Source organism: Mucor velutinosus (genome assembly GCF_035048745.1).
Source record: "Mucor velutinosus strain NIH1002 chromosome Unknown tig00001564, whole genome shotgun sequence".
Taxonomy (NCBI): Eukaryota; Fungi; Mucoromycota; class Mucoromycetes; order Mucorales; family Mucoraceae; genus Mucor; species Mucor velutinosus.
The window spans coordinates 835,299-961,952 of NW_027041906.1; the positions used below are offsets into that span (position 1 = coordinate 835,299).

The 126,654-nt window shown below is 40.2% G+C and overlaps 43 protein-coding genes across 43 annotated transcripts; 19 read left to right on the top strand and 24 right to left on the bottom strand.

The window, feature by feature from the left end:
* Positions 1–4,078: 4,078 nt before the first annotated feature.
* Positions 4,079–6,035, bottom strand: ATC70_010546 (uncharacterized protein; the record flags this gene model as incomplete). The annotated part of the gene is made up of 5 exons (XM_064829759.1): positions 4,079–4,178; positions 4,238–4,840; positions 4,899–5,160; positions 5,222–5,707; positions 5,765–6,035. The coding sequence occupies 5 exons, from the start codon at positions 6,033–6,035 to the stop codon at positions 4,079–4,081; spliced, it is 1,722 nt and encodes a 573-aa protein (XP_064682261.1).
* A 177-nt stretch (positions 6,036–6,212) lies between these two features.
* Positions 6,213–10,516, bottom strand: ISA1_1 (Iron-sulfur assembly protein 1; the record flags this gene model as incomplete). Its single annotated transcript, XM_064829760.1, has 2 exons — positions 6,213–10,081; positions 10,135–10,516. 2 exons carry the CDS (start codon positions 10,514–10,516, stop codon positions 6,213–6,215), a joined length of 4,251 nt encoding a protein of 1,416 aa, XP_064682262.1.
* Positions 10,517–12,771: 2,255 nt separating this feature from the next.
* ATC70_010548 (uncharacterized protein) lies at positions 12,772–13,966 on the bottom strand (the record flags this gene model as incomplete). Its single annotated transcript, XM_064829761.1, has 2 exons — positions 12,772–13,628; positions 13,687–13,966. The coding sequence occupies 2 exons, from the start codon at positions 13,964–13,966 to the stop codon at positions 12,772–12,774; spliced, it is 1,137 nt and encodes a 378-aa protein (XP_064682263.1).
* Positions 13,967–14,937: 971 nt separating this feature from the next.
* Positions 14,938–16,320, bottom strand: ATC70_010549 (uncharacterized protein; the record flags this gene model as incomplete). The annotated part of the gene is made up of 8 exons (XM_064829762.1): positions 14,938–15,249; positions 15,306–15,428; positions 15,484–15,522; positions 15,585–15,758; positions 15,814–15,989; positions 16,053–16,119; positions 16,184–16,260; positions 16,317–16,320. The coding sequence occupies 8 exons, from the start codon at positions 16,318–16,320 to the stop codon at positions 14,938–14,940; spliced, it is 972 nt and encodes a 323-aa protein (XP_064682264.1).
* Positions 16,321–19,641: 3,321 nt separating this feature from the next.
* Positions 19,642–21,126, top strand: ATC70_010550 (uncharacterized protein; the record flags this gene model as incomplete). The annotated part of the gene is made up of 3 exons (XM_064829763.1): positions 19,642–20,822; positions 20,878–20,995; positions 21,058–21,126. 3 exons carry the CDS (start codon positions 19,642–19,644, stop codon positions 21,124–21,126), a joined length of 1,368 nt encoding a protein of 455 aa, XP_064682265.1.
* A 622-nt stretch (positions 21,127–21,748) lies between these two features.
* On the bottom strand, positions 21,749–22,621 carry ATC70_010551 (Cleavage and polyadenylation specificity factor subunit 2; the record flags this gene model as incomplete). Its single annotated transcript, XM_064829764.1, has 1 exon — positions 21,749–22,621. The coding sequence occupies one exon, from the start codon at positions 22,619–22,621 to the stop codon at positions 21,749–21,751; it is 873 nt and encodes a 290-aa protein (XP_064682266.1).
* Positions 22,622–23,542: 921 nt separating this feature from the next.
* Positions 23,543–24,781, bottom strand: ATC70_010552 (uncharacterized protein; the record flags this gene model as incomplete). The annotated part of the gene is made up of 1 exon (XM_064829765.1): positions 23,543–24,781. One exon carries the CDS (start codon positions 24,779–24,781, stop codon positions 23,543–23,545), a length of 1,239 nt encoding a protein of 412 aa, XP_064682267.1.
* Positions 24,782–25,786: 1,005 nt separating this feature from the next.
* On the bottom strand, positions 25,787–28,326 carry ATC70_010553 (KOW domain-containing protein; the record flags this gene model as incomplete). Its single annotated transcript, XM_064829766.1, has 3 exons — positions 25,787–25,815; positions 25,877–28,185; positions 28,247–28,326. 3 exons carry the CDS (start codon positions 28,324–28,326, stop codon positions 25,787–25,789), a joined length of 2,418 nt encoding a protein of 805 aa, XP_064682268.1.
* Positions 28,327–31,381: 3,055 nt separating this feature from the next.
* Positions 31,382–32,920, bottom strand: ATC70_010554 (uncharacterized protein; the record flags this gene model as incomplete). The annotated part of the gene is made up of 1 exon (XM_064829767.1): positions 31,382–32,920. One exon carries the CDS (start codon positions 32,918–32,920, stop codon positions 31,382–31,384), a length of 1,539 nt encoding a protein of 512 aa, XP_064682269.1.
* Positions 32,921–33,769: 849 nt separating this feature from the next.
* RPL7_1 (60S ribosomal protein L7) lies at positions 33,770–34,000 on the top strand (the record flags this gene model as incomplete). Its single annotated transcript, XM_064829768.1, has 1 exon — positions 33,770–34,000. The coding sequence occupies one exon, from the start codon at positions 33,770–33,772 to the stop codon at positions 33,998–34,000; it is 231 nt and encodes a 76-aa protein (XP_064682270.1).
* A 2,931-nt stretch (positions 34,001–36,931) lies between these two features.
* On the top strand, positions 36,932–38,428 carry ATC70_010556 (uncharacterized protein; the record flags this gene model as incomplete). Its single annotated transcript, XM_064829769.1, has 1 exon — positions 36,932–38,428. One exon carries the CDS (start codon positions 36,932–36,934, stop codon positions 38,426–38,428), a length of 1,497 nt encoding a protein of 498 aa, XP_064682271.1.
* A 200-nt stretch (positions 38,429–38,628) lies between these two features.
* Positions 38,629–39,213, top strand: ATC70_010557 (uncharacterized protein; the record flags this gene model as incomplete). Its single annotated transcript, XM_064829770.1, has 1 exon — positions 38,629–39,213. The coding sequence occupies one exon, from the start codon at positions 38,629–38,631 to the stop codon at positions 39,211–39,213; it is 585 nt and encodes a 194-aa protein (XP_064682272.1).
* Positions 39,214–39,756: 543 nt separating this feature from the next.
* Positions 39,757–39,990, top strand: PEX19 (Peroxisome chaperone and import receptor; the record flags this gene model as incomplete). The annotated part of the gene is made up of 1 exon (XM_064829771.1): positions 39,757–39,990. One exon carries the CDS (start codon positions 39,757–39,759, stop codon positions 39,988–39,990), a length of 234 nt encoding a protein of 77 aa, XP_064682273.1.
* A 354-nt stretch (positions 39,991–40,344) lies between these two features.
* NDE1_3 (NADH:ubiquinone oxidoreductase) lies at positions 40,345–40,788 on the top strand (the record flags this gene model as incomplete). Its single annotated transcript, XM_064829772.1, has 1 exon — positions 40,345–40,788. One exon carries the CDS (start codon positions 40,345–40,347, stop codon positions 40,786–40,788), a length of 444 nt encoding a protein of 147 aa, XP_064682274.1.
* Positions 40,789–42,257: 1,469 nt separating this feature from the next.
* Positions 42,258–43,653, bottom strand: ATC70_010560 (uncharacterized protein; the record flags this gene model as incomplete). The annotated part of the gene is made up of 3 exons (XM_064829773.1): positions 42,258–42,852; positions 42,922–43,194; positions 43,376–43,653. 3 exons carry the CDS (start codon positions 43,651–43,653, stop codon positions 42,258–42,260), a joined length of 1,146 nt encoding a protein of 381 aa, XP_064682275.1.
* Positions 43,654–50,193: 6,540 nt separating this feature from the next.
* On the top strand, positions 50,194–51,164 carry ATC70_010561 (uncharacterized protein; the record flags this gene model as incomplete). Its single annotated transcript, XM_064829774.1, has 5 exons — positions 50,194–50,253; positions 50,329–50,399; positions 50,472–50,540; positions 50,610–51,100; positions 51,154–51,164. 5 exons carry the CDS (start codon positions 50,194–50,196, stop codon positions 51,162–51,164), a joined length of 702 nt encoding a protein of 233 aa, XP_064682276.1.
* Positions 51,165–51,371: 207 nt separating this feature from the next.
* Positions 51,372–52,205, bottom strand: ATC70_010562 (uncharacterized protein; the record flags this gene model as incomplete). Its single annotated transcript, XM_064829775.1, has 3 exons — positions 51,372–51,734; positions 51,790–51,875; positions 51,941–52,205. 3 exons carry the CDS (start codon positions 52,203–52,205, stop codon positions 51,372–51,374), a joined length of 714 nt encoding a protein of 237 aa, XP_064682277.1.
* Positions 52,206–53,309: 1,104 nt separating this feature from the next.
* ATC70_010563 (uncharacterized protein) lies at positions 53,310–55,364 on the bottom strand (the record flags this gene model as incomplete). The annotated part of the gene is made up of 5 exons (XM_064829776.1): positions 53,310–53,833; positions 53,899–54,640; positions 54,717–54,785; positions 54,882–55,127; positions 55,182–55,364. The coding sequence occupies 5 exons, from the start codon at positions 55,362–55,364 to the stop codon at positions 53,310–53,312; spliced, it is 1,764 nt and encodes a 587-aa protein (XP_064682278.1).
* A 740-nt stretch (positions 55,365–56,104) lies between these two features.
* Positions 56,105–56,449, bottom strand: ATC70_010564 (uncharacterized protein; the record flags this gene model as incomplete). The annotated part of the gene is made up of 1 exon (XM_064829777.1): positions 56,105–56,449. One exon carries the CDS (start codon positions 56,447–56,449, stop codon positions 56,105–56,107), a length of 345 nt encoding a protein of 114 aa, XP_064682279.1.
* A 261-nt stretch (positions 56,450–56,710) lies between these two features.
* Positions 56,711–57,752, top strand: ATC70_010565 (uncharacterized protein; the record flags this gene model as incomplete). The annotated part of the gene is made up of 4 exons (XM_064829778.1): positions 56,711–56,815; positions 56,877–57,348; positions 57,426–57,529; positions 57,591–57,752. 4 exons carry the CDS (start codon positions 56,711–56,713, stop codon positions 57,750–57,752), a joined length of 843 nt encoding a protein of 280 aa, XP_064682280.1.
* Positions 57,753–57,863: 111 nt separating this feature from the next.
* On the bottom strand, positions 57,864–58,905 carry ATC70_010566 (uncharacterized protein; the record flags this gene model as incomplete). The annotated part of the gene is made up of 4 exons (XM_064829779.1): positions 57,864–58,435; positions 58,491–58,574; positions 58,639–58,789; positions 58,843–58,905. The coding sequence occupies 4 exons, from the start codon at positions 58,903–58,905 to the stop codon at positions 57,864–57,866; spliced, it is 870 nt and encodes a 289-aa protein (XP_064682281.1).
* Positions 58,906–60,250: 1,345 nt separating this feature from the next.
* On the top strand, positions 60,251–61,278 carry ATC70_010567 (uncharacterized protein; the record flags this gene model as incomplete). Its single annotated transcript, XM_064829780.1, has 6 exons — positions 60,251–60,313; positions 60,392–60,535; positions 60,595–60,720; positions 60,794–61,028; positions 61,085–61,218; positions 61,273–61,278. 6 exons carry the CDS (start codon positions 60,251–60,253, stop codon positions 61,276–61,278), a joined length of 708 nt encoding a protein of 235 aa, XP_064682282.1.
* A 201-nt stretch (positions 61,279–61,479) lies between these two features.
* Positions 61,480–63,138, bottom strand: ATC70_010568 (uncharacterized protein; the record flags this gene model as incomplete). The annotated part of the gene is made up of 4 exons (XM_064829781.1): positions 61,480–62,433; positions 62,487–62,645; positions 62,701–62,925; positions 62,992–63,138. 4 exons carry the CDS (start codon positions 63,136–63,138, stop codon positions 61,480–61,482), a joined length of 1,485 nt encoding a protein of 494 aa, XP_064682283.1.
* Positions 63,139–66,508: 3,370 nt separating this feature from the next.
* Positions 66,509–67,933, top strand: ATC70_010569 (uncharacterized protein; the record flags this gene model as incomplete). Its single annotated transcript, XM_064829782.1, has 3 exons — positions 66,509–66,952; positions 67,027–67,531; positions 67,605–67,933. The coding sequence occupies 3 exons, from the start codon at positions 66,509–66,511 to the stop codon at positions 67,931–67,933; spliced, it is 1,278 nt and encodes a 425-aa protein (XP_064682284.1).
* Positions 67,934–68,089: 156 nt separating this feature from the next.
* ATC70_010570 (uncharacterized protein) lies at positions 68,090–68,629 on the bottom strand (the record flags this gene model as incomplete). Its single annotated transcript, XM_064829783.1, has 3 exons — positions 68,090–68,321; positions 68,381–68,457; positions 68,516–68,629. 3 exons carry the CDS (start codon positions 68,627–68,629, stop codon positions 68,090–68,092), a joined length of 423 nt encoding a protein of 140 aa, XP_064682285.1.
* Positions 68,630–70,397: 1,768 nt separating this feature from the next.
* On the bottom strand, positions 70,398–71,502 carry ATC70_010571 (uncharacterized protein; the record flags this gene model as incomplete). Its single annotated transcript, XM_064829784.1, has 5 exons — positions 70,398–70,678; positions 70,735–70,882; positions 70,942–71,323; positions 71,399–71,412; positions 71,470–71,502. 5 exons carry the CDS (start codon positions 71,500–71,502, stop codon positions 70,398–70,400), a joined length of 858 nt encoding a protein of 285 aa, XP_064682286.1.
* A 1,812-nt stretch (positions 71,503–73,314) lies between these two features.
* On the top strand, positions 73,315–75,251 carry SNQ2_7 (ATP-binding cassette transporter snq2; the record flags this gene model as incomplete). The annotated part of the gene is made up of 2 exons (XM_064829785.1): positions 73,315–73,941; positions 74,010–75,251. The coding sequence occupies 2 exons, from the start codon at positions 73,315–73,317 to the stop codon at positions 75,249–75,251; spliced, it is 1,869 nt and encodes a 622-aa protein (XP_064682287.1).
* Positions 75,252–79,034: 3,783 nt separating this feature from the next.
* Positions 79,035–80,949, top strand: rga8_2 (Rho-GTPase-activating protein 8; the record flags this gene model as incomplete). The annotated part of the gene is made up of 4 exons (XM_064829786.1): positions 79,035–79,114; positions 79,168–79,502; positions 79,707–80,459; positions 80,519–80,949. The coding sequence occupies 4 exons, from the start codon at positions 79,035–79,037 to the stop codon at positions 80,947–80,949; spliced, it is 1,599 nt and encodes a 532-aa protein (XP_064682288.1).
* Positions 80,950–82,450: 1,501 nt separating this feature from the next.
* AOS1 (E1 ubiquitin-activating protein aos1) lies at positions 82,451–82,932 on the top strand (the record flags this gene model as incomplete). Its single annotated transcript, XM_064829787.1, has 2 exons — positions 82,451–82,510; positions 82,570–82,932. The coding sequence occupies 2 exons, from the start codon at positions 82,451–82,453 to the stop codon at positions 82,930–82,932; spliced, it is 423 nt and encodes a 140-aa protein (XP_064682289.1).
* A 913-nt stretch (positions 82,933–83,845) lies between these two features.
* On the bottom strand, positions 83,846–84,865 carry ATC70_010575 (uncharacterized protein; the record flags this gene model as incomplete). Its single annotated transcript, XM_064829788.1, has 2 exons — positions 83,846–84,098; positions 84,162–84,865. The coding sequence occupies 2 exons, from the start codon at positions 84,863–84,865 to the stop codon at positions 83,846–83,848; spliced, it is 957 nt and encodes a 318-aa protein (XP_064682290.1).
* A 315-nt stretch (positions 84,866–85,180) lies between these two features.
* HRT1 (RING-box protein hrt1) lies at positions 85,181–86,859 on the top strand (the record flags this gene model as incomplete). The annotated part of the gene is made up of 6 exons (XM_064829789.1): positions 85,181–85,343; positions 85,400–85,729; positions 85,791–86,187; positions 86,246–86,410; positions 86,469–86,564; positions 86,622–86,859. 6 exons carry the CDS (start codon positions 85,181–85,183, stop codon positions 86,857–86,859), a joined length of 1,389 nt encoding a protein of 462 aa, XP_064682291.1.
* Positions 86,860–88,902: 2,043 nt separating this feature from the next.
* On the top strand, positions 88,903–90,378 carry FMP32_3 (Protein fmp32, mitochondrial; the record flags this gene model as incomplete). Its single annotated transcript, XM_064829790.1, has 7 exons — positions 88,903–89,131; positions 89,206–89,301; positions 89,368–89,504; positions 89,563–89,603; positions 89,661–89,757; positions 89,813–89,876; positions 89,948–90,378. The coding sequence occupies 7 exons, from the start codon at positions 88,903–88,905 to the stop codon at positions 90,376–90,378; spliced, it is 1,095 nt and encodes a 364-aa protein (XP_064682292.1).
* A 350-nt stretch (positions 90,379–90,728) lies between these two features.
* On the top strand, positions 90,729–92,483 carry ATC70_010578 (uncharacterized protein; the record flags this gene model as incomplete). Its single annotated transcript, XM_064829791.1, has 4 exons — positions 90,729–90,859; positions 90,919–91,333; positions 91,394–91,506; positions 91,559–92,483. 4 exons carry the CDS (start codon positions 90,729–90,731, stop codon positions 92,481–92,483), a joined length of 1,584 nt encoding a protein of 527 aa, XP_064682293.1.
* Positions 92,484–92,911: 428 nt separating this feature from the next.
* OPI1_3 (transcriptional regulator opi1) lies at positions 92,912–94,203 on the top strand (the record flags this gene model as incomplete). Its single annotated transcript, XM_064829792.1, has 4 exons — positions 92,912–93,194; positions 93,259–93,406; positions 93,465–94,023; positions 94,087–94,203. 4 exons carry the CDS (start codon positions 92,912–92,914, stop codon positions 94,201–94,203), a joined length of 1,107 nt encoding a protein of 368 aa, XP_064682294.1.
* A 488-nt stretch (positions 94,204–94,691) lies between these two features.
* Positions 94,692–96,052, bottom strand: RPL7_2 (60S ribosomal protein L7; the record flags this gene model as incomplete). Its single annotated transcript, XM_064829793.1, has 6 exons — positions 94,692–95,190; positions 95,270–95,365; positions 95,431–95,579; positions 95,644–95,749; positions 95,810–95,955; positions 96,026–96,052. The coding sequence occupies 6 exons, from the start codon at positions 96,050–96,052 to the stop codon at positions 94,692–94,694; spliced, it is 1,023 nt and encodes a 340-aa protein (XP_064682295.1).
* A 269-nt stretch (positions 96,053–96,321) lies between these two features.
* ATC70_010581 (uncharacterized protein) lies at positions 96,322–99,451 on the top strand (the record flags this gene model as incomplete). Its single annotated transcript, XM_064829794.1, has 6 exons — positions 96,322–96,530; positions 96,586–97,457; positions 97,514–97,743; positions 97,812–98,104; positions 98,160–98,782; positions 98,838–99,451. The coding sequence occupies 6 exons, from the start codon at positions 96,322–96,324 to the stop codon at positions 99,449–99,451; spliced, it is 2,841 nt and encodes a 946-aa protein (XP_064682296.1).
* An 886-nt stretch (positions 99,452–100,337) lies between these two features.
* On the bottom strand, positions 100,338–101,255 carry SYG1_2 (Xenotropic and polytropic retrovirus receptor 1; the record flags this gene model as incomplete). The annotated part of the gene is made up of 1 exon (XM_064829795.1): positions 100,338–101,255. The coding sequence occupies one exon, from the start codon at positions 101,253–101,255 to the stop codon at positions 100,338–100,340; it is 918 nt and encodes a 305-aa protein (XP_064682297.1).
* A 2,399-nt stretch (positions 101,256–103,654) lies between these two features.
* On the bottom strand, positions 103,655–104,032 carry ATC70_010583 (uncharacterized protein; the record flags this gene model as incomplete). Its single annotated transcript, XM_064829796.1, has 1 exon — positions 103,655–104,032. One exon carries the CDS (start codon positions 104,030–104,032, stop codon positions 103,655–103,657), a length of 378 nt encoding a protein of 125 aa, XP_064682298.1.
* A 91-nt stretch (positions 104,033–104,123) lies between these two features.
* ATC70_010584 (uncharacterized protein) lies at positions 104,124–105,200 on the bottom strand (the record flags this gene model as incomplete). The annotated part of the gene is made up of 6 exons (XM_064829797.1): positions 104,124–104,257; positions 104,315–104,686; positions 104,745–104,810; positions 104,864–104,889; positions 104,946–104,992; positions 105,057–105,200. 6 exons carry the CDS (start codon positions 105,198–105,200, stop codon positions 104,124–104,126), a joined length of 789 nt encoding a protein of 262 aa, XP_064682299.1.
* Positions 105,201–105,307: 107 nt separating this feature from the next.
* ATC70_010585 (uncharacterized protein) lies at positions 105,308–105,979 on the bottom strand (the record flags this gene model as incomplete). The annotated part of the gene is made up of 3 exons (XM_064829798.1): positions 105,308–105,600; positions 105,653–105,726; positions 105,780–105,979. 3 exons carry the CDS (start codon positions 105,977–105,979, stop codon positions 105,308–105,310), a joined length of 567 nt encoding a protein of 188 aa, XP_064682300.1.
* Positions 105,980–106,595: 616 nt separating this feature from the next.
* Positions 106,596–109,624, top strand: ATC70_010586 (uncharacterized protein; the record flags this gene model as incomplete). Its single annotated transcript, XM_064829799.1, has 7 exons — positions 106,596–106,712; positions 106,776–106,811; positions 106,874–107,234; positions 107,291–108,081; positions 108,162–108,252; positions 108,305–108,468; positions 108,533–109,624. The coding sequence occupies 7 exons, from the start codon at positions 106,596–106,598 to the stop codon at positions 109,622–109,624; spliced, it is 2,652 nt and encodes an 883-aa protein (XP_064682301.1).
* Positions 109,625–120,502: 10,878 nt separating this feature from the next.
* ATC70_010587 (uncharacterized protein) lies at positions 120,503–123,952 on the bottom strand (the record flags this gene model as incomplete). Its single annotated transcript, XM_064829800.1, has 1 exon — positions 120,503–123,952. One exon carries the CDS (start codon positions 123,950–123,952, stop codon positions 120,503–120,505), a length of 3,450 nt encoding a protein of 1,149 aa, XP_064682302.1.
* Positions 123,953–124,391: 439 nt separating this feature from the next.
* On the bottom strand, positions 124,392–125,954 carry ATC70_010588 (Elongation of fatty acids protein (Very-long-chain 3-oxoacyl-CoA synthase); the record flags this gene model as incomplete). Its single annotated transcript, XM_064829801.1, has 1 exon — positions 124,392–125,954. The coding sequence occupies one exon, from the start codon at positions 125,952–125,954 to the stop codon at positions 124,392–124,394; it is 1,563 nt and encodes a 520-aa protein (XP_064682303.1).
* Between the last annotated feature and the right edge of the window lie 700 nt (positions 125,955–126,654).

Below are 126,654 nucleotides of genomic sequence, written 5' to 3' on the forward strand. Positions count from 1 at the left end.
AATATGAATTTGTGCAGTGGGTATTTTCGTGTTCAAACTTGTCTTGATCTAACATCTTTTAAACGTTTTTGCCAAATTTAACTATAAAAACTGTCGCTATCATACACAGATTCCTAATATATCTGTGGAATTTGAGGCTTTAAAGACTAAAATTCACAGAAAAAAAGAATAAAAAAACAGTAATGTCAACTTGATAAAGGTATATTTTATTATCAAACTGACAGGCGTAAAGTAAACTGAAGTCTCTCTACTGGCCAGGAAGATGATCCTTCTTATATACTATAACAATGGATAAAAGTTCTATTAATTAGATTGACAAATAAGTCAACTCAGATCAACTAATGTCTAATCATGCTAAAAGACAACTCCAGCAAGCTAATCATGATTTAGCGTTTGCCTGGATGAATAATTAGACTCTCATCCAAAGTACCCTGATCTATCCTTTCTATAAGGATAATTAATATCGATCTAGTAGCATGTATACGATAGGTACAGTCTACTTAGTTTATATCAATGGTCCATATCTGAGTGTATATCGCTAAGCATATATCTTTAGCATGTATCTGGAGATATGGCATGTCTATAGCATACTGTATGCATGTCTGTAGCATGTCCCACATATAGTACAAGTCTGTAGTACATAAAGTATCTGTAGCTAGTATCACGGATATAAGCATGTGTCTTACAGCGTGGATCATAAAGTGCATATCTGAAGCAAAAAGCTGACATTGCATTAATCTTGGTGCTTATCCAGATATGGTAAACATCCGTAGTCTATGTCGGAATACAAGTATAAGTCTGTAGCGCCATCCATGTCCGTGGTGCCATCTATAGCCTATATCCTATATAGTATGAATCTTATAGTACTAGCGTATCTGAAGTCCATATCTTCTTATAGTAAAAATCGGTATCGTACATCTAATCCAGTGTACATACAGTTTATATCTAAATCTGGTAACTGGATGAACTGTCGGAATGTAGATCATAGTGGATGTATTCCACACTTTGTGCTTAACAGTATATTTGGATCATCAAGTAGAGGTGTGATTTATTTACCTCCAGGGCAACACAGCCAACTAGGCCTTTTATTTAAGCCAAATTATGTCTAAATTTAGCCATTTTGAAGCACGAATAACTCATGCTACAAAGCGTTGTGAACGCTTGGAATAGGGCCAAACGTCTCCCCTTGGTTGCGTTTTACTTACTGATACTTTATCTCAAATTTTTTTTGGGTCATTGCAAATCCCTGAAAATTCTCATTTTTTTCATGAGTATTAGCAAGGGAAAATTCTTGAAAATCAAACGATCGCATTTTTCACCCCAAAAACGAAGACTTTTCCTATGGTACATATAAAATCAAATTGATCGTAAAGACGGGGTGCAGCACTGGAAACTCTTTCTATGTGGTTTTTCTATGTGAAATTTCAACATTTTGGCAAAAAACATGTTTTCATATTTTTGCAAATTGCTCATTATTTTCGGTCTGAAAGCTAAATGTAATCAACGCCGTTCGATGCGGCTTCTTTAGTTCTTTAAAGGTATATTAGAAAGTTGGGTATGATAACGACAGTTTTCATAGTCGGATTTGGCAAAAACGTTTAAAAGATGTGAGATTGTTAAGCACAAAGAATAAAAGGATTATTATTTGTAGCTTATAAAAAATGTTCGATATTATAAAAACAAGAAAAGACTTATTTGAATAAGATCAGACACAAAAACTAAAGATTTATTGATGGAGACAAGAGTTATTCTATTTATACTAAGTTCTGAATGCCAAAGTAGCAATTTATCTTGTACAACGCTTATCACATCTGGTGAACCTCAGTATTTAGATAGCTGAGACGCACTTCACTTATCATAGCTTGTCCATGTTGTTGCACAACACAGACATATCTACCCATCAAGAATACCTTAATCTTTATAGACAGTTGTAGCCCTTCTGGCACAACAGAGATCAAATCAAGTTTGAACACGAAAATACCCACTACACAAATTCATATTAAATTGCCGCAATTACAGCTGCCGCGGGAAAAGACTGAGACCAGATCTACTGGCCGTGACGTCGGATAGAGCGGCCTCTCATTCTTCCATACCACCTTTTTTTTCCCTTTTTTTGCAAAACGCGTTTAGTACCAAACCATGGCTGTTTTGGAAACCGTTTGATTGATAATAACACTCTATCTTCTGATAACACTGTCATGCACTGTTAGAAGTATTTCATACTGCTTCTTTAAAGTGGAATATGTTAGGTACCATTCGATAACAAGCACGGAAAGGCGTAGAATTAACATTAATTGAATTTGTTTATTAGGTTTTGATGATTCTTTTTGTCTGTTTGACGTGGGTGGTGCTGCTGCCATTACTTGTCTGCTACCTCTGCTGTCTGCTTCTTTGGTTTATCATGTCTGGTGATTGATTCTTTGGTCTTTGTCTGGTCTCTGGTGTCGTTCATTCTTTGGTTTTTCTATGGTGCTGGTGTTGCTGCCGCTAATCTGGTCTTTCCTGGTCTGCTGCCTTTGGTGCATGCTCGCTCTGTAGTCTGTCTCTGGTGATTACCTATATCCTTATGGTATATCTGTGGTGGTGACAAGTGATAAGTAACTTCTTTGGTCTTTGTCTGCTCTCTTCTGATGATGTTCGTTCTTTAGTTTTTCTATGGTACTGGTGTTGCTGCTGCTACTGCTGCTAATATGGTCTTTTCTGGTCTACTATATTTGGTGCATGCTTGTTCTCTGGTCTATCTCTGGTGGTTGCCTATGTTCTTATGGTCTATCTGTGGCTGTGGTAAGTGGTAAGTGTCTTCTTTCTTCTGGTTGCAATGATATAAAACTTCTTTGAACGCTTATAACATTACTTCCTTTCTCGTGATAATGCATTCATGATGTTTGCCTTGTTGCGCTTTTTTCTTCTTTTTTTTTTTTGTTGGTAGTGTTTCCTCTGTAGCTTTACATGACATAATACTAGTCATTATGTTGTGTTTGTTATACTTTTCTTTTGAGTACTCACTTTGTGTTAGTGTCTCTTTTTTGCCTACATACTACTATACTCGTATAGTATTATATTCTTTTCTTTTTTCTTTTATTATTATTATGTTTCTTTGAAGCATACCTTTTTTTTTACGTTGTGTGGATGTGCCTATCCCTGAAGCTCAACAAGACTCTATCCGAGGCTAGGAGGTAGATAGGCTGCCTCCACTTGGTTGTCACTACTTACTTTAGTGATGATTGAGAGTCTCAACGCCTGAATTTAAAGCTAGGTGGTGTAAGTAAGGCATGCTCTAGCACCTGGGGGAAATTTGATGATAGCAGCGGCGCTTAAAATTTTGCCTCACATCAAAACAGGGGGAAACCCTCGCAAATTTTTTTTAGGTCAGCGGAGTTTTCAAGCAATCTGATTGGCTAAGAGGTTGAAGCAACGAAGGTCTACAACTAGTTGATTTCCTATTGATCTGTCATGTATTATAATTTTATGTTTGTAATAAAAATGTATTCAAATATTGATACAATTTAAATCCTTCCTTGATATTTATATTGTTGCAACAAGTTAATCTCTTTTTTTTTTGTTGCTGATGTTTGGCTCAACAAAACGATACCATTAAAATCAATGTTGTCAGCAGATTTATTCAACGAACTTGATAGCAATTGCAGATAAATTAAGTTTCAAATTGCAGAGCATTAGTGAAGATGTAGTAGATTTTATACGAGATCATTAGGGTAAACTTCGCTGTAGACTTATACTTGAATTTATACATAAAAATGCGAACATCTGTTTTATGCGGCACATGCTGTGGATCAATGTCATTTAAGTCATATGCTGTAAATGTGTACATAGAAATCCACATTAGTACAAAACACATGCTTACTAGCTGCAAACACATTATATAGTATCACAGACTGTTGTACCTTATAATATATGACACTGTAATTTAAACTCGTAGTGCTCTCCATGTTTTTGTTCCTGAACTTGTCAAATGCTTCTTATTTTTTCATGCCAAGTCTAAGATTTATTGAGTATGAGGATCATACAGGTGATATTGCTATATATATATACAAGAGAGAAATATGAGCCTTTAAACGCTTCAATTGCCTTCCTTTTGTTTCGCCTTCTTTTCTTTTTTAGCCAACTTTTCCTTTTGAGATGCCACTCGTTTACGCTTCTTGGAAGCCTCAATCATCTCTCTACAAAGCAATACCCGTTGAGTCATGTGCACTGTCACCCTCCTACTAGAAGCACTTACTTTTTCTTGTTTTGATTATACTTGTCATATTTAGATGTACTGTCGATATGATCACGATTCAAGCCCTTGCGCATCTTCTGCTTTTGGTTGCTGGTCATGTTCTTGATATTCAGCATCCAGTCAGGCACATCGCAGCCTGACTCCTTCATCACATTCACCACACCCTTCATGTACTGCAAATCATCTTGTGTGTAGTATGTCACAGCTTCACCTTGACGTCCAGCACGACCTGTACGACCAATACGATGGATATAGCTGGCTACACTTTGAGGGAAATCATAATTGATGACTAAATTGACGCCTTTGAAATCCAAACCACGCGCCATGAGTTCAGTAGCAATCAGCACCCAAATTTTACCCACACGGAACTGATCAATAATGTTGTCACGCTGTGCCTTTGTTCTATCAGAGTGAATGACTTCGACATTGATGCCATCAAAGATCAGTTCGTGGAAAAGTTCCTTGGCACGTTCAATGGATTGGACAAAGATCAAGACGGGTGGCTTGATGCCCTTTTGAACCAATTGACGCAATGCAATCATCTTTCCTGCCTCTGTGCCAGTAAACAGCAATTCTTGCTTAATTGTCTCTGTAGCCGCATTCCTAACATGACATGACATTAGCTTGTGTTCACCCATATAACTTCTCTGTAAGTACTTACTTTGCACCAATAACGATACGGATAGGATCTTTCATAACGGTATTAGCCAGTTCTTCGACGTGAGAAGAAAAGGTAGCACTGAATAAAGACTTTTGGATGGTGGTGGAGGAACAAGCGGCAAAAATCTCGTCAGTTTGATCCAAGAAACCTTGATCCAACAGCTTATCTGCTTCGTCAAGAACAAGGTGCTTGACTGCAGTCAAATCCACTTCCTTTTCCTTGATGGCATACACTAATCGTAAGGGTGTTGTAATCAAAATATCTGTGTAAAGGTAAATGCTCAGTATGGTCGCTTGGTAACATGGATCACAAAAGAGACTTACCAAACTTTTGTCTTGACTCTGGTGTCTGTGATTTATCAGCAGCCGTTGCCTTTGTCAGAACATTGATACGCAACTTGGTTCCCTGACTGAGGTGATTTGCTTCACGAGCAATTTGTTGGACTAATTCACGAGTGGGTGCAATGATCAAGGCACGGTAGCTGGTCTTCTTCTCGGGTTTCTTCAAATCCTGCAAGATGGGCAAAAGGAATGCCATTGTCTTACCAGAACCTGTTGGTGCGCAAGACATGAGATCGCGGCCATGCAACATGATGGGAATGGACTGCATTTGCACCGGTGTGGGTGTGGTGTACTTTGCTGTCATCAAGTTGTTGTAGAGGATGGGATCAAGGCTGTAAGCTGGTGAGGCAAGATCTTCAAAAGTTCGGAAAGGATTGGGCACATCTGTACCATAGATCTTGATTTTGTGCTGCTTTCTAAACTCCTTAGCCTCTTCTACAGTGTCAAAAACGGTGCACAGTTGCGTAGCTACCAACACAAGAAGTTAGCATAAAAGCCATTGCCATGTCTCGTCTTAGCCTTTACCTTTCTTTGAAGCTTTGCTGGCTTTCTCGTCTTCCTTTGCTGCCTTTTTATCATCTTTGCTCTTATTGCTATCGACAATGGTGTGCGTTGTTTTGAAGAAATCAATTTCATCCAGCAATTGAGAGCGAACAGTGGAATCTACGACAGCTGCGTTCTTCTTTTTGGATTGTGTCTGATTTGCCTCTTTTTCGCCTTCAAACAAGTGAACGTCGTTTTTGAAGCGATTCTTATCAAAGCGAGCACCACCACCTAGTAAATGAAAAAGATCCATGTTGTCTGCTGTGTCAAAGAGAAAGAAAGAAAGTAATAGAGCTGAAATTTCGAGAAAAAGCTTCTTTTTCATCCACTATCATTTGACAAGCCACCTTTTTGAATTCCACAAACTAGGAAAGACAAGTCATGAACTTACAGTGCAACTGGGAAATCATGCAAAATTCAGGGGTTTACTTTATTTTGAACTATCAGAACTTAGAAGATCGCTAGTAACATTGCCTATGCATTGGTTAATGAAACTCATCAATTGTTCATCTGATTCATCAAGAAGATGAGCGCCAAAATGCTGAGTGAGATGTGATTTGACTTGCACTCGTGTCGTGGATTCCAGATCCATTCGTTGCAGGTAGTGCTTGATTTCTGCTTGAATAGCTGCTGGTAGATCAGCCTCAGTTGTATTCAGTGTTGATTTGGAAGGTTGGTTTCTGAGGAAGGATGGATTGGAAGAGTCACTCACATTTCTGAAATGGCGTGATAAGGAGCTGGATGAAGGGACATGTAAGATGGTACTACCACTGGCAGCAGCAGCAGCAGCAGCAGCAACTTTCTTGAGTCGTCTTGTTTTAAAAAGTACAGGAGTGATATTAGTTGTATTTCGTAAGGTGGCATGGTTGTCGTATTGTTGGCGAAGATTTACATGGGATGCATTTTGTGGTTGGGATTGTTGCAATGTGAAATTATGTACAGCTCGACTTCTTCCTTCTTCTAGTCCTTTATGCAATGTGGGTGTGGGTTGATCGTCCTCTGAGCTCTGACTGTCGCTGTTGTATAGCGCTATGCGGTGACGAGGCAGACTGGCAGGTGCGCCATGTGGATCTTGCGAAGATATCTCCGGAGCGTATATAGAGAATGTGTTGGATGAGATGGACAGTGTGGACGCACGGTCTTGTTGTTCATCATTGTCATCGTTCAGATAGTCTTTGGCAGGCATAACATGATCATCGTCAATCAGTATAGGCACAGTGTTCATCAAAATGTCATCCGAGTGATGTGGGTGGTCTGGATAGGCAGGTATCTTTGCAAATCCACTGCTGTTGAGGCTGCTAGGCAAAGTAGATCCATCTGCCATATCATACTGCACGCCCAGCTTTGTGGAATAACTCATGTTGCCTTGGCTTGTATCATTGGACTGACTGGCATACGTGAAATAGGACGACTGAGAATGGCTTGGGCGATGCTGATGGTGCCTTGTCGTGGATCCCTCATCAGAGTGTCCTTTATGGGTATTTGGATACACTGCGTGATCATCATCGAATGGGTTGTTTGTGTCTGCAAATGGATTCTGAATAGGCGACTCTGGATTATCGCCATACTTGCTGTTGGGGTACCTGTGTCTCCAAGTCGACGTATACATCTTTGGGCCATGCTGATGCGTGATACGAGTGGAATGTACGCCTTCTCTCAGTTGTGCCATGGGAGGAGCTGATATATCTGCAGTCTTTGTATCCATATCAGATGAATCGCCTCTCTCTGGATTGTCATTATTGAATCCCGTGAAGCCAATGAAATTCGAATCCAATGCTGCCTCTGCAGCTTGGTGCAGTCTTGTTGCTTCAGTCACTTCGTGTTCTGCCAACCTCAACCTGGGAACAGAGAAGCCCTCATCCTCGTAGTCCTGCTGGATGCTTTTTTCAGAGTGTCCACTTTGGCGGTTGCGACTGTACAGGAATTTTGTTTGCTTTTGGTGGTCAATGATGCCGTGCAAACGAGCACCGCGATGTGCTGTTGTGGGCCACACATCGTACCAGTAAGTTGCGTAATTGCTCTGCCAGATAGCCATTACAGGGAACCAGATAGCAAACAAGGGCAGCGACAGCAAACAGTACAACACAAACCATAGAATGTACCTGAACTGACGTCGCAGAAGAAAGAACAGGATATGGAGTGCAACTAACCCTGTAAACGAGCAGGCAATGATCACATATGCCATACCCGACTGACGCACGGAGCGGATAAAGATGCCGTACAGGTAGACAATGATGGGCATGGAAAAGATCATATCCAGTAACTCTGTAGTAGATAGAATCCAGTAGGTGATGCCCAGCTGCCACGATACACGCTGCATCTCGAGTTGCGTATGAAAAGTAGCGCGAATGTTGCGAATCTGGAGACCTTGCAGCGAGAAAAAGTTGGTTGGTAAAGTAGCATAGCCCACAGCTTCTGGTTCAAAGCCTAAACGATGGTTTGGATGCGATTTTAGCAGCACAATGGGCATGATCTTCTCCTCTCCTAACAGCAGGACATTTTGCATATGCATTGTATCTGCGCAAGGCGTTGAAATGCCTCGAAGCACAGTAGGATGGACACAGCAGGGTCGAATATCCACTCTTGCCGACAAGGACAGCCGAGATTCAGGCCTGAATGCTGTGGGGATTCTGTTGGGACGACTGTCAGAGATGGACCGTGTGTGGTGGGTTCCCTCTCGATGGCTTGCTGTGGCAGTGGTGGTGGCAGTCGTGATGGTAGTGACACTGTCGTTGGTAGCAATAGAGCTACGACGAGAAGGTGGGTCTTGGAACGGGTTTGTAACGATAATTTCGTCGCTTAGCTTTGGCCATTTGTTGTATAGTTGCTGTTGGCGATGATGGTTACCAAGCGACTGCTGCGAGGAGTTGTTGCTTTGGTGCTGCTGTTGGTGCTTTTGTAGCAGTTTCCATTTTTTGATGAAATTTTGGTTCTGCTGCTCATGCTGTTGCTGCAAAATAGGCACGTTTTCTGTCCAAATCTTGTACATGACGAGACCGCCATTGATAGTCATGACACTGCGAAGACACGCCTCGTAAGCCAAGCCTGAGAAAAAGGTCATGTAGACGGGAAAGATCTGGAGCATGGTTGTCAGGTTGTCTTCCGGATTCGCTGGTCGCACATGGCCACTGACTGCCAGCATATTGCGATCTTGCTCTAGACGAGAGACCAGCTTCTGTACAACATCACTCTGCACCTGGATATCGGCATCTGTCACCATCAAATACTTGAAACATCTTGGATCAATGCCCAGCACACTATAGCATTGATTGAAGATTTCAAAGTCGAGTGGTGTAATTCGGTTGTTGGCTAGATTCATGCATCGCTCCAGAAAGCCAAAGACCAGCACTAGCGAGTCTCTTTTGCCACGATTCCCAGGAGGGGCGATCAGCATATGATGTTGATAATAGTCCGTCTCTTCTTGAGGCTGGCCAATCTTAACAATGACTACGTAGGGTACTCGGTTACGGCCTGTTTCATAGTAACCAGAATAGACACGAGCATAGTTGATGCGCTTCCCATGCTGGCCCAGCGAGTTGTAGGCTTGAGGTAAGGGTTCTTCTGTGCAGCTGTAACCAAGATGTTCGAGCAACAGAGCATGCGTCTCTTTTTGCTCTTTCGCGCTTGTGATCACACCATCACAGACAAATAGCAACAGCTTTTTAGTGTCATCATACGAAGACCGAGATAGTGTATCTAATGTTTGCTTGAGTGTTTCAGATGATTCCGAGAAGCATGGCACCATGAGGATCGTGTGAGGCCATTGCACCTGCTGCGAGGAAGAGCGATGCTGGTAAAAGAAGGATGCAGACGAGAATTCAGGTGCTGAATAGAACAAAAATTTGTGTATAAACGAAACTCTTGACAGATACGCTAGATTCATTTTTACAAGAAAGTAGAGCAGCCCCACGCCCATGGTCGCCCACAGTGCAGGATTGATGCGACTACAGTCAGATGATATGTAAGAGGGTACCACTCCCTTCTGAAATAGGTGAATCAAGCAGGTACGATACAAGGCCGGGTTCTCTGTGACATTGCCATTAAAGTAGTCTGTAATATCTTTTCCAAGGTTGATGTACAGGAACAGAGTCAGATCCAATGGTAGAAACATGCGATCAAGGGCAAATGAGCGAGAACTCAGTGTGGAGGAGAGTGGGATGATGTTGGTAGCTCCCGTCAGGTAGGTAGTGACATCAAGGACATAGCCATCCAAGATGACATAGGCCTGTTTTGTAGAATTGTCTGGTGATGGCAATGCGTTGTATGATCTCTTTATCATGTCAGGTTCGTATTCAATGTCTATAACCGTACGTCAATATGTGTGCAGAGAGTTATCATTTTAGATATCTTACCTCCCTTAATGGGTAAAGCTTGTATTTGAGCTTGGTAGTCTGCTCCGTAGAAACAAGGTCCACCAGTAACATTGAGATGATCTGGTGTTGGGCATTGAATCAAGCCGTTTGGTGTTCTGGTCTTGTCATAGTTGTAGCCGGGATCATGCTCCAGTACGAATTCTAGCCAGGCATCTGCTTTGTCGGCATTGTCCTGATAGTAGACGCAATCATTCACAATACTGTCTCGGTACTGATCCTGATCCGATGAACGACTGAGCATCATGAATTTTGGGAAGTTTGCAGATAAATCATGGTGAGGATACTCGTTGACCCAGTTGACCATTGGACTGTCAATGCCAGTGTGTTTCCAATCGACTGCTTTGCCGTTGATGGCAGCCATCTTTGAGTCATTAGAGAATACTTCGTGGTATTCATAGGGTTTTTCAGGGTCGCAAAAATAGCTAGAGATGAATTCTAGCCAAAAACAAAAAAATGCTGCTGCAAATAGGAAGAGGAAAAAGAGAGCTATCTTTTCACGCCAAGCCTGGCGAGATGCTACATGAACATAAATATTAGGACGTTTAAAAGAGCACATGGCAGTTTGTTCACAAACCAGAACTAGGCAATCCCCCTACATAGTAGAGTAGAAAATCGGGTATGAAAAATGTTAAAAATCGAGAAAATGATATCCAAACAAGTCGCCTGCAAGTAGGACGACGCAAATATGAGTATTTCTTCACACTCATGTACTAAATGAAGCCTGCTCCACCATAGAATATTGAAAATGGGAAGTTTTTACAAGAGAAAAAAGAGAGAGAAAAGAAAAAGCAAAAAGAGCAAGGGAAAAAGAAGGTCAACTAAACTACTAATTATAAGTGTATCCAAACGGAAAGGGGGGAATAAGGGGGGTTTACTAGAGGCCTATATTGATTCGAAATGTCAAGGTATTACAAGCGCATATGCTATGATTGGTTGTATTGGGACTCCATTCAACATCATGGATTGATCAAATCACTCTAGAATCACTGTGTAGCGTACAACAAGCTATAGCGTACAGTCAAAGCGAGGGAAGGGGAGAGAGAGAGTCTAAAGGTTTTAATTGAAAAACTTGCTCCTCAGGAGTGAGATTGTATTGAGGTTCCATATTGAAAACATGTAGAGCAACCTTCTGATATTCTTTCTGCTACAAACAATCAATATAAACCACCATTGGATGCAGTAAATTATATCCGTCTAGCTGCAATGGTAGTAATTCATCACACTCCACAGCACTGTGTGGGCCACATGTTAAGTTTCGCATACCTCCAACACAAAATAGGCTTGACAATTCGTTGCATTTCAGAAGGTTACACTTCATCATTGAATTTGTGTAAATTAATACAGACTTGTAAACACACACACATATATATATACCTTCATCTTCTTTTGTATTTATCCATCAGCGCAGGCGGTTACATGCATGACGTTTTCATCATACATGAATGGAGAATGTGGATGCCGAAGCAGACGAGATGAGCATGGTGCAGTCTGTCAATTACATTATTACGTAAATCATTACTATTTCAACTCAATCATTTGGTAGCCAGCATTCTGGATGAATTCAATTGATCGATTTCCTGGGCACTAGCCTTACTATTATCTGAACTACCAATATCAACAGAAGCCTCCTTCTTGACACGGTTGACATGCTTTAGACGCATTTTCCTGACTCCAAACCTAATGTACTTGATGTAATCATGCGTGCTTTAAGATCGAAGAAAAATATCAGCTACAGTCATCATCAATGCAATATCAGAGGCGTACAAATGCCCATCACATCTGGTTTTATGTTTTCGTCAGCCATTTCTAATTTCTACTGAAAAAAAAAAAACACAAGAAAGGGCTGTGTCGATTCTAAAAAAGAACATTTGCCACTCATTTTGGTAATGTAGAATGACCAACAGTGGGAACCATCTTTTCTTTCAACCTTGGAGTATATCAAGTTATGTACACTAATCATTGGTGCTACATGTTTCAATGATCATTCAACAAAGTTTGTTGGGTTGCTCTATATATATTTTCGTTTGCCTCATAGCACGTCTTTTTATAATTTCAACATGCGATGAAACCGTCGATGGACACGGCATGTGAGTCGATTACTAGTGATGAAGAGCAAGAAACCGTGAATGGAGATGGCTGCACACATTACAGTGAAACAAATGCATATGACATGTAGTCATTTGTACTAGTTTCTAGTCCTATTTGGTGATATTCGAGAATGTTTAATCCAGCATTCCAAAAATCTTTGTCGACTGTATCAAAGACATGTCTAAAACTCATATTTGATCGCTTGATAATATGTACAAATCTAGTAGTTTGGCAGTAACAGAGCAGCTTTATTCCGTAATGTTTTTTTTTTTGAGAGATGTTGGTTTTTTTTTTCTTTGCATTTTTTTTGTTGCAATCTATAATTCATAAAGTAGTACTGATTTATAATGTAAAATCATATATATATAGAGCGTCTATGTATATGAGAATAGAGTGGAAGGGAGTAGAGTAAGAGATGGCTAGAGGGTAAAAGAAAAAAAAAAAAAAAAAAAAAAAAAAAGAGGAGAAATGTATATAATATATTGCATAAAAAAAAAAGGGATCTTGAAAGGTGTTTGCTGATACAGATTATTGCCAGAATCTACAGTGTTTTTTGTCCAGTAGAGCAATGTGTTCTCTGCTATCATGTTTTCGCTTTTGAGATGAATTCATACGAACAGGTGATACCTGAGTAGGAGTCTGAGCTGGTGAAGAAGAGATTGAACTTGGAAGAGATAAAGACAACGCAGGGGGTACAGATCTAGGTGAGCATTGGGAACATCCGCAGGCAGTGGATGAGCAGGTAGAGACAGTGGGTGATGTTAAAGGAGGTGTTGAAATATATGATGATAGTAGGTCGTTGTTATTATTGTTGAATGCGTTATTGATGTTGGGAGATGGGTATGAATTTGTTGGTGAGAATGATAAGCAAGAAGATAGATCACGCAGGGATGTTGGTATATTATGCATCCTAGCTTGTGTGCGGGTATGTAAAAGACGATGCCAGCGATCAAATGTGCTCTGATCAATGTATAGTCGATAATCCATAATGCTCAGAAAGTATCGCTCTGCAGTATTGATCTCTGTAACAGGCAATCCTGCTATTTTTGCCCATGCTGAATTACGATATGTTTTGTCTTGCACAAATTTAGATGCCACAACCAGACTAGCTAAAAACATGCGTCTTCCACAGCTGATGTATGCGTTATGCTGCCAGCTACTCTTCTTATCACATGATCTTTGTTGTTGTTGGTGTTGCAAATGTTGAATAATGGCTGGTCGAGCACGAAACAAATAAAATAATGCTGTTTGTAACGTAGAGTAGGTTGTTCGAGATCTCTTGAGTACTTCTTGGATAAAAGTCCGCAATGGTACGACCGGCGATACTCGGGACTCTTTAGGGATCGTAGGATACCAAATGGACTCAATGACAACTGCGTTGATATCTGGAGATGGCTCAATTAGCTTCAGGAAAGAGTGGAGTGATGAGAAATAAGGGCTTACCAACTAGGGCTTCGACATACGCCAATCTATTGGTGGATACAAGCTGGCTAGATTGAGTTGATTGGATTGGTTGTGGTGGTAATGGTGGTTGCACTGTAGTAGTCGTAGTAGGAAGAGGGGCAGTTACAATGGGGGCAACATGATGTTTCTTGTATTTTTTGTTTCGTAAGGCATAAAGATCAGGATCAGTTTGGAGAGAATGAGCCGAAAAAACGTTTGATGTTGTCATGTTGATGAATTTGGTATCCAATGTAGGGTGATCAGCAAATTGAGAGTTCATTATCCTTGGCTTTTTTCTTTCCTTTACGTTGCCTTTTTTTTGGGTATTTCTGATGAGAAGAAGATATAAGTGAATATATTTAATTCAAAGCAAAAAGAAATAGGAAAAAAAAAATGAAAAAGAAATAGAAAAAGTGAAAAGGAATTAGAGGCAAAAATAGAAAATTGGAAAGAAGGGAGGGGGGTACGAGTGAAATAAGAGGAGGGCGGGGGTTCTAATGAGGGGCTACTAAATTAAGAAGGGGAATGAGGCAAGACGTATGTTATGTCTTGTGTGATACTGTGTAGAAAAAAGCGTGTGTCATGAACAATTCCACGCTTTCATCATCTAGTCAGGCAGTCAGGCAGTGTGTTTGATTTGGGTAAGTATCTGAGTCTACTTGACTGTATACACATCTAAGCCCAAGCATGTATATAGCCTGATGATACTCCTAAGTATTTGGCAACGACATCTACAGATAATGCAACACTTCTCTCCCTTCTTGTCTCTGTATTTTTCCACCTTTCTTTTCCTTTGAATACATACAAATCGAGCTAATAAAGCACATGTCTTGATGACTCTTTGTATGCGTGTAAATTTCTTTATTGTACATATATAATGTGTGGCAATATTTACAGACTCAAGTTACACCTGATAGAATACCAAACTCAACTCATACAAAATTCATTCACTTCACGTGTGAGCAATATAATATTGGTATTGTATTATCACTCTTTTTTTATAAATTGACATGAGGGTTAAGGAGCTAAAATACTACTTTATGGCTTATCATACACGTTGAGTAAACAAACAAACAAATCAAGACATCTGTTGTTGTTGTTGATGTTGTTGTCAGATTCTCCTTATTAAACCTGTTCCATGTAGACAGACTTCTCCTTGGACTTTTTGGTGCTAATAGGAAAAAAAAAAATTGTCATGCCATATATATATACATTGCATTCAAAGCTTTATTGTTTCAAAAGTGTGTTTATTTAATCATAACGAGACCTTCTGGCGGGCGAACGAGAACGAGATCGACGAGGTGGAGCATCATCATAATCACGACGAGATCTTCTACTGTAACGGTCAATTTCACCAGCGAAATCATCATCATTGTCGCGTCTATCACGGCTGCCACGTCGACGTTGATCGTTTCTGTCCCTGTTATATCCACGGTCAGAATAACGTCGATAATCTCTTTGCCTACCTCCATCACGGCGTTCATGATAATCATAGCGCTGGCGAGAGTAGTTGTTGTTTTGTTGGTAGTTGCCGTGTGGTTGATGGTGTTGTTGGCGGTTTTGCTATCATCATGTCATTAGTAAATGCTCAACATCCGCTTGCGTGTACATGTACTTACTCGCATTTGCTCAATTGTGTCGCGAATTTTCAAGTAACCTTGATGTTGTTTTCCTTGATAATGAGCTTCCAATCTATCTGAAGAATCATTTGTTACCAAAAAAGCGCCACAAACATCGCATACCTTGGAGAGAATGTTAACCTGATGAGACCTCTTACACTACCTATATGTTCCTTACCTCCATACGCTTTTCGGCTTTGCTAAGACCGTCAGCGTTCTATGGATAAGCGTGTCATGTTAGTAAGATGTCTATTACAGCAAGCCATTGTCAATCCTTACTTCTTTGAACTGAGTTAGTTCTTCTTGCAGCTTGTCAACCTCTGCCTGCAGATCAGTTGCTTCTTGTACACGACCTTCTTCGCCTGCCTCTTCGACTTTTTGTAACAACTCTTTAATCTTGACGTCTAGTAATACCATCTTCTCCTCTCTTTCTTCTTTACGCACCTCTGCAGCCTAGCACAGCAGAGTTAGCACCTTATTATTTATAGTACAGAGCACTTATGTGTACCTTGTCATCAAGTTGGATGTTGAGTCTGCCATTGCCTTGTCTGATTTTTCGGGATAAATCAGAAATGAGCTTGTTGAGATAATCGTAGAATTCAGCTTCGTAAGGATACTTGTTTTTATCTTGCACCTTTTGGTAACGTTCCTTCAATCGATCGTTGTGGATCTTATCACAAGCACCTAAAAAGTGTACAACAGGTTAAATTCAGGCTCATTATCAACATTACTCAGGTTCAATCTTACCAAGGTCAGACTTTGTGTTGGTAAAGAGTTGAGAAGGACAGAAAGCAACAATGTAATGTTTGCAAACCTATGTATGTAGTAATGTTCATAAGAACAAGTTTCTCTATGGAAATCAAGGCCTTATCACTTACACTATCATCCCAGAAATCCTTATTATCAACGTCTACATATTGAGACATGAGCTCTTCTAGCATAGCTTTTTGATAATCTATAAGAAGCATCAAGTCAGTTGCATGCCGCTAATAAATGTCTATTTTCTCTTACCCATAATGCTTATTCTTGAATAATTTGGTTGTGGTAAAAGAGGAATGAAAATGGGAATGAAAATTTGCTGTGCCATGTTTAGGATGGCTTTGGGTGACGCGTTAACCCATCTGCCAAGAAACCAATCAAAGTGTGTATGGAGAGCTACGTATAGTAAGATGAAATTGAATCGCAAGCGACTCTATATGAAAAGACAGCATATACCTATAGAGTCCCAAAGGCCAATTTGTGAAGAAGTCTATTCAAGATATTAGCCTTCCAATTGCTCAACATTTGAGATGGTGATTTCATCCATGATTTCGATCTTGTAGATGATCGCTTATCAAATAAAAGTATTTCATCACATCCGTTACTCAATATGAAATCAGGGCTGTATTCAAATAAGAAAGCATTAAACTTAAGATACATATCTGAAGTAAGCTATTTTTTTTTGGGACGATGGTCTAGGATTCATGATTGAAAATTGGAGTATCTTCTTTATACACAATGTATATCACTGAATTGGTTGAATAGACAACTACCTGTCCAAGGAGTATGGCCCAGAACAAAAATACCATGAGCTGGTCCATGAATCGTCCAAGCGCAACAGCTGCTTTCTTGGTTACGGCAGTAAGACAATTCTGGATGCTTTTAAATGTTTCTCTGTCAAATAATTCATTGTTGAGGTAGCGTAGTCTGTCTACAAGAGCTTTGAGAACCTGAACATGCACTACATTGATTCAATTTTATGCCAGCTGCGAGAATTTTCAAATAAAATCACTAATGAAAGCCACAAGCTCATGGTTAGACGCATTGCTTTGAGTTCCGTATTTATTCTGATTGTGTAAATATTGATTTAAACCATGTTGAAGATGGGTTTTGACTATTCATGGCATGAAAAGAGCTTGAAAGAGCTCATGACAATGTTTCTGCCGTCCTTCATATACAAAGTTTTGACCACAAAACCAGCCCCTTGCTTATATTCATATCTGCTTCAACCACTCTTTCATAGGTAAACTATTCGTCACTTGAGCACAGAGACCTTACCACAAGCAAAGGGCTTCTATAGGTTCAAGTATCTAACAAGAAAGTACATGATGGAGTTGACAGCTATAACAATTAAAATGCCACTTTTTCATCTGCTCAAGATTGGCCAGTTTTTGATCAGAATCGACTTCTTTGATCTATTTTGTGGAATTTGACTATATGAAATGCGTTGATCCTTTCATACTTCCTTAAGCTTTCCTGGAGTGCTTTCCAAGGCGCATCTACTGGTGTTAATTGAAATAAGAGTTTTGACTAAAGTTATTGAGCAATTAATGAAAACATAAAATGGGGTTTTTGGCGAAAATGTTGAGATTTTCCATATAAAGGCTACACAAACAAAGGTTTAAAGGTTGTATTGGATCGAGAGAAACATTTTGATTCAATATATACCATAGTAAAAATCTTCATTTTCAAGGTGAAAACTGCGATCGTTTGATTTTCGATGAAAACCATAAGGTACCCCTCATGGTTTTTGGTCGATTTTTGGCCATGTTTTTTAGGTCCTCAAAAAGTTGAGCAAAGGTGTCAGGAAGTTATTACTACTCAAGTACAATTGTTTGGTGTCATCCTGGTGGCTCAGAAAGGCGTACATGTCAAGATATGAAGGCTTGAAATCTGTCCAGTTTGGTTGTATTTTTGCTGTATAGCTTTTATTTACCTTGCATGAATCACATCTTTGGTAGTTAAAGTCTTTTGGAAAGGCAGTTCTGCAGCCTGTGCAACTTCTAATTCGAATAGGAGGCCTATTGATTTTGGTAGAGCTAATTCAAGCAAATTTTGATGCGTTATGTTGTTGGTAAGCTTATTAACAATGAAAATAATAAGCCAAATTTACTGCTTGATTACTATGGTTTTGCACGTTTGCTTCGCTACGGTAAACCCCTCTTAAGGTCAATGTTACCAAGTGTTGCCTTGAAACCACAAATCACTCAACCCACAGCTAAATAGCAGGCAAGAAATCGCTTGAACTAGACGCGTTATGCTCTTGGGAGAGGAGCTTTTAATCGCTGACTGGCTACGATGACGCTTTTGTGTTCATGTTTTCTAGCATATATAATGATTTTAGTATATATAATGATGTATTAAAAGTGTGTGCGGCTGTATTCGTGTAAAAAACACCTAATGCTAAAGAAGCGGTTATGGTACGATTTAGGCTTTGTGAGTTTGACATGGCAAGATGGTAAAATCAGTCCGGAAACGCGTAAACTGTTGCTAATCTAATGCTTGTTCCAAGCTTCTTTCTCTATATATATGTCCATTGTCTTGTATGTATTTGTCGCTTTGTGCATATCTCCATAGCGACCAGCTTTTTAGGTAAATTCGCACAAGCATGGCGTTAGCCTAGGAGTTGAGATATACAATCATTCCTATCTAATTATCCTTTGCAGATACAGATTTTCTATTGATTTTCAAGAATGATTCTTTAGTCAAAGGTGCTGGCGTGTCTACAATGTTCAACTATGTTATCTGGACAGAGTTGATGCAGCCGGGATGATAGCTCTTTGTTTATAAAAGGTCATCAGACTGTATGTCACAGCTATATAAGCAGAGTATGTCCTTGGCAAGAGATATTCAGCCAGGTACACTCTTTTCTTTCCAGATATGGCCATTATTGAGCAGCATCAGGTAAGAGAATCGATCAAGCAACTTTGTAATTGGATTGCTGTGGGCATATGTCGAGTGAACCAAGGCATTATACACAAAGAGCGTCATCAGCAGTTATATTTACGCATGTCCATAAGAATAAAAGTAGCTCGTAACGTTTATTGTTTGATTCGTATGGATACTTAGTTATGCGGTATCACAATGACATCAAGCTAAACAATGAGCATTGCGTTCAAGCAGTTCACTAATTGCATTCGAATATGATCTCTATTTGTTGATTCATTTCAACTTTTCACAGCATAGGAAGCACTGTACCTCTATACTATGGCAAAAGAAAAGGCACCCAATACATGAAATACTTGGATTTGCTTGAGGCACGGCAATATGCTTATGGTGTGTGTATGCTTAAGGCTGGTCTGTCATCTCAGTCAAACGCTGCTATATCTAGCTTCACCACCAGATGGATCGAGATTTCCAGACACTGAAGGACTTGAATATAAATGCTTGTGTCACAGATATTGATTTGAGTATAAATATAGAACCAAATCCAGCAAGCTTTCCTACTCGATTCTGTCTATTGTTGTTTATCAACTAAAACTCAAATGTAAATCCTGGCTTTGAATCTCTCTCTCTCTCTCTCTCTCTTTTTTCCGTGTTCATCTTTTCCTCGTTTCTTTACAAACTACATAACATCATGTCTGAAAGACTTTGGACAGGCAGTGATGGAAAGTACCAAGTATTGGCAACGTTTGTATGTCTCTTTCAAGATAAGAAAGTCAAACTCAAAAAGCCCAATGGATCCATGGTAGCTGTGCCTTTGACTTTTCTTTGTGAACAAGACATTGCCTTTATTGCAACACAAGCCAAACCTTTAGCTCAGGGTCCAGCCAACATCACAAACAAGCCTGCACTTTCCAGCCAGGATTCCTCATACACTTCGTCATCGAAAACAGAGACGACAGATGATACAAAACTGAGCGATGAGCCAGACGAGATGAAAGAGACAACAGCGGCAGTAGCAGCTCTACAAGTATCCCCTGCTGCCAATCACCAAAATGTGCGTCAAATAAGCCAGGACGAATCGATACAAATGACGCCCAAACGATCCCTCTCTTCCATCACAGACCAATTCAAACGGCAAACATACTATCAGTCTGATCGAGATGTTCCGCTTGACATCAAACATTTGGCTCATCTTCCTAGCAAAACCATCATTCGTATGGCCTCGTTCCTGGATGTGCGATCTCGGCTTCAAATGTCCCTTGTCAGCAAGCGATTCCACCAGTTGATTTATAAACCAGATGTCTGGAACTGCATCAAATTTCGTCCGTCCGATCAATGGATGGTCAATGATCAGTTTGTGTACCAATTGATTGTATTTCTGCAACTGAGAGGCAGTCTGCACACATTCATACACCACGTGGATCTCGATGGCACTGTCATTACAGCTTCTTCTGTGCTGCTTCTGATAAAGTACCTTGAAAATATCCAAACCTTGTCCGTACAGACATGCTGGCAACTTTACACCTATCCATTAGCAACACAACTGACGCATCTGGCGAAATCAGCTCCCGGACAGTATCCGTCCAAAATAGCCAGGGTTACACTGGGCAATGTGCTCCATCGAGGCCCTGTGCCGCCTCATACGAATCAAGACAAGGGCCAACCTGGATTGCTGCTAGAAAGTAAATCATTCGGACAAGATGCTTGGTTTATGAATGCTGCTCTGAACAAGTTGGCAAAGCAGAATGTTGAATTTGATGTGGTGCTGTGCGGCACATGTCATTTGGGCGCTTCTTCGCAGGTGTTGCATTGTGCTTCGTGTGGTATTCTGCCTCTTAAGAAGTGTATGGGATGTGCACCGCGCTGTGATAGGTATGCTGTTGGTCTCAAAAGTACCCTTTTCTATTTTACTAACACAGTATTAAAGATGTGGCAGCAGGTCTTGTGGGTTACCTACTTGTAGTGATCCCAAGCTGAAAATTCAAATGGCTCGCTGTGGTCGATGTGAACTCACGCTCGCTCTTTGCAACGATGAAAAGAGCCCAGTATGTCAGACAGCACGAAAACCATGCACAAGCTGTCATCGATTGTATCATACTCGTTGTAGAACACCAGATGGCACTTATTTGTCAAATCAATGCAGCACTTGTGGCGATGTTGCTTGTCCGCATTGTGAATTGAGTGTCTGTTCAAGTGGCTGCCATGGTCAATGGTGCAAGCGATGTCTACCCAAAGTGCATTTTGGTCATTGCCGATGCATCATAATTCAAGGAAAGGCTGAAACGTCGAGTAAGAGCATGTCGAAACGAAGTGTGTGCGGCAAGTGCCAGAAATCGTGTAAACGATGTGGTATGGATCATTTCTGTCATCGCTGCCTCAAGGTACACGCTGCTAAATGTTAGACGCTCGACACCAATTCCACATTGCATCGTTATAACTACTGTAAATAAACCTAATAGCAATTGTATCATAAATCCCTGCTTTTGTAAAGAAACGCGCTTGCACCTAGTCAGACATGCCAACGAGATGATCCTCAGTAAATTATAACCCAGAATTAAGGCACCAACATGAACGGGATGGACACTTTATTGCATTGATTTCAAGGGGTATATAGGAAACGCAATCAGCACACTAACTAAGCGCTATTGCTACTACTTGTTATTGCAGTGTTCATCTTTTCAGCTGGCTCGTAAGCAGGCAGTGGAGGCAACAATGTCATGACTGCATGCGCATGATCGTTAAGATTTCTTATTACGAGAAAGTGATCGTTCAGCCTGTTTCTCCTCTGCGCAATCTCCTCAATTCTCCTTTCTCGTGCCTTCCTCCACATACACTTCCAGCTCCTCCAAATCTTGCAACTGCTTTCTATATCTCTTGCGAGCCATGTAGACACCCGCTAGAAACAACAAGATGGGTAGCCACAGCAGCAATATAGGACCAGGTAATTTCTCCACAAACAACGACAAGCATCCAGCAATTCCCAACAAGAGTATCCAAAAGATCATGTAAAAGCCTGTAAATTGTAGTAGGAAGCATGTGTTGCACATGTCTTTCCATGCAATCCCTTTTGTCCCATCCACTGGATCTCCCCACATAAACTCGTAAATGACTGCACCTGGATTGGATCGATAGCATGCTTCTAATCTTGTGAGCTCTGCTATCTTTTGGCGTAACTGCTGATCACTCGTGTTTTTTTCGCTGTACAGTTTGTAAGTAGGCGGTAAGGATATGGCGGTGGATGGCATCCTTAATATAGATAGTGAGGCTGCATTGGCTGTTGGCGTTGCTGTTGGACGAGTCACCATGCGTTGCATCGATGTTGAGATGCCAGCCATTCTATTGGACATGTTCGTGGAAAACTGTCTTGCGAGAGAAAGATCCAAGGTTCTAGTGGGTGTTGTCTCGCTCCATCCGGAAATCGGTTCGACATGGACATGCACTGATGAGTTTTGCCAAGCAATGGTATGCGAGTGATGGCTATCTAATGCTGCAATATCCACCATCTGATCACTTCTGTGCTGTTCATTACTGCTGCTTCTTGAATTTGGGTGTATGCAACCAGATTCTAGAACTATGCATTGACCATTGGAAGGCGGTGCGATAGCATCACTGTGTGTCGAAACGGTTTCTCCTTGATTCATACAAGAAGATGCCACAGAGTTTGTTTCCATATCTGAATTCGAGATAAATGTGAAAAGGGCTGGCATCTATAAGCAATTATCTCAAGCCGTGCTTTCTAGCTTGGGCAATATGAAACAGGCAAAAGCGCCATGATTCGTTCTGGAGACGGATACATCGGGTGCGAGATGGTTGATACCAAAAGCTCAAAGTTATGCGAGTACTCCTTAAATCCTTGTTGATGTGTGTTATACAAACAAATAGGATGACTTTAGCTTGACAAACAAAGGTCCATACATTGCACACTGGCAAAGCCTACTGAGCATGTTATGAGAAAGAGCGTAGAGGCACGGAAAATCAATCATCCAGCAATCCATGGACGTGCAATGAATAGGTGAAAAAGATCAAGAGAGAAGGTCTCAGACAATGTACACATCACATCACATCACTCAAACATATCCAACATTCCATTCACAGAAGCAGGGTAGGACCAAGACTAGGATAAAACTGGGAAATCTTGTACACCCAAGTTTTGAGCACTTACAATCCAAGAACAGAGAGGGATCTACAAGGAAAACATTTTCTTTTTCTGATCTTGAACTCTGTATCAATGTTGTGCTAAAAAGAAGGGTACTATCATGATTAAAACCTTCATAATTTGATAATTTAAATGAAATGGTAATTGGTGATCTTTCCCTTATTTGATGGTATCTGACATTTCGGCGTTCAAATGCAAGTGCTATCTGTCATGGTGACCCACGTCGAACTTCAACAAGAAATGTAGATGGAGAAACTGGTTTTTCATTTTATTAAAAAAAAAAAAGGACTAATAGGTTGGTATACTATATTTACATGGTGGAATAAATGTACAGAAAGATAGATAGGGAAAAGAGATATATATATAAAAAAAAAAATAGAAAGTTGTATGAGATATGTACTAGTTAAAAAAAGGGGGGAGGGATGAAAGAAGATACTTAGACCGTGCTTGGAGCTGCTGTTGTGCTTGTTGGTTCTAATGTGATGGAGCTCTCACTTGTTCTTTTTGAAATCAAAGCCGAGACAGTGTCATCCAACATGGAGGAAACAACGTTGAGGTCAGTTCTAGAATGGGATGATTGCTCCAACAAGAGAACTGCTCTAGTAAGATCTAGAAATATTTCCATCTGAAATTCGATTTCTTCCAACCACATTTGCCAGCAATAATTAGTTGTGTGTTTCTTGAGTGATTCGTAAAAGGTAATTTTGTGCTTGTTGTTGTTGTTGTTGTTGTTGCTGTTGCTGTTGTTTGCAGTGTATCGTACTCGCTTCTTGAGAGGCTCTTCATGGATAGCATCGTCAGCCGTGTTGTTGGAGGTAGTGAGGAAAAAGAACTGGATGCGTTGACGAGTGATAATGTCCAAATCATTGGCTGAAAGCAGATCAGTCTGGACTAATGTTCCAATAAACCGAATAAGTATACGAAAGTTTAAACGTAAAAGCTGATTATGCTGTTGAACGGCTGCCAAAGCCGTGGCTCGGGCGGATCTCGGGGATGCAATGAGCAAGAGTCGACGCTTATGGTGATTATGGTAGCGATTTGACATGCTGTCCAGATGACGATTAATGTGATTGAGTAGGAGTCGATGGTGAATTTCAGCGGTAGGATCTGCTTCAAACAATGCCATCATGGTAGGATACAGTGTCGTTAAGAAGGTGGTCATCAGTCTGCCCATTCGTGTAGGATAGAATTCAGTCATCAGCAAATGTCTATGGTACTCTGTCTTGTAGCTGAGGTCGGCAAACGATGTGTGCTTTGGCACAATGTCGAGCAATGGATCGAGAAACACATGATCCAGTATGATGCCAAGGGTTTTGTCCAGAAAAAAGTCTAGACATGGCTCCCAATTTTTGAGGGGCGACCTATCGTAAATTTCTACAGCAAGTCTATTTGATACGCTTTGGATGATGGTCTGATCGATGGCGTTTGTATTTTGAGTGTATCCATGTCGACTTATGTAAGCCAAGCCAGCATGAACAATGTGGTTGAACTGGTTGAGCTGTGGTCTGGATAAATCAATGTGATATCTATGCCAAATAATTTGATGTGCGAGTGCTCTGCAATGTTTGGAGCTGGTGGCCAAATACCAGAGATCAGCAAAGCTGAGGTATTCAGCTATCTTCAATAGCAATTCGAGAGGTAGATGCAGTAAATTCGATGGTCTGCGATTTGCCATAGTTAGGAAAGAAAAATAAAGAAAGAAGAAAGAGATGTATGAAATGATGGAATCGTCAAGAGGAGTAGAATATATATATATGGAAATGGAGATTTGTGTCGATCGCATTCGAGACCATCCATTGATTGTTCTGGGTCTTGATTCCTTTTTTTTTTTTTGGGTTCTCATTTTTTTTTCCGTTTTTTTTTTCATGCTCATCCACAGACAGGAGAACCAGCAGCGGCGGCAGCAGCAGCAGCAGCAGTAGGAGAGGCAGCGCCCAACAGTAGGCGCAAGACAATCTGCTGGCCCAGGTAAAACTTGACATCCCAACATGGGAGGACATGACCAGAATAAGAAACCGTAATTGGGCAAAGTAAGAGTCCAGAACACGAACAAAATTATTGTTGTCAGGTCGCACAAATTATTGTGTGCTAATCAATGGTATCTGATATTTCAAAAGGGCTAAAGGGTAACAGACATTAGAGACTAATTAGCTGGCTGCTGCTACTAGTTGACATGAAACAAAAGACGATGAAATCAACAAAGAGAGATGAGAGGTACTAGCATCTGGGGACACATGTCTCTATGGCAAGGTTGTTTGTGCGTCATTTCACTGATGTGGACAGGACACAAATAGAACTGCACTATAGTAATTTTATTTTGGGTGCCTTTACACACATCAATTTACCTGTGCTTATTACAGATCAAGACAAGGCAAATCACACATCTTGCTCACTGTGTGTAACTTTTTAGGCTGTAAGGGAAAAAAAAAAAACATGTGCATTTATTTAGAAAGTCAAAGCAAATGTGTGTGTGTGTGTGTGTGTGTGTGTGTGTGTGTGTGTGTGCGCGAATTAGTTGGGGATGTGTTATTAATGGGCGATGAATAATGCTATTAGCAGTGATAATGACAATTGGGGATTAGATTACAGTAATTAGGTAAGTAGTAGTAAACAGTAAAAAAGAAAAACATTAGAAAAGTAGCAAGTAATAAGGTAAAAATATTGACAAATAGGCTTTCGTCTACTTTATCAATTCGGGTTGATAACCACCTAATCAACTGCGCATCAGTATTGCGTCTAGTCTTCCATTCAGTGTGAATCATTCACTTACCATAAAATCCTTCATTCATGTACTGTTGAGCAGCGGGCGTCGGTGGAGACTGGGTGCTGACAGCAGACGAGGACGAGTCCATGGACATGTAATTGTTTGCTCCTTGACAGATGATATGTTGAATGTCTTGCTCCATCAGATTGACCAGAGTGCGAGCCAGTTCAAAATCATACGTGTAATTGATGGAAGATTTCGAGATGTCGAGTGAGTTCAGCAAGCCAATTCTGCCCGTCTCATAGTAGTGATCATCGGTTGTATAGCTCAACAGTTTTCTATACACGATATTAGCAAACAAGAAGCCCACCAGTGGTACATGGCATTCCTCCTTTTGTTGGACCATAATCTCGAATATCAATGTAATGTTGTTTGCCGCTTTAAGACTAGTTTCTAAGCTTTGGATTGACATGAGTGTACAGGGGACACGATACATTGGCACAAAGGGTTGGTGCAAGATAATCTGATTCATGCTGTAATGGAGACTAACCAAATTCACACAGTAGCGAGCAAAAGACTTGGTGTCGACGCTGTAATGGGCATCACCATCACCAGAAGGAGGTGAGCAGCAGCTGTCAGCAGGCGAGTTGATATGACTAAACATGTCAATGGCATCGACACTGGCCATGCTCTGCCATTCCAAGGGTAGGCTCGCGTGAAACTGCTCCAGGGTGGATTGCATAGACAGCAGCTCTTGAGGCAAATCGGGATGGCCTTGCTGAGACACCAGTATAGCCATAGATTGTTCGCGCATAACTTGCAGGTTGATCAGATATACCCAGGAGTTCCATACGTAATAGTCAATCACTGCGGATTCATCATTCCCTGTGTTTACTTGCACAGGTGGCAATGTAGGGGGAATGGTAGATAAAGATGGCCTGCACTGGCTGAGGCTGGACGATGCCGATCCATCGCTTCCTTGAAGCACCTTGTACCAAGCATTGCAGTAGTAAATAGACCAGACAAGCATCGATTCATAACGCGTGAGTTCACGACGAGGATCATAGAGACCGAGTTCTTGTGCCATTGTATAAGCAATCCACTCATAAAAATAAATGACGCCAGGATATCCGTTTTGATAGTTGCAGTACGATAACAAAAATGCAGCTTGACAGTTATCGAATGTGGGCTCATCAAAGCACTCTGCCAAAATTTCGCGGCCGCGGAGGCAGTAGGCTACAGACAGCGCCTTGCCCATATTGTACTGAGGGGCGTCGCAGGAAGGCCTCTTGCTCCAAACGTGTAATTGGAAAGCATTCCTAGCTGCCATGGCGCAAACCGCATAAATTAAAACCGTTGACGGACGTTTGGCTTGATCTGGATCGTGATAACGGAGCAAAAACTCTTTTGTGTCTATAATTGGTAAGCGAATCGAGGAGCAGCAAGGAGTACGGCAATACAAATCCACCAAGTTATCTGTCAATTCTTGAGATATGTCAATCGGGTAATCCTGCGGCATGGCATGTGTCGGATGAGCCCATGAGTTCCACACAGCAAAGCCAGAGTTGGTGTGGATGGATCGTGTGTCGTCGAATTCGAGTGTAGGCTCTACACTGCTCACGTTTGTTTGTGGCGTACTAGGCTTCTTTGAGATCGTCATAGAGCGTTTGAATTGATCAACAAGTGTTGATAGGTCGTTGTAAGAATTGACATTGCTCTCTACCGATAGTCCCTTTTTCGTGGTTGTGATTTTCCATGCGGTTTGTGGCATGGGCTTTATCTTTAGTGAATGGTTCGCTCTGGCTGATAAGTCTCTCGTCTTTTGTGCAAAATCTTTGGCCATGCGATCAATGGAGTCCTGCCACTGATCCATGACTTTGTTCATCGTATTCAATACTTGAGACACATGATTTGCCTTGGGCTCTGTCTTTTTGAATCCGCATTCGAAATTGTTGGCCACACATCGACTGCATCTGGGAAGCGCTAAATCACATTGCTGTAGATCCTTGAAGCATTTGGTGCATGGATACACTGAAAAGCTCTTGGTAGATGCCACTTTGCCGTTGCGTCGTGCTTTTCTCTTGGGTCTGGGCTCCTCTGACAGTTCATCATCTGAATATGTGGAGATGATGCTTTCGGTGTATGGTGAACTGACAACACTGTGATTTGGCGTGGACTGATTACTGCTATCAAACATTGGTGCAGGTGCGACATCAGTTGATTTGAGTCGATCATTGAACTTTTTGATTCTGTCTCCCAATGTCTCTGTAGCTTTTTGCAGTTTCTTTAGGGTGGGTGCAGCTTCAGGATACACACAAGTGATTCCTCTTCTATGACAACGAGAGCAGGAAGGCTTTCTTCTGTCGCAGGCATGTCTATTGTTGAAAATTTATGTTGTTAGATTTGTCATCTTTATCTTTTGAGTGTTGCTATTACCTAAACCCTCTGCAACGAAAGCAAGCAGCGCCCAGATTGGCTTGCTTTTCTTTCTCATCAGGTGTCTTTATTTCAGACATGCTATTGTAGGATTCAAATGTTGAGAAGGGAGAGAGAGAGAGAGAGAGAGAGAGAGAGAGAGAGAGAGAGAGAGAGAGCAAAAGAAGGAAATAAAAGAGTGGAAAAGAAAAGAGAGAAAACAAAAGAGATAACAACACTGGTATAATAATATGTTTAAAAGGGGATACAGCTCTCGCGCAAAACCATACTATTGAAATGCCTTTTTGAACCCAGGTTCTATATAAATCTTCCTCCCCCCCCCTTCTTCCCTGCCAATTACTTGTGGAATCCTATATTGGCACCACTTTTTATTGTGCTATTTTATGATAATATTCGCTGTATTACACAAAACCCAAAAAGAAGTACACCACTTGGGTATGTGTGTTCAATTAAAATAACATTTATGAACGTGCCAGTATTTGGTGTTCATCAAAATCTCACATTAAAAGGAGCCCAGATTAAGCTTTTTTTTTTGATAGAATGCTCTGATGAAACATTATCTCAATTGCTCTGCAGCGGATGCAAACGGCCAACTCATAGACCAAACAAACAAATAAGCGCTTTGCTTGATGAGAGATGCTAATGATTCTGACAGCCGTACGGGATCAATTTACTCGAGCCATCTCTACGATACACCAGCCTGATTCTTCATCCAAGCCATTTGAAACTTTTTCCCGTAATTGCCATCATTATAATACCATTCTTTCGCGGCCATTTTAATGTCAAAAAAATTGCATCCGAGTCAGTGACGAGAGGGTACGCCAAGCTCATTCTCTTGCAGAACTCTCATAAAACGAGCTAGTTCTCGACAGAAATCTAGGTACGAACGGAAAATGGGCCTTGACTCATTGGGCGGTGGAACTATTAGCCATATTATCCTAGTGTTACTTGAATATATGTTGTATGTTGCTTTCAACGGATGCAAAAGGTATCAAAGCTTGCATCTCGAAAGTATTAGCTCCAAGTTTCATATTCGTTTTTGGTATTTGATTTTCATTTTATCACAGCAATCATATGAAAATCGTCGCATTCCATCGTAGAATCCAGAATTCTATAAAAGTGTTGGAGGAGGTAATACTTTTGTGTACCTAACTAACAGCGTACAAGCGCAATTGATGTTTGCTTTCGAGATTCACAATTTACTCCTGCATCTTGAGCCAATATCGAACGATTTATTCTGCTATCCTTGTCAATTACTTATTTCAAGAACCAAATGTCTTAAATTATTTGACAGCTGCTGTCTTTCATCATCAGCAAAATCATCCCCTTCGTTCCCCCCCCCCAAAAAAATAATACCGCTTTGCAAACAGGAGATTGTTTTAAACGCTTATTGTCATTTAGAAATGAGACGAGTTTCTGATTCATTTGGCAATTTATAAATCCGGCAAGTCGGGCTGCAGTGTACGTTCCCATCTTGATAGACATCCCTGTGCATTTTGCAACCCAATGCAAAATTCGGTTACTGCAGCAATTGTATGGCTGGATACAAATGTTTCAGGTGTCCATCTATCAAAGATAAAAGTCAGTCGTCATACAATCCATAAGCAATACTAGCGATTATCTCCCTGTAATATCAAGAGTTACTCATCTTTAGGTAATATACGGCATGTCTCGAGCATATTATACCATAATATAATATATTGATGGTCCCTAGACACTTTCAAAGCCTCAAAAAGGAAAGAAGTTAATCTGACAAGTATTTTGGTTGGCTGGCGTTATTAAATATAGAATGCAAGGAGAATATCATGACTAACAATAGTGCTATGTAGTTTGCCTCCTACTTTCCATACGCTTCAAAAGCATCTATTACTGTATTGCCTTCGTGATGAAAAGGGCATCGAGTTTACCAGCCAGCCCCACCGCCGCCAAAATTAATTTCAGCCTAGGCTCATAGTTCGTTCCAGATTGGCCAAATCTTGATGATTTTGGACTCGGTTGAACTATTTTAGCAGATCCGACTAAGTAAAATATGAACCATCCTATACTTCTTTAAGCTTTTTTGGAGTGCTTTTCAAGGCGCATCCAATGGTACCAAGTAAGATAGATGTTTTGAATAAACTTATTGAGTAGTATACGAAAATATGAAAAGAGGTTTCTGGCCAAAAAGTCGAGATTATGCATATTAATGTCCCTCAAAGATGATTTTAGAGGTTACGTTAGATCGATAGAAACATTTTGATTTAATATGTACCATAGTAAAAGTCTTTGTTATCAAGGTGAAAGATGCAATCGATTGATTTTCAATGAAAACCATGAGGGGGGTACCTCATGCTTTTTGGTCGAATTTCATCCATTTTTTTTGGATCCCCAAAAAGTTGAGCAAAGGTGTCAGAAAGTAACTGCCAGATGAGAGCAATTGTTTGATGCTATTCTGACAATCTAAAACGGGCTTTAACGCGAGAAAACTCGGCTTAAATGTAGTCAGATTTTGCTGTATCAGGGACACTAAGGACTAAAAAGAGGAAATGCCAGTATGCTGCTTGCCCGTATATGAAGTAGCTACATGTATATGGATGTAGAACATCACATAAGAATCAGGTCCACAGATAATATGAATGGTTTTCATGTGCAAATGGAAGGTCGAAATGAAAGTAGCGGTATAAGGTACTCAAGAGCAATCGTTAGCACGAGCTGCCGCAGCGTAGACTGGTTCTCATCGAAGCATAAACGCTCGTATTCATAGAGAAATTTGTACTATACAATGTATCTGTAGCTAGTATTAAGAATAAAAGTATATGCTTTAGAGTAGGAACAAGTTTCAAGTATTCAGTTAAAACATAAAGCTTATTATACCATTACACAAACTCGTTGTGGTGACATATGCCGTAGTACATGTAAAAGACGTTCGCAACTCTTCTATATTTGAATCAAGCAAAAGGCCTATAACGCCAAGCATCTGAATGGTACTATCCATAGTCAACAATTGGTTTTATTGCAATAATTCACCGACTAAGCGGGTGTCCTCACATTGTCAGTCTGGCGTGCAAAGACATGTGAATAGGTGGGGGATAAGACGTACCTATAAAAAGTAAGAGGTCAAAAAATCTGCTGATAGATCCCAGCGAAAAGGCTAACTTACTTATCAGGATTTTGAACTCGACTGAAAGGAGGCAACACCTTGTTGACAAACGAGACCAGTGCCGAAAAACCAATGAGGGCAATGTTACTCGCTCCTTGCTCATCACGATTCATATTAGTTTGTTTAGCCAGTCTTTTTGGACACGCAGGGTTAAAGCATATGATGGCACCGATGTTTTTCTTCATTCTATTATCCTCATCACGCACCAGCTGTTTCTGTGTCTCCTTGAAACAGGGGCAGCAAATTTTTGTAGAATTGTATTCGTCCACCAATCTGACTGTGCTTCTTGTGGACAGCGTTGACATGTACGGCTTCATACTTCGAGTGCTGTGGCCACGGAGGTACTGAGTATTGCGATGCCAGTTTCCTATGAAGGAAACCATCTTTGGCTTGTTGAAGGTGGACATGGTTGCAGAAGATCTGACTTCACTGGCTACCAAATGTTGGTGAAGTTTCTTCAAGCGGATTCGTCCAGTTGCCCTTCCTTTCTGTAGCTTCTTGACTGATGACTTCTTCCTCTTCTTTCGCCTATTGGAGAGGACAGCATTATCGACTATGTTGGCTGTCATTTCATACTTGACAAATGTTTCTCCGTTTCCAAGAGAGGCCGCAGTGTCAGAATAATCTTGCAGCATTTGAAACCGATCGGTCGACTCAAAAAGAGTGAGAGAAGAGCACCATACACTACTGGCGGTAGTCACCACACCAGGGTCAGTGCCTTGAACGATAGTATTACTGTCAACAGCCAATGGCTTTGGCATGGCATCAGCAGCAGCTTGATGTACTTGTTGACCGTGGATCCTTTTGTTCAAAATGTACATCTCACTGGACATTTGCTTTATCGATGATTTCAAGCTTAACACTTTCATGTACAATTTATCGTAATCACTTCTAGCATCCTTCAACTTTTTATATAACTCGAAGTTCATGCTGTTGTGCTTCTTCTCCCAGGAGCGCAATTCATTGCCACAGTCCATGCGATGCCGTTGCAGTTTTGAAAGCTGCCTTGACAGTGATGACAACTGCTTCTTTGTTTCTTTGATATCACTGGAGAGTTTTTTCACCTTGTCCACATCAGACTTGGAGGCACTTGACCTGTTTACACTAGACTTCTCGCGTTCTTCCTTGTAAGGCCAGGGTGGAAAGTAACAAGAATATTGCGCAACTGAAACAAACCAAACCACTTGTATGGAGGGGGGGAAATCTTCCTTAGGAACAAGAGATTTGATGGCATTGATGATCTTGCAGCAGCAATCAAGGGCACTAGCTGGAATAGAGTCTCTCTTATTGGGGTACAACTGCTTCTTGATGTATTTAGAGGAAATATCACATTTGATGGAGGGGGATTGGCAAAGCATCACGGATACAGACGTCAAAGCATTGATCTCCTTGGCTGTCAAATCACGATTTTCCTCTTCCTCTTGTAGTTCATCATCCATGACACTTTCCAAATCACTGTCGTCACTATCAAGCAACTCAATATCTTGCTCAGCATCCGTAGTAGACAATGGTTGCGATGAAGATGTTGCGGACATGCGCAATTTGCCTTTACAGGAAACTGGAGATGGTGCACCAGTAGTTGTGGCAGCAGCAGGTTCCTTTGATTCTGGCTTCTTCTTTTTGTTTGAAAAGATGATGCTTAATTGCTCTTGTCAATGCATTGATCCACCCGATGACCACAGTCCAAAAGCCAAAAAAGCTTTTCCATTGCTTGCTTCTTCTTTGCTTGTTCTGACTGCGGCTTTGGTCTTTTTCTCTGCTTGCGTTTATATGTTTTTTTTCTTCTTCTTCTCTCCAAAAATGCGCTGTCGACACAGGTTGGCCTTGAGCACCAAGTTGATCACTGTCTTCAGCACCGCTTGGCAGTTCCTTTTGCAGTAAATGTTTGAGAAGTTTGTGTGATATATTCTACATGCCTCTTGCAGGGCAGGTCGTGTTGTAAAGTCGACGTAGTCAGTGCGTTCCAAGTATTCTTGATTTCTTGTGAGAAGGCTACATGGATTGAAGAGTTAGAGCCTAATGCATTACCGTCAAATGTCCTTGTATATACATACGGGATTTTTGTTTTGTCCTCGTTTTTTGGTCCAATACAAAATGACAAGATTTTCCAGAAGCCACTATAAACGAATAATTCCTGAACACTAGCACTGATGTCGTCAATAATTGCAATGGGCTTGACACTCTTGCTCAAACCATAATCAAATAAATCAACAGCTTTGATGTCAAAGAAAGACATCTTTTTCTGTGTCGCATGTTGACCAGCCAAGACCAAATCGACCAGCATGCCAACAGCCTTCGACAAGCCGCGAACGCATGAGTGGCAATTAGCTTGGAAATCCGTAATCACTCCAAGAAAGACTCCTTAATCAAAACGAGGATAAATTATGGCTTCCAGAGAACGAGGTACACTTCGAAGCTCTATGGTTGGATCAACCATCGCTCCACCAGTTGTCTCACCGGCTCCAGCACCATCAGCTCCAGCACCACCTGCTTCTGACCCAGTGGGTTTATCATCATCAACTTCAGGTTCATCGTTCTTAGATTCACCACCACTTGATTCACCAGTACTTGATCCACCAGTACTTGATCTACCACCTTGTTGGGTAATAACTTAGTGGAAAGAGACTTCTTAAGGTCTTCAACGGTATTGGACGACCCTGGCTTTTTCAGGAACTCTTCTCATTTGCGCTGGTATGCTTGATAAACTTGAATCTTGAGCAGCACCATGACTTTCTTGTCTAGCTCGTCATCTGAAAAGGTTCTCTTGTGTATTGTTTTCTTGGAGCCTTCTATGAACTTTGTCGCTACAATGTCATTACTGACGTTTGCATGAGAGGAAGGAGCTTTGAAGGCAGAAGGATTAGGAGTGAACCCATCTTTGCGTGTCAGGGAGAATCAGATTGTTTTTTGCATGTAAGAATCTTGATGAGATAACAGTGCTGCGAATTTTCTAGTGGCACCGTCCCTTTCCACAGGCTTGATGATTGTTGGTTTCTTTCTTGCCGAGAACGGAAACACAGTACAATTGAAGTACTCGGCAAAGCAATACAGCAGCAATAATCCTTTTGGAGATACCTGGTGCGAGTGTTGTTTGGTTCCAATGCGCCCATCATGTTCAAGGACACCGTCCATGATGCTACACAAGTCTGAGCCGTTCTCATTTACGCAAATACCACTTTTCCATAAAAACTTGATGGTATATTGCAGACTTTCTTTGAATCCACAAACACTCTAGTTGGTAATAGTCGATATCATAGTATCATAGAAGGCTAGATCGGTGTTTGCTTCCAACTTAGCAGGTGATGTGCATGCAATGTCAAATATTGCCTTTGTATCTTTCAATTGACATGTGAGTTATCCATAGTTTTGCATTTCACACGATTCAAACTTATTACGGACTGTTTGAGAGTTTCTTTGTCTTTAACTCTGTGTCTGATGTGTTATGAAAGAGGTGCATGTTAGTTTCTTTGATATTGTTCAAGCACTATTCAAGAGATTACCATCAGAATGCACTCTCTTTGCCATATTGACAAAGACAATGTTTGGTGTAAAAGAAAAAGAAAAATGAATTGGCAACATGCAATGTTATATTTAGAGCTGATGTATTGTTGATTTGATCAGGACATCTATGCTGTCATTCAAAAAGTTCTTGTATCTGCGTATACTGGTACTAGCCGATCTATCTCGCTACGCTCGATGACGGCGTCGCCCTGCGGGCTCTCACCGAAGACATTTCAAATCAGAAGAGATAGTAAAACTCTGCTATAAAAGTACATTTTAAACAATGACTATATTAGGCATGAAGCCTGATTTAAACGTCAGAAATTTGGAGGTACAAATCAATATTTTTTATGAAGCATTTACGTTATATTATGATAAGACTTCTGGTTTACTACATCCTCCATCCGAGTTGCATTTTCTGGCGGCAGAACTGTGATACCATTCGCGGATGCTGCTCTTGAGATGGCGACACAGAGCTGGCCATGCGTAAACACAGGACTTTTATGAGATCTACAGCGATTTTTTTGAGAGGTTATCATTGCAAAAGACACCTATATAGGGAAAAACTCGCAAAACAACCAAATAAAAAAGGATTCAAGCTAATCGATTGTTCTTTCAAATTCATGATCCCCAATTAATCAGCATCGCAATCATCATTGTCATCAACAGAAAGGCATTTTGGTCAGCCAGCAGCAATGCCGCCGCCAAAATTGATTCACACTCAGATTATTTTTTTTCTGTTCAAGATTGGACAGATTTTGGCGTTTTTCGACTTCTTTCATCTATTTTATGAAATTCGACTATATAATCTGTAATGATCATCCTACGCTTCCTAATACACTCTTGGAGTACTTTTCAAGGCGCTTCCAACGATGCCAAGTAAAATAGATGTTTTGAATGAATTTAATGAGCAATTCCAAAAAATCTGAAATAAGGTTTTTGGCCAAAATGTCGAAATTTTGCATATAAAGACCTCATAAAAATGGTTTCAAAAGTTGCTTTGGGTTGAGAGAAACATTTTGATTTATTATGTACCATAGTAAAAGTCTTCATTTTCAAGGTGAAAGATGTGATCGTTTGATTTTCGATGAAAACCATGAGGGGTACCTCATGCTTTTTGATCGATTTTTGACCATGTTTTTTGGGTCTTTAAAAAATTGAGCAAAGGTGCCAGGAAATTACTACTACTCAAGCACAATTGTTTGGCATTATTCCGATGGCTCAAAAAAGTCTACATGTCGAGATACGAAGGCTAGAAAGTTGTCAAATTTGGCTGTATTTTTGCTTTATGGCTTTTATTTACACTTCATGAATCACATTTCTGGTAGCTGAAGTCTTCTGGAAGGGCAATTCTGCAGCTGGTACAACTTCTAATTTGAACAGGAGGCATATTGATTTTGGTAAGACTAATTCATGCAAATTTTGATACATTATGTTGCTGGTAAGCTTATTAACAATGGAAATGAGTAACCAAATTTACTGCTTAAACACTATTGTTTTGCACCTTTGTTTGGCTAAGGTAAAACCCTTTAATACTAATGCTACCAAATGCTGAGTTAGTTGCAATTTCGCTACGCTCGGCGATGGTGTCGCCCTGCGGGCTGTAGCCGTAGACATCTCAAATTAAAGATAAAAAAAAATCTGGCATATCAAGCAGATTTTAAACAACCAATAGACAGTAAAAAAAAATGGTTATATCAGAGTCAGGAGAGCGAGTTATTCATTCGCTGATGTTGCTCTTCAGATGGCAGCATAAAGTTGGTCAAAAGCAAATACAGGCCTTATGTAAGATATACAGGAACTTTTTTGAGATATAGCCATTGCAAAAGACATCTTTATGTGGTAAAACTTCCAAAAAAAAAGGATTTGTGCTAATCAATTGTCCTTTCAATTACATGATCTCCATTTAAACAGCATCGCAGCCATCACTGACATCATCAGAAAGGCATTTGGTGGGTCAGCCAACAGCAGAGCCAAAATTGATTCAAACCCAGATTGCTTTTTCTGTTCTAATATTGGACAAACCTTGTCTTTTTCAACTTGACATGGCTCTTCCCGATAAACAAACATTGCCTAAAGGACGAGATCCTAAAGGAGGAAAAGTCACGGATTCTCACCACAACGCCACCAAACAAAAGGATCCTATGCGGTCATATGCACAAATCCTGAAGTCGGATCAAACCAGGGACACATTTGATCTGACATCTCGCAACTCTGACGAGCTGGGCCAGCTCACCGAGGGGGGACAACTATTCCTTCACGCCAGGGACAAGAACTCTGTGATCATCTCGACCGAGCAATTCCTTGCATTGCAGGTTTATTTCAAGGATCTTGCCATAGTACTTCGTAGTCAGTTCACGGATGCCTTGGGTCTTTGCATCCGTAACGTCAGTCAAACCACCAAGTACTTTGAAATCAATTTTCGCACTGCTGAAGCCAGGGAGGCCGCCCTGAAGAAAGAGTTTACCTATGAAGGAAAGCAAGTCATTGTCAGCCGTACCTATTCTAAGGACGCTACCATTGTTCGGGTTAGTGTAAGCAATCTACCTTATGAAGACGAGGAGACGCTGAAGGATGCAATGTCAACAATTTTTGGTAAATATGGAGAAATCTTGGAGATGGGTCTGCTCCATACTGTGCATGGGCACTTCTTTACTGGTAGAGGTTTCGTCACTTTGAATCTCATTCCTGGTAAAGAGTATGCACCTCTGGTACCTCAAATTAACTCTTGGGAATCTGGTGAAACTCTCAAGATTACCTACACTGGTATGAAGCCTACCTGTAGTCGTTGTCATGTCACTGATCATGTCTTTGGCAACTGTCCTGTCATGAGTCAACGAGTGAAGCACTGTCATATCTGCAGTAGTCCTAATCACTTACAAGCCACATGTCCGGGCGCATGGTGGAATCAACGCAAGAAGGCTGCCAAGTTGAACACAACACACACATCACCACATCAGTCGAAGGCTACTGACAAGGAGGCAGCGCCTGCAGTACTTACACCTGCTAAGGCAGATGTGAGTACTTCTGACAAGTCGAAGGTTACTAAACTCTTCATTACAGATATCATCCCAACATCTTCTCAAGAATCAACCATCATCACCAATTCCAATACCACGGAATCCTCTTCTACTGTTGAAGAGACAGCACCCATTCCATCTAGTGATGAGGATGGAAAGGACGTCGCTGACACTGGGGAGGAGCTCACCAAGGCGGTTGAAGCGGGTGATTCTGAACAAGAGAGTTCAACGGTTATTCAGGAGCAACAGGGCGACGCTCCGGAAGATGATCTTAATGATGAGATGGATGGTGACGACGACGTCGATGATAGCGATATCAACATGGAGGAAGCGGCCAAGGAGGCGGCAAGCAGCTCTATACCTCTGGATGAGGTTCTCCAGAAGATGAGGCGCCAGCTCAGGCTTCAACGTCGCAAGGCCAAGCAATTGCACAAGGACAACAAGGACAAAGCATCGCGCCCTCGTCACGGTGGAATGGCTTCGAAGAAGAAGGCTTCTACCAACCCCTCATCACGTCAATAATTATTATGAGTAATCATAATAATTATAATAGGAAATCCTTAAATATCAAATTTGGATCTCTGAATTGTCGATATCTACTCAAAGTCAACAATCCTCAATCCTAAGATTCCTTCATTCGATACTTAAGGGGGCAAGATTTAGATGTTTTTGCTTGCCAGGAAACCAACATACCCTCTCTCAACTTTGACGACAGGATTGCAATGCTCGACCTGAAATTTCAATCCGTTCAAAGTATTTGGACATCGAAATGCGGCATCTTCAACTTCAATAGAAATATTCACATGGAGAAGATACACATTTCTGATGATGATAGAATTATATTTGCAAAATTGACGATACCCGCGGAACCAGACCTGTTGCCCATCTATGTGCTCAACATCTATGCGACTGCGGATTCATCTCAGAACAGAGCCATTTTCTACAACAGCCTTATGAACTACATCAAGTCTCTTGATTCATACGGTGACATATTGGAGCGTTTGATTTTGGCGGGCGATTTCAACTTTCAATACGACCTTCGTTTGCCCAACAATGCACCCACCAAACGACCAGCAGCATTTGTCTTGTTTACGGATACCTTCCTTCATGATTGTAACAACAACTACAGTGACTCCCTCTTTGAAACTCTTCCAACCTTTCGACGGGGCAAGGTCATTAAAACGCTTGACTACATCATGGTGGGCCGCCAGCTGAAGGAACTCTACTTTGACAATAACGTTGAGCACGTCTCTTCGGTGTGGACTGACCATGCTTTATACACTACGGCCCAACTGATGTTCTCATGAGAACATCGATGTGCTCATATGAGAATCTATTTGGTGTTCCCGAAAGGTGAAAAATGCTCTCATATGGGAACATCGGCGTTCCTAAAGATCTATTATAAGTCCGCCGATGTTCTTATGAGAACATCCGAAATGTTCTCATGTTAGCACATTCATATTCTTATATGAGCACATTCATATTCTTATATGAGCACATCGATTTTCAGAAATTTGAAAAAAAAGAATGCTCCTATCGGGGTCGAACCCACAACCGACAGGTTGTGGGTCTGACGTTCTTCCCACTAAACTACCCGAATATCTTATTGAAATATATTCTTTTACTTTAATAAGTAGTTATTAGGTAATTTTAAATTGCCATTTTCTCGTGCAATTTATAATACGTTTAGTAATTTTATGAATCTTACAGATAATAAAAGTCTCTCTGTTGCCTACAGTATTATAGTTTAGCTATTCAAACCATTTTATTCATGTGGAAAACTACACCTTCTCAAATGAGAACATCAGTTGGGCCGTAGTGCCTGCTCCAGCCCCGGCCTTCTCTCTAGAATGGTCGCGGCCGTACGCTCCAACACCATCCACTTTGTGTCTTCCCTTTGCCCCATTCTTCTTGCCAATCCTGCTGGTCCTGAGCCATTACTTGTCACCGGTGGAGGTGTTGATCTGTCGCCCTACTATTGTCACAAGCTCTCCTACCAAGGTATTACGATTCTGTCCATGTCTAATACCGAGCTTCGTGCAATGTACATGCGCAATCACCCTCCAATAGCCAACCCTCGGTGATTTATCAGAAATAAATTATTTATAAAAAGAGTATGAAATTAATCAGGTAAAGAATGTCGTTTATTACATTGGAAATAAGAGGGTTTATATACTATTCGAATTGAGGGATTTGATGTGAGGATAAGGTATTAGATGGGTTGATTTGGGTGATAGGATAATAGATCCAATCTATTATCCTGAACATGCCATTATTCGGATCGTAACTGAATCCTGTTTCATGTCAAAGTTTATGATCTGATGTGACCGGTGCTTGAACTGCTTGTTTCTACGCATTTGGAGATCCGGTTTAGAAAATGATACATCACTCGGGTAGATGCAAACCGACTCACCGTGGCCTCTTTTCTTCAAACGAAAATGCCCAGTGCAGCTCGAAATCTTTGGTTCCGGTTGATTCATAATAAGGTCTCTTCCAAAGTCAATGTGTACAAGATCTTCAAGCTACCAGATGATCTTTGCGTGTATTGTGGCTACCGTGAGACTACCATTCACATGCTCTTTACTTGCCCTGCCAATTGGGACATTTGGACAAATTACTTTGCCCTGCTTTTTGTGCCTCTTGGGCCACTTGATATGAGCCAAGTTGCTACGGATGTCCTCTCCCTGGACCTCTCCTCGTACTGCCTCTTGGATTCATCCTTCAAGGTATCCACGTTTGAAGCCGTAACCTGTGTTATCACAGCTATTTGGCGCGCCAAATGGTGTGATCATTATGATAGCGTTGGTTTTGACAATCAGTTCGTAATGGACCGTGCCATGGCCAACTTGCGTCGAATATCCTCTCTTAACTTGTTAAGCTAATTTTGTTTTCTTTGCCTTTCAGGACAGGCCACTTTACATTACACCTGCTCCTCTTTTATATTTTATCCAAATATCTTTTATGAGTTTATCTTAACCAATAAATCTTCATACAAATAAAAAAAATTCAACTTGATTGATCTATTTTGTAAGATTCGACTATATAAACTGTGATGATACCCCTATGCTTCCTAATGCATTCTTGAATTACTTTTTAAGGCGCTTCCAATGGTACTAATTGTAATAGGTGTTTTGAATGAAATTGTTGAGAGATTTGGTAAAATATGAAATAAGGTGTTTAGCGAAAATAACCATATTTTGCATATGAAAACCTCGTAAAAGCGGTTTCAGAGGTTGCTTTAGATCGAGAGAAACATTCTGATTCAATACATACCATAGTAGAAGTCTTCATTTTCAAGGTGAAAAATGCGATTGTTTGATTTTCAAAGAAAATCATGAGGTACCCCTCATGCTTTTTGGTCAATTTTTGACCATGTTTTTTTGGTCCCCAAAAAGTCGAGCAAAGGTGTCAGAAAGTTACTACTACTCAAGTGCAATTGTTTGGCGTTATTCCAGTGGCTCGAAAAGGTCTACATGTCAAGATATAAAGGCATGAAAGTTGTTAAATTTAGCTGTATTTTTGCTTTATAGCTTTTATTTACACTTCATGAATTACACCTTGGGTTGCTGAAATTTTCTGGAAGGGTAGTTGCGCAGCCTGTTCAATTTTTAATTCGAATAGGAGTCATATTGATTTTGTCAAAGCTAATTCATGCAAATTTTGATGTGTTATGTTGCTGGTAATAAGCTTATCAACAATTGAAATAAAAACTTGAAATTGCTGCTTACTATATACTATGGTTTTGCATATTCTCTTCGCTATAATCAAGCCCTCATATAGATCAATGTTTACCAAGTGTTGGATTAGACGCCTGACTACCATGGCCTTACATTTTTGATTTACTACGGTAAACCCCCCCCCCTATATTTCAATGCTACTTAATATTGGGTTAGATTCTTTACACCTTTGCTTCGCTAAGGTAAACCTCCCCTATAAATCAATGTCATCAAGTGTTGAATTAGATGCATTGTTATGTTCTTGGTGGAGGGGCTAAGCCCCCTCCCCCAAACCCCCTCCCCATTGCCGGCTTCGCCGGTTGTTATGCCCACGTTTGTTCTGGCTTTCAATACTATTAAATTTTAAAAGGATATGATTGGCTTGTCTATTTTTTTTCATAGTTTTCCAGTATATATATTTTAGACAAGCTTATCATTAGAAGCAAGTGCAGTGAAATCAGCGAAAGCTGATACTTCTCACTCAAAAATAATTGCGTATAAACTATACACTGTTCTTAATTTTTATTGATATTTGCTACATTTATCAAATTTACTGTATTTACATATTATTCACAAATTATACAGGGAAGTGGGATCATGATATTTAAGGATATAGCGGCATACAACAGTGGTATTTATGGGGAAGTTTTTCTCTTCTTTCGTCTGGATGGTGATGAGCTTTCTGGTACTGACATGTAAAAGCATGGAGGGATGGGGGCTCGTTCTCCAACATCAAACCCTTCAATCTGGTTTCGAGACATCAATCTGGCGTTCTCCATGAGTAGACGAGACTGATATACAACTTTGAGGATCTGGGGAAATTCTTTAGCAATAGAATCTTCATCGTCAGGATACTTCAAAGGGTGTCGATGACTAATGCGGCATACATAGCCATCAGGGATATCCAGTAGGAGCAGGGACAAATTCAGTTCTGAGGGAAGAAACCCAATGACCGAGACATCTCTGAATGATTGTGGAGAACGTTTTTTTACCAGCTGGTATATCATCTCCTTCATGATCTTTGGCATCTTGAATCCGCCATCCATCAGCTGTTTTGTGTCATTCAAAGAGTGGTAGCGACTACACTCAGCAAGGCCATACTCAGTGTCAGCACTTTTAAATTCCAAGTCTACTTTCCGTCCACAAAGCTTTTTTGAGATGGGCTGTCTTGAGCCTATGTTACGACCAATATTCCTTCCAGCAGACGAAGACAAGCTGCTCTTTTCGCCTCTACATAGAGACAGTACATTAGATAGATAGACTTCTCCAATTTGCGTCACGTTATCGCCATTTACTTACCCTTTGCAATGTATTTTTGAAGTGTCAAAGCAGGTATCTATGAACATCCAAACTCGTCGCAGTAGATCGGCTTCGCTATGGTCTGCTAATGGCAGATAGCGATGTTTGAAAAGCTTTATGCAACTTTCCATGGACGAACGCACCCATTCCAAGTCAGGGTTTGTCTGTGGATGATTTGAGATAGTATCCTTGAGAGCGTTTAAATTATCAATATCCTTGATTGTGTTCATGAAGTTTTCGATATCAGTGGGCAGTGATGGCAAAGAGTCGAGTCTATATGTCTTAATCTCTGCAAGATCATAATCCCTAAACACTTTCTCCCAACATTTGTCCTTTGTGTCTATTATTAAAGAATGAGAGGGACTTCATGACCAACAAGTATAAAAGTAAATTGAATTAGTATATAATGCTCATTCGATACTCTTTGTATATAAAGTTCAATACGAATGCTTACTGCTCCACAGAACAACTGATAGCAAACTGCTTCATTTCGTCCTCCACTATAATGCCAGATGATAACACCCATTTCTTCTCGTCTTGAAGGTTGTTATACATGGACTCAATTTTCTCGTAATCCGCTGTTGTCAATGGCTGTTGTTTGATACTTGTCGAAGAGCTGGGAGAGGAACTGGAAGTGTATGTGGAGGCTTCTTCGCTTGCTTCTTCATTAGAGGAATGATGCTCAATGCTCTCATTTGTTGTCTTTTGTTCAACAGAGTTGTCGATTATCATTGTCAAGATAGATTTCCAGTCCTGTTTTTTCTTATTGTCGTAAGGCAGATGTAACATTCGTAGAACGCCTATAATTCTGCGGTTCCAAATGCTCTTGTATTTCGATACTTTGGAGCCATCATATGCATTGGCAATGAATGTTTGGAGATGTTTAATGATATCCCTAATTGCAATTGGCTTGTTTGAGTCGCTGACATGCTCGATAGTGTGGAATTTGAGGCTTGATAGACTAAAATTCACGAAAACAAAGAATAGAAAAAAAAACAGTGAAGTCAAGTTGATAAAGGTATGTTTTATTATCAAACTGACAGGTGTAAAGTAAACTGAAGTCTCTCTACTGGCCAGGTAGATGATCCTTCTTATATACTATAACAATGGATAAAAGTTCTATTAATTAGATTGACAAATAAGTCAGCTTTGATCAACTAATATCTAATCATGCTAAAAGACAACTCCAGCAAGCTAATCATGATTTAGCTTTTGCCTGGATGAATAATTAGACTCTCATCCAAAGTGCCCTGATCTATCCTTTCCATAAGGATAATTAATATCGATCTAGTAGTTGCATTATCCGATAGGTACAGTCTTCTTAGTCTATATTAATAGTACATATCTGAGTGTATATCGCTAAGCATACATCTTTAGCATGTATCTGGAGATATGGCATGTCTATAGCATATCGTATGCATGTCTATAGCATGTCTCATATATAGTACAAGTCTGTAGTACATAAAGTATCTGTAGCTAGTATCACGGATATAAGCATGTGTCTTATAGCGTGGATCATGAAGTGCACATCTGAAGCAACAAGCTCATATTGCATTAATCTTGGTGCCTATCCAGATATGGTAAACATCCGTAGTCAATGTCGAAATACAAGTATAAGTCTATAGCGCCATCTATGTCCGTGGTGCCATCTATAGCCTATATCTTATATAGTATAAATCTTATAGTACTAGCGTATCTGAAGTCCATATCTTCTTGTAGTATAAATCGATATCGTACATCTAATCCAGTGTACATACAGTTTATATCTAAATCTGGTAACTGGATGAACTGTCGGAATGCAGATCATAGTGGATGTATTCCACACTTTGTGCTTAACAGTATATTTGGATCATCAAGTACAGGTGTGATTTATTTACCTCCAAGGCAACACAGCCAACTAGGCCTTTTATTTAAGCCAAATTATGTCTAAATTTAGCCATTTTGAAGCACGAATAACTCATGCTACAAAGCGTTGTGGACGCTTGGAATAGGGCCAAACGTCTCCCCTTGGTTGCGTTTTACTTACTGATACTTTATCTCAAATTTTTTTGGGTCATTGCAAATCCCTGAAAATTCTCATTTTTTTTCATGAGTATTAGCAAGGGAAAATTCTTGAAAATCAAACGATCGCATTTTTCACCCCAAAAATGAAGACTTTTCCTATGGTACATATAAGATCAAATTGATCGTAAAGACGGGATGCAGCACTGGAAACTCTTTCTATGTGGTTTTTCTTTGTGAAATCTCAACATTTTGGCAAAAAACATGTTTTCATATTTTTGCAAATTGCTCATTATTTTCGGTCTGAAAGCTAAATGTAATCAACGCCGTTCGATGCGGCTTCTTTAGTTCTTTAAAGGTATATTAGAAAGTTGGGTATGATAACGACAGTTTTCATAGTCGGATATGGCAAAAACGTTTAAAAGATGTGAGATCAAGTCAAGTTTGAACACGAAAATATCCACTACATAAATTCATATTAAATTGCCGCAATTAGGGCTACCGCGACAGAAGACTGAGACCAAATCTACTGGCCGTGACGTCGGATGGGGCGTCCTCTCATTCTTCCATACCCTCGTTTTTTTTCCCTTTTTTGCCAAACGCGTTTAGTACCAAACCATGGCTGTTTTGAAAACCGTTTGATTGATAATAACACTCTATCTTCTGATAACACTGTCATGCACTGTTAGAAGTATTTTATACTGCTTCTTTAAAGTGAAATATATTAGATACCATTCGATAACGAGCACTGGAAGGCGTAGAATTAACACTAATTGAATTTGTTTGTTAGGTTTTGATGATTCTTTTTGTCTGTTTGACGTGGGTGGTGCTGCTGCCATTACTTGTCTGCTATCTCTGCTGTCTGCTTCTTTGGTTTATCATGTCTGGTGATTGATTCTTTGGTCTTTGTCTGGTCTCTGGTGTCGTTCATTCTTTGGTTTTTCTATGGTGCTGGTGTTGCTGCCGCTAATCTGGTCTTTCCTAGTCTGCTGTATTTGGTGCATGCTTGTTCTCTAGTCTATCTCTGGTGATTGCCTATACTCTTATGGCCTATCTTTGGTGGAAATAAGTGGTAAGCAACTTCTTTGGTCTTTGTCTGCTCTCTGCTGATGGCGTTCGTTCTTTACTTTTTCTATAGTGCTGGTATTACTGCTGCTGCTGCTACTAATATGGTTTATCCTGGTGTACTGTAATTGTTGTATGCTTGTTCTCTGGTCTATCTCTGGTGATTGCCTCTACTCTTATGGTCTATTTGTGGTGGTGACAAGTGATAAGTAACTTCTTTGGTCTTTGTTTAGTCTTTGCTGATGGTGCTCGTTTTTTAGTTTTTCTATGGTGCTGGTGTTGCTGCTGCTGCTGCTGCTACTGCTAATTTGATCTTTCCTGTTCTACTGTATTTGCTGCATGCTCGTTCTCTGGTCTGTCTCCGGTAATTGCCTATACTCTTCTGGTCTATCTGTGGCTGTGGTAAGTGGTAAGTATCTTCTTTCTTCTGGTCGCAATAATATAAAACTTCTTTGAACGCTTATATTTTTGCTTCCTTTCTCGTGATAATGCATTCATGATGTTTGTCTTGTCGCGCTTTTTTCTTCTTCTTTTTCTTTTGTTGGTAGTGTTTCCTCTGTAGCTTTACATGAAACAATATTAGTCATTATGTTGTATCGCAAACTTATAATGCCACTGTTGCTTTTGCAGTTGTGCGTATTTGTGTTATCATGTTGCTTTACATCCGGCTATTACTACCATGCGCGTTGCTCATGTATGCATTTTTCTTGCAACAGCAACGAGCTTTTTTGAACATCTTTGATGTTGTGTTTGTTATGCTTTTCTTTGACCCACTTTGTGTGAGTGTCTCTTTTTTGCCTACATACTACTATACTCTTATAGTATTATGTTCTTTTTTTTTATTATTATTATGTTTCTTTGAAGCATACCTTTTTTTACGTTGTGTGAATGTGCCTATCCCTGAAGCTCAACAAGACTTTATCCGAGGCTAGGAGGTAGATAGGCCGCCTCCACTTGGTTATCGCTACTTACTTTAGTGATGATTGGGGGTCTCAATGCCTGAATTTAAAGCTAGGTGGTGTAAGTAAGGCATGCTCTAGCACCTGAGGGAAGTTTGATGATAGCAACGGCTATATTGCTATTATAGCGGCGCTTAAAATTTTGCCTCACATCAAAACAGGGGGAAACCCTCGCAAATTTTTTTTTAGATCAGCGGAGTTTTCAAGCAATCTGATTGGCTAAGAGGTTGGAACAACGAAGGGTTACAACTAGTTGATTTCCTATTGATCTGTCATGTATAATACTTTTGTGTTCGTGATAAAAATGTATTCAAATATTGATACAATTTAAATCCTTCATTATTCAAGAGTAAGATAAGGTACAATGATTGAATTCATCATCCATTAAACAGTTTTATGAGAGGAATGCTTTCTTTAAGCATATTATATATGGAAGATATTAAGCACAAAGAATAAAAGGATTATTAAAGTAGGGGGAAAAACTGTCCCGTTCGTTTAAAAAATTGTCTTTTCGCATTAGTTTTTAGTCATTTCTTTGTATACAAAGTCGAGATATATATCGTTTGAATGAGAGAAAGTAGTGGTATCTATACATAATTATAACTTTATCAAAAACTAAAATCGAATGATTTTATTATTTAAAAAATAAATATAAAAAAATGTTCATTATTGTAATGAGATAGCCACCCAAACGCAACTTAATTGAAAACCAAAGTTCATCAAATAGCACTCATTCAAATTCATGCTATTTGGATCTATTAATGAAAGCGCTCAAATGTACATCAAAAACCCATTTAAAAATACTAAAGTAAAGATACACGCTTATATCGCACATCGTGTGAATGAATCACTCCTGATCACAGTGTATTCAATCACACCCATGATGGTCGTAATAAGTGATGGTATCTTTATCCAAATAAAATCAAATCAATAACAAGCATATTCAAATATGACAACTATTATATGCCCTGCTGCCATAGTTGCACAATATCCCAGATAAAGGGTTCCATACTTCAATAACAAACATCACACTTTAAACCATCAAGGTTACATTAAATCATGCTATGACGATAGCTCACCCAAGCCCATCAAGGTTACTCAAATCGACCCTTATGGCCAGTGCTCCTGCATTGATTACCACTTTAAATCAAACATCAACAACATTTGCCAGATATCGCAGTAGCAGCACCTATTGCTCTCTATCATCACTAATCCTACAAGCCAGATGCAAATGTGTAAATACTCTTCTTTTTTTACTCAATTCCAGGATCTTCAGTTCATTTTATACACAAATAAAATACAGTTGATTTCTATTGTATTTTACTATTGCTTTATTTTTTTTGTGAAATCTATTTAAACCTGATTTCACTGCAGAGGGGAGAGCAAACAGCGATATTTTGTATCAAAGTCGAGCGACAGGGATCAATGACACCTACAAATTCTATAATACAAGATTCAACACCAATTGATTGTAGTGAGATCGGGTTTAAATGGTTTCAGGGGCCTACGCTGCCGAAAAGGTCATCCCCAGCCCAATTGTCGAAAAACGCTCGCTCAAGGCTAATTTGTGCTGTAATGGCGCATATAAAATTCTTTTAGCACATTGCTATTAGCCATACCACGCCCTAAATTTATTTTATAGACTTTAGCACCACATAGATGTTTTTGTGGTGTTATTAAAAAAAAACATGTTTTTGTCACTGTAAACTCCAACTTGAGGATTGAAAAAATGATTTTTACAAAGAAGCATCGTAGGTGCCAAAGCGAGGTCTCATTTTGTAGAGCAAATAAAGGAGAACAATATTCAATTAATATAGAAGCCAAGCTGGGTTGACAGTTGAATAGAAAATAGCATCCAAACATTCTTCTTTTATATAATACTGGTTACTTTGCACTTTCCTCGCTTAATTATTTGACAACCAATGTAGCGACTGAAAATCCGTTCATTGTTTAGCAAGTGCTCAACCTGGGTATATGCTGGCCCTGATATAAAGGCTCTACCATCAACATAAAGCTTAGAATAGCTGTTGCCCCTTTTTCGTAAAATGCGCAGCAAAACTATAAACTTCTGCTACACCATAACAAAGCAAGTTATCATCAAGTGGTTCTGAATACAACACTTTCCAACATCTGGTTCATCAATCTATTACGTGTGCTTACTCGTAATGAACAGTTCATGTTAGGAACGAATGTAGGTTTCATGTGTAAAATAGTCTGTTTTAATTAAGGGTTGACAATCAGGGCATACCCATTTGGTTTAATTCTCTAATGTAATGCATGTAAAAGATCAATTATGCTATGAAATGTAATTGTAAAAGCAGCTTCATTGATGGAAGAGGGCGTTGCTATACCAAGTCCACTCATTTATGCTTTGAGGCGACAAGCAGCAGTTGCAAATAGAACACAAATTGCATCAGGTTATATCTACCAGGAGTGTTTTCTACATAATTATTCTTGTGCTGAATGTAATGATTTGCATTACGTATGTTTGAATCCGCATGATTGAAACATTAGTGTCATGTACGAGTGTTTATGCTTTGGATGGCTCAAGGTTAATGACTTACAATTAGTAATACAAACCTACACATTCCTAGTACATCTGTCTTCCATTTACAAGACCATTGTACTCTTATTACATTGAAGGCACAAAAGGTAGAAAACACTAAATGAGGGAAGATTATTCACAGTAAAAAGCGCTATGCAGCATTTAGGACTACTCAGTGAATTTGCCTTACTCAGACTACAGAAGATCATTCAAGATGACTATAAAGGTATATGATTGTCTCAAGGTTATGTAACAATACCAAGAGATGCTTTGTCAATTCTAAGTGTGGAGGATACAGAATCACGTAATTTGCGATGACTTGACATAAATGCTCATTGCGAAATTAATCTCGACGCCAAATTGGGCTGGAACCAAATACCTACAAAGTGCACAGCTACCACGTGGAGTGGGGTAAAAATAGTAGAGAAAAAATATACAATTAATATATCGGTTACAGCGATTCACATGCAAAATGCTTGAACGACGCAAAGCCCTTAAAGTGGAGTAGATCAATGTCACACACCCTGTTTTTTTTGCCATGATAATAACCCTTTTACTTTGTATGCAATGCACGATATTTCTTTTATTTCTGTTCTCTCCAAAACAAAAAAAAAAACCTCAATTGTTTGAGAAATTATGGATATCTTCATCCCGCATGAGAATATAACAAATGACGAGAACACGATTTACGATTATATATCTATGCCGCCACCGCCATACTCTAAATCAACATCTAGCAATGATGATGCTATGCTTATCAAGGTACGGATGCAGTCAGGTACACATAACAAAAAGTGAAAATACTTATTTCTTGCCACTGTGTCTGCATGCACGCAGCCAAAACAAGCAATTGAAACTACTAATGCAACATCACTGAATGTTTCAAACGTCAAGGACTATCTTGTTAGGTACGTACAATGGCTAGACATGTTTATCAAGAAAAGCCAAACAGCACAAATACTGACCATGACACTTTTTAGGCTGAAAAGCATCTCCCCTATATACACTTTCAAGAAGAGATCAAGAATCTCAGCAGCAATGCGTGAAAGGTAGTAATATCCATCAAACGTTTATTTATGCCATTGGATTCGGGACTAACTCGAATGTAAAAATTATAGAAATATCGCAACCACTACCGACAGTTATACCGAGAATACAAAACCAAGCTTCCATGAGCCCAATGCACCATCTTCTTCTCCTTTTATAGAACAAAATAAAAGTACAAGTGAGAGCAGTACAATGAACGATAGCTTAGAGAGAATAGGCACATCACTCCAGCTATTGATTGAAGAGGCTCAAGCAAGCCTTTTGACTACTAGCACACAGCAAGTACAGCAACAAGAAACAGACACCGCTATAGTGGACTACTCATACCGCTATGTTCAACACGGATATCTTCAAAGCCAAGAGAAACTAGCACTTGCTATAGAGAAATTAGAGCAAAGTATCCACAGCATTGTTTATACAGCATCTATGCAACAACAATCCATAAAAAACTATTATACCACAACTCATCATCATCATCACTATTATGCAGCAACAACACATCCCTCGTCATTAGCATCAGCACCATCCTCATCACAGCCGCTCGCACCCTCGCTTGATCGCAGTAGGTTATGGATCATGGGCATGCTGCTCATAGTCATTAGTTATTCCATACAGCCCTACTATAAAGGCCAACATGTCAAATCCAGCATCTTCTTATTGCTACTAGCGAGCAAATCGCAAACAACCAAGAGAGTCATTTCATGGATGGACCGACTTGTCATTCATCTCACGCAATCTCGCCATGTACCATTGATCAAGCTTACTCATAGCTTCAATATAGTAATATGTGTCGCCAAGCTGTTATTCTTGTCCTCAATAAAAAAATGTTTGATTTAAAGCTTCTGTTTATTCTGCTTTAGTGCTGCTCTTGCTTGATCCACACGATCCATCAATTCCTGGCATTGCTTAACGCCTTGTCTTCTATTGGCTCTAGCAGTAACAAATTCAGATGGGCAATCCACACCATCCAATGCAATCAGGGACTGCATCAGTAATTCAGACAAGTAGATCCCCAGATCCTCTGTTTCCTTCCTCATCGTATCAGTCTGGTCGCTATCCAACAGAGACACTACTCTGATATCAAGCTCTTCTATTTTGTCCTTGGATCCTTCTATCTTGTCCATCACTTTGGAAATACGTATCATGTAGCCTACTTCCTCTGGGTTGCCTGATGCGGTTTGACTTAGTTGCTCACTCTATATATAAGGGTGAGTAAAACACAGCTTAGTCATCGAGTACAGATAACCTTACATTTGCTCTATCTCCCATTACGTACACAATGCACCCATCATGAATGCCGCTGCTCGTCAAGGTTGCCGTATCATCTTTAATGAATGCTGGGTAGTAGGACACAATAGGTCAGCACATCCATTATGCTGTTATTTTCGTCCATACAACAAACCTCCCGACACTTTCAACTTCATAGTGGCTATAGTGACACCTGTCATTGTTTTACATCGTTCCTTTAGCTCGGCAACTGTTGCTTGTCGCATACCGCCCCGCACATCTCGAAAGTGGATATCATAGTATCTGTTGTCGTACGCAAGAACAAAGCTATCGCGCATCTGTCTATGATGTGATCTACTGCTGCTGTTTGTTTTGGTGGAAGAGGACGACGACGATGTAGGCTTCTTGTTCAAACCGAAAAAATTGGCTATCGAGTCCATGGTTTTTGTGTTGTTCAAGGTGGAAAAAAAAAAAGGAACAAGTCTAAAGGAGTTGTGTTGTCTAGTCCATTATATATTGCGGTTTATTAAAACTCAAATTAAGCTTTGCAATGTAGTCTTTCTCAGTTGTAGTTTGTTTGGTTGAATCAATTGAAATATACCAAAGGCTATACTTGCAATTGAGAACCAGTTCAGGACGGGTTGAACAGTAGATGGAATAAGAAATGGAGTCATTGATCCACAAAGAGCAGCAATCCACACTAAAACAAGCAGCATGTAGCCCAAGATGCGATGCTATTTGTACATGATTTTAGCGCGTGCTACTCCACCAAATAGCTTAGGGACATACACCATCAAACATCCTATCAACAACTGAAGGCTCATAAAGATACCGATGATTGCTCCTAGTTGTGCATGTATCCTGGCCTAATCAAGCCAGCATCCGTGGTTTCGTTGTTTGGGAAGCCACGCACGCTGTGAAATGTGGCTTGTTGTTCCTGATTTTGTTCTCGTAAATGACGGAAAATCCAAATACCATTGCTGTAAATGCAATACTTTGAAGTACCATGTGGAGCGTGCGTTTCTCGCTCGAAACAGCAGATGCCGTCTGAATCAACGCTGTGCCCTCGGTACAGGCAATCAATGCTATTAGGGTGAGCAATGGATGGTACGTAAACAAGGAAAACGGGACACGATACAATATAACATTTAGTACAGATACGCTAAAAGTCAATAGTCCGAGATGGATATAAATCTTGGGATTCATTATAGCGAGAAAGAGGGGAATAAGACTGAAGATGCGCTCTTTCAACTAGAGTAATGCAACATAAAATGTGGTACAAGCAACCAACTTTCTACAATGCTTGCATGTATTGCAACAAGTGCACACATCAAAAACGTCATAAACAAGTGCTCATGCTTGCTTATACACACGTGCTTCAGATCCGATGCCAGGGGGACTTTTTTTCCATAGATAACAAACAAATTTAATGATAAAAAAGAAACGCTATACAATAAAATAAGACTAAAATGAGGGGGGGTTTACGTGTGCGTGTGTTTTGAGCCATACGTGATATGTACAATAAATATAAAAGAATCAGATGTCTACCACTTGTGAAAGGGCTCTTCTGGAGACCTTCTTTTACCATTTTTGGGGGTTGCCATGGGAGAGGGAGGCCGATACACGGGATGAAGGTGATAGTTGGACGAAGATGTTGAGGTGGAGGCTCTTGGTGAGTAATGGTAGCCGCCATCTTCATTGTCATTGTTCAGCAACGCAGCAATGGAGGGTGACTGACGAGCATTCTTTGGTGGCGTGCTCGTACTGACATGCTGTTCCTCCTTTACTTCCTCTATGGGCACAGGCTTATGTTCCAAATGACGTATCCATCGATTACGACACTGAATGTTGCTTCTGCCTAGTACGTCTTTTGAACATGCCTCCCAATTACTATGTCCGTACTTTTTGACCGCTGCTCGCAGTAATCTGTCTTCTGCCTCTGTCCATCGCGTGTATGTCGATCGAGGCTTCTTGGGAATATGATCGTAGTTTGGCTTTTGTGGTGGTTGTGGGTGCAATGGTCTCTCTGGAGATAAAGGAGGAGAGGAGGAAATAGAGTTTGAATCATCTAATCAAGCGACAATAGGGCACAATTTAATATACACATGAACGACACCGCATAGTAATAGTTACCTCTTGTCATACGATGCTGTGGCACCATCAGCTGTGGCATGGCTAATAGTGTCGCTGCTGAATCAATGGACCGTTGTGATCTGCGATCATCCAATCTTGATCTCAATCGCTTTTCGTTGGTGTAGTGTGACGAATGGGTAGAGCCTTCAAATTCAGGATCACTCAGCATTTGATCAGCAACAATGCCTAAACTGTCCAAGCCGCTCAGAGGATGTGGCTCGTTGGAACGTATATCGCTGCGAGGAGAGTACTGCTGTTGGAACAGGTAAGGTGGCCCTTTGCGTAGCTTCTTGTGTGTATGGTGGCTGTGATGTTGCTCGCGCTGTTGCTGTTGATTCGACTTTATTGTCTCGATGAGTTCATGTAAATAGTCAATCTCTGCATCTCGCGCTGATAGCCTCAAATCGGATAGATACAGCTTTCGCTTCAGCAGCGCACGGTCTTGCAGCAATTCTTCCTTGCTTAGTGCTTGCTCCTCTGCAGCGGGCTCCATCTGTTCAATCTTCTCCAGAATATGAGTGATTTTCTTTAGCTTTTTGGACAGTGTTTCAATGTCTTTGTGTAGCATGTTGGCTTCCATCATGTGATGCACTTTTTGTTCATTTTGAGACATCAAGAATATGTTTTTCATCGTGTTGATTGCATTGTCCTTGTCTGGTATCCTAGAGCTGTGCTTGATCTGCTCTGATTGCGACCAAATGATGCTCTCAAGATAGTGTTGACGTTCAATCAATTCACGAAGCTGTGGTCCAAAATTGCACATTAATTCCGGTTTTTTTTTTTTTAAGGGGATAGCTCTGTTATTTTTATATATATACCTTGAGTTCTAGATTGTCGACATCTTGTTTCCACTCATCTTTGCCTGCATTTGGAGCAACAAAATCCCACTGCAAATGGCCCAGTGTTTAGAAAAAAAAAAAGTTTCTGTCAAACTTGAAATCAAAAAAAAAAAAAAAAAAAAAAAAAAAAAAAAAAAAACTTACAGGATACTGAATGGTAGATGTCACAGGCAATGCATAAGATGTCGATTCATTATCCAACGGAGTTGTGATCGCATTAGGATGCAGATGCTGCGGAGACAACAAAGGATGTAGGCTCGATGATGATGGTTGTTGCTGTGCTGGCTGCTGTGCTGCTGGTGCTGCTGGTGCTGCTTGTGATTGTGATTGCGGGCTATCCAATAAGACCAAATCAATTTTCCACTTGGCATTTTCGCCCCATTGATCAATCTACAACATGTACATGCTCAGGATTTGGTTTGCCACTGCTATTTTCATAATTACCTGCTTCCTAACAGACTGGAAAATGTTATCTAGCTGTCCCAAATTGTTTGTTGTACTCTGCTTTTGAGGTTGCGTGGTGCCAGATGTCGGTAATTGCACACCCTTCAATGGGGAAGGAGTTTTAACAGACGATGATGATGAGGCAGACGTGTGTTGTAACCTAGATATTGTATCTGCTTGCATGTTTTCTTTGCTATACGAGAAATAAGAGAGAAATAACTTGAACTAGAAGAAGAAAAGAGAGAAAAAAAAAAAAGAAAAGAGGCAAGAATGAAAAAAACGAGGGAAATAATATACTATTTTCATTTAGTTTTGTCCCCGCCCCGTTGTTCAAAGGAAAGTTTTTTGAATTACTTTGACCCAATCAACATTACACTTTTTCGTCACATTTTACCATAAACTGAAACCCCCTTTCAGTTTATCACGAAAAAAAAAAGGATGCTATTTCTTTGTAACGCGTTCATCAGACGCATGTCTGCTTCAAATGAATGTGGTGCAACCGAAAAGCCGCATGTAAAGTCTGGATCTTGTTTATATCACTTCTCAGAACACAATGCTTAATGCAAATGGCATCCCTGACGTCATGTCTCATATTAGATGTATACCCTCCATGGAGAAAAAGCTAAAATAGGCTTTTTTTAATAGCAAATGTTGATAGAGAGACGAGCATTGCTCTGACATTCATGCTACAACTGGCTTTATTCATGATAACTCCGAACATCTGATGGCATGAACAGATCAGATCCTATGTAATTCGTCAGCAAATGCAGATCAAGTAACTCCAGCATCACCTTTGGCTTTCATGATTGCAGGGCACTCTTCGACTCTCGCTCGGCCCTGGATCTCTGATGCTCCAATGTTGAATTGACGTTGGGGTAAGGCACATTGGGGACAGCCTTGCCGAGAAAAGCACATAATCTATCCTAGCCTTCACCTAGTTCCATCACGAACAACTGATCTGCAGGAACTACACGCTTGACTTGTTCGTTGTAATTCAAGAAAACCTGCTTCATCTCTTGCTGTCTTGAAAACACTTCTGCATCCTTTAGACGGCCATCCAGACATGTTACCTGAGCCATAGGAGCCATTTTAAAACAAGGATGATTTGGATCCGCCTGGTTGTCGCTATGCTGTTGGTAGGAAGCAATGGTGTTCTTGGCCAATATGTACCAACTATCGGCATCTCGCACAGTCAAGATAATCTTGGCCCTGGGATACTTAACATGCAAATCAAGCCAGAATGGGGCCGTTGGATCAACGGGATCCATTCATACGGGTTACGCTTCTCGGCTCTCGAGCGTGCCTGGCTAAAGAGTGGTTAATAGCCAATTCAATGCTCAATGAATCTCTAAGGATTGCATTATGGCTTTCCAAGCAACGCGATCATTGAAGACTTGATTGCTGCAATAACCCAGGCTAGAGATATCCTACTTGTAGCACACACACACAAACATGTCGCCATCTGAAAGCCGCTTCAAAACATCCCTCTATGCATTTAATTGAGTTTTCATCTCGCTTTCACAGTTAATATGCCTCTTGCAGCAGTAGGGCAATTTTGCGCCACAGCGTCCATTGTAGCCAATAAGTCCATATGCGTTGATCTCATCAAGAAAGCAGCTCGACAAGGTGCATCTGTAAGTGGCAAGGCACGCAGTAAGGATGGCCCAACTCTCAACAAATGCATTTAAATTGTAGATGATATTCCTTCCTGAGGCTTCCGACTTTATCTCTAGAAATGCACAGGAAGCAAAAGAGCTTACTACAGCACTAGACACATCTGAATTCATCCAAGGCGTGCAGAGCGAAGCAGCCGCATCAGGTATCTGGGTGTCTGTTGGTGTCCATGAAACAACCACAGCTGCCGAGAGTGACAAGATCTACAATACGCATGTGTTGATTGATAGTTCAGGCATCATCAAAAGTGCTTATCGCAAGATACATTTATTTGATGTCGATATAGCGGGTGGACCAAGACTGATGGAAAGCGACACGACAGAAAAGGGAGACACTGTGGGTTGTCCTGAAGCGACACCATTAGGGAAACTAGGCTTGCAAACGTGCTATGATATGCGCTTTGCAGAAGCCTCCATTGCTTTAAGAGCGAGGGGAGCAGAGCTGCTGGCTTATCCCAGTGCGTTCACTATCAAGACAGGCATGGCACATTGGGGTATGTATTGTGTGTGTGTGTGTGAATAAGAGGCCCTGTTACGGTAAAACTTACTTTGAATTGTTGCTATGATGTAGAGGTTTTGCTAAGATCCAGAGCAATTGAAACGCAAACCTATGTTGTTGCCGCTGCTCAAATTGGCCAGCATAATGAAAAGAGGGCTAGTTATGGCAATGCTATGGTAATTGGTTCTAAGTATTGATCTATCATCTGCCCACTGATTTTGACTCAATGCCATGTAGATTGTCGATCCATGGGGAACAGTGCTTGCTCGCTGTCCTGATACTGCAAACAAACCATCCATCGCGATTGCAGATATTGATCTGGATTATCTCACACGAATCAGAGCTGAAATGCCTGTGATGAACCATCGCAGAACGGATCTGTACCCCAAAATCGAATAAACGGACATTTGTTTAGTTGGTCAAACGATAGGCAGCGCTCTACAAGCCCTTCACAACGGGATGTTCTTTTAAACAGATGATTCCGATAAAGTGCTTTATTGAAATGGCATTCTAGGGCTCCCTTGATAATTCCACTAATTCATCATCAACGCCTTCTCTCATCAGCGAAGAAGAAGCAGAGGGTATTGAAGAGTTGGACGACGGAAATCCACTGTAGATTTGGCTCATGAGTTCGTCTGAGCTCTTGTTGGCGAATTCACCCAGATGAGGCGTCTCTTCCACTGATTTGTATATGGGAGTATCGCTGTCAATGTCATCAGATGGATCGTGGATAGGTATTGTCAGATGGCGCATGGGCGAAGAAGGTAGAGAGTTGTTATTACTATTAGGCGTACTTGCATTGTTGTTCGTCAGTCCTGCTGACATGGTGGGAGATGTTGTAGAGAATATGTCTGCTGCTGAATAAGGCAGTGATATATGAGATACTGATCCAGGCATGTAGGGCGAGGATGCACTGGGTGGTGTCACTGAGCCTTCTAAACTGTTGGTTGAGGAGGTGGTGATGGACGATGGAGCCTTTGGTTTTCTACAGTTGCAATACAATTTTGGCCGATTGCACTCGAGGCAAGATGTAGAAGCCAGCATACTGTCGAAATTACTAAAGTTTGTGTTGATGTTATTTACTGTAATCATGTTTAGTTGGCATTGTTACATGAGACAGGATCGGTATGTATTTACCATTTGCAGGTGACGAATCAGTGCTTTTGCTAATCTGCTCTTGATCTAAAACGGCATTATCCTTGGATGCATTATTCACCGTTCCTAACACCTGTATGAGCCAACTAAACTATGCAGCTTTTTTTTTTTTTTATATTGTAAACTGTACCTTTGCTCTTGGGTTCGCAAACACATTTCACATGCACTTGCTTTGTCTTTCGAAGTAAACGGCAAGTTTCGCACTGTGATACTGGCCGTCCTTTTCTCTTAATCTCAATCAGTTCTCTTTTATCATGCGTACATTTGGAGGATCGATGACCCTGCAACACTAGTTAGCCTTTGCTCTTGATATGATCCATACTAAAAGCTGTACCTTGATACATTTGATACAAGCAAATTTCTTTTCAGTACCGTCAGCTGATTTTATATAGACCATTACAATAACAAAGAGTTCAAGAGATAGAGGCAATAATGCTAAAAATGGCCAAGAAATACCACGTTGGTTCGAATATTTCCAATTGCAAAGCACAACAAGTATTACCTGTTTACAAAGGGAATCGACATGAATTTTATTTATGAGTGATTTAATAAAATATGAGAGCAGAAAAGACGCTTCCTTATCGACTTTTCTGTCTTGCTCTTTAGCCAAAAACAATTCGCTAATACCCCCACTCACACATATCAACTCGGGAAATCGAGAATTTCTTTCAAATCACATGAGGGGTTGGTTTCTTGTGTTGCAAATCATTTGAACGCATTGCCGTGGCTTAGCGACATGAAATGATAGAATGTAAGTGACCACTGTAACGAAAAAATTTTTGTCCTGTGATTGTTATTGTATAGTGGTGCCTTCCCTCTTCCAATCTCTTCTTTTTTTCTCTCTCTTTCTTTTTTAATTATACAATATGGCTCACGCTAACGTTTGGAACTCCCACCCCAAGAGCTTCGGTAAGGGCTCTCGTCAATGGTATGTAACAACATTGGATCTGTTTTTGTGTTTGGTTGATTTTCCCATCTGGTCAAAATGTGTTTGTGTGAGAGCGAGAGAGGAACCAAATGTTGGGATCGGATACAATCCAGGAGCATGTCGAGAATTCAAGTACGATAAGAGATGTACACGATGGCAGCAATAACGACGATTGGAAATCATACCAACAATGTGCCTGTACTCGATCTATTTTTTTTTTTTTTTTTTTGAGAGATGGGGATGTCAACTAAAGAAAAAAACAAAATCCCATTTGAGTTGAAAAAAAAAAAAAGGCATAGTGTTACTAACGAGGTCCGTTTTCTCTAGTCGTGTCTGTGCTCACCGTGCTGGTTTGATCCGCAAGTACAACTTGAACGTCTGTCGTCAATGTTTCCGTGAATATGCCAACGATATTGGTTTCCACAAGGTAAGCTTGATTGAAAGTCTAGAGTGTATAGTCAGACATCTAATCCCATCTCTGCAGTACCGTTAAATTGCACCTCGTTTTTGCTTTTTCATTTTGACTCAAAATTAAAACCAATTACAAAAAATAAAAAAAGCTTTGGGCACTTTATTGCCACCCAAAAAAAAAAAAAAAAAAGAGCCTACGTTTGAGACATCCAGTTCTTGGATGGAGTTTACTTGCTGCTGCAGGTTACCAAAATGTGATGTAAAGTTGTTTCTCATCGAGTGAACCCCCCAGGCATTCAAGTTTCTTTTTTTTTTTCTGTCTGATTGTTATATAAAGTTCGATGCATCCAATGCCATTACTACTTGTTGTTCTTTATTCAATTCAAACATATTTATCAGTGCAATGGAGGAATATAATCACAGTTTAACTAGCCCATTGATCGCAATCACTTCTGGCTTGGCTGCTGTAAGTCTGATTTAGATGTGTTTGTTTGTTTGTTTGTTTGTTTGTTTGTTGTGTGATCTGACGTCTCTCTCCCATTAGGCTGCCTGGCTTATCCTCTTTATTGGCGCTTGTGTAGCCGCTTTCCATGGTGTCGCTTGGTTCATCATCATCTATGAGCTCGTCTTTGTGGTTGGTGTTATCATCTTGCTCGGCATCGGCTTATTCAACCGTTACAGAGATATGGTAAGACACATATGTTATGCAGATGAGCGCGTGTACATGTCGAGACTAAGCATCTGTAGATCTATCTCTTTATGGCTGTCAGTCTTGTCTATTTAACTTGGCTCTGTCAATGGACATTGGACAACAACTGGATCGGTGGCGCCAGAGCTGCAACTGCCGGTGCTGTCATTTTGATCATTGTTGAGGTAAGACAAACGATCAAAAGAAAATGTCTCGGATATTAATGCTGGTTCGGATGCATGAATTTGCCCTTCTTAGTTCATCTGGGCTATTGAATTAACTGCTCCTGGTGGTGGTACTTTTATGAGCGGTGGCAGCTTCAAGGGAGTCAATGAAAAGACTGCTCACTTTAGCCACAGATTCTCCAATGCTGTCCGTCCCAGCACTGGCACCCATGAGAAGAAGCCCTTGCCTCGTCGTTTCGATGAGGAAGCTGGTGATGATATCGTAGATGGTGCTGACACCTTTGAACAAGCGACTGCTTTGCATGATTGTAAGTTTCGACAGCAATGAAATGAAGATTGTGAAATCTAGCTAATGTGCTTATAGACCAAGGAAGTCCCGATGACCCCAATGAACTTTCATTTGAAAAGGGTGAAACCATCGACATCTTGGATAAACGTGGTAATTGGTGGCAAGCGCGTAAAGCCGACGGTTCTACTGGTATTGTTCCCAGTAACTATGTAAGTTGGGATTACTATGACACACATCGATCCAAAACTAATCTCATCTGACAGTTCTAATTGTAAATGCTCGCCACTGTATTCATCTCTTAATATTTATTACGTTAAATTTAATCAAATAAAAATGCTTTTTTTTTTTTCTTCATTGTATTTATGTACAAGATTTATTTCGTATTATGATGAGGTAATGTATAACTTTTCTTTTTTTTTTTTTTTTTTTTTTCTGCATAGAATGATCATAGCAATGATGCATAGAAGGATCTATTCGGCTTTCTTGGATTTTTTAACCACAGTTGGCTTTTTAGCATCAACCTTCTTGCCAGCGGGCGCGTTCATGACAGTAATCCATGTCAATCCAACCATCATGAGAGCACCAAGAGCATAGCATGCACCAGGACCAAAGATCCAATACAGTCCACAAGCACTGATAGGACCTAAAGCACGGCCTAATTGACCAAAGCTACGGAACTCACCCAATGCACGACCTTTGCTCAAGGCGTCATCGCTGGCTCTGTCATGGCATTGCAGACTAGCCAGACTGGTGAGACAATTGACTACAGTACCCGAGGTAAAGGCTAAACATGTGACACCCGCATACAACCATGCTACAGGGTTCTCCGCCTTGACGCAGCGAGCCAAACTGTAAAGACCAATAACACAGCTCACCATGCCTTGCAATACCAACATCTTTTCACCCATTTTCTGTACACGACGTCTAACATAGCCGCCTTGGATCAAAGCTGATACGATACCCATGAAACCCAAGAGTTTGCCTTGTTGCATATGAGTGTAATCCAAGACATCAAATGTCAAAAAGACCAATGTGAACTCCATGCCAGAGAACAAGAATGAAAATGCACACATGATTTGCTTGAGATATTGCAAGTTCAATAAGCGAGTCTGAATTATTTGCAATGTAACAGGTTCTCCTGCTGGAGTTGCTGCTGTTGATGTGGAGGCATCTTTGCTGGTTGCTGCTGCTGCTGCTGCTTGTTCAACTTGATGACGGAAATGAATGGTTTCAGGTAGAGCTACATACAAATAGGCAGTTTCAACCACCAATAAGACCAGACCAACAAATGCGGCCATGGAATAGGGATAAATGCCAAACTTTACAAGTGAAGGACACAATTCACTCAAGTCAATAGAAGCAAACCAAGCACCGATAGCAGGGCCAACTGTGAATGCAATGGCAAATGCAATGCCAACAAGCGCCTATAGTGCGTCATGTTAGATGTGCTCATGTCTTCTCTAGTGATCGTTATTACCAGACTTCGCGATCTCTTTTCAGGTGTAGTAACATCAGAAATGATGGCAATACTCAATTGCACGTTGCCCTCACTCAAGCCAGCAATGATACGAGCCACCAAAAACAAGCTGAATGAGCGAGCAAACAGCCAAACCAGTGTGGATAAAATATTGCCCACCTTACATTTTCTGTCAGAACTCAATATCCCTGAACTATGGATTCCCTTCACGTACCATAGTATACAACAGCACTGTTCTGCGTCCCAATCTATCGCTAGCGCGTCCAATCTTTGGAGATACAAAGAACTGCAGCAATGAGAATAAAGATCCAATCAATCCACCCAGTAACACTGTATCCCATTTATCTGCATAGCCCGTCTTGACAGAGGCATGTGGGTTGGTCATAATCAAATGCTTAAATTGCTCCAAAACTGCAAGCGCGTAGCCTAGGATGGTTTCCTTTTGGTTGCTTCGTGAGCAATTCCATGCCAGCGTCAAACCACACCAAGAAAAAACGGTACTTACTTGATGACCGACCTCTGCACTTTGATAGTAGTTCAAGAGTCGAGGAAACAATGGGAGAATGATGGTGAATGAAAACAAGTCAATCAACAGTGCCTTGAAAACAACACCAACAATGCGTTTCTGGTCCAATTCTTGTACTTTGGTCATTACTGTAAAAAAAAGAAGAAGAAGAGAAAGAGGTCAAGAGAAAAGGGAGCGTTCTAAAACAAGCAGAAATGTTTATATTAGGCAAACATGCATTTGGGACGGAGTCAAAGGGTCAGTGTGAGATTACCTGTACGCTTATTTGCTTTATTGGACAAGACTATCTAGATGATATGCCCACTTGTTGAGTTCATTTGATCGTCATATTTACATCCTAGCTGGTGTTTTATGCCCATCGTTTTGTATAACCCGCAATTCAAAAGTAAGCATTTAACAGACGCATTTGATATTCTGTACTTGAGGCTATATCAATCCAAGACATGCCCCCTGAATTGAATCGCGTGCAGCCTTTTATAAACCGAGGTTGAGCGACATGTAGTAGACACATCCACACAGAGTGGTCAAGCGTATGCCTTCTAGGCACAAAGAATGTATGTGTGCGACTAGAAGAATATCAAGCATACATTAGGGTATACATTAGGCGGTATTGTACCACATTTTTTTTTATCTACATAAATCTTATCGTTCTGCTATCCCTCAGTTTCAAACAGTAGTCATGGATTTACAGCGACTGAAAATTGAAACCAGATGGCTGATGGCACATGGAATCAGGCACAATGCTGTTGAACCCTACCGAAGATGGAAACGACCAGAGACAAGGCAAACAGATGTTATAACATTGACCAAGGTAAAATCAAATACGCTCTCAAAGCATAAAGCTCAGCTGGTTCTACTTGATGTTGCATGCATCAGTTCGCTGACATACTTCACTGCCCTGAATTGGCAATGGCTGTAATTCTGCAAAAGGTGCATGATTAGGTAACAATCTGCATCTGGCATGAGGCTTTGCATTTGGATTCGATATTTGCAACAATTAAATCAAACAAATAGGAAACCCCCACAAAAAGGCATAGTCTAGTAGATACCTTGTCCTATAGTATATCTAAATCTGCAATGTCCTTCCCACTAGCTTCACAAACATCGACAAACTTCATATTTGGACAAACAATACTGATATTGCCAGCCAGTTGAACATTTAAGCACCGGTCTCCACTTTTTGACCAGATTGGCCAAATGTTGATCAAAATCGACCTGTTTGATCTATTTTGTCACATTGGACTATGAGTTCTGTGATAATCCCCCTATACTTCCTAATGCATTCTAAAAGTACTTTTCAAGGCGCATCCAATGATGCTAATTACTATACATGTTTTGAATAAACTTATTGAGCAAATCTGGAATACATGAAATGAGGTTTTTGGCAAAAATGTCGAGAGTTTACATATGAAAATCTCAAAAACCAAGTTTCAGCGGTTGCTTTGGATCAAGAGAAGCATTTTGATGTAATATACACCATAACAAAAGCCTTTGTTTTCAAGGTCAAAAACGCGATCGTTTGATTTTCGATAAAAATCATGAGGTATCATTCATGGTTTTTGGTCGATTTTTGACGATCCCAAAAAAAGTTGAGCAAAGGTGTCAGAAAGTAGCTGCTAGACAAGCGCAATTGTTTGCCGCTATTCCGGCGGTCTAAAACGGCTTCTAACTCGAGAAATTAGTGCTCAAATGCGCCCAAATTTCGCTGTGTTTTGCGTATTTTAGAGCAGTTAGAGGTAATACGAGTGTGCTGTGTGCTCGTGTATGCGTTATTACCATGGATATAGACGCGGAGCATCCTAGAACAAACAGATCCAGAGCTACAGGTACTTTGTGAAGGTGTTTTCATGCGTTTGACAGTAAAAATTATAGTGCATTTGGACAAGGTATTTACTAACTGCCTGCTAGTTATTGAATACTGTTTAGTACTTGCGCTTTTCATACATTAATGGTTGCTGCAATCACTCTATCCTCTGGTATCGACGTGTTCTTGTACCTAATACTACATGTATTCACTGATTAGCCATTATTATATTCTCGTTTTCGCTTTTCAAATACTGCCATGGCGTCTCCAAGTATATATTTAAGGCCGCGTTTATGAACTGCGAGGAAACTGCAGGATATGCAAATACCAGGTAAAACGCATAACCTGATGCTATATTTCTGCTTGTACTCGCCTCATTGTAAAACTTTGGGATCTCGACATGATGCATGAGTGATACTGCGCAGTGATTTTTAAAGATTCGCGCATCATTAACAGTAAACGCCAAGTTTGCATCCTCTCTGGCATTTGTCGTAGTTGATTAAATAAATCTACGTTTCTTAATTGCATCTGTAGATTCGACTCTTGTGTGTGTGTGTGTGTGTGTGTGTGTGAACTAAATCATTCCTTGATCTACACGTTTCTCCATGTGCGGCTTATTACGGCGCAGCATTTGCACCACTTTAAATCTAAATATACGTTTGTTATTAATTAAGATCAAGTCTTCAAATTCGATTCAATTAATTATGCAGCTCTTTTTGCTTAAATACGTTGTATATTTATATGTAATATACCATATTGAGGTAAATCTTGGCTCAGTGTGGTATGTGTTTCTGTATATCTAATTATATACTATACCTGGATCAAAAGTGTCCAGAAGAGGTATCATCAAATGGATCGTTCCCCGCCCCGTCTCCCGTTGGCATCGATATATATATATATATATATATAGCCTTCATTCACATTGGATTACCAGCGCAGTAATACCTGTTCGGGGTTACTTGACACCAGCAGCAATATATGCTATATATTTATCTCATGCACACTCGGTCTTGCTTGCAGATTTTCAGCGTGAGCTGTCCCCCCCCCCCCTTATCTTCTAATTTCTTTGTCTTTTTACCTTCCATCTCCTACCCTCTCCTCTTTCTTTTATAAGCACAAACTAGACTCGAGATCAGATGTTGTGTATTTTCTGTATATAAAAAGGTCGATCCACCTGGTGTCTTGTTTGGCGAGTGGTGGGATCACAAAAATAGAACGAGAGTTTCAAACATTTGGATCGAAAAAGTAGTGTTTGGGTTACCGTTGTACCAAGATATTTGATTGGTGCCTGCTATTAAAAGCAGCAGCTTTTCATTAATTTTCGCCATTGGTAAATCATATTATGAACATGTACATTATTTACTAATGGATGCTGTTGACTGCAATGGCTGCCAAAGTATCCGAAATCCGTACCATGCAAGTAGCGGCATGCCCGCAAACTAGGTAGTAGTTTCAGAGAAGATGTATATCATATCTATGTCTGTATAAAAGCCCTCCATCCAGAGATGGGAGAGGTTGCCGTTTTTCTTCCACTCACAGAGACACTTGTGGCACTTTTAGTCTAACGAGATTTCTACAACGTATAGATACACACTTCTCAACAGGAAGAAAAAAAAAGAAACAAGCACTCACTCCTTGGTCAATTAATCACACAAATACACACACACACACACACACACATCCAAAATTCAGATGAAATCAGGTCAAGATCACAGTAGCAACCCCTTTGTGGATCCTGAAAAGACACTCTTGTGCGACATTTCATATTTAAAAGACATATTTCCTGATCCCCAATACTCTTTTTCCCTCCTTCGCTTGCTTTCGATGATGATGATGCATCCCAAACGTCTTCTCAAACTATTCCTTGCCGACAACTTACATGACATTGGAGCAAAAAAATCACCAGCCTATGTAGCGATATCAGCTCCCGAGAAACAGACCATTGGATTCATTACATTACGACTAGCACCACCAGTGAAGATCAGACGGCTTCAAGATGTTCGAGACATTTTCTTGAATCATGAATTTCTTCGACTTTTAATGCTTGCCGCATGGCTTGTTCTTTGCGGCTTCATAGAGACATTTATGGCTCAATTGAGCGACATCAGATACCATGCTGGCCCTGCTATTAGCAAGGTATGTTTCAAAAGGAAAGAGAAAGAGAGGAAAAGAGGATGTGTACTAACAAATGTCCGTTTTACACTATTTAGCACCCCTTGCGTGATCTCTTGCACGATGCATTTCCTCTCGTTGCAGATACACAAATAGTAAACTACTTGCTAACGGCCACTATTGTCTACACGGTTGCTGGTTTCGCCATTCAATCACCAGATTGGACCACTCGTTTCATGATCCTTAGAAGATGGGCCTTCATCATGGGTTTCATCTACGTTTTCAGAGGCATTACATTACTCGTTACCACACTTCCTTCCTCTCTCATTGATGAGTGCCGCCCTCCAGAGATTGAATTAACTGGCACTGTGGCTCAACGATTTGGGTTCATTATGGAGGTTATCGGCGGAACCGCTTTAACATGTACAGACAACATTTTCTCGGGCCACACCTCCATGATGATGTCCTGCTGTATGATTTGGAGAGTCCACTCAAGACTTCGTAGACCATTTAGCTGGTTGCTCTACTCTGTAGCTACTGCTGGCATCCTGATGATTCTGTTCACAAGATTCCATTACTCTATTGATGTCGTACTTGCCATTTGTAAAGTTTAAATATAAATTTACCTCATTTAGATGCTAGTTACACTAACTCGTTTTTATGTGCACTTTTGTAGACATTACATACACTGCATGGGATACTTATTTACGCTACATTCAAGAGGCATCTATGCGGTACATGTTTGGCTTCACGAATCACTCAACATTTGACCTCTTTAATACACAAATCCATACAGCAGATGCCGCTCGCATATACGAATATCTGAACTGGCAGCCTCATCCGCTAGGCAAAAAATGGATGATGTGGTTCTTTATGTATGTCGATGGCCTCGACATTCGTCTCCGGGCAATGCGTGTATTTGATGAGCATGGTGTTTGGCAACAAAAAAACAAACCTGCAAGTATGACCGAAAAAAAGCATTCAACTATCCAACCCATTGTTTAAATTTTTCTATAGCTTCTTCCTCCTCTTCCTGTTCCACTGCTTTTGCATACCTTTTCTATATATACATTTATATCATCATCACTCTTTTACTCTTAATTTTTCTAATTTTCAGAACCATTCTCTTGTAATTGTAATATTTTACATCTAATTCCTTTATTAAACATCTTGCTCCTTTTCAAAGGCATCCCAATCGAAATCATCATAATTTGGCTCATCATCGTCATGGTCTTTATCTGCCGCTTTCGTAGCATCTTGACTCTCTCCTCCTTCTTTAGCGAGAATTTCATCATACCACTTTAAAAGCTGACTCTTTTGCTTGGTTGTGAAACATGGCACTTTTAAGCTGTCTTCGATCAGCGGGAAAGAGCTTACTTTATCTGTCAAGCCACTGAAAGGCACATTAGACGCTAAATCAATGGAATACGGAAGCAATCTAGACCAATATACCTTCTATCAAAGACTGTAAAGTAAGCCTCAATGCATGCAAACAGTTTGTTCTTCTCTTTGTCCGAAAATCTATAGTCCTTTCATGTTGTCTGGTTTTAATGATTTCACTATTTAGGATGAGATGCACGAGCTCACCTGGTTCTTGAAGATGAACTTTTTCAGTGTGTTCATTTGCTTTACAGTCTTTGCTGTAGGTGGTTTTGGTATAGTTTTTGTATCATCGTGAAACTGCTGGATACGTTGTTCCATCTTGACGCAGGAATAATGTGAAAAAAAAAGGGAGACAACGAAAAAAAATTCGCATCTTGACCTAATGCACTACACCCTTCACTCAGGGGATGATGAATTGAGTTTCAATGATCAGCAATTTAGTATATATACAAGAACATCAAGCACCACAATTTGCATAAAGTATATGAAATACCTTTTCTTAAAATCAAATCAAATTGTCATGCCTCATGCTCAAGCTAAAAGCTGTACAACCTGTAGAGTTGCTCTACCTCAAGATTTCAATTTTCGAAAATGTGATTTCTGTCGAGTAAATAGAGAGATTTGATAAATAAAGCAAAAAAAAAATTGGAAAACGAACATTTGAACGAACCTTATGTACTTTTTGTTTCAGAAACGTGCCCAAAACTACGCCAAACAAAGAACTGCATTGAGACCATCTAGAGCAACAAAACCATCGAGAGCACCTGCCACTTTCATTTCAGAGCTAAGAAGAAGGCGACCTCAACACTTGATAGCATTAGTTTATAGAGAGGGTTTACCGCATCGAAGCAAAAGTGCAAAGCCATGGTAATCGGGTATTGAATCCAATACTTGATAGCATTGGTTTTAATGGCGGTTTTACCGTAGCGAAACAAAGGTGCAAAACCATAGTATTCAAGCAGCAAATTCGGCTTTTCATTTCCATTGTTAATAAGCTTACCAGCAACATAACGCATCAAAATTTGCATAAATCAGCTTTACCAAAATCAATGTGCCTCCTATTCGAATTAAAAATTGCTCAAACTACATAACTGTCTTTCCAGTAAATTGCAGCTACCAAAAATGTGATTCATGCCGTGTAAATAAAAGCTATACAGCAAAGATACAACCAAATTGGACAGATTTTAGGCCTTTGTATCTTGAACATGTATACCTTTCTGAGCCACCGGAATGACGCCAAACAATTGTACTCGAGTAGCAGTAACTTCCTGACACCTTTGCTCAACTTTTTTGAGCCAAGAAAAAACATGGTCAAAAATCGACTAAAAAGCATGAGGGGTACCTCATGGTTTTTGACAAAAATGAAACGATCGCATTTTTCAACTTGAAAATGAAGACTTTTACTATGATATGTATAGAATCAAAATGTTTCTCTCGATCCAAAGTAACCTCTGAAACTACTTTTATGAGACTTTCATATGCAAAATATGGCTATTTTCGCTAAAAACTTCATTTCATATTGTACCAAATTACTCAATAGTTTCATTCAAAACACCTACTACAATCAGCACCATTGGAAGCGCATTGAAAAGTACTTCAAGGGTGTATTAGAAAGTGTAAGGTGATCATCGCAATTTGCATAGTCGAATCTCATAAAATAGATTATAGAAGTCGAGAAAAGACAAAATCTGTCCAATCTTGAACAGAAAAAAGTAAGCTGGGTTTGTATTGATTTTAGCGGGTGGCCCAAATACCTTTCTGATGATGACAATGATGATTGCGATGCTGATTAAATAGGGATCATGAATTTGAAATGACAATCGATTAGCTTGAATTGCCGACATTGAGCGTAGCAAGATAGATTGGCTAGTCGATCTATACTGAAAATTCATCAAAACATTTGAATCCATATAAGCGATAGTAGCCACATGTTGAGGCTAGGCAGCTTAAAGCGCAATGGATCTGTGATAATTTGGTGGTAGGCTAACATTTTGCATACGATGACTGCCTCTATAACTCCATAGTCCCACCAATTGAGATTAAGTAATATTTTTCCTGTAAGAATCTGCCAAAGTTTATTATATGCTTAGACAAATGTGAAAGGCTTGCTGTCAGTAGGTTGTAACCAATTGTCCTTTGGATAAAAAGCATCGCCCTCAATGCAGTGGAAGGTATAGATGTATCTTGACTTGTCAGAGAAATTTGGAGCCGATTTGTGCACAACGCTGCCATGGATCAAGACCAAAGATCCAGCTTTCACTTCGCATTTGACATACTTTGATTCATCAATCGCTGGGCTATCCTCGCCTACAAACACGGTACCTGGTCCATGAGGATTACGTACGAATCTCTTGCTAATGGGTGTGTCTGATGATGTACATGTTATTGTTTGCATGATTTATTTGTTTGTGTGCATGATTTACCTTGTTGCGATCCAGGAACAAACCACAAACAACCGTTTTCTTCTGTGCAGTCTTCTAATGCAAACCAAAATCCAGTTGCAGATACTGGCTCTGTATATAGAAATGATGAGTCTTGGTGTGAGGGTACTAAACCTCCAATATAAGGTTGCTATTTATAGTAGGTCAGTATCATGATCATACTTCAATACATGTATACACAAAACAAACTTTGAAAATCAACATTGATTGGAGCACTTGAGGTGATTTGAATCCAAGCTCTCGAGTCATAGTGGAAATCTTGTCATTGATGGAGAAATCTTTAAATGTTGGATCCAAAATGTGCAATCCATGTCCAATTTTATTGATGGCTCTCTCTTTGGGTATCTTCAGGTTGCCCTGATCATCGAATGCTCCCTCCTCGAAAAAGAAATGGATCTTGTCTCCGGAATCTAAGAAGTAATTATCACCAACATGCTTCTTCTCGTTGGTGCCAGTGCTAAACTTGGTCATTGGATGTCCTTCCAATGAAAATTCTGCCAAAAGCTTCTCTGCCTTCTGTTTCAATTCGTGTGCCTTGTCGTCTGAAAAGAAGTTGGGAATGACTAAACATCTATGTGGTATGTATCATTCAAACATGCGAAAGTTGTTAGCATAAGTGCATCACTTTGGAATTGTAGCCATGTACCCATCTCTCTCAAACTACAGGGGATGTGAGTGTGTATGCTTTATGGCATCCGGCCAAGAAATACCACTTACTTGGGACAATTGCTCTTTTGTTAATACTGCCATGACACCTTGACTTAAAAGAGGGTTGCGGTAAAGAAAAGAGTAAAAAAAAAAGGTAGCTTAGGTGATAGGTAATTGAATCAGTGTGAGAAAAACAACGAATTAGCTTAAGCATATCATCAGTCTTATTTTTAATGGCAGCCGTGGCAGGATCATGCGCTTCAGAGCTTAATAGCAAGATAATTGTGTTTGATTCCTGTAACACTACGTTTCTCAGGATACAAGCGAAATATACAAGCGCTTCCCATTGACAGCTTTTTTTCGGTTTTAAGAGATGAGTAGTAAATGCCACTGAAATTTTGATCCCATAGCAACCAGGAACCGAGATCAGGTTTGGCATGCATCCGAATGACGGAACTTGAATTCTTCCCTAGCAACCAGGTACCTGATCTGCCAACGCATGAATAGACCAAAATGCGCAAATGTTTGGATAAGCCTTTGATCATTAGGGTTCTATTTTGAATTTGACAATTTGCAGTTCCCAGAAAGAAATTTCTTCACTTTGATGAAATAGTTTACCATATTGATTGCACATGAAAAGCATTGACCACACAACTATTGTTATTGTTTTTCTAATATTTGTCATACTTCATATGATGAGAGAGTCAAAGAAAGAGGGGGGGCTGGCGGGCGAGATGAATCCATGTTGTTTATTTTAGCCAACAAATAGAAGAAATGGTTACACTGGAATCACTATCAGCATCATCAAGAGTTACACATGAAATGTTGTTATTGTTATTGTTTGTATGTTATTTTTACCCATCGGGTGGTCTTCCGAAGCGAATTTTTTCCTTCTTGTGGTTTGCATATAAAGGAAAGGCAAGTAATAAAATCTTATCGAGTGGGTTTTATATAGCCTGGGTAGTGCAACTTCATTTTGTGTATATTGTTAGATCTATATGAAACACTTTTCTTATTTTCCATATGTTAGACAATTCTATTTCAATCAAGAAAAATGACTATCACTCAAAAGAAGTAGATCATCATCTGATTTATTGGGGTTTCTTGAAAAAAAGTAAATGTACCATTTTACTATATACAAGCTTGATATATTTTGGATTTGTTATCCAAACAATAAAAAACACTTTAGATACAAGATCTGTTATTTATTATATAATGCTGATCCTTTTTTTTTTTTGTTTTTTCCTGTGAAGTTTCATGTAAACACATAAAAGTATACATTAATATTTCACAAGCTTATTCTTTTGGAGGATAAGTGTATTAAAATTTAATGAGGATAGTTATTATTTTTAGGATTTACCAAATGAGTAGTTACCGGGAGTCTCATTCCGGTTGGGACACTAGCTGCTGTTGTTGTGCGTGTATCAAGAAAAAGCATGGTCCAAGATGATGAAATCAAGAAGCATCTTGTCAAATACAATCGGTTCCTATCATACTGAATGAAAGCATTGCATTGTAAGAGGAAAATAAAATGAAACGGGCATAATCTAGGTACCTTGAAAGATGAGATTGTCAGCCGATGATGCCTTTTTAAAATGGTTATATCAAGTGAGAAAGGAAACAGATTTTCAAACAGAAAGGGGACAAGAGTGAGAGGGCTCAAACTCACTTTTTTCATTTTTACAGTAAGCCACATGATGGCCGTATTTATATAATGTATTTAAACCCGTTTTTTTCTTGTTATATTTTGGCTCTAATCCTTTTCCTTTCAAGACGCTTTTCTTTCTTCTTTCTCTCTCTCTCTCTCTCTCTCTCTCTCTCTCTTTTTCTCTTTTTCTCTCTCTCTCTTTTTCTCTCTCTCTCCCACATACTTTTTCTCACTCATATCAATCACATTTACATTGACTTGTGTAAATGACAGAGCTTCAAAATATAACAAACAACGCATATAATTCAAGTTACGATTGGTTTGATCGCAGTATTCACAATAACAACAGCAATAACAATAACTATTCCAATCTGCCTGCTTCAGCATCAACAAACACTACTGTAACTACTGCTCAACTTCCACCAATCAACTTTAATCATATTATGAATTCAGAAGCTGGCATTGCGTATCCAATGGATGATACTTCTTCTAGTCGTAGATCAACGATGTCATATGCCGATACGACTCCAAACGCGTCGTCTTCCTGGATCAATACCAACAACCCACATCCCACTAACTCGAGCGGCTACTCTCCAAAAGACTCCTGTGATTTGTCCTATAACGAAGACGATGAATATCATCACAATCACGGTCAGCCAACACCATCGCCATCTGCATCAACTGAACGCAGTAGATCAAATAAACACAGAACATTATCTACCAAAGACATTCACGTAGAACGAAACACAGAAGGAAAGCCCCCTTATTCTTACGCTACATTGATCAAGTACGCCATTGAGAATAGCGAACGAAAGAAGCTTACTCTCAGTGAAATTTATCAATGGGTCATTGATCATTACCCTTATTATGGTTCTGCTGGCACAGGTTGGAAAGTACGTTTTCGCTTCAAGTGTTTCAAATGTCATTTGATTTTTAACTTTATTTCTCTCTTTCTCTATAGAACTCAATTCGTCATAACCTCTCCTTGAACAAGAGCTTTGTTCGTGTACCTCGCCCTATCAATGAGCCTGGCAAGGGCTCTTACTGGCAGGTAGATTACCGCGCTGCTGAGGCTGAGGCAAGATCCAAGTCTACTATGGCTGTTCGCGGCCGCGCCAATCGATCTGGAAGTGACCCAGCTAACAATCCTTATCGTCCCGACGGTGCTTGGGGCCCTTTTGGTGGCAATAACAGTAGTACGTTTGGAAACAGCAATGGAAACAGCAAACGCTTCCATCGTGATTCTCGCTCATTATCAATGGACTCCAATATGAATGCTAAAGTATTCCCTCACCAACAATTATCTGCTACTGCGAGCTCATCCTCCACATCTTCTATGGGCCACAATTATAGCAATGCTGGTTATTACAATCATAATTATGCTTATGGAAACGGTACAGCAGCCACAGCAGCCAACGCAGGAATAAGACATGTAAATAGTAATAGACACAGCGCAGAATTTCCTCGTGGTAGCCCTTACTTGGCTGGAAATTATGATATTTACACGGCTGCAGGCGGTGCAGACGTTCATCATCAATACCAAAATCATCATCACAACAGTAATCATAGTAGTAGCCATCCATCACAACAGCATAATCATCATCCTCACCAGCATAATAGAATACCTCCACAACAAAACCACGCAACCATGAACTCCATGTACGACCACCACAATGGCCCAGCCCATTCGCCCTATGGATCCATGTATTCTCCTTCTGCTGTGGCCGCTGCTGCCGCTGGTGTCTCTTCCGGATTCTCTGGATACCATAATCATAACGCAAATGGTAATAATTCGCCTACTATACCAGGTAGCATGTTACAACAACAACAACAACAACAACAACAACAACAACAGATCAAAACGGAAGCCTCCATGACTGGTATGCCTCTTCCCAATGGCAATGTTACAGCATCCACTGCTGCCGCTGTTTCTTCTGCTACCAATGCTGACAATACTACTATGGAAGATGCCGTTCCAACAAGCAATAACAATGACGATGAGAATAGTACGACGCATTCTTTTTCTACGCCTCAGCCCCACTACAAAAGAGTTGGTTCTCCTTCAGGTAATACAAATGGAGAAAAGTACAGCTCTCCTTCTCCACCTCAACCGTCCGTCGATGCTCCCACTAGAAATATGAAGATGAAGGCATCTAATTGCTCTTTATCCGGCAATGAGTACGATTGGTCTGGAACAATATAATCTCTCCCACATTTATACATATAGTTCATGCCTTTTTTTTCATATCTTTCTTTCTTGCTGTATCGTTTTATATATATATATATATATATATATTCTTCCAACAACTATCCTATCATCAGTTTTATCATATATCAAGTTTATGTGTCTATTTTCTCTCTCTCTCATATACAAATGTTCATTCAATGCTGTTTCTTTCAACAAAATAAAAATAAATCAACATTTTCATTAAAACCGTGTTTCATCATGCAACCCAAACAACAACAAAAATCCGGGAGGGCGTATTCGTATGAGGAACCACACTTTCGATGCTTTAGTAAGTGTGAGTCGGGTCTGCCTGCGTGCGTTTCTCTACCATGCTGCCCTGCTCTTGCTCGGGACAACCATCCCTTTGGTTGGGATCATGACACATGTCTCCACATTTTGCACTCGATTCCCTAAATGCTCATCATTTGCCATCAAATTTAACATTTTCCATTGTTGTTTATTTGTTTACTTTCTTGTTTGTTGTTGCTTTGTTTGCAAACTTTTACATGAAAACAAAAGCCTCTTTTCTAGACTTTCCCAGTGTTGAAACCCTCTTTTTCTTGCATGATTTCGAAAATCAAGCAAATTTGGCACGTATCATGGCATAAATACTACCAAATGGACACATCTATGCAATGCGAGTACACCCATATACAACATGCCCTTGAATTGACACACCATAGCAACGAGGCATACTCGCTCATAGTTACACATTGTGAAGTTGCTTTCTACTCCTTGAACCTTGTCGTTGTGGATGTGGCCCAATGGTGAAATGTGTAACCCATACCCAGCACCATCGCCATCTCCATCATGCCATCATTGCAGTATATCAATTAAACTGTGTCAAACGTAACAGAAGATGATATATGGTACAGATGCATGTTTTGTTGTTTAATGTGGTTGCTGCTCATGTTTGTCATACAAATGTCATAATGTTTCTTGTTTGTATTACTCGACATTGCATACAAGTCTGGTCGAGACTTGCGCATATCGCATCTGATAATCAACCAACACTACTTCCAATACTAGATCTTCGTCTGTTAAAGTTATATTCATTGACTAAATTCAGTGTAACATGAAGGCTTGAGCTTGAACTGTATCTTGCGATTGACCTTCTACCACTTCCCCCCCCCCCCGCGGCATCATGGTGCTTTACACTATCCTCTGGTACGATCCACTGAAAACGCACTGCTATTGTTTGTTGGTTGCCATCCATGATGCATGACGTCAAGATACCCCCCCCTATTTCACCAGTAAATACTCTTACAAACGCTGTATAGGATCATTTGTGTAAGTTGTAGAGATACAAAAGGAATATAATCAGCATGATTATTTACTTTTCTACATGATTTTCTCACAAACATTCGTATATATTGCCTCGGGGATACCCGACTTGCGAGTACTAAATGAGAAAAGGTATCACAAGCTCTAAACCAGCTAGATGGTATGGAGAAATATACAATTAAAGAATCAGTCAATCAAAAAATTTCCCTGTAAACAAAGGCAAGTATAAGGTTTGTGAAATACAGAATGATGAGGACATTATCATATTACCTAAGCCGTTGAATGATCAAATGGAGGATTTTCATTTCTACGGCATGACATGCTGAAGAAGTTTCTTCTACTGAGTTGTTATGTACATCCCTCTTCATGGATCTTGCCTTCTATTGATATCAAAACCCAAACGGCGGTCGATTTACCCCACTTTACCACTCGATTTCCCAACATCAAGTGTCATAATTGCAGACAAATATGAAGACTTGAATATATATACAAGAAAAGAACTTTCTGAAAGGAGAAATACCCAAAAAAAAGGCATTTACCCAGGATGATTTGCTTTTTTTTTTGGCATTTAATCTCTTTTTAGTCCTCATCAGCTGTTCATAGAGAGGATCTATCAAAGTTTTGATACTCTTGAAGCCAAACACAAGGCCCAAATGCTCTTCAAAATAACCAATATATATTTAAAATCTGATAAGGATGATAGAATCAGTGCGCTGAAAATCCTTATAAATACGTTAGACACTTACCACACAGCAAAAGGCAAGATACTACAATAGAATCATTAATAATGGGCACCGGGAAGTTTCTGGTGAAAGTGGCGGCAAATGTGTTGAGCTGATCAGCGTTGTGCCCATTTGTGATGGCAACGGAGGTGCACTGATGAGTGGGTTATCATTTATAGCCGTACCGCCCATGACCTTTGATTTTGAGCCTACGTCAGTGCCATGATCGCCAAAAGACGTGCCTTCCTGTTGTATTTGAAGATGGATTGCCTTAAGTTGGATCTCGTTGCTTCTTCTATCTTCCACTCTAAAGATACACTTAGGCATATTGATCAATGCTAATTCGAAGATGTCAAAAGGATCAATATGAATGGAAACCAAACGTAATTGCTGACCACTGAATGTATATTCTGATTGTGCTTCTCCCACTGCTTGTCCAACATTTCGGTCTGAAGCTAGAATGAGGATATAACTTCCAGGAAGGATCAAGGCCAAGACACTCTCCTCGAAATCAGATTTATTAAATCGGTAATCGCAACAGGACCCAGTTAGAATACGATGGAAATCTCAGATGTACGCAAAGACGAGGTTGTGGTCTTGACAGACGCGTTCTCATAGAGAGCACAGCTGTGAACAGGGACGTCGGGTGAAACTTGCTCCAGCAAAGCTCTTTATTCCATTCCTCCTTATGGTAGCCGCTGTTGTTACAGATGCAAAGAAGCAACCAGCCTTGTCTCTAAAAAGCGCAATACTATTTGTAGTATTCAGATATACGGTTTCATCATTTGCTAAATATAAAGCCTATGAACAATTGAAGCAAACTTTGATAGATACCTCTCTAATGTACTGACTTGTTCTGAAAACAGTTGAACGAAAAGAAGGCGAGCAGAAAGACACCGTGCTTTTATTCTTCTAGTCAAAATTAATTTAAATATAACTGATGCAAGCTCGTTTAGAATGGAGTGGTATATCGAAGTATTTTTCTGTTACTAAACAAGTTGCACGCTATTTACTAAACCCTATGCTTAGACTTGAGGAAAGTCAATAATCTGAAATCACAAAATTAAAAGAGTGCATTGCATCGGTACAAATCACAAAGCCTCTCTCAGAAGGGCTATTTGACTACAGCTATGTACACATGAAAATTAGTTACTAGAATGCATTATGATTACAAGTAGCTTATGTAATACCATAGTGAGTACATTTCTGTTTTCTCACAATGCGATTTAACTTTTGAGGAGAATATTTGATTGACTGATTCTGTAATTGTATATTTCCCCATATAAATTAGTTGCCTTAGGGTTTGTGGTACCTTTCCTTGTGTCGTACTCTAAGTTCATCTACGAAATGAAGGTGTCGCTACATTATGTCATGCAATATATGGAATTCTTTTTTACTCAACATGGCCTTTGAAAGCATAGAGAATAGATTTAGGTTGCTAAATAACAATAAAATGAAGCAGAGATGCTTTGTATTCCCTCGAGGCGCACTGAAATGAACACAATATCGTTAATCCAAGAAGCCAAACGATCCGTACTTGTAACTTAATTTTCACGCCTGAAAGAAACTTACTGGCTCATACCAATGCCATCATCTGACCATATGTATAACCAAAAGGCGTATATACATTTCTCCATTTGGTCTCGATCAAAGAGAATCAAAAAAAAAAAAAAAAAAACTATAAATACAATTAAACATTTGCCATCATCTTCGTTTGTTTAATTGGCACATCAAAAATCTACATTATATTCATATGTCACCGATTATACCGCCTTCTTCGAATAAAAACTCACAAGGATCAGCCAAATCAGATTACGGTCTGACATTATACCTGTAAGTAGATGCCACCAAACATTGGCTGTGCAAGACACTAAACATCTCTGCAGCATAACAGCCTTCTCTGCCATCGGTGGTTTCTTGTTTGGTTATGATTTTGGGGTCACGAGTGGTGTGATGGCCATGCCTCAGTTCCAGGAGTACTTTAATCCATTAACACCTGAAATTAAGGGCGCCCTAAACTCTTTGATGGGTTGTGGGGCTGTCTTTGGCTGTTTGCTCGCAGGCGTACTCTCTGATCGTTTTGGCCGTCGTGACAGTATTGGTGGTTTCGCATTAGTTTTTATTGTAGGTGGCGTTCTCCAAGCTGCTTCTCACAACATTGAAATGCAATTAGTTGGCAGATTCATCTCTGGTATCTCTGTAGGCGCTTGTTCAGTCTTGTGTAGGTCTTTGACAGCCCGTGAACTTTTTTTGATATGACATCTAACAATGAAGAATGATTTTCATAGCACCAATGTACAATGCAGAGCTTGCTCCTAAAGAGATTCGCGGCAGATTGATCGGTTTTCAGCAATTGATGATAGGCATGCATAGTTTTACGCAATATAAAACGATTTAGCAAGCATTAACACGTCCGTGCTAATAGATACGGGTATGTTGATATCAGCATGGCTGGATTATGGCACGATTTACGTTCAAAATGACTGGTCATGGCGTATTCCTTACTTGGTTCAAGTTGCACCTGCTATCCTTTTGGCTTCATGTCCCTTCCTCTTGCCTCGTAGTCCTAGGTGGCTAGTTGAGAAAGGCAGACACGAAGAAGCCATTAAAACACTAGCCTATGTGCATGGTAGAGGCGATGTCAATCACCCTTACGTTTTGCAAGAATTCAACGAAATCAAGGACAACGTTCAATTAGAGAACAACGTCGCCGTCGATTCTTATATAAGCATGATCAAAGATCCCAGAAACCGTCGTGTGCTTTGGGTTGGCTGCTCTGTTGCCATCTTCCAACAACTGACAGGTGCCAATGTCATCATGTACTACGCTGCATTCATGTTCCAACAAGCTGGTCTTCAAGGTTCATTGTCATTACTAGCTAACGGTATTGACTACGCTGTCATGGTTATCTTTTGCGTGCCTGGTATGATTCTAGTCGATAGAGTAGGTCGTATCAAATTGATGGTCATTGGTTCTATTGGTATGTGTGCGTGCTTCTTCCTCATGGCTGGTCTCTATGGTGGTGTTGGTTACACTGAATGGAATGAAGAACAGCTGAGTCATGTCATAAACATGAGTTCAAACCCTTCTGCTGAGCATGCTGTCATTGCATTCATTTTTATCTTTGTTGCATTTTATGCTACTACTTGGGCTCCCGTGGCTTGGATCTATATTGCTGGTACGTGAATCCATATCATCATACTTTGAATGACACCGTGTACTTATTTTCAATGCTAGAAATTTTTCCCTTGAGAATCAGAAGTAAAGGTTTTGCATTGGCATCAGCAATCCTTTGGGTTGGTAATATCTTGGTTGGACAGGTCACTCCTATCCTCATGGACAAGATTACTTGGGGTACCTATGTCTTATATGGCGTTATCGGTCTCGTTATGCTTGTCTGGATGTTCTTGTTTGCGCCAGAACCCAAGGGTCTTTCTTTAGAAGAAATTGAAGTTGTGTTCCACGGCCCTCTCATTGTGACAAACTTGAACTACGAAGAATACATCAAAGCACATCATGATGATGTTGAGAGAATCCGTGCTGAAGTAGGTGCTGCCGCTGGTGGTCATTACCAAACAGAGAAGATTCAGAGAGACGACTCTTTCGACAATGGCTCTACAGGTGATAGTAGCAACGATGAAAAAGTCAAAGTTGATACCAAACCATAATTAATAATCATTTATACATATTTAATCAATAAACATTTATTTTTACTGAAACAACATCCGCTATTTACAATAATACTGACTGTTACTGCACAGCTTTAATAGTAAATGGGGTTGATTTCCAAAAATCAAGCCTCCCAGAAACATGCTTTCGTTACAAAAGCAAGATAAATAATCTACGCTAAACTGTGGGGGGGGGGGGGTTTCTAATCCGCATTCGCCACTTACTAGCTTCAGAAGCGCCAATTGTCTCCAGTTTAGGACAGATACTGATATTGCCAGCCAACTGAACATTTAAACATCGGTCTCCACTTTTTGACCAGATTGGCCAAATGTTGATCAAAATCGACCTGTTTGATCTATTTTGTCACATTGGACTATGAGTTCTGTGATAATCCCCCCTATACTTCCTAATGCATTCTAAAAGTACTCTTCAAGGCGCATCCAATGGTGCTAATTACTATACATGTTTTGAATAAACTTATTGAGCAAATCTGGAATACATGAAATGAGGTTTTTGGCAAAAATGTCGAGAGTTTACATATGAAAATCTCAAAAACCAAGTTTCAGCGGTTGCTTTGGATCAAGAGAAGCATTTTGATGTAATATACACCATAACAAAAGTCTTCGTTTTCAAGGGCAAAAACACGATCGTTTGATTTTCGATAAAAATCATGAGGTATATCATTCATGGTTTTTGGTCGATTTTTGACGATCCCAAAAAAAAAGTTGAGCAAAGATGTCAGAAAGTAGCTGCTAGACAAGAGCAATTGTTTGCCGCTATTCCGGCGGTCTAAAACGGCTTCTAGCGCGAGGAATTAGAGCTCAAGGTTTTCCAGATTTAGCTGTAATTCGTATGTTTTGGAGTAGTAGGGAGGTATTGTAAGTATGCTGAGTACCCATATGTGATTTGATACCATTGGTAACGATGTGGAACGTCTCAAAAGAGGCAGGTCCGCAGTTGTAGACCCTTCATAGAGCCCTCGCATGATGGCAAGCAGCAAAAAACTGCAGTTTTGGGCGTGTATTAGTAGGAACAGCTAATTATAAAAGAAAACGTGCGTAAACTAGAGCCATACTAGAGCACGTATATCATTGTGTGTTGTCGCTAGACTTGTACCTTTGAAAAGCAAAAATCCGTGCTAGCAAGAGGTTCATGTATGGCAGATTGCAGTATGGTGACCTTATTACATCTTGGTATGGTGACACTTTCTGATATTCATGGAAGCCACGGATACTTATCTGCAAGAGCACTCCCCGAATAGGAGATAATTAATCGGTTGTTGTGAGCTCTACACATGTGTAAACGTTGTGCCAAAGGTATTACGCACACTAAACCTCCTAATTCAAGGAGCAAATGTACTAATTCAAAGAATCAAATATTTGAAATGCGCACCAATGGCACCTGAATCAACCACACATATAAAAATGTGGCCTAAAAAACTTTCCTCTGTTTCTCTTCTCTTCTGTTTTCTCTTAATTAAAACAAGACTAATTGAACAACATGAATCAAAATCAACAAGTGAAGAGAAAGACAATTGATGACTACGATATGAACAAAGAGGTAATGATTGATGTGCATGGCCTTCATAGACTTGAATTGACACATCTGTCAAACGTTAGGACACAGTGAAGCGTATGATGCATGCATTGCCTTCCACTTCCTCTTATCCATTAACACAAGATTACTTGCCTTCACCGGCAGAAGATCACCATATGGAAGAGATTCTAGTCCAACCTACACATACAACATGCACAGCGCCAACAGCAGTACCTGCTCCATCACCACAAACAGCACAATCAGATTTACCAATGCGTCCTTCAACGCCACCTCTAGGAATGACTTTATCTCACTACAATCCTGAAACTGGGTCCTACACATCATCACAAATCAACTCTGACAACGAGATCAAAGACAGAATATGCTCTGGAATGACTCCTGTGTATCGTGCGCCATTTGAGAGATGGGGATCTTGTCTTATTTAATAGATGTGAGGCTCATTGTTACTATTGCACAAAGGGAACGCACTCTTGGTTTAGAGCCCCTCTTCCAATGTGATTTTAAAGCCGGGCGTTTGATATCTCCTTAATTTAGGTTGTAAATAAACATTAAATGTTGAATTGAGTCCTTAAACTTGAACATCTCACGTTTTTTTCTGTGGAAAATATAATTATAGCTACGCTCAGCGATTGAGCCAACAAGAATAGTAACGTGAGGCTGCTTCAGAATGTTTTACCGAAGTGAGTAACGTCGGTCCCGAGACAAAGCAACTCAAACGTCGAGCCTTGCAGGATGTAGCCAAGACAGAGCAATCTTTTCGCTGGACATCTCACCCATAGTGTAGATCTTTGGCGATCTGGATCCCTAAAAGGTCGATGGTTCCTCTTTGCAAGCACATGGGTTGTCGTTTAATGTCCAGAAAGGCCTTTTCATAAGGCTCGAGTGTCGTCGTATTTGCCGAAAAATCTTCATCTGCAATCTAACTGGCCATGTTGTAATTTAGCGCTAGACTTGCCTAGTACCCCGTTTAAATTAGGCTTTAAATCTAAATTGGCCAATCCGATGCACTATTTGGCGTACAACAGAACCATCGATGTCTCAAATACACCACCCCCTTGACATTGTGCTTCACACGCAGACACACACACGCACATGCAAGACGTTGCCATGACATTATGAAATATGACCATCTTTAGCAACGGTCCCATTTATTTGTTTAAGCTTTTTTGATCTGCATGGAACTCAACAAACACTACAGCACAATAAGCGTACAGGAAAACGAGGAGTGGGGCAAGACAAGATTTATTGCACTATATAATGTAATGATGAGGCTATGCAAAGAGAAAGAAGGTTCATGTGATATGATATGCTTGTAATATGAGAAATGAGTATATATGCTTAAATTGCAATATTTCCTTCAAAGAATGAAGAGGAGGGTCGAATGCCGTTATCGAATTCCATGTGTAGATGTGAACTGAAAGGCATGCAACCTTCAAACATGGCCTCAGACATGAGCGTACTCAGCGTTTCTACAGTGTTTGTATCATTCTCTAAAATGTGGTTTCTTAATCTTCTCAAGCTGTTCCAAACGATGGATAAAATGGCAGCAGATGTTGAGGAGCCTGGGATACCAGGATGGTGAATTGGTATTCTATCAAATCAAAACAAGAGATTAGCATGTTTGGTTGCAAAATAGCATATTACTAGCGGTTACCTATCAAGATTTACTTGCCTTTTTGATGTGAATTTGATATTATCATTATGATATCTCCTTGTAGCACCGTTATCTGCTTCATCTGACAATAATGTGCTGTTCACTTCGTCAGCTGACGACACCCCATTTGTTAATTTCTGAGAATTCAAGCCTGCTGCAGTTGGTACAAAAGAGGGAGGCTGGACATCATTATCGTTGCTCATGGCGAATGAAGGTGGTGTAATACCGCCGTGAGGTAACGTTATGTCGACCTCATTGGAGCCATTCTCCATGAGTCTATGTATGGCCTTTTTAAATTCATCTGAATCAGAGTCATCGTCTTCCACGGATGATGGTGCATTGCTTGCACTGGTCGTTGTGTTTTGGTCTGAGGAGTCCTCTAATAGAAACGTGCCAGTGCCATCATGAGAGGGTAGAAATGCGATGGAATTTTGATGCTCAAAATCTGAATCAGTGTCTGATATAATGCGGGTAGATGAAGCATAGGATTCAGTCTCTGATGTGAATATAGGCGACGAGGTTGATTGTAGTGCTGAACTAATTACATGCCAGTCTGTGTCAGAGTCTGACATGGATTGATAGCCATTATGATGGTATTGTTGTGGCTGCTGTGCTGGATCATTGCTGTCGGAATATTCTTCAGATGAAAATGCGCTAGATGTGAATCTGTGAGTGGGTCTTCTTTGTTGCTGAGCAAAAGCCATTATATCAAGTAGTAGAAAAGAGAGAAAGAAAGAAAGAGAGAGAGAGAGAGAGAGAGAGAGAGAGACAGAGAGATTATGAAAAATGAAAACCTTCTTATTGGGTTTCCTGCTTTTCTTGCATGAATGGAAACCTCATTCAGTCTTACCAAACGAGAACCTCTCGTGACTATATAAGCAGTAGCTGAATTGAACATCCGTTGGCAGATCAGATAATCTATAGATGGTGGTCTATCATTCAGAGTATAAAAAGTTCTACCGAGAAATGAATCGAACACATTTCTTCTGCTTTCTCTTCACATCTACCATTGAATTAATATGGCAACTGAGTATACTCCTCCTGCACCTGGGTCCAAGATCATCATTGTCGGCGGCGGTTGCTTTGGTTTATCCACCGCTTATGCTTTGGCATTGAAGCATCAATACGACATTTGGGTCTTTGACAGACAGGCAATTCCTGCTAACGATGCAGCATCTTGTGGTAAGTGCTCTAACATACACTTGAAGCAGTTTGGCCTGACTGTGTCCATGCGACAGACATCAACAAGATTGTCCGCATGGATTATGCCAATGACACTCTGTACATGCACTTGATGGTCGAGGCATTTGGTATGTGGCGCCAATGGAACAAGGAAAGAGCCGAAAAGAATCTGGAGCCTGTTTTCCATCAAAGCGGCGTCTTGCTGTTCTCAGGCAAGGACAAGTTTTCAGACTTTGAGAGAGATTGTATGAAGAACATTCGTGAGGCAGGCTATGGCCATTTCATTGAAGAGTTCATTAGTCCAGAACAAATCATTGAGAAATTCCCACAATTCCAAAAGGCAGTTGAGAATGGGTTCAATACAGCTTATTTGAACAAGGAAGGAGGTAATCGTCTTGAGATATGATGTGTGCTACAGTGATTGACTATTTGTTTGTACACACATAGGTTGGTGCAACTCGTCTGAAGCTGTGAAACACATTTACAACAAATGCCTTGACCTGGATGTCCATTTTGTTACTGGAATGGACACTGGCTGCTTGGACAGTCTCTACTGCGATCCCAAATCACCAAATACAGTGGTAGGCATCAAGACAGCAGATGGCAAGATCCACTACGGTGATAGAGTATTGTTGACTACGGGATCATGGACGAGTGGTGTGGTGGACATGCACAAACAAGTCGTGGCAACAGGTCAACAGGTCATCCACTTTCAGCCTCCACAGCATTTGAGAAGAGAGTGGGAAAAATTGCCTGTCTGGTGTGGTGATCTATCTAATACAGGCTACTATGGCTTCCCTTGCAACGCAGATGGCAAGATGAAGATAGGCAAGCATCACAGCGGGTGAGTTATCGCTTCTAGGTGTCTGAAAGAGTGCGTGTTTAACCTTTTATCTTGCTAGCTATCTTAATCCTCGTGCCACTGACGAGGTATCCGTACCTAGAACGCAAGTGACACATACTGGAGACACTATTCCTATTGGTGCTCTGCGTGAGTTCCGTCAGTTTATGGGTAAATTTCTTCCTGAGACTTCAAATCTAGACATCTCCTTTGGAAGAGTGTGTTGGTGAGTGAATATGTAGATTGTGAATGTGTTTGCAGGTGCTCACCAAAATGCAAAAAAGGTACTCTGATTCAATTGATGGCGATTTTGTCATTGGTCCTCATCCAGACTACAAGAATCTCCTAGTAGCTTGTGGTGATTCGGGTCATGGACTCAAGTAAGTATATCAATTGGGCGACTAAATCCAGAGTACTCACTCACACATGGGGTACAGATTCATTCCAGTTATTGGATTCAAAATTAGAGATATTGTAGAAGGCATTGATACCGAATACAGCCGTGCATGGGCATGGCGTAACATGCAAACTCAAGATACCAAATTAGACGGTTTGCGTGCGGACGCTTTGCTTCAAAGATTGATCTTGTGCGAAGATAATAACGCTGATTGTAGAATGTGTCATGTCGATGAGTTTAAGGCTTCTTTCGATCATGCTAGTGCGGCTAAAATTTAATCGCTAGATGAGAATCGTTAGATAATCTTGTACAATAAACCTTATTTATATTTTCAGAAATGTACTGTACCTAATCAAGACATGTTAACAGCAAACGGTTGTCCCTGGACCTGCTATCTTGCGGATACATATTAAAATTCACTTTTTAAGCCTTCACTAGTACTTGAGATTCTCATGTAATTGACATATAGCTGTGGATTTAGCTCTTCTGGGATGCTCTACATCGGTATCAATGGTATCAAATCACATATGGGTACTCAGCATACTTACAATACCTCCTACTACTCCAAAACATACGAATTACAGCTAAATCTGGAAAACCTTGAGCTCTAATTCCTCGCACTAGAAGCCGTTTTAGACCGCCGGAATAGCGGCAAACAATTGCTCTTGTCTAGCAGCTACTTTCTGACATCTTTGCTCAACTTTTTTTTTGGGATCGTCAAAAAATCGACCAAAAACCATGAATGATATACCTCATGATTTTTATCGAAAATCAAACGATCGCGTTTTTGACCTTGAAAACAAAGACTTTTGTTATGGTGTATATTACATCAAAATGCTTCTCTTGATCCAAAGCAACCGCTGAAACTTGGTTTTTGAGATTTTCATATGTAAACTCTCGACATTTTTGCCAAAAACCTCATTTCATGTATTCCAGATTTGCTCAATAAGTTTATTCGAAACATGTATAGTAATTAGCACCATTGGATGCGCCTTGAAGAGTACTTTTTAGAATGCATTAGGAAGTATAGGGGGGATTATCACAGAACTCATAGTCCAATGTGACAAAATAGATCAAACAGGTCGATTTTGATCAACATTTGGCCAATCTGGTCAAAAAGTGGAGACCAGTGTTTAAATGTTCAGTTGGCTGGCAATATCAGTATTGTTTATCCAAATATGAAGTTTGTCGATGTTTGTGAAGCTCATAAGAAGGGAATTGCAAATTTAGATATTCTATAGGTCAATCTAGCTACGGTATTACGCTTTTTTGTGGGGGTTTCCTATTTGTTTGATTTAATTGCTGCAAATATCGAATCCAAATGCGAAGCTTGGGGATATACATGCCACAAATCAAGCTTTGGGTGATTTTATTTGGATGACCGTATTAAGAATGGTATGTAATCTTGAGTCATCGATGACAAGGCAGTGCTCTTGTATCCTGTTGTCCTAAATTAAAAAAAAAGAGTGATCTTTTAGTATTGATGCATCAATTCAAGCGGCATTCTTTAATAAATTTCTAATAAATTTTTACATCATGCATCAAAAAAACCGTTGGAATCAGTACGATTCTTCAATCCTAGCAAAAGATGTCGCAAAGGAGTATATTAGGAACAATGGGCCATGCTAGAGTCTGTGTTATCGGGTGGCAGTGTATGAGCTGACACTCAGCGCCAGGTGAAGTGGCATGTGAAATGATTTGATGGATCTTGATCTGGCAGCTCTTAGTGACAAGCCTCAGTAGTACAAGCATGGAGAAAGCTCGTTCACACCGAATACGTCCCATGCACTGTTAAATTACTCGATGAGTCTCATTCAGGGCACAATGAAACGAATGAATCTCGACATTTGAATGAATGAACAGGCAGCATTACACTGTCAATAGCACTTGCCATTCAAAGCGACATTGAAACATGATGAGCAATCAAATGATGCCTGCTTGCTAACCAGTTTCAAGCAGCATGTCAATGCGATTGATTGGACATGATAATTTCATTTCACCTTGATCTTATTGGGGACCTAATTTTTAGATTTGACTAAAACAAGCAGATTGGATAGTATGACTGGATATCGGAAAAAATAGGCTGTATGATGTCGAAGCCTGTTGCTACTGCTTATAACCATAAGAGGAAGAGAGGGAGCGAGCGAGGAAGAGAGCGAAGGCAAGGACAGAGACATACACAGCTGATATTGAATCGCAACGTGCAGCTGAAAAATGAGATATAATTCCCTCAGTTCATCCTTTTACTCCTTCTCTCCCTCTCTCTCTCTCCTTTCTTTCTCTTTTGTCAACAACAGTGAAAAACTAGTTTCCGGAAGAATATGTCGAATTCAACTAAAAACTTGGAAAGAGAGCCACTGTTGAACACACATACAACAGGAGGCTCCGTCGTCTCTTACACAGTCAGCAGCCCACAAAATTGTTCAAACAACACTCTCAAAGATCGCTCTGCTGCTCAATCTACAAAGAGAAAGTTGTGGTTTGCCGTCTGTCTAGCATGCTGTTTCTTTGCTACCGAGCTGGTGGCAGGCTACTTTGCTAATTCTTTGGGTAAAGTATATTACTGTGCTGCTCTTGTTTGATCACAACTAAAATTTTTCATTATTTGGGTTAATTGACTATAGCTTTGATGTCCGACGCGTTTCACTTATTATCAGATGTAGCCAGTTTCATCGTTGCATTAGCAGCAATTTACTTGGCAGAGAAGCCAGCAACCAAGAGTAAGTATAGGATTTACCTTTGTAAGACTGGATTTCAGTTAACCAGTCAATGTTGCATTGAAACAGGACACACATTTGGCTTTCATCGTGCTGAGGTTATCGCTGCTCTTGTTTCCGTATTGACAATCTGGGTGCTTACAGGTTTCTTGGTCCATGAAGCCATTCAACGTATTAGAAATCCTCAAGTCATTAATGCTAAATTGGTAAGAACAAGCTGGGTGGTGTGATTTGTACGACTTTTATACTCACAGATAGAGATAGATGTGCATTACAGCAACCATTGGTGTTCTCGTTAACGTTGTGTAAGTGTTGGAAGCAATGAAGTGTCTGTTTGGCGATGATTATTAATGGGAGAGTAGATTGGCCTATGTGTTGGGCGGACATCATCATGGCCATTCGCATGATGAAGAGGAACATGCCCACATTGAAAACGAGACAAGCAATCACACTCACAAGGTTCGAGTAATTCCCCGAATAAGATCGACATCATACTTATCCACCTTACGATTAGGAGACCAACATCAATCTTAGAGCTGCTGCCCTCCATGTACTTGGCGACTTATTGGCCTCTGTCGGTAAGATAAAACGTGATGATGTGCGTATGTGTTATGATACCGAAAGTCTAAGCATTTCAAATCCCATCCAGGTGTGCTTGTTTCATCCATCATCCTGATCTTCAAGCCCGAAATGACATTTGTCGATCCTTTGTGTACCTTTTTCTTTTCGATTTTGGTCTTGTACACAACCTACCACCTTGTCAAGGATTCATTAGCCGTCTTGATGGAAGGTGTGCCTGGAAATATTCACCCTGATTTGATTGAAAAGTCCCTGTTGGATGTGCCTGGTGTCATTGCCGTGCATGATTTGCATGTGTGGACCTTATCTCCCGGTAAATACTCTTTAACCGCTCATATTACCATCGACCATAATGCCAGCAATTATGACGAAGTTTTGTCAAAGGGTCAGCATATTGTCTGTGATGTATATGGTGTTCATCACTCCACTCTCCAAATAGAATCTGAGCAAAGCTCATTTACCAGCCATTGCAACCCTGAATTGTGTGCTGTCAGAGCCTAAATCTATGATTTTTATATATACTTGCATTCTACTTTTTTTTTTTATTTTTTATTTTATTTTATTATTATATATATAAAATATTACATTATAAAGTCATCATTTCCTCTCTCTCTCTCTCCCTTTTTTTTTGACAGCTTTATTGGATTTAAAAGTAGTGCTAAAAATTACATCATTTCTCCATAAACTTGATCAAAATTCAGCATTTACACTAATTTGAATTATAAGCTGCATTGTCTGTTTGGATTGTTACACATGAAATTCATTCTCACAAGCATATTTAAATGCATGTTTTCTCCCGTTCTTTCTTTTCTTCCTTCTTTCAGATATTACCTAAAAACTCTAAAAAAAAAATGACTCAAGACCGATTTATAGGTGCCATTGATCAGGGCACCACATCCACACGATTCGTCATCTTTAATCAAGACGGCAAACTCATAACATGGCATCAAATGGAATTTGAACAGCACTACTCACATCCAGGGTACGTTCTTTCACATAAAAATGTGGGTCCCAGTTCATAGGACTCACACAACCGTACAGATGGGTGGAGCATGATCCCTACGATATTCTGGCTTCTGTCGATACATGTATCGAACATGCCGTGCGCAAGCTTGGACTGATGGGCTACGATGCTTCCAATATTGAATGTGTAGGCATCACAAATCAGCGCGAAACAACTGTCGCATGGGATAGTGAAACTGGACACCCGCTGTGCCCTGCTATTGTTTGGAGCGACAACCGTACTTGCCACACTGTGCAAGAATTAGCTAATCAATCTCACTTGCCCAAGGAACAACAGGGTATTGAAGCCCTTCGTGATATTTGTGGCTTGCCCATCACAACCTACTTCTCAGCTGTTAAATTGAAATGGATGTTGGACCATGTGCCTGAAGTGAAAGAGGCACATGAAAACAACCGCTTACAGTTTGGCACAATCGATACATGGCTAATTTACGTATGTTTGTTTTATGTTCATGCATGGTGTGCAATGTATTTATTTGTTTTGTCTGCATAGAACCTAACGGGAGGTGTTGATCATGGCGGTGTCCTGGTGACAGATGTGACAAACGCAAGCCGCACGATGCTGATGGACATCAACACACTACAGTGGAGTGAGAAAGCAATAAAGTATGTATCCACTTTTACATTGTTTGTTACTCATGCTAACTATTTATATCAGCTTCTTTGGTTTCGGTGGTCTCAAACTGGCTAAAATCATGCCCTCTTCCTCCATCTATGGCAAAATCAGCAGTGGCTCACTTCAAAATGTGCCTATCAGTGGCTGTCTAGGCGATCAACAAAGTGCATTGGTTGGCCAAAAGTGCTTCCGCACGGGTGATGCCAAGAACACATATGGCACTGGCTGCTTCATGTTGTTCAATGTTGGTGATAAGCCTGTGTTCTCCAAGAATGGCCTGCTCAGCACGGTCGCATATCAATTTGATGGTCAATCTCCGGTGTATGCCTTGGAAGGATCGGTCGCTGTTGCTGGCTCGTCTATACAATGGTTGCGAGACAACATGGGCATTATAGACAATGCGCAACAGATCAATGAATTAGCAAGCAAGGTCAAAAGTACGGCAGGCGTCTATTTTGTCACAGCATTCAGCGGTTTGTTTGCGCCTTACTGGAGAAATGATGCTCGAGGCACTATCTGTGGGTTGACACAGTTTACGAAACGAGAGCACATTGCTCGAGCCACACTGGAGGCTGTCTGTTACCAAACTCGAGCCATCCTGGAAGCCATGAACAAAGACGCTCAGCAGCCTTTACGGTCACTCAAGGTGGATGGCGGTGTCTCAAATTCAGATGTGTGTATGCAAATTCAAGCGGATGTGCTGAATATAGAGGTAGATCGACCTGAAATGAGAGAGACAACAGCTCTCGGTGCAGCTATTGCTGCTGGCTTGGCAATGGGCATTTGGAAGAGCATTGATGATCTTCAGCATGTAAACGAAGATGGTCGAACTACATATATATCCCAAATTTCGGATCGCAAGCGTGAAAAAATGTACAATGGATGGAAGGAAGCTATTGAAAGATCGTTCGGGTGGGCTGATGTGCTAGGCCATACATCGGATACGGAGGATGAAGATTACTGCTAGTTGGACGACTGATTGATTCCCCTTCATAATATATAATAAACAGATATTTGGAATTTTAGTTAGAGAAATGCCAATTACGATCTACTGCCGTATTTATTTCCTGCTACTCGAATCATCATTGACACCATTTTAGCACAGAATTATGGTTTCAGATGAATCGTCGATGGCACTATAACTGAACTTGAAATCCTAGATCAGAAAATTGACAATCATGCACTATACGACAGAAAGAAATAGAACGAATTTACTGGATACTACAATGACGACACTGTGAAAAAACTATCACCATCTTTGGCATAACAGAGAATCCACGATACGATTGCAATTTCAATTCATACGTTTTATCGAGTCACGAAATGGTGGTTACAAAGAGATCCAAAAGCTTGATTCTTCCTCTGCTCTTTCTTACAGCCCGAATCCATACAATCATGGGACAAGCATCTGTTATTCACTGGTTCACGCATGCTGGACCAAATTTCCCTCAGGGCGCAACCTGGGAATATGCTTGCAACGTACTAAAGACGTATTTCCACAACATCACATCTTTGTCTGCCATCAGTTCTTTCGTATCATCTAGCCTGAAGGATCCTTCGCAGCTCTTCACACTCTACAAGGATACCGATCCTCTCGAGTCCTCCCTCTACTTTTCAAGTGTATTGATTACAGTGCATTATATCATGTCTGAAATTACCAAAAATTACAGTCAAGTCGGTAAGAGATTGCATGTAGCAGGAATCATGCAATACATGACTCGCTCACAAAATGTATCAAATAGACAGAGCGTGGTCTATTCTGCCTGGCCTTTATGCTTGGCACTATACTATCCATGACTATCTCTTGAATGGGAGCTTTCATCCCAGACTCTTGGTTGGCACTATCCTAATCTCCATCTGGGGAGCTCGTCTCACATACAACTTTGCCAGGTAAGTAAATCATAATGCTACAAGTGCAAAGTGGATTCAAATACGGATCTACATATAGAAAGGGCGGCTATTACTTTACTGGTCATGATTACCGTTTCCCTTACTTGCGTGAACAACTTGGCCCTGTTGGTATGGCACTGTTGAACCTTGTGTTCATTGCCCCTTTTCAAAACCTTCTTCTCTTGTTTATGGTTGCACCTCTTTATATCACACATACTTTATTTTCGAATGCGTCAACACATACTACCACAGGGTTGTCCACTTTGGATTGGATCACGGTGACACTCCATTTAGCTTTCTTGTTTATTGAGGTGGTCGCTGATGAACAGCAATATGTTTTCCAAACCGAGAAATACGCACTGCTGAGCCACTTGAACAAGGATCAGCTTAAAGGCGACTACAAGTTGGGCTTCTTGTGGCATTCTGGATTGTTTCAATATAGTCGTCATCCTAATTTCTTTGCTGAACAAGCAATGTGGTGGGTCATCTATCTGTTTTCGGTTGCTGCCGTACAAGAAGCATCAGGCACAACTGACCTGAGAACATACCTTAACTGGACAATCGCTGCTCCTATTGTTTTGACTGCCTTGTTTCAAGGTAGCACAGCACTCACAGAGGTAGGTTATTCATTTGTATTGTATTGTTAAATCGATGTTGACGTATTTCTCTTCATCTTATAGAGAATTTCCAGCGAGAAGTATCCTGCTTATACAGAGTACCGCAAATCTGTCAACAAATTCTTGCCCTGGGCTCCCAAGAATGCCTCGCGTAATAGTACTGCCAAGAAGGAGCTGTAAGAGCTCTCTAATATCATATCCATTATCATGAAAGTGTAATAAAAGTTAATATACAATCATACCCTTTGCATGGCTATCAAAAGAAGTACATGTGGATCACGTTACATTTCGTAAACCTGTGCAATCCAAGCTACTAGTGATTGAATATTGAACGAGATCAAAATCTGCCCAATTCAAGTGTAGATGCCAACAATTGCATCTGGTCTTTGATGTGATATCCGCCCATATTATCAAGTTTAATGCAAACCCCCCCTCCCCCCAAGCAAGCTCATGGCAAATATATTGCTAGAGATTTTGTATAAAAAAAACTGTTTTATTACGGGTTTATATTATATATATAATCATTCTTCTTTTTTTACCCTTAAATATAAACAACTAAGCAATAACGATGTGGGAGGGGGATAACGAAAAAGGGGTTAAGTAAAAGAAGAAATCAGTTGTGAAAATGCAAATATGGTAGAATTTTTGGGTCTGTTTGTGATAGTACTCTATTTCTTGCTCTTGGATGCAGCAACCTTCTTTGTAACCTTCTTTGTCTCGGTCTTTTTGGCAGGTGCAACAGCATTCTTCTTGTTGGCAGCGGCCTTCTTGGTAGTTGTAGTAGTGGCAGCCTTCTTAGGAGCAGCAGCAGTAGCCTTTTTAGCAGGAGCAGCCTTCTTCTCAGCAGCGGCAGCCTTCTTCTCAGCAGCGGCAGTCTTCTTCTCAGCAGCGGCAGTCTTCTTCTCAGCAGCGGCAGTCTTCTTGGCAGGAGCAGCCTCCTTCTTCTTCTCCTCCTTGGTAGATTGCTTCTTTTCAGCAGTAGTCTTGCTGTCAGCCTTGGGGAAAGATGTGTAGGTGGGGAGGTAAGGAAGACCTTCACATTTGACACCGAGCATTTCAACTTGATCCCATCCATGAGCAGCAATCTTTACAATCTCAGGAACAGCAGCTTCATAATTCTTCAAAACATCCTTTTCAGACATACCAAAGTTACCAATGAGAACTTGACTAGATGCAATAGTGAGTACACACTTTTTCTTATAATCCCACATGCCCCTCTCCCTTCTAAATTCTAGCATCTACTTACGTCTTGAGGCCGTTGTGTAATTTGACGTTGGTAGAGTGCAAAATGTTTTCGACGTTTGTCTTCATCAGTCCGGAATGCTTCATCTTCATGGGCATTCTAATTGTAAGAAAAATTGTATGAATACTCTGTCCCGATGATCAAATCTTGCTGCCAATGCTTACCTGTTTTTGGCTTGGAAGGACTTGCCGAGAAGACCGGGAATCAATGGAGCCACTCTGTCGTCAACAACATATAAGTTATAAGAGGCAGCAAGCTTTCTCTTGGATTCGTAAGATTTGTATACGGTTTTAAGAGTGTTGAGATCGATGACCTAGTGTTTCAAGGGCACAAATGTCAGAGGTACACTTTTCATCTGCAATTGACTATCGACCTACCTTTTTGATGGCAGTGTTTTTGGTCTTTTCTTCAACCTTCTTCACATCGTCTTTGGTGAAATAGCAGATTTCATAGTTATCAGGATAAGGGCTGCTGGGCAGTTTACTATCAAAGGCAGCATGCATTAGTCTCTTACTTGTCTGTATTGCCATGTCAACAACTCACATTTGCTTTTGTTTACTTTGAGCCTTGTTCATAATTTTGTGGGTGTAAATTTCGACATAAATGAAGCTGTCCTCGTCGCTTTGAAGCATGTCATTTCCAGAACTCTGTTTGTTCTTTTTGTACAAGGCAGCGATGGCTTTCTTGGCCTAACATTTCATCAATTAGTTAGTCGCCATCCCAACATCTGCCTGTGTGTGTATAGAGGCTCAATATTACCTGTTGTAAATCTAATTTTTGGCTCATGTTGATTACTGTTTCTAGGATAATATAAAAAGAAGTTTTTTGATTGCCCATAATTTTTTTCCTCATAAATCAAAAAAGTCGACCTTCAACCATAAGCCACTTGAGAGTCACGAGTGAAAGCTTCAGGAAAGGTACAAGGCAAGTTGGCGAAGGGATCAAGGCATCGGGAGAAGCGAGATAGGGCAACTCCGCATAAATGAATTCGCTGGAAACCTGGATATTCTTAACCTTGTTCTTCTTGGAGTTATACACGCGCAAACAATCGATTCATGCTCAACATTGGCCGAAAGACAATATACACATGTATATTGGCATTGATACAAATTTCAGGCATTGCGTTGTTCTGCAAAGGCTTCTTTCCATACAAGATTTATCTATCTGGATACGCTGCTGAAGGTGATCAATTCAGCTTGCATAAGCAAACACAAGAGCCAGAATTTGACAGGCTTGTATTTGTGCTTATCGATGCCCTGAGAAAGTAAGCTGGGCTACAGTACCACCTAGCTGTAGATTGCTAACAATGCTGGTACTAGTGATTTCCTGATTGGAAAAGATTCTGGGTTCCAGTTTGTGAATAGCCATATCGAGCAAGGCACAGCATATCCATTTACAGCCAAAGCAACAGCACCTACTGTCACATTGCCTCGCATTAAAGCATTGACCACAGGCACGATTCCCAGCTTCTTGGATGCCATCTTGAACATTGCAGAATCAGATACCACTTCTTCGCTCGAGAATCATGATAATTGGGTCTACCAGTTTAAGCAGCAAAACAAGACGATCCATTTTTTTGGCGACGATACATGGATGCGGCTCTTCCCTAGCATATTTGACAAAACAGATGGCACCACATCGTTTTTTGTGTCTGATACCACCGAGGTGGATCTCAATGTCACTCGACACATCAAGACAGATCTTGTGGAGCCAGATTGGGATGCTGTGATATTTCACTATCTGGGATTGGATCACATTGGTCATTTAGGTGGGCCTCAAAGTCCATTGATGAAGCCTAAGCAAATGGAGATGGATCAGGCAATTGAGTCTATCTACACGATTGTGGCAGAACAAGATGCCAAACGCATGCAAGAGCAGAGCAATGCAAAGGGAACATTGATGGTAGTGTGTGGAGATCACGGAATGAATGAAAAGGGCAACCATGGTGGATCCTCTGTTGGGGAAACCTCGGCAGGGCTTGTTTTCATGAGTCCAAGGTTTGAATCGAGACCCACCAAGAAGCAGCAGCAGCAACCGCTTTCAACACTGTTAGCGCATCGACAGCATGTTCTCGAATTTCCAGTGATTGATCAGATTGACATTGTGCCCACATTAGCAACGCTATTTTCATTTCCTATCCCAAAGAACAATCTCGGAAAGGTGATTTTAGATTTATATGCTTCCAAGCAAGGTAAATGAAATTAACAAGAGATAACAACAAGCACAATCTCACACCAAATACACTAGATTTCACAAGCATTCTCAACAGCGTGCTGCTGAATGCATCTCAGTTAGGACAGTTGTTATCAAAAATAGCACCAGAGATCACTGGCTATTTGGACGCACCATCTGCTCATGTCAATGATGCAACTCTAGTGTTTGGACAATCATATGCCCGGGCCTTATCGTTACATCAAGAGTATCTCATCTCCAAAGATGCAGCTGCGGCCAAACAAGCGATAGAGCTCTATTACCATGTAAGCTCATTTTCATGTGCTTTTCTCTTTGCAAGCGCGTGTTCTGATCGATAGATTTGCCTATCAAGTTTATAGAAGCTACACAAGCACAGCTATCCAATACAGCCAGTGATTACAACATTCAATTCATGGTGGCAGGTGTTGTGTTGATAAGCTGTAGCACGATCGGGCTCATCTGTTTATCGCTCTTGTTTAAGCAACAAACACATTCCGTTGGTATTTGGAGCTTCAGTCAATATTTCAGCGTGCTTGGCTTGATCTTGTATGCGGCGAGCATGTTTGCAAGCAGCTTTGTCGAGGAAGAGCATTATACGTGGTATTATCTAGTACAGACGCTGACATTACTATCGGCTATATCCAGGTTTGTGTACTCTTAATGTGATGTTTCCACATGCGTAACACCATTTATTGAGTAGCTTCCGTATTCCGGTCCTTACAGTTGACCAAATGCTATACCCAATTAGTCTATGTTTTGCGCAGATGCTCCTTGTGCGCACAGCAATCGCTTGGAACCACAACCAGCTTTCTGATTTGATACTATCCTACACTGGAGTACAGTGGCATTTGATGGGTCTTACTTTATTCACAACGGTGATATTCGGGATCAACACCTTGTACAAGCTTTCTAGTCAGTCCAGCGTGATAGACGTCAATTCTACATCCAAAATCATCCAAAACCTTGTTCGATCCGCTATGCTGATCATTGTTGTACTTGTGTCATTGCTAGTCTTTGTTTATAAACTGAAAACAGCAACAGCCGATACCATCGATGAGGTGCCTGTAATGTATGCAAGCTTACTAAGTTGGGAGCTAGTTCAGCCTCTGGATCAAGTTGCTCTTGGAAAGCTGATTTACAATTATGGAGGAGCAGGTTTGTTTGTTTTGGGCGGATTGTTCTATGTAACAAAGAGAGCCCATTTATTGGAGTTGGTTCAAGACATTGATGAACAAGACGAGCAACATGACAACAACGACGACCAAGAAGCACTCCAAACACAAGCACTCCAGCAAGCACATGAGCGAAGCATGATCCTAGTAGGCAAGTAGATCGATACTCTCAGCCCAGAAATCGTCCATTGATCCTCGTATCGTAGATAATAAGCGAACACTGATACTCCAAATGCTGTTGTGCCTGATTACGCCGCTTTTGATCTTACTGACTAGACCAGAAAATGCTTTCCTATTCGTGCTCTTTCATGTGCAATTTGAGCTACTGACAAGATCCTATGCCTATCTGCAGGATAGCTGCAAGCATTCTGTGCCTACATGGCTGATTGGCGTACTTGTCGCGTGTTTGAGTCATGCCTCCTTCTTTTTGACAGGACACAGCAATTCCATTGCATCTGTAGACCTGAGCAATGCTTATGTTGGTGTTGAAGAATATGATACAATCCTTATCGGCCTACTGACGTTTTGCTCAAATTGGTCTGGAAGCATCTGGTGGTCAGTCGCTGGTTGGACATTCATCTCATCGCATGAAAACAAGTGGTTCTCTTACATGCTGACACATGCTATACTATTCAGCGTTGTCATGACAACGCTGTCCATCTCGGTCACTGTTCTCAGGGAGCATCTGTTCATTTGGACCGTGTTCTCTCCAAAATATCTCTATCAGATTGCCTGGAATGTGCTCTTTCATTGGATACTACAGGTGTGTATTGGTAGTATCATTACACAAATAGTCTTTTGTGTACAAAGAGCAAACTAATGGAATACTGAAAAGAGTAATTAAATATATATATATATATATATACAAAACCGATATACTATTAGCAAAAGCAGATGATAGAGAAGCCTTTTTTTTTTCTGTTTAATGTAATTTAGTAGCCTGCCCCTTACGAAAAAAAACTTCTGATTACCTTTGCACTCGATTTATACGCCAGCCTTTTATTGGCAAATGAAGTACCTTGGATGATCGATTGAAGTTAATATGGTTTCACTTATCATCCCCAAAAGTTTAATAAGAGAGAAAGGGGTATATACTGCAGACAATAAACACATCTCAATTGCATTTATTGTCACGAAATTTGAGCCCATGTCGTATATATGAATTTAAGGCTGTTGCTTCTATTTCAGATGGACTGAAATGGTACGATAAGACGCTTGTTACATGTAGTTATTCTACCGCTTTTTGAAGTGAATAAATTCACATGCATTTGTTCTAAAGTCGTTCTGAAGCGAGTCTGTTACATGTACCTTGGGTTTATATATATATATGGAAGGATGCTTGAGAGGTCTTCATTATCTAGGATGTGTGTATATACAAACAAATTTACAACATGGCCAAAACAAAATGATTTATTATAATAACATTCAGTTTCAATTGAAAACCTAAGCAGACGCGAAATGGTATAAACAACATGTGTGATAAAAGTGCGTGTATACAATAATGGATGCTTAACAATGAGAGGGCTGTGATTCAGAGAAAAGGAAATGATGGGATGAATAAAGATGATATATATAAAAAAAAAGCATAAAGCATACGACATATTATAATGGTAAAAATGACTAAGAAAACGATGAAATGAGAGCTGTTTTGCATGTGCATAGATTCAAGAGTGACACAAAGTGTTTGAAATGGGCGCTGTGCATCTTTACTTGTGATTTCGTTGTCGATTTTGCTGTATTTTATCGGCACCATCCCGACATTTGTATTCTGTGCGAAAATGACGGACCCGAGCATCAGAGCGAGCGAATCCCTTATTGCAGCAAGGACAAAAGTAGGGCTTGACGCCTGTATGAATTCGCTTATGTCTTGCAGCATCATACTTGCGAGCAAATGTGCGATTGCAGTGTATGCAGGCAAAGAGTTTTGGACGGGATGTTGTGGTAGTGGATGATGATGATGACGATGATGACGATGATGATGATGATGATGATGATGATGATGATGATAATGATGATGATAATGTTGTGAATGCGGCAAGCTCTTTTGCCATCTCTTCTTGGGTCTGTGCTTCCGTCTGCTGTATTTGATCTGCTGCTACAAATGCTTCCTGTTTGGTTGTGACATAAAGAGAATCAGTAGAATACATTGATGCTGGTGAGTTGGGATATTGCTGTGGTTGAAGGTAATCTTCTTCGTAGAATGACATATCTTGTGGTTGCAATCGCTGCTGCTGAGGAGGGGAAAAGCAATTGACTTCATCGTATTCCATCTTGGCTGAAGGCTCATCGTATAGCCCGGAGCAGACAGTAAGAGCAGGCGTAGGCAAGAAGAAATAGCTCATCGCTTCATTGCTCGACATTGGATAAGAGGAGGAGCAAGACATACCATCATCATACACAATAGTGGAGGCCGGGGTAAACATGCCAGTAGATAGTAATGGATTCATAAAGTCAAAGTCATCAATGCAACTATTGCTGCTACTGCTGTTACTACTAACTGCCGTGCTACCACAGCTAGAAGCATGCGCAGCTGGAGATTGATCTTGTTGGCCCTGATTGCCCAGCAAAACCGAAGCATTTAAGAAATAGTCTTCTATAGAAGAGGTGGGTAGATGATTGTACATGTAATTGAATGTAGTCATTTGGAAAAAAAAATAGAGATAAGGAAAGATTTGAAATTAAACGTAGAAAGAAGAGAAAGAGAGAGAGAGAGAAGTTTGAGAAAGTCATGTCTCTCATGTCTCTTTTTATAACTCTATTTTTATTTCTGGTCAAAATCAGGGAGATGGATATTTGAGGATGTAGAATCAGACATTCACAGACATGTAAAATCGAGAAAAATAGAGTTAATGATACCTGGGCTGCATACAAGTGGTCTTTTTGCAGGTGTAACACTTGCAATAATATCAAAAAGAAATTAAAACACATGATTTCTTTGCACTTATTCCATGTCGAATGTTAAAAGCGGATTGCTACACTTATTGTGAATTACAATAAACACAAATAAAAAGCCTAGAATACGATAATACGTTACCATTGGCAATGCACCCAATCAAAACGGATAAACCGCATACAAAATTGTAACATGTCGAACCGAGAAATGTGTTGTGTCGTATTTTAACTGCAACCAGCTTGCTTCGGTTGTATCGTGATTTGATTATCTTTGGCATCATCCATCTTTCTCATGCTCATATTTTATCCGTCAATATGTATCATCGTACATGAATGAACCGAGACTATACCCGGTTTACAATAATGCGAAATTTTTGATTATGATGAAAGAGTGATACCAATCTGTAAACATCTCCTAGACTCCTTGTTGTATACAACATCCTAATTACACTCAAAATCCCACGCAAGCAATCCAATCTCGGGTTATTCATGGTGATAAATCAGAACCCAACTCTTTTTTTTTTTTTATTACTCCTACAAAGATGCAAAGAACACACGATAAAAGAAAATGAGGGCAAAAAAGGAGTACATTATTGCGGTGTAGATAAACATAAACAAGAAGCCAAATTCAGCATATTTTCACCTATACCAGAAGCTTCTGTATAGCATATTATTATCGTAAGGAAACAATCTTTAAATAGGAAATTGAAATCAAGTTGTTTTGATCACACGGGTTACATGTAAATAAAGAAATTAGCATGGCCCGAGTACATGGATAAGGTTGAATTACAAGAAAATACCTTCTCTTTGCTCTGCTTTCCCATTCCCTTTTTACTTGCTACCATTGAACCACTGACGATGGACCTTTTCCGTTACCCCTTTATTTTTTCTGATCCCATCAGATCAAGAATTGTAATTCATTGTCAGCTGTCAAAATTCAGTAGCTTAACCTGCCAAGGACACATCGGAAAATAATCGCAGGAAGAAAGGCATTGTTTACTGTGGGAGTATTAGATAATAAAAAAAAATGAATGTTCTAGTGTGTGTGCTATCTCCTTCGTAGTGAATTTCCTTTTTCGTTACAAGGAGGAAAAGATATATAGACCCTATCAGACTGTTGTTTATATTAGTGTAAGTATAGTGAAATATCAATCCCAATATATAAAATGTCATTCTTATCGCTGTTTACAGTAAATTATCAAGTGTGAACCTTGTGTTGAATTTTAATCTCTATTTGTAAAAGCCTGACGTTTTCATTATAAACTCTGTTTGAGAATCATCTTCTTGATCAAACAGCTAGGATTTTAGCCATCCCAATACGGTATCTGTTTACCAATTGTCAGCATCCTCATTTATCAAATATTCCTGCACCAGGGCTGTAAATTTTACTTAATGGGAAATACCATGGTGAAAAATTACAGTGGAACGAGATGTTCCGTATGAGCAATGTGTATTCATTTATTACTGGATGGTTATACTGCTAGTAGCACTGAATATGTATAAATCCGACAAAAAAAAACCCCAATACCTAGATCATGTAGATCCAAGTGTTTACTATGTCTTTCCACGTGTGGCGTTTTGAGCTCTTTAGTATCTACTGATCTATTCTTTAGGTTAAGATCTGTATATGCAAACTAAATATACACACATGTCTTCTTTCTCTGGTATTCATTAGCGTGCTATTTTCAGTATACCTGACGTACATATTAGATACTCAAACATCACACTGATAAGTAGGCATGTAGATTATGTAGTCTATGAAATATCAAGATCCTCGATTAAAAATCTAGTGATTTTAGTACTACAAGATTTTCTTCTTTCAGCCTGTTCCTGAAATACTGTTATAATGGAGGCTTGGTAATAAACGATAACTAACAGAACAATACTTCAGTCATCCCACTTTTCTTAAGTATGGATCGAGCGAGATTGCCAAGCACTTATATTAAAAATAAGCGGGTAGCCATATATATAGAATACTGCCGAGCAGAGATCGATTCATCATGCTACCAACCTTGATGTATCGCATGTTTTGAAAAAACTGGGATGGATGTAGGCAGGTTTCATAACAAGAAACGAATGGGAATGGAGAAGATAGCGTAATGACAATTTATTGCATGGATTCCAGCTGAAATTAATGGCTATTGGCATTCAGTACTAAAGCAATCAATGGATCGTAAGCTACCAACGCGGCCACCAGCATTGCATGGTCCTCGTCCAATGAATCCACTGCTATTGAATCCATTTGACAAGAGTCAGTGTTACATGCGGCACTTTCTGAGGTTATGGACAAAGATAAAGGCGGTGCTGTGGCATCAAGTGTTGTGGTGGCTATTGGTTTGGCTTTTGTTTTACTCTTCTTCTGTTTGATTGACTTGTATTCAGTTGATTTCTCCCATTTGATGTTCTTGTTCCTTCTTTTAGGCAAAGGTAAATCTCTGGCACGACTAACAGGAGGTTGTTGATACGGAACAAAATCGCTGGAAGAGGTTGCTTTATTATTCAATGGCATGTATGGATCAGATTTCTGAAGGGAAAAGAAAGGGTATTGTTTTGTTGCTTTGTCCATCTGTAATTGTACTTGAATGTGCTCTTTATTCTATTCAGCTCCAACCAAAGTAAAATCCTACTGCATTTTCACTCAGGTTGATTCCAAGTACACACAATACGATAAAGAGCACCAAGAAACCAAAGATAGGATACAACAGTAGCTCTGTATGAACCAAGAAGGGCAGCACTATTCAAGTTGATCTGTTGAGGCTATTTGCACACTTGTTTGCTAGCATACGCTTACCATTGAATCCTAAAAATGTGCCATAACAGTACCATACAATGGAAATCAGATAGATGGCATTACTAATCACCAAAGAAGCCCAATTATGACGAATCAAGAGATTCAAAAAGAAGAACTGGATAATGTACAGGATCAAGAATAATGGGAAAAAGGAATTACAATGGACATCGAATGCGTAGGCCCATTCTACTTTCTGATCGTTGGTTTGCGTGATTGCGTTGCTTTGATTCAGAAACCTATTTGTAAAAAACCACAAAAATGTAGCCACAATGGATCCCACAAGCACAAAATCCACAAGCACCATGAGCAACATGGCCTTTACAACACCCAGAAACCCGAGCCCAAATACCAATCCCCAAGCAATAGCCGAAACTAGTGGTCATTTTCAATGATCCGAGTCTATATATCGCTCTGTAGAGCCTATACTTACCACATAGTAATGAAGCTAGCAAGACTAGAAATGCTGGATCATCTCTTGCCCATTGGTTTTTTGTCTCTTTTGAGTGTATATGTTATTGATAGATCAGTTGTTTACTTGCAATGACTTACGTTTGTGATAATAGATATTTCGATATCTACGAAAATAAACACATTAGAATACAAATTGCTTGTTGAATATTCACAACCTTACACTCTCCTCGGTGCAATCAGGAGATAGGCCATCTGCCATAAAGCAAACTGTATGTTATTTCATTAGTATGACCAAGTCTACATTCTACACGTTTGCTTGCTTCTTCTTCACCTCAAAGTCCATTTGCGTGAATCTTACAAGCCTCGTTAATATCAATGGCATTGAAGATGATCTTTTAAATCTCGTTTGCTGCTGCTGCTGTTGCTGTTGATGCATTGTGCTTTTATTGTTTGAGAAGGTAGGCAAAAGCTCCATCTTTATTATATTATTAAAGCAAATGGTTTTAGAGAAAAATATTACAAAGGTGTGGAATGGAAAGCTTGTTTTTTTTTTGTGTGTTTTGCCCTGAACTGCGATTCAAATTAGTGATGTGCTTGATGATCATGATGGTAATCAGACCACTGTCTCATGCTATCTTCAATGCCGAATGCGCTATGATAGAAATAGTAAGAGATGTCAAGACCGACTGGATGACGATGGCAGCGAACAAAAGAAGAAATGGGAGGCAACTGAGTGCGCTGCTTGTCCTTCTTTCTCATGCCAGAGGTGCCAACAGCATTTACCAATGATGGCTGAGTTTGTTGCTGTTGTTGTGGTGGCTCTTGGGGTAACTGAGCCTGCTTGGGAAGATGAGATTGCTCTGGCGACTTGATACCTTTTGAGAGCTCATAAGAATACAAGCTACAAGATGGACGCTCTCGACTTACCATTGCTCTTCTTCTTTTGGTGATGGCCCGTCGTCTTGTTCTTTTTGTTTTCTTTGGCTCGTCGGTTTTGAAACCTGCATTGGATGTCAAATAGCGTATACAAACAACAATTGAAGCGTATACAAACCAAAAATGAACACTTTTTTCAGTCATCTGAACAGCTTTAGCTATCTCCTTCTTTTTTTCAGTGTTGGGGTTTCTGTTTTGACTAAAATAATGCTCCAAAATAGCCATCTCCTCCTTGGATGTGCGCATTCTACGCTTTGCGACGGTGCTAAGAGAGAGATTGCTGATGGATTGAGACAATTCTTTCGTATCGCTACCCATGACTATGTAGAATTAGTGACAAGAGTACAGAAGAAAAGAAAAAAAAAATATGGGTGGTTTTGGCAGCAGCTTTATACACCCATCACTGATAGTTGATTTATTGATCCATTACAAGAGGACTCAAGATAATGTATCACTGCTCCACTAGAAACAAGCGCCATAACAATCCGCTCGAGAAAACGTATGACAAGCTCTCATAGTATGTAATTTATAAGAAATATGGATGTGAATTGCATAATGACAGCCTGACAAGTAGTCTGTACCTTGTACACTCCCATAAATTACACTAGAGCTTTATTCTATGCTCCAAGCTCTAGTGTATATGCAAAGGCATGCTAATTCTAGCCGCTTGACAACAAGGAACCAGTAGGCTCCCATTATGCACCCATCTCAAGTAATGTCTTTGCTATGAATCACAAGAGTTACCAACCACCTACAGCTGCAAATTCACAGCTCTTATAATACGACATCATAACAGTGCTCTGCCGCACTAATCAGGCAAATCATGGTTCAGCTTACCTTTGATGGGATCATCAACATGAAACTTGCACAACGTAAAAGTGGCTGATGTTTTTAAAGCACGCGAAAACTTTCTATAAGTTTCCCTAAAAGCATCATGATGCATTCTGATTCTTCTTTCTCGTCTTCTCTACTACAACTTCATTTGAACATGGGAGCAGCAGACAGCAAACTTGCCTTTCGAAAAAGCGTATTCAGACTATACGAAGAAACAGTAAGTGAAACGTAACTCACATCAATACATGCAAATGATATCAACCCGCATTATCTACCATAGACCATTCCAGTAACCGAAAATGAATACTGGGAACAGGTAATATGCCTTCTCAAGCGCTCTGTGTATGCAGCTATTTAGTTGACACATACTCTCTGTAGTTTTGGATTCTACCCGAGTCTGCAGACGATGTGTTCTCCTTGATTGGTGCCAACGATATCAGACGAACAAGAGATACAGCTCGAGGCAACTTTGAGATTCTGATCGACAAAGTATTGAACAAGATGCAGCTATTGCTCAAGGCGCAGAACTTTCCATCTGAACAGCACTCGATCAACCATCTTTTGAATTGCTGTCGCATACTCACTCGACTGGTTCCGTTTGTCTTTGAAAGCACGGATTGTCTGGAATGGGAGGATGCATTTTTCTGGACTCCAAGGCAGGTAGAGAAGGAGAAAAAGAACCCAGATGATAAGCCTGAATATGACACCTTGCCTTGTCGTGGTGAATTGTTGCTAGACTGTAAGGCATCATGGTGTTTTGCCAAGCATTGGTAACTGACGCACTTTCTATTGTAGTAACAATTCAAGCGTTATTTTTAGCAGGATTTACGATCCCAATATCATTGGCCACCAAGGAGTCTAAAGTCAATTATGCAATTTGGGAGAACGGTGTGGGGTCCACCATTCCTGTCAGCACGTACAAGGACAACGAGGCCAATCGAACCGAAGTGCTGCGATTACTCGCTGTGCTATTATCCAAATCCATGTACGTACCTCCAGCTCAATTGCTCTCGAAAGAGGATCTATGGCTTCGTTATGTTGCTGTCAAATTAGAGCGCAAGATTGTGCTCGTTATCCTGTGTAGCTTGATGAACACGATTTGCAACTATGATCCAACGGGCTGGGTGCCATACAATCACGTCGTGCAAGGCGGACCACGAGAACAACTTGTATCTTTTTGCCTTACCAATCTACTCATTTTGTTGGACTATCGTTCACCACAGCAGGCGGATCTGATGCGCCAACACGACCAAGTTGCATCGCCCACAAGTGCAACCACTGATCTTCCTGCAAGCTTGGAAGTGTTGACGCTGGACAATCCCGATGCTATTCCCAAAACAAGCGTGGAATTGGAAGCCTTCACGCCTGCTGATCAATTAGCCAACAAACACGAAGAAAATGCTTTCCGTCACTACATGTCGAAATTACACAGAAATCAAGATTTCAAATTCTTGATGGATGGCATTCACCGCTTGCTCAGCAACCCAATGACCGCAGTCAGCACGTATTTACCGGGTTCAACAAAACGAGTTGGCTGTTTTGTGAATGTCATGATGATGTGCTGGAGACTTCTTGAAATTAACTCGGTAAAAAAAAAAAAAAAAAAAAAAAAAAAAAGGCTTGCGTACATTTTGCTTTTTCCTGCATATTGATTTGTTGCTTGTAGAGATTCACAAAGTACCTGGTTGAAACTAATCGCGTTCTTGATCTGATGGTTGCGTTAATTTTCCATGCTGTCGATAACAAAGATAAGATGAGTGGGTACCGCAATGTGTGCGAAAGTGAGCAGTGATTAATATGAATTCGTAGCTCAACTGGGCCTTGTCCGTATGTGTGCTTTCATGCTGCAGACATTATCATCCAACAAGGACTTTAGTGCCAAGTTAAACAAGCAGTTTTCAACGCATTCGTCACTCCCATCGTCCATCCGACTCTATGCATTCAACGGCACTTATGCAGACTTTTTGATCATTGTACGGTAATTTGCCTGCTTGCGCCAAATGACACACAACTAATCCCGCTGTGCGTTTATTGTAGTCTATTTTCTCGTTGATCGCCTCGACTCAGGGCAAACTCTCCTCATTGTACCCTGCATTGATACTGACTATATCCAATATTTCTCCATATCTGACAAATATCGGTGTAACAACTGCATCCAAGCTATTGACCTTATTCCACTCCATGTCATCCCCTTCATTTTTGATGGCTGACGAACACAATTTCCAACTGACATCGTACTTGCTGGAAACATTCAACAACATCATCAATTACCAGTATGCAGAGAACCCCAACTTGGTGTATTCCATTGTCCTTCATCACAACTACTTTGAAAAGTTGGATCAACTCACACTCGAGGGTGCAGTTGCTGAAGTGGAAAGATTAAGACAATTGAGAGAAAGTAAAGAGATTGAAAAAACCGAGCATTCTACCGAAGCAGTAGCAGTAACATCATCTTCACCAACATCGCCACCAACAGCAGAATCAAAGACAGAAGCAGAAGTAGAGGCAGCGCCCACAAAAGAGGATGATACTAGCCTTAAACCACCCGAGAACCACATTGAAAAGGGGCCATCCGACACTACAGAGATACCTCAAGAAGGAGATGACTCCAAAAAGAAAGAGCCTAAGCCGACCTATGCTTCTGTTACTGCATCTACCAGTAGCTATCAGGAAGAAGAGACAAAGAAAAAGAAGCCAGAGCCTATTCAAGTAACACCTACTCGACAGGATAGCACGAGCAACGACAGCAGTACTGTAGGTCAGGTTCGCCCCAGTCGCAATGGATTTATCCCAACAGAGGCATGGTTGTCTTACTGGAAGTCTAACATTCCATTGGGTACTATATTGGCCATGTTAAAATATTTGGTGCCAAAAGTAGAGGAGAAATGTGCAGAGGATAATAATACCACCTTGGAAGAGCTCATGGTATTCTTAAAGTCTATTCAATTGGAGGATGTCTTACCCGCCGATGAAAGCAAATCCATCTTTATTCGCAAGTTCCAGTGGGGAGAGGCTTTGGTGATTTGGTTCCGTAGCATGATGTGGGGTCAAAACTACGTCTCTTCCATGAAAGAGCATGGCGCTTGGAATGGTACACATGTCAAGTTGTTTCAAATTAAAGAAGAATAAAAATCAGGAATCCTGCTCATATACTGTATACTGAAATTTCACGCTTCAACCTTTGTTATCGAGCGGGAACCTTTTGTCAATGATCTGTTGTTATGCATCTAACTTCTCTAGGGTGCTTTCACGTCTCTATTTATGAGATCAGTTCCTATGCGGGAAGACAGCATACCTGCAATGCCTCTTATCATTTAAAAGTAGGTAAAGCACAGCGTAATTTGGATGCATTTGAGCCTTAATTTCTAGTGTTGGAAGCCGTTTTGGACCTCGAGAATAACACCAAACAATTGCTTTTATCTATCACTTACTTCCTGACACCTTTGCTCAACTTTTTTGGGATCGTCAAAATCGACCAAAAAATCATGAGTGATACCTCATGATTTTCATCGAAAATTCAAACGATCGCGTTTTTAACCTCAAAAATGAAGACTTCTACTATAGCATCTATTAAATCAAAATGATGCTATGAATCCTATACAACCCCTGGAACCTTACTTGTGAGACTTTTATATAGAAAATCTCAATATTTTGGCCAAAATAGCTATTTCATATGTTCATGGATTGCTCAATAAGCTTCATCAAAACACTTGGTTTAATTAACACTATTCGATGCGTCTTGAAAAGTACTCCAAGAAAGCTTAAGAAGGTTTTTTATTTAAAGCCCTTAAAATGTCATACTGAGGGAAAGAAAAGACTGTTGGTGGACCCAATGTCTGCAATGATGAGGAATAAGATATAATGAACTAAGTTGGGAAAGAAATCTACTACTAATCAGGTGCGACATCTAGAGCCAATACAATCATGCGAATCGTCAAAATATGGATACTGGATAAGAGCACAAAACACCAAACGAGGACATCAGTACTACGTCAAAATAATCACCAAAATGCATTCACTGAGATTTGAACCGGGATCATCCAAATGGCATGTTGGATGCTTAACCACTTCGCCCTACCACCACGGGCACTAGCTTAAGGAAGTTTGAAAGAATCATCACATTTCATATAGTCAAATCTTGCAAAATAATTCAAAGAAGTCGAAATTGGATCAGAAATTCCCATTTCGAGCAGGAAAAAAATGACCGGAGATTAAATCAATTTTGGCTGGCAAATTCAATGGCATGCTTACCTCAATGCTGATTGATGCTGTTAAGAGCTCATGGACAGGCGAATGGAAGTCAAAAAGAGCTACGGATTAGTCTGGATATTGTGCCTTGCTTTGGTGCTGTATTTTTGTATCTGATTAGTTTAACATTGCGAATTACTCATGCAAATGCAAGCCTTAATGTGAACTGCAATATTGTGATCATGATACTCGACGTGTGAAGCCAATTTATGTATACTAGTTGGCAGGTTGCAGCTAAACAAGACGTAATACTAAGCATGCAAATATCAAAGTCTGTTACTAATCTTATTGTCCTTCGCTGTATGACTGAATGTCAAGTTTATCCAGCTTGATCCTTCCCAACATTTGGTGTATATTTCATCTTAGCTGTTGCAACTCAGCGAGATGATCACAATCATCCACACCAGCCTGTAACACAATAATTTCTTCGTCCCTCTCCTATAGGACACAAAATTTTCAAATGGCTCAAAAATACTTCCTTTCTTTCTCTCTTCTTTCCTGTATAAACATATATTTATATCATGGATGTCATTGCGGCCGAAGTATTTTCGAAATGGTACATTTATCTTTACGAGCAAATTGGGCCTCAGATTCATGCGCCAACGCCAGATCAGCTATTCCAAATCGTAACTCAAATTGCGGCTGTCTTATACGAGCATAGTCCTCCCATCGTTCGAACTTATTACACTATATTAAACTCAATTCCCGTACAAACAGATATCATCCCAGTAGCGCTAGCCATGCTGATCCTATATGCCTTGTTTGCAATCATTGTAGTTACAATCCGTGGCTTATTTAGATTGGTGTATGGATTCATTCGACTGAGCATCATCATCAGTTTACTAGCCGCCTTGGTTTGCATAGTGCTTCAATATACAACAGTGATTGAAGGTGGACCTTTCGATCAATTCTTCCATTCCTCTCCAGGGACATTATCAAGAGCCTCTCCCTATCCCCACTCATAACTATATGTATATTCTCTCCTCCTCATGATCCACTTCTCACATGCTTCACGATACCAATCGATTTTTCACATGTATTTAACACTCTACCTTTACAATAAAACAAACAATAGCTAATCCTTTTTTGTTGGATAAACAAACATATGGTAGTTAAAATGTGTATTCAGGCACCGTCTCTACTCCTTGAAGTGTTTTCTCGGCTATAAATGATGATGCCAGCCATCCAAAGCATCCAATTTCGGTTGGATCATTCCGAAATCCAGAAGTTGTTATGAATATCCAGCTACGAGCTCGTAAAAAACACTTGACAGACCATTCAACACTATTAGACTCTGCGCCAATTGCTTAGATGAGATGCTTTGAGTGATTTTATTGCATTTAAAAGTTCAACTGTGCTTGACTTGCATACCTTTATCGACATTGACAACTCCTATATATAAATTTTGTGATTGACATACGCTACAGGTCAATTATCAACCCTCAGCCTTGCATGGCGGTGACACGGTCGTTTTGAAAGAAATGCTTGGCAGGCTATAACTTTTGTGTGCTCACAATTGAAGTATGAAAGACTTTCACATGCAATTCTTGGATCGAGTGGCATATTTTATATATATTTAGCCTATCATTCTACAGTTAATAAATTTGTGCGCATGAAAGTATATGCTTACAGCTAGTTTGTTTGTTTGTTTGTTGTGAATGCTTACCCCACCCAAAGCATATGGCACGCATGTACTAGCAAATTCAATATAGCCGAGCGACATCCAGTGAAGGGGTTATTTTCGGCAAAAAGAGCAAATCCAGCTAAATTGATGTATTGGATCAGGCTTTAGGAATTCTTATAACAGTAAAACGGATCATTTTGAGCCAGAATTTATATGGAACAGCCTGACATAAGTAACGCCATTGTATGCGACTTTAACAGGTCTCAAGAACTGCATTCAGGGATAGCGGATGATGTCTCTCACTTACTCGTTTATCTATTTGATGAAAGTATATCACGGAGGGTATACATTGAACTTATTATATATTTAAAAAAAAAAACTTATTGGATCCACTGTGATGTGAGTATAGTACTCCCATCCCTGCCATACTCTGTCATTTCTACTATTCTCCAAATTGTGTAGTTTATTTAACTAGATTCACGACATTTGTAGAGCAAATAAGCAAAAACTTTGGCTTCTAATAATCTAATATTTTGCCATTATTGTGTTTATGAATACTTTGGATTGCTTTGATCTTGCTATCCAAGTATTGCATTAGATAGCGCTATAATTTTAGGTACTTAGATAAATGACAACGCCCTGAATCATGCCCGGATCCATGTTTTTTTTTTCCCTATTCAAGTGCTGTTTTATGTAATCTCAGGGCAGTAATTGCATTTCTTCTGTATCTACATTCTATTTACAAACAAACATTAGATAATACTATCAACAAGAGCCTGCAGTAATTAGCATTTCACGCCAACAATGCGATCGAGCTTTACGATGTATATAAATTTGCAACTCGCGTCTAATTTAGCCTTGGATAATGGTGATGAGGTCGTGTAGAGTGCCAAATCTTACAAAATGTGGCGCTTCACGCGATCAGTCTGCTGTGGATGCAAACCGAAGAGATATGTATTACTGTCATCGATAATAAAAGATAGGTTGATACAAGCTCTTTGCTAATGAACTCGCCAAACGAATTCTTTACGCTGAAATGTTTGATCAATTCCACGTCAAAACTAGCTTCTAATCAAGCTGTGATACAAATGTGTTACAGATCAGCATGAAAGTATGCAAGCTACATTTTTGCTGATACAATGTAATTAAAATAAACGTATTTTATGTATTTATATATGACATGTATTCCATTTATTTGAGTATATGCATATTGAATCACAAATTTACGCATGAAACTGCGGCTCTCTTATCGAATCTATATATCAAGAAGCAAAGTTTCAGGTTTGGATTCTTAGAGAAGTATATATAAAGGCTCAAAACTGCCAATTTCTCTCTTTTTTCTTCATCCGTTCACGCCTTGCCAATAAGAAACTATAAAGAATGCCTTGCGGCTCCCAATGATACATTTGCCTTAGGTTGATCGCCAAGGTTGAACTCACTATCTCTAAACCACCCTGCTACTTGCTCGAGATTTTTTATTTGGCGTCTTCGGATATTAAGTCCAGTGGAGCATCGCCTATGAATCTTTCTTTTCTTCCCTCTTTTCTCTTTTTCATTGCCCTCTTTTCTTACTTACTAGCTGAGCTTACAGGGCTTACAATGAGAAGTAATTGAAAAATTTAATAATAAAAAATGTGATAACTTACATTCAAGTTCGCACTATGTGTAATGAAATAGCCACCCAAACTCAACTTGTCTGAAAACCGGAATTCATTAAATACCACCCATTTAAATTCGTGCTATTTGAATCTACCAATAAAGCGCTCGAATGTGCGTCAAAATACCATTTAAACATACCAAAGTAAAAATGCACGCTTATATCGCATATCATGCGAATGAATCACTTCTGATCATAGCGTATTCAATCACACCCATGATGGTCGTAATAAGTGATGGTATCTTTATCCAAATAAAATCAAATCAATAACAAGCATATTCAAACATGATAACTATAGCCTAATGCCATAGTTGCACGATAGTCCGGATGAAGTGTTCTACGCTTCAATAACAGACATCACACCTTAGACTGTCAAGCTTACATTAAATCATGATATGACGATAGCTCTTCCAAGCCCATTAAGACTACTCAAATCGATTCTTATGGCCAGTGCTCTTGTATTGATTACCACTTTAAATTAAACATCAACAACATTTGCCAGATATCGCAATAGCAGCACCTATTGCTTTCTATCATCACTAATCCTACAAGCTAGTTGCAGATGTATAAATACTCTTCTTTTTTTTTACTGCATTTCAGAATCTTCAGTTCATTTTATACACAAATATAATACAGTTGATTTCAATTGTATTTTACTATATTTTTTTTTTTGCGAAATCCATTAAACTTGATTTCACTGCACGAAGGAAGATTTAATTAAGAGGTTTCACTGCAACGTTTCTCAACACATATTCATCGATTTAGCATTCATAATCACCAGTTATTAGCAACTTTCAATAGGTCTTATGCATAGGTCTTTGCTCAGAATTGTTATATTTTGGAAATCATACATTTCTAAACAGTAACCCATCGCCATCTAATCTGAAATTCAACTACACTGTCGTACTCTTCGCAAATCTCTGCGATAGGATTATGCTACTTTCAGAGCACAAGCATTAATGCTTCAAAGTCTGATTTTGGATGATCCAAACCCTGAAATCGGAAACATTTTTATACATCCAAAATGTAATATGGGGGTAGAAGGTAGCAACATATGAAGCTGAAACATGTTGGGAATCAATCATACACGACGTATGTTTGGCAAGGCATATGGCATTGGGAGGACCAGGCATCTAGTGTACTCTTGTACCTATATGGCTTTCCTCATATAATGAATTTATTTAAAGAAAATCCCTCGCATAAAATTGTGTCATAGATACCAGATCGAATAATTGCACCTTATCTAACTTTTGAATAATGAAACATTTAACTTGTATCAATATTTGAATACTGTTGTGCCAGAAGGGCTACAACTGTCTATAAAGATTAAGGTATTCTTGATGGGTAGATATGTCTGTGTTGTGCAACAACATGGACAAGCTATGATAATTGAAGTGCATCTCAGCTATCTAAATACTGAGGTTCACCAGATGTGATAAGCGTTGTACAAGAGAAATTGCTACTTTGGCATTCAGAACTTAGTATAAATGGAATAACTCTAGTCTTCATAAATAAATCTTTAGTTTTTGTGTCTGATCTTATTCAAATAAGTCTTTTCTTGTTTTTATAATATCGAACATTTTTTATAAGCTACAAATAATAATCCTTTTACTCTTTGTGCTTAACAAATACATTTTTATTACAAACACAAAGTTATAATACATGACAGATCAATAGGAAATCAACTAGTTGTAACCCTTCGTTGTTCCAACCTCCTAACCAATCAGCTTGCTTGAAAACTCCGCTGACCTAAAAAAAATTTGCGAGGGTTTCCCCCTGTTTTGGTATGAGGCAAAATTTTAAGCTCCGATATATATAGCAATATAGCAGTTGCTATCATCAAATTTCCCTCAGGTGCTAGAGTATGCCTTACTTACACCACCTAGCTTTTAGATTCTGGCTTTGAGACCCTCAATCATCACTAAAGTAAGTAGTGATAACCAAGTGGAGGCGGCCTATCTACCTCCTAGCCTCGGATAAAGTCTTGTTGAGCTTCAGGGATAGGCACATCCACACAACGTAAAAAAAGGTATGCTTCAAAGAAACATAAAAATAATAAACGAAAAGAACATAATACTATACGAGTATAGTAGTATGTAGGCAAAAAAAGAGACACTCACACAAAGTGGGTCAAAGAAAAGCATAACAAACACAACATAAAAGATGTTCAAAAAAGCGCAACAAGGCAAACATTATGAATGCATTATCACGAGAAAGGAAGCAATAATATAAGCGTTCAAAGAGGTATTATACCCTTGTGACCAGAAGAAAAAATATACTTACCACTTACCATAGCCACAGATAGAACAGAAGAGTATAGGCAATCACCGGAGACAGACCAGAGAACAAGCATGCACCAAATATAGTAGACCAGAAAAGACCAGATTAGCAGGAGCAACACCAGTACCATAGAAAAACTAAAGAACGAATGCCATTAGCAGAGAGCAGACAAAGACCAAAGAAGTTACTTACCACGTATCACCACCACAGATAGACCAGATACTACGCAATCACCGGGTGTGAACCAGAGAACGAGCATGAACCAAATACAGTATACGAAAGACTAGATTAGCAGCTGCAGCAAAACCAACACCATAGAAAACCCGAGGAATGGACGGCACCAGAGACCGAACAAAGACCAAAGAAGCAGACAATAGAGATAGCAGAGAAGTAATAATGGCAGCACCATCCACGTCAAACAGACAAAAAGAATCATCAAAACCTACTAAACGAATTCAATTAGTGTTAATTCTACGCCTTCCAGTGCTCGTTATCGAATGGTACCTAATATATTTCACTTTAAAGAAGCAGTATGAAGTATTTGTAACAGTGTATGACAGTGTTATTAGAAGATAGAGTGTTGTTATCAACCAAATGGTTTCCAAAATCACCATGGTTTGATACTAAACGCGTTGTTTTGCAAAAAGGAGAAAAAACGGGAGGCATGGAAGAATGAGAGGGCGCCCCATCCGACGTCACGGCCAGTAGATTTGGTCTCAGTCTTCTGCAACGGCAGCCCTAATTGCGGTAATTTAATTCGAAATTGTGCAGTGGTATTCTCGTGTTCAAATTTGACTTGAATTCACATGTTTTAAACGGTTTTGCCAAATTTGACTATGAAAGCTGTCGTTATCACATCCAACTTTCTAATTTATCTTTAAAGGACTAAAGAAGCCGCATCGAATGGTGCTAAATACATTCAGCTTTCAGACCGAAAATAATGAGCAATTGCAAAAATATGAAAACATGTTTTTTGCCAAAATGTCGAAATTTCACATAGGAAAATCCCATTGAAAGAGTTTCCAGTGCTGCATCCCAAATTTACGATCAATTTGATCTTATATGCATCATAGAAAAAGTCTTCATTTTTGAGGTGAAAAACACGATCGTTTGATTTTCAAGAATTTTCCCATGCTAATACTCGTGAAAAACGATGATTTTCATGAATGTGCAATGACCCAAAAAAATTTGAGATAAAGCATCAGTAAGTAAAGCGTGGCCAATAGGAGACGTTTGGACCTATTCAAAGCGTCCACAACGCTCTGCAGGATGAGTTATTCGTGCTTCAAAATGGCTAAGTTGGACAGAATTTACCCTAAACGTAAGGCTTAGTTGGTTGTGCTGCTTTAGAAGTAAATAAATTACAGCTCTGTCTGATGTCTCTGATGTTCTGCATTGTACAAAACCCAACACCTAAGCGATCGACGCTTTTATTCTAATTCTAAGGCTCAATCTCTCATTTTGAAATGCGCGAAGACAGTAATTTTATAATTTGAGTGCCAATGATATTGTGTAAATCTGAATCTAACAACTTTCTCAAATTGAACGAGACGTTCATTAGGTCAGCAGGGTAGTTTGACTGTCGCCCAAACGCAACGTGATTGAAAGCCGGAATTCATCAAATATCACTCATTCAAATTCATACTGTTTGAATCTACCAATAAAGCGCTCAAATGTGCATCAAAATGACTTTTAAACATATTAAAATAGATGCACTCTTATCTCGCGCATCGGGTGAATGAGTCACTCCTGATCACAATGTATTCAATCAAACCCATGATGGTCGTAATAAGTGATGTTATCTTTATCCAGATAAAATCAAATCAATAACAAGCATATTCAAATATGACAACTATGCCCTGATGCCATAGTTGCACAATTCCTCAGATAAAGGGTTCTACATTTCAATAATAAACATCACACCTTAATTGTTAAGTTTACATTAAATCATGATATGACGATAGCTCATCCAAGACTTAGGTTTTCTAAGTGGTTATCGTTAAATATATGAGCAGTTGCAAGCTTTGAGGTATTCGAACTCTTCTTAATGTTTGTGCTTTTGGCTTACTCTCTGATAAATATTAATCACTCGTCAGAACGAGCAGAAAAAGCGTTCCAATTTCGTTTCATCACCAGTACCAGAGCTTGCTACAATGACTGCAAAGGTAGGCAATCCTGAAACAATTGATAAAGATCAACCTGTCGCGACAGGCGGCATTACTCACTTAGAAGTAGTTGACATTTGTGGTTGATCACCAAAAGGGTCGTATCCAAGCTGCTTTTTACATCCGTAGAATTAGAGAATCCGACTATTTGAGTTGTGGTTCAATCCACAGTGCTGAACTGTTGACGAAGCTCAAGAAAAGTGCCATCATTTGTGGAAGGAAATCTCGATATGTCAGAGTAGGTCATTGACTGTAATGCGTTTAATTGAAAAGCTAGCATTAGCGCGGCACTCTTACTGTGTAGATGAAAATTGCATTATGTTGAATGGAAGCCTCACTCAAATTTATTTAGTTAATCGACAAGTTAGTAGCTATAGAAGATAGTTTGCAGCTGGGGCATTATCACAAAGTGATCCAGTTTAGCTGACAAGAGATTGCTTGATTGCATGCTTCATAGATACAAGGGGATATGCATGTGGAACAAGGCAATGACAGTTTCAGTTATCTACAAATAAGTCTTTCAGATAGCAGAGCCATGGAAATTAGAGGCTAATTTAAGAAAACCACAGCTTTTGAGAACTTTTTGAATTGTTGCATAAGTGCAATATACTTGTTACGAGAACCCTACTAATTCCTACGGACCACCTATTAACTCTATACTTATGGTACGTGAGCGCAATATTAGTTGTTTCATAAGAGAACGATATACATTTAGATTTGTCTCTTTCTATGAGGGCGTTCATGCTTGAGGTATAGTTTGTCATTGTTTTGCATTGTTTATATGTATACATGAAGATGCTGTCTTGCCAATATTAGGCAGCTGTTTATTGAGTCGCTCGTTTATCACGTAGCATACTCAAATTCTATAAAAAAAAACTCTCAGAGGTATATAAAATTTAAAGCATTAAGCACTGGACAAGACTCAAAAAGCCTTTATACGCATTTAAAAGCATGCACATGAGATCCTGAGTGAAGAAAAAGAACGACTAGCCTGAAATCATATCAACGATGCCCACATTCGAACCAACCCTCAAATGAGATTGGAGCTGATTGTTGGTGAAATTAGGCGCACTCAGATTCTGCCAATTATCAACAGGATTGTAGCTATCATTCCAATAATTATTCTGATACAAGTTTTAGAGATATCCTCATCGCATATCAAAATAGTTTTTCAGCCAGTGGCAATAGTCACTTTTGAATGAATCGATGAAACGCTTACTGCCTACATACCATATTGAAATGCTGCAAATCATAATTCAACAGCTGCGATTACATATAGTTTGGTGGCGAGCCAGGCTGACTGGCGTTGTTAGATATGAACATGCCCATCAAAAGAGACTATTCAGGCTAAGCGACAGTCTTTTCACATCCATGATCCTCGTTTAATCAGCAAGCATCTCAACCATCATTGTCATCATCAGAAAGGCACTTTGGTCAGCTACCAGCAGCGTCGCTGCCGCCGCTGCCGCTGCCAATAATAATTCAGTCTCAGGCTTTCTTTCTACCCAAATATTGGCCAGAATTTGTCTTTTCTCAACTTGATTGAACTATTTTGTGAGATTCTACGTAAAAGGACTTTAAATAAAGCAATACAATTGCCCTACAAAAAAAAATATTTTGTGAGATTCGACTATATAAGCTGTGATGATCAGCCGTATTTCCTAATACATTCTGGAGCACTATTCAAGGCGCATCCAACGGTAATAGCTGTAATAGATGTTTTGAATGACCTTATTGAGCAATGCTTGAAAATGTGAAATAACGTTTATGGCGAAAATGTCAAGATGTTGCATATGAAAGCCTCACAAAAGTGGTTTCAGAGGCTGCTTTGGATTTAAAGAAACATTTTGATTTATGATACACCATAGTAAAAGTCTTCATTTTCAAGGTGAAAAACGCGATCGTTTGATTTTCGATGAAAACTTTTTTTTTTTTTTTTTTTTGGATGATATTTGATTTATTAGAAATAAATTAAACGCATCAAGGGATGGACAAGTGTATGTAAACAAAGTGACGTGCCATATATAAGCTATTTAGAGTTTCCTAAGATTTGACAATCTTATCAATTCGGCGCGGATTTGGCGGCATACTACAGAGGGATCAAAAGGTATATAATTGTAGAGCTGTTGGAAGTGATTTCTCCAAATCATACGCATAATAGTGGCGAAGAAGTCATATATAGTGAACTGCATATCGTAGCTGTATATGAGATAGCGTTCTAGTTTGAGGAGCATAATGTTGTTGTAGACGAGGCGAGGGTCAGCATTTTTGGGATAGCTGAGGAACTCATTGAAGGTGGAGTTCCATACATCGATCTTGTGAGCACAGCTAATTAGAAGATGTTTGGCATCTTCTACTTCGTTGCATAGATCGCAGTGATCAGACTCTAAATTGGGCAAGTGTCTTTGGAAGAGGGCGAGCTTATTAGGGGATTGCTGATGGAGCATCCGGTACCACAGATTACGAGCCGAGTAGTGCATGTCGTTTTTATAGAAGGCTGTCCATTGCTTTTTGGAGATGTTGTTGTTGAAGTGGCGGCCAACGTCTAATGTGTCCAATGACTGCATGATGAAACGAACGTTTTTGTTTGAGAGCTGAAGGATCGATAGTTGTTGGAAGCGAAGTGATGCGGCAAATGGTCTCAGGTCGATACCATCTTCAGTGCTGTTGTTGTGTACGAATGGTTGATAATGCAACTCTTGTCGTAGGAGGGCTTTTTCAAGCTTGAGCCAGGTGTTTCTCTTGCTACATGTGGACTTGGGAACAAGTTGAAACATGGCTTGCTCCGAATTGTATTTGAAAAATTCCTGGACTTTGCTGGTTTTGGCGGTTTCACACTGTAGAAATTCAAGTTCTTCCAAATTTTCATCGAAGGTGAAGATTGCAGTGAGGGGGAGACTCAGGATGGTCAGCGCGCTTGGCCTCCGTTGCCAATCAATACACAGTGAGCTTCGTTGGCGGCAAATGTCCATGGCACCGAAAATTGAGTGGAATGGGTGGAACCCATTCAGCGTGTTCTTGTATCTCGCTGCTTTAAAGAAGAGGGGCACTACATGGTCGGGTGTGTCATGGGCTAGGCGGAGAGCGTTGGTCAGGAGCTGGTAGGTAAAGTCCGGGACCGAACCCTTGTTTCCTTGAAGGAGCACCTTGATATAACGAAACTGAAGAGCATGCTGTTGAGCTCCAATGTCAATCAATCCTAGGCCGCCTTGATCTCGCGGTAGGAAAAATGAGTTTCCTTTCAGTGGCGGGAAGAGGCCAGACATCACGAATTGGTATATAATGGACTTCAGTTGCTTCAAGACATCCAGAGGTAGCGATACAATGCGAATGACGTGCCATAATTTTGATAGGATCATATTGTTGGCGATGTTGGCTTTACCGTACAGAGACACATTCCGTTGACTATATATCGCCACCGCCGCTTTGACTTTACCAAGGAGTTCAGACACATATACATCGCGTTGATGGTTGGAGAACCAGATGGGGTACCCCAAATATTTGATATACCCGGGAGAGTGGCTGTCATACCATTTCATCTTGAGCCGGTTGATGATGTGATCTTGGACTCTGAGGCCTTCAGACCCTTTCATGCTACCGCCGTGCAAGGGAAATGCCACTGACTTGTCATAGTTAATCTTGGCATTGGAGGCCCGGTTGTACGTCTTAAGTCTTCTTTGGAGTTCAGTTAGTTCTGAATGAGATTTTACATACGTGAGAACATCATCCGCATAAGCTAAGACCTTAACGGGAGCAGGAGACACCCACGGGATCTGCACATTTTTGGGTAGTTTGGTGTGCTGAAGACTATAGCCTGAGATTGCAGTGTTGTTGATGATGGATAAGAGGAACGGTTCAATAGCTAGATTGAATAGGACAGGTGAGATGCTATCACCTTGCCGAATGCCTCGTCGTTGTGCGATAGGTTTCGTCAGAAAACCGTTGATGTTGACATGGATGAAGTTATCGAAAAACAGGTTGAGGATGCAGGCGACGAATTGTGGTGGAAATCCAAACTTCAACAGTACTTGTGAGAGATACTGGGGGTGGACTCTGTCATATGCTTTGGCGTTGTCCAGCATGATTCCAGTGTATTCGACAAAGTTGGTTGCATTTCGCCAGCTGGCGGATGAAGCGTTATCCATAATTACCCTGAGAGACATGCCGTGATCACCGATATATCGACCTGACAAGAAGCCGCATTGATATGGGTTGATGAGTTTGTTGGCTACTGGTATGACACGAGAGTTCATAATACGAGTAAAGACTTTGCAGTCGGCCGCAATCAATGTGATGGGGCGATAATTGGCGAGATCGCTCCGGTCCCCTTTCTTAAACAGAAGGATAATACAAGATTCCTGCCATGATTTGGGAAATTTGGCGTGCTGGATAGCGTCATTAAATACTTGGTGCACGATGTCTCGGCAGCTAGGGTGAGATATAATGAGATATAAGATTTCATACCCGATACCATCTAATCCTGGGCTGCTTTCTTTGGGAGTTCGAGCAGACCCTAGCAGAATGTCGTCGTAGTCTATTAATGCGGTGATCTGGTTGGCGTCGTCGGCTGACAGAGTGGTGTCGATGTAGTCCAGCATTTTGTTCAGGCAGGTAGAGTCTATCCGTTCTTCGGTGTACAGTTTCTGGTAGAATCGTTCTGCGGCGTTCAGCTTGGAGGCAGTGTCGAGACAGTCGACCCCAGTACGAGGGTGCTTCAAGTTGGGGATGGTTCGCTGATCAAGGCGTTGTTTACTGGTCTGCTTTATGTATCCAGGCGACTTTTCACTATTTTCAAGCCATCGTTTCCCGGCCTTAAGAAGCTGAATATCCACGATTTCCTGTTGCAACTTGGCTAGCTCGTTCTCCACATCCTGCAACAGTAGCCTCAAGCAAGTAGTGTCATGTCTGTAGCGTCGTATCAAATTGTTCCTTTCACTTTGCAGTGTCTTGATTCTAGCCTTCCTCCAATGATCGTGTGTTCTGGTGAACTGAATAGTAACCTGTTTGGCCTTCTTTTTAATAAGATCCCACTTTTCTTGAGCAGACAGAGAGCTGTCGAGTTTCACCGCAACAAATGTTCTAAGCTCGTCGTCTAGTTTCTGTCGATACTTATGGTTCTTGGCGAGGTGAGGGTTCGCTCGCCAAAGTCCTTTACCGCAGTTAGTCAATCCAGTAGTATATGTTTTGGTCAAGAGAGCATGGTCTGTCCAATCTGGCCTGATAAACGAGTTAGTGGCATCACTCATTTTGGAGGCTATGTCGTGGCCTGCAAACATATAGTCGATGGTCGACATGGTGGACCCACGCCGAAAGGTATACGCATGAGGTTCATTCTTTGGATTGAGACAATCGGAAAAGTGGGTGTTCAAGAAATCGGCAAACTGCTTGGGTTTCCCTGCACGGTGAGTATGATGGTATGTGGTGGTGTCGAAACTGTAGTTCATATCGCCAGCTATGATCAATGAAGGGATGATTTCAGGCATGCTTTTGAGGTGGCTGGTGATTTGGCCAAAAAAACGGTTTCTGGCTCTATAATCGTCTGCATGTGCATAGATATTAAGTATATAGATGGGTGGCATATTGTTGTCAACGAGTGAGATTTTGGCTAAGATACCCCTTCCTTCGTTGAAAACGTGCAATTGTTGTAAATTTAGAGCTTGATTAAAGTTGATTATTCCACAATGAGTGGTCCATATAGCTTGGTGGTACTGGAATTGGTACTTAAAGTTGGTGGTGATGCTTTCGAAGGAGTGTGATTGAGCATTAGTTTCTTGACATAGTAAAATATTGCATAGTTCTCCTTTGAGATGCCGTATAAAGCTGTTGGTAGCAGCGATGTTGTATTGTTTGTAGAGGTTCCTGCAGTTGATGGAACCTATCCTAATATTGACATTTTTAGTTTGTGTTGTCCCAATCATTAGTTTATAATGAAGTGGTTGTTGATGAGGCGCCATACGCTGCATCCGCCGTGCCATGAGGCTCTTGTTGCTTGAAGAGCTTCTTGGCATGTCCTTCTTCATCCGATCCCATGGGGGTGGAATCCATTGCATTCCTCTTGTGGGATGTCTCAGGCGTTGTATCATCCTTACGGCTGGAGACCGGTGGTCTGACATCACGAAGATTGTAACGATTCCTGAAGTTAGCTGTGGTGAGACTGTCCGAGTCCTCCTCTCCAGTACTACTGGTGTCTTCGTATTCAGATTCGTCAGAGCTTGGCGCGACAGGCTGGTTGGCCGATTGATCCTCCTGGGTTGCACCCAGTTTGTCATCCTTGAGAGCTTCGCTGTTTGAAGAGTCAGCAGGAACCTCTGTGCTAGAAGTTTCAGTGATAACCTCTGTGCCATGAGGCTCGATTGTCTCCTGAATCGCTTGCATAGGAACGTCTTGCACAGGTTCAGAAGATGCCGCGGATGCAACCGATTCCGTGTCACTGGTGTCCATAGAGGATTCGCCTCTAGTCGTTGCCTTCTGTTTGTTAAGGTACTTCGGCTTGGGTACTTGCATTAGCTCTAGAAGATCAATTTCTCTTCCAGTAGGCTTTGGAGCGGGAGGGTTCCCCTGGGTGTCAGAATTGCGACGGCGACGGTCTTGGGATGGTTGGTCCTTCTTCCTATTCCAGTAAGCCTGGGGGCAAGTAGCAATCAGATGCTCAAGGCTACCGCATTTATGGCAGGCCTTCCTTTTCTTCCTAGGACAGTCAGCCTTGACGTGATCATCGGTATGGCAATCCGAACAGATGGGTTGCATGTTTGCCCATGTCAAGCGGAGATTCTCCTGCGAGCCATCAAGTGCGACCTGAGGCTTCAACTCGGCTGCATAATGTTTGGATTTGTCGATATTAAGGGTGACGAAGCCGCGTCCAGTGAACCAATCCCCATCCTTGGAGTGGCAGAGCCCGACATTGAGGATATCACCATATTCTTCAAAGGCTTTGATCAACAGAGGTTGGAGTACCTCCACCGGCTTGTAAGGAATGGCCGAAATGCTAACTCGAAAGATGTTGGCATGCTTGTCCAGGGTCTTGTTGACTTGGATAGTTGCACCTTGGAGAATAAACTCTTTCTGCAAGGCTTCCATACAATCCTCTTCTGTGGGGAAGTTGATTTCAATGACTTTGTGATTCTTGCCAACCACACGGTGTCGAATACCAAGACCTTTGGGATATTGTTCACGGAGACAGCTTGATAACGATTTCTCCTTGAAGTGCATGCCGACGAACTGTACACAGTCGATGATCAGAGAGAAATCATCCTGGGCTTCAACGAAGGTGGACGTGAAGTCAAGAGCTTTGCCGATAACACCATTATTAGAAATGGAAGGGGTGATCTTGAATGGAGTTCTCTTTTGCGAGTTGATATCCTTGAAGAATGAAGCATATGTAAACATATTGTTGCCTGGATTATGGCTGGAATCCAGCGTAGAGCCACCAAAGTTGGTGGTCCTGCCTTTTTCACCTAAATTGTGATCTTTAGCGGAGAAAGCCATGATTTTCGATGAAAACCATGAGGTACCCCTCCTGCTTTTTGGTCGATTTTTGGCCATGTTTTTTTTGACCCAAAAAGTTGAGCAAAGGTATCAGGAAGTTACTACTACTCGAGTGCAATCGTTTAGTCTCATTCCGGTGACTCAGAAAGGTCTACATGTAAAGATATTAAGGATTAGAAGCTGTCAAATTTGGTTATATTTCATACATTTGCTTGTCAAGAGGCGCGTTCCTGTTATGTACACAAAGGCGTAAACACATTGTATGCATTAATACAGGTTCAGAGCATGCTGTTACATCCAAATATTCAGCTGGAAATATCAAGTTGAGTGGCACTGTTGTATCGCAGTACCATATCATCATGATACAGCTCATTAGTAAAGCGATGACGGCTGTAAGGCACGCTGGACATTTTAGATGCAATAGATGGTCTGCATCTAGTAAAGACAATGCTATAAAATTAGCTCAAATATAGGTGATCCATAACACGGTAACTCAAATCACTAGGTGGTTCGTATCATATCCGTACAATTACTAACATTAATGCTTCAATCCATAAACAAAAACCATTGGTGCCGACTACTATCATGTCAAAGCAGTGGTTTATGGTGGATCTTTGGTTTTACATTTGATTAGTCCCATTAACAATTCTGATTAGACCTTTTCCATTGAAATTTTATTAATAAAACCAAAATGCTCATG